Source organism: Martes martes (assembly GCF_963455335.1).
Source record: "Martes martes genome assembly, chromosome: 13".
Lineage (NCBI taxonomy): Eukaryota > Metazoa > Chordata > Mammalia > Carnivora > Mustelidae > Martes > Martes martes.
In genome coordinates this window covers 77259209-77368865 of record NC_137901.1, presented here as the reverse complement: position 1 = coordinate 77368865, position 109657 = coordinate 77259209, and the positions used below count along the sequence as shown (strand labels likewise).

At 47.8% G+C, this 109657-nt stretch overlaps 3 protein-coding genes across 5 annotated transcripts; 1 reads left to right on the top strand and 2 right to left on the bottom strand.

Annotated features, from left to right (window-relative positions):
• Positions 1-21079: 21079 nt before the first annotated feature.
• Positions 21080-32691, top strand: SIRT4 (sirtuin 4). 3 transcript variants are annotated; one of them, XM_080821669.1, is made up of 5 exons: positions 21080-21119; positions 23097-23594; positions 26753-27047; positions 27145-27355; positions 29890-32691. In XM_080821669.1, exons 2-4 carry the CDS (start codon positions 23098-23100, stop codon positions 27295-27297), a joined length of 945 nt encoding a protein of 314 aa, XP_080677795.1. In that variant the 5' UTR covers positions 21080-21119; position 23097; the 3' UTR covers positions 27298-27355; positions 29890-32691. The 3 variants fall into 3 exon arrangements, with proteins under 3 accessions (XP_080677795.1, XP_080677794.1, XP_080677796.1); XM_080821668.1 differs by lacking the exon at positions 21080-21119 and adding an exon at positions 21200-21856; XM_080821670.1 differs by lacking the exons at positions 21080-21119; positions 29890-32691 and adding an exon at positions 21721-21856 and having other exon boundaries at positions 26753-27236.
• A 1963-nt stretch (positions 32692-34654) lies between these two features.
• Positions 34655-41252, bottom strand: PLA2G1B (phospholipase A2 group IB; the record flags this gene model as incomplete). The annotated part of the gene is made up of 4 exons (XM_080821504.1): positions 34655-34779; positions 37402-37529; positions 38033-38192; positions 41219-41252. The coding sequence occupies 4 exons, from the start codon at positions 41250-41252 to the stop codon at positions 34655-34657; spliced, it is 447 nt and encodes a 148-aa protein (XP_080677630.1).
• Positions 41253-49476: 8224 nt separating this feature from the next.
• Positions 49477-72105, bottom strand: MSI1 (musashi RNA binding protein 1; the record flags this gene model as incomplete). Its single annotated transcript, XM_080821238.1, has 15 exons — positions 49477-51272; positions 52355-52418; positions 52848-53002; positions 53800-53868; positions 56811-56867; positions 58163-58243; positions 60864-60981; positions 61446-61528; positions 62745-62793; positions 66395-66487; positions 68082-68123; positions 71008-71092; positions 71191-71272; positions 71837-71877; positions 72047-72105. The coding sequence occupies 14 exons, from the start codon at positions 72103-72105 to the stop codon at positions 52377-52379; spliced, it is 1056 nt and encodes a 351-aa protein (XP_080677364.1). The 3' UTR covers positions 49477-51272; positions 52355-52376.
• Positions 72106-109657: the final 37552 nt, after the last annotated feature.

Genomic DNA, 109657 nt, shown 5'->3' with positions numbered 1-109657 from the left:
CAACCAACTGAGCCACCCAGGTGCCCTCTTTTTTTTTTTATTTATTTGAGGGAGAGAGAGAGCATGAGAGGGGAGAGGGTCAGAGGGAGAAGCAGACTCCCCGCTGAGCAGGGAGCCTGATGCGGGACGCCATCCGGAGACTTCAGGATCATGAGCTGAGCTGAAGGCAGTCGCTTAACCAGCTGAGCTACCCAGGTGCCCATCAAGCTTTTTTTTTTTTGTAACTTTTTTTTTTTTTAAGATTTTATGTATTTATTTGACAGAGATCACAAGCAGGCAGAGAGGCAGGAAGAGAGAGAGGGGGAAGCAGGCTCCCTGCTGAGCAGAGAGCCCAATGCGGGGCTCGATCCCAGGACCCTGAGATCACGACCCGAGCTGAAGGCAGAGGCCTAACCCACTGAGCCACCCAGGCGCCCCATCATGAAGATCTTTTTTTGAAGGCAGAACCAGGAGCATCACCTTTGGCTACCACAACCTCCTCTATTAAAACTCAAGAGCCAAGACTGCTCCACAACCAGGCAAGTCATGCTATCTCCTGCCCTCCCAACACCTTTAACGTACCTCTGTTTTGTAGACACTTCTCACTCTTGCAATTTACATGTAGTGGTTAGATTATTTGATAAATGTCCCTCATCCTCTTAGAGGAAAAGCACGTGAGGGCAGGAACCATGTCCATTACTACGTGTGCAGCATACAGGAAGGGCTACTCAATATATATTTGCTGAATGACTGGTGGGCATGATGCCTGGCACTTGGAACGAAGCAAACCACAGTCCCTTTCCTCAGAAAGTTCCTGGTTTAATTGAAGACTCAGAAGATAATTAGCGAAGTCACTCATCAGTTCACTCAGAGGTGAGATATTTAACAGTGCCTGCAATGGACCAAGAGCTGTGCTCAGGCTGGAGATACAGTGATAAATAAAACTAATACAGTATCTGCCTTCTTTGGGGTTACAGTCCAAAAGGGCAGGCAGAAAAGCAAATAAGCCTGTATGAAGAATGATAGCTTCACAGCATTCCCAGATGCCTGGAACAGCATAGGCAAAGGCTTATGGTTAAGACAAAGGCCATGGTGCATTGGAAGGACTGGAAGGAATTTGCAGCATGAAATATGAGACGGGGAGTGAAAATGGGGAGACAAAGGGTCAGCAAAGCCACACTTTTTTACATTGATTACAGGTTGATACAGTAACACTTAGGATATATTGGAGTAGATAAAATAATTTTACTTGTTTCTTTTTACCTTTTTTATTTTTTTATTTAAAAAAATAAATAGGGGCACCTGGGTGGCTCAGTGTGTTGGGCCTCTGCCTTCAGCTCAGGTCATGATCTCAGGGTCCTGGGGTCGAGCCTCCCATGGGGCTCTCTGCTCGGCTGGGGGGCCTGCTTCTACCCCTCTCTGCCTGCCTCTCTGCCTGCTTGTGATCTCTGTCTGTCAAATAAATCAAATCCTTTAAAAAAAATTTTTTTTAAAGGATTTTATTTACTTGACAGAGCGAGAGAGATCACAAATAGGCAGGCAGAGAGAGAGAGAGAAGCAGGTTCCCTGCTGAGCGGAGAGCCTGATGCGGGGCTCGATCCCAGGACCCTGAGATCATGACCTGAGCCGAAGGCAGAGCCTTAACCCACTGAGCCACCCAGGTTCCCAAAAATAAATAAATTTTTTAAAAATATTTTCTTTATTTATTTGACGAGAGAGAGAGAGAACACAAGCAGGGGGAGCAGCAGAGGTAGAGGGAAAAGTGGGTGTCAATCCCAGGACCCTGGGATCATGACCTGAGCTTGAAGGCAGACTCCCAACCGACTGAGCCACCCAGGCACCCCTCTTTTTACTTTTTAAAAAATTACTAGAAAATTGTAAATTACATACATGGCTTGCCCTTTGTTTCTAGTGCATAGGCTGGGTTAGAGAGAGCTTAGTGGGCCGTTATGAGTATGCTTTCTAAAGATTAACTTGCATTGACAAGGCAGACAGACAGCCCTGCTAAAACTGAATACAGAGTCCCCAGGGTAAGGAAACAGCCACCGAGAAAGCAGATCCTGTAGTGGGGTCACTCCATGGCCAAAGGCACAGAAGCCATCTAGTCCATGAAATATCTCTGTGCTGTTCCTTCCGCTCTGATGGCTATGGCTGTCCCAGCACAGCGGTGCCTGTACTCAGTAGTGTGGGGTAGAGGTTAAATGCACATTGGTTAGGCAGAGGGACTCCACAGGGGGTTCAAACCCCCACTATGCTCCTTGCTGGTGGCGAGTCTCTGGACGTTTACTCTCTGCACCTCGGATTTTCACCTCTGCAGAAAGATGAATACTAGCCACCTCTGAGAGTCACTGTTGGATTAAATGAGATACCACACATTGAGTACTCAGAACAATCCTTGCTATCAGTAAGCACTTTCTGGCTCAGCCATACCCACTGGAAACAAAATGCAAGCCACAGGCGTAATTTAAGACTTTCCAGTAGTCACTTTTTTTTTTTTTTTAGAGATTTTATTTACTCATTTGAACGGAGATCACAAGTAGGCAGAGAAGCAGGCGGAGAGAGAGGAGAAAGCAGGCTCCCTGCTGAGCAGAGAGCCCGATGTGGGGCTCGATCCCAGGACCCTGGGATCATGACCTGAGCCGAAGGCAGCGGCTTAACCCACTGAGCCACCCAGGTGCCCCAGTAGTCACGTTTAATAGAGGGATGCCAGAGTGGCTTAATCGGTTAAGCCTCGGACTCTTGATTTCAGTCGGGTCATGATCTCAGGGCCCTGGGATCAAGGCCCCCCATCAGGCTCCACACTCAGCACAGAGTCTGCTTGTCCCTCTCCCTCTGCTCTTCCCTCAGCTCATGCCCTCTCTCTCTCAAATAAAGAAATAAATTTTTTTAAATAAATAAAAAGGTAGAGGGGTGCCTGGGTGGCTCAGTGGGTTAAAGCCTCTGCTTTCGGCTCAGGTCATGATCCCAGGGTCCTGGGATCAAGCCCCACATCGGGCTCTCTGCTCCGTGAAGAACCTACTTCCTCCTCTCTCTCTGCCTGCCTCTCTGCCTACTTGTCATCTTTGTCGAATAAATAAATAAAATCTTAAAAAAAAAGAAATTAAAAAAAATAAAATAAAAAAATAAAAAATAAAAAGGTAGAAAACAACTGGTAAATGAATCTTTTTTTTTTTTTAAGATTTTATTTATTTATTTGACAGATAGAGATCACAAGTAGGCAGAGAGGCAGGCAGAGAGGGAGAGAGGAGGAAGCAGGCTCCCCGCCAAGCAGGGAGCCCGATGCGGGGCTCGATCCCAGGACCCTGAGATCATGACCCGAGCCGAAGGCAGAGGCTTTAAACCACTGAGCCACCCAGGCGCCCCAAATGAATCTTAATATATTTGATAATCCAATATATCCAGGGTGCCCGGGTCACTCAGTTGGTCGGCTCAGGTCATGGTCCTGGGGTCCTGGGATTGAGCCCCACATCGGGCTCTCTGCTCAGCGAGGAGCCTGCTTCCCCCTCACCCTCTCCCTCTGCCTCTCCCCCTGCTTGTGCTCTCTCTCACTCACTCTCTCTCTCAAATAAATAAAATCTTTAAAAAAAATTAAATTTGGGGCACTTGGGTGGCTCAGTGGGTTAAAGCCTCTGCCTTCAGCTCAGGTCATGATCCCAGGGTCATTTCAACTTTGTATTTATTTACTTACTTACTTACTAATTAGAGAGATAGAGAGACTGCGCAAGAGGAGGGGCAGAGGGAGAGAGAGAGTGAAGCAGAAGCAGCTCAGAATGTGGAGCCCACGTGGGACTCACTCTCAATGACCCTGAGATCCTGACCCTGAGATCATGACCTGAGGCAAAACCAAGAGTCGGAAGCCTAACTGACTGCGCCACCCAGGCACCCCTCTCATTTTTAATCAGTATGAAAAGTATCCGAAATATTTTACTTTTTTTTCCAGTGTGTATTTTACATTGAGAACACTTCTCAGTTTGACTAGCCACATTTCCAGTGCTCAGCCGCCACGTGGGGCCAGTGGCTACCCCACAGGACAGTGCAGCTTTAATTGTGAGCTGGCATCATTATTTTGGGGATTTCGACCTAAAAGCCATTGCCTTAGAAAACCATGCCCTGACGTGCAAGGCCCCTGTTATTAAGATCTTTTTTTAGCACCCTGGAACGTACTCCTGACAATTATAATTAAACAGTTCCTGTGCACTCGTTTGCAGATCTCTGTCTCCTGCTAGACTCTAGACTTAAGGAAGGCAGAGACCATGTCTTAACAGTTGACATTGGAAAGAAAGAAGGGATGAAGGAGGAAAAAGATTTCCAAGAGTAAATTCCAGAGCTTACAATATAGATGGGGAAGTTTTCTTTACGGTAGTTCACGGTAGGAAGAAATTTAGAAAAAAACAAATCAATTAAAAGATTAAAATTAAGTGTTCATAATCCAAAATATATAAATATGGGAGTGCATCCTTCTTTTTTTTTTTTTTTAAGATTTTACTCATCAAGATGGCTGGGTGGTCAGTCGGTTAAGCATCTGCCTTTGGCTCAGGTCATGATCCCAGAGTCCTGGGACCCAGTCCCTCATTGAGCTCCTTGCTCTGCAGGGAGCCTGCTTCTCCCTCTGCCCTATGTTCCCCCTGCTTGTGCTCTCTCTCTCTGATAAATAAATAAGTAAATAAAATATTTTTTAAAATAAAGATTTTACTTATCTATATGAGAGATAGCGTGAGAGCAAGAGAGAGCATGAGCAGGGGGAGAGGCAGAGGGACAAGGCAGCTACTTATATGACTGAGCCCCCCAGGGGCCCCTGGAGTGCATCCTTAATTATTTCCTGAAGATCAGTTCCCAGTGCTTTCACACACTGTATCAGAGGTTAAGTGCACTGTTGTTGTTTTGTTTTAAGATTTTATTTATTTATTTGACAGAGGGATAGATCACAAGTAGGCAGAGAGGCAGGCGGAGAGAGGGGGAAGCAGGCTCCCTGCTGAGCAGAGAGCCCGATGCGGGGCTCGATGCGGGGCTCGATGCGGGGCTCGATGCGGGGCTCGATCCCAGGACCCTGAGATCATGACCTGAGCTGAAGGCAGAGGCTTAACCCACTGAGCCACCCAGGCGCCCCAGGTGCACTGCTGTTGTCAGTTCTTTTGCTGGGTGTTGACAAAGAGCTGTGTCAGACCCTGGGATCATGACCGGAGCCTGAACCGAAGGCGGATGCTCAACCAACTAAGCCACCCAGGCGTTCCGAAATATATAGTTAAATTACAGCACGTTGGGTTCTCAGGGATAGCAAAACTCACGATGGAGCTTGGGACACTTCCCAAGGCTCAGCCACTGCCCAGGGGCACTATGTAGTGGCAGGAGTTGAGTGGGGGCAGAGAACTCAGGAAAAACCGGACAACGGAACAGAAGTGAGACCTTGGCTGGAATTCCAACCTTCCTGCTAACCAGACTCCTCCACAAGGTGGCAATGGGGAGGATGCTTCTCGGTCACTGACAATCCATACCTGCCTGGGCAGGGAGGGATTTTCCAATTTTACACCAAGAATTATAGGGGCGGAAAGGATCTCAAGAGACCGTCGGGTCCTTCTGTGAGTGAAGGGGACTGGACTTCCCTCCAAAGCTGCTCCATCCCCCATGTCCCATATCAGCTACGGGCCCACATGCTGACAGAGGCACAATGGGAAGTCATCCCCCGTCCTCTCTGTCCTCTGTTATACCTAATAAGACACACCAATAACAAGTGGACTAGTTCAATGGGCTTTGACAGGTGGAAACACCCATGTAACCCCCACCTCAATCAAGATACAGAACATTCCATTGTTTTTTCCTGCCCCTTGCTTTTCATCCCTTGTCCCCTGACTGCTGGCCCCAAGTAGCCACCGATTTGCTTTCTTTGACTATGGATTACTTTGCATTTTCTTTCTTTTTTTTTTTTTAAAGATTTTATTTATTTGAGGGGTGCCTGGGTGGCTCAGTGGGTTAAGCCGCTGCCTTTGGCTCGGGTCATGATCTCAGGGTTCTGGGATCGAGCCCCGCATCTGGCTCTCTGCTCAGCAGGGAGCCTGCTTCCTCCTCTCTCTCTCTCTCTGCCTGCCTCTGCCTACTTGTGATCTCTCTCTGTCAAATAAATAAATAAAATCTTTAAAGAAAAAAAGATTTTATTTATTTGAGAGAGAGAGTGAGCAAGAGAGATCACAAGTGGTGGGGAGGGGACTCAGAGCGGGGGCAGAGGGAGAGGAAGGAGAAGCAGATTCCAGGCTGAGGAGGGAGCCCCCCCCCTCATGACCTGAGCACAAGGCAGACTCTGGAAGCCACCCAGGCGCCCCTGCATTTTCTTTATAATGCATTTATGTAAATGGAATCATACAATATGTTTTCTCCTTCTTTTTCTACAGGGTGTGGGGACGCCGGGCTTCCTGTCCCCAGCCCGTTCATGAAATTCATCCACGTTGTGTGTATCAAGAGTTTGCTCCTTTTTATTACAAGTAAGACGCCTGTGTACAGAGGTACCACACTTTGATTCTCCACTGTCCTGTTGATGGATATTTGGGCTGTTTTCCCAGTTTGGGCCACTGTGAACAAAGGGGCTATGAATATTTGTAGAGAAGTCTTTGTGCAGGCATATGTTTTCATCTCAGGTAAATACGCAAGAGTGGTATGGCTGGGTCACGAAGTAGTATCTAAAAAACACACATTGTCCCATTCTCATTCCCCCTGCTTCACCCGTTCAGCGGTTTCCTGTTGCACTGGGAATAAGTCCAAAATCCTCACGAGGATCTGCAAGGCAGCACCCCAGATCTTGTTGTTTTCCAGTCTCCCCAATTCTTTTCACTCCAGCCACCCTGGCCTCCACCATGTCCCTCGCACACAGCAAACTAGTTTTTACTTTGGAGCCCTCGAACCTGTGAGCCTCTTTCTGGAATGTTCTTCCTCGATCTTGGCACGGCTGGCCTTGCTCATTGTTGAGATCTCACTTCATGAGTCACCTCCGTGGATCCTGGGCATCCACAAACACCCCAACCCCCTCATCAGACCCTATATCCCTTTATGCCGGTTTATTTTATTTACTTTCACCTTTGAACATTATGTTTGTAAGGACCTATTTTATGTTTATATTTTGTCAAGAGGCTTTCATTGAGGTTAAACAAAACCTTGTTGTTTAGCCCTTGAACTGTCCTTGCTCCCCTTCCCCCAGGGGATTCACTTAAAGGCGGGTCCCGGAAACCAGCTCCAGGTAACAATGCCCAGATACAAAGATGGGTCAGGCCAGGTGGAGACATCCGATCAGTAGGGGGTTGCATACTGTCTCCCTAGCTACCAAGGAGCATGGGCCCCCGCCCTTTGGGTACCCTTTTGGTGCCAATCCTAATCAAGGTGTAATAGGCTGATTCAAATGTCTACTAGGGTAAATTATAATTCAATTGGTCACCTGACATCACTGTGGAGTTTCCTGTGTGTGTTACAATCTCATTGGTCACCTGTGCGTGGCCAGGCCCAACCGCATGGCCTTTGCCCTTAAAAGCTAGACTGTGAAACAGAGAAGGGTCGCCCTCTCTTGTAAGAGGTGCGGCCCCGAACGTTCGGTTAGATTCTTGATGCTTGGCGTGAAATAAAGCTTTGCTTGACCTTCGCTTTGTATCAGTCTCGCTCCTTTAATCACGGACCCGTTATTGGGGCATAACAATGTTCTGTATTTATTTGTTTACCTGTTGATTATTTGTCTCTCCCTCCCTCCCCCATTAAAATGTCAGGATTATGAGAAGAGGGGCTGGGCTTCTCTTCCCCACCAGTGTCTAGAATGAGAGGAGTTTGATACATTTTATTTGAAAGAAGGAAAGGCTGGGACACTGAGGCATAAAAAGAGATATATTGCCGGGGCTGTAGGGTTAGTTGCGTGATCAGGACGAGAACCCCAGCCCCAGCCTTTCTCCTCCATCACAGACCATTCACAGGGTTTCCCAGGACTGACATAGTGTCAAGTATCTCAAAGTCTCAAGTCTCAAATAAATAAATAAATAAAATCTTTAAAAGCAAAGCACTGGAAGCAAACCAAATGTCCATGGACAAGGGAATGGTTAAGTAAATTACATACAGTCCTACAATGGAAAACTCTGTAGCCACAGAAGAGATCCGGGAAGATCATTAAATACTAATAAGAAACTGTCTTCAAGATGTAAAAAAACAAACAAACAAAAAACAACAAAAAACTGAACACTGTGTGTAACATGTGTATCATTTATGGGGAAAAGTTATTTATGAGATGCTTCTATATGCTAGAGAAATCTGGAAGAATAAACACTCGTGTTAAATGGCAGGGGGTGGGGCTGGGAGCAAAGTGGCTGGGGGTCAGGAGCGGGCAGGTGATTTCACTAAACACCCCTTTGAATCTTTTGAACTTTAAACCACATTTGCCATTTTACCTATTCTCATAATGAATTGATATTTTTAAAAATTTTTTATTTATTTATTTGACAGAGAGATCACAAGTAGGCAGAGAGGCAGGCAGAGAGAGAGGAGGAAGCAGGCTTCCTGCTGAGCAGAGAGCCCAATGCGGGGCTCGATCCCAGGACCCTGAGATCATGACCTGAGCCGAAGGCAGAGGCTTAACCCACTGAGCCACCCAGTGCCCCATGAATTGATATTTTTAAACTAAAATACAATTACTTTGTAAAAATGACACTGCAGGGGAACTTGGATGGCTCCATCCGTTAAGTGTCTGCCTTTGGCTGAGGTCATGATCCCAGCGTCCTGGGTTTGAGTCCCAAATCAGGCTCCTTGCTCTATGGGGAGCCCGCTTCTCCTTCTGCTTGCCATTCCCCCTGCTCGTGTTTGCTCTCTCTCTCTCTCTAGCAAATAAACAAAATCTTAAAAAAAAAAAAAAAAGACAGAGTTAACATGAAAGAGACTCAACTGCTTAAGAGTGATTCAAGGGAGACTTGGAAATATTTCTCGTAAAAGAATGAACACTGACCTGATTTTTGGAGAATGGGAGGCAGGCAGTGAGAAGGGCATTCCAGAAGAAGGGGCTGGTGGTTGAGTTTATGAGAGCCCCAGAGGAAGGGCAGCAAAAATGGAAGCTTGCAGCCTCTCCTGCTTATCTCCCCAGGTGGTTGAAAGAGTGGATCCTAGCAAGCATGTCAGCCCTCTGGAGGAAACTCCTAAGAGTCCAGGAGTTACAGGACAGACAAGGATTTAAACCCCAGCCCTGCCACCTGCCAACTGTACAGCCTTACTCATGATAACCTCATCTTTCTGAGCCTCAGTTTCCTTATCAATGAATGCGTGTGAAGTTGAAGGTCTGATACTTAGCTGGGTGGTTTAGGGCAAGTGGCTTAATCACTCTGAGCCTCTGTTACCCTACCTGTAAAATCTGGATAATAAAATATATGCCTCCCAAGGTTGTTATGTGCATTCAACAACACGAAAAATGCAGGAAAAAGGCTGAGAAATTGAAACTCTAATTATCACGGGAGGACCAGAGTGGGATTAATCCTGGGAGAGAAAAAGACAGATTTAGGGATCTAACCAGTCACCTAGGGGTTGCAGAATCAATATCATGGACTATTATTAATCATATTAATAGTTATCATTATATAATCATTATTATATTAGAATTATTATATATAAATATTTATGTATTATTTATATATAATAATTATTATTATTATACTAGAACATTTATTGTTTGAAGGGTGGGATGCACTATGTTAAGTTTTTCACATTATCTCATTTAATCCTTGCGAAAAACCCAAGGTGGGGTCCATGCCTAATTTATAGGCCAGGAAACTGAGGCTCATGAATAAGGTTACCGGCTGGAGGTCACACGGGTACAAAGTGGTGAAGTCAGGATTCAAAGCCGGGACTGTCCTGACTTGAGAGTCCCCGGGTGGGCTCACGAACGGGAGCATGGGGGCACACAGCCTTAGGAAGGCCCTGCTGCCTCTGAATTGGGAGGGAAGGCATGGTCTGGCTCCCACCATCCTGCTGAAATCCTTCAGGACACCAGAATAAGGAGTGCCCAGGTGGCTCAGTGGGTTAAGCCTCTGCCTTCGGCTCAGGTCATGATCTCAGGGTCCTGGGATCGAGCCCCACATCAGGCTCCCTGCTCAGTGGGGAGTCTGCTTCTCCTTCTTCCTCTGCCTGCCACTCCCCCTGTTTGTACTCTTTCTGTCAAATAAATAAGTAAATTTAAAAATAAATAAGTAGGGACGCCTGGGTGGCTCAGTTGGTTAAGCGGCTGCCTTCAGCTCAGGTCATGATCCCAGCGTCCTGGGATCGAGTCCCACATCGGGCTCCTTGCTCGGCGGGGAGCCTGCTTCTCCCTCTGCCTCTGCCTACCACTCTGTCTGCCTGTGCTCGCTCGCTCTCTCTCTCTAACAAATAAATAAATAAATAAAAATTTAAAAAAAAAATAAATAAGTAAATAAGTAAATAAATAATCTTAAAAAAAAAAAAAAAAAGACACCAGAATAAAACCCAGTAGTTTTCCAGCACTTCTAGCCCCATGAAAAGACTCAGTGTGGCTACTTTCTCCCTTCTCAGCTCCAGTCACAGGGGATGACTTTTAGTTCCTCTGTCTCCAGACCCCTGCAGGGGCTGTTAGCTCTTGTAAAAATTCATCCTCTCTGTCCTGGTTAACCGCTCTCTTAGTTCACAGCTCAGCTACCCCCTTTTCCAGGAAGCCTTCCCTGACCACCGCCCAGGCTTGGATAATTGGTCCTATGACTCCTACCAAAGCATTTAACTCTGGGTCAGGCATCATCAGAAGCACTTTTCCTATATCATGTAATACTCACAAGCTCTCTATGGCAGTGAGTCTCATCAGAATCATTTGGGAAACTTTTATATATATATATATAATTTTTATTTTTTTGTTAATTATTATGATGATGATTATTTTATTTATTTATTTATTTTTGCCCAGAACTAACGCTCAGAAATTCTGATTTAATTGTCTTAGAATGCAGCCTGGGCTTCAGAATTTTTAAAAGCTCCCAGCTGATTCTTACAGACATCCTGAAGTGACTTGAGCACTAAGAAGATTGTTTGGGGGCGCTGGTGGGTCATTTCCTTGCTGAGATGGTCCTCAGGCTCTCTGTCCCCTGGAGTTAGGGGTCTAGTTTGGCTGGGGTAAGAGGGAGGGAGGGTTGGGTGACTGTTGGCTCCATGGGGGGGGGGGGGGCGTTGGTGTTTCCAAAGATATTTCCCTATGTAGTAGGGAGGGCCAAGACTACCTCACCCAACCCAGTCTTTTCTTGCTCTCTGTCTGGAAAGGAGCTGGAGAACAAACCAGTGTTGAAACTGGATGTGAATTCACACCCCTCCCTCTTCCCTTCCCTAATGGGAAAACTGCTGAGACATCCAAACATATACATCAGACATTCTCCAGGTGCTCTCCCTACGTGGCTTTGTGGGCGAATACATTGCAAGAGTCTCCACCTCTCAAATGCAAAATAAGCATGGCCTTTTTGCAGGCAATCAGATCTACAGAAATTTTCCCTAGAAATACCCCACGAGGGGCGCCTGGGTGGCTCAGTGGGTTAAAGCATCTACGTTTGGCTCAGGTCATGATCCCGGGGTCCTGGGATCGAGCCCCGCATCGGGTTCTCTGCTTGGCAGGGAGCCTTCTTCCCTTCCTCTCTCTGCCTGCCTCTCTGCCTCCTTGTGATCTCTGTCTGTCAAATAAATAAATAAAATCTTAAAAAAAAAAAAAAAAGAAATACCCCACGAGTAGGCAAAGCTGCACATGCAAGGATGTTCATAGGAGCATTGCTTACAATCAGGAAAAATGAAAATATGTCAAATGTCCATGTTCAAGAGACTGGTTAGTTGAAGTGAGATATACCCATATAGGAAGAGGGGAACTATGTACTGACATGGGTAATATGCCACCATTGTATTATTTAGCAGAAAGAAAAAAGAATTAGTAGCACTGAAGTAGAGTACAATCCAATGCTTGTTAATAATAATGTTGACATAGGAATAGAACAATTTGGAAGAATAGTCTCACTTACCTGTGGCTTTCTCCTCTAGCAGCAGAGGTGGGCTTATGGTGGGGGATCTTAGACTGTCTCTTCAATGCTTGGATTTTATATGCAAAATTACGTGCAGTAATTTTGTAACCAGAAAAAATTAGATTGTGAAACAGAAAACAGTATGTTAACATCATATGGATTCACTTTCAAACACCTATTTTTATGTTGTCTGATTTTTACTGCAATTAAAAAAAAAAATCATTGCAACTCAAATTACCCAGCCAAAGGAAGAGTCCAGTAGAGCTGAGAGCAAAATGTCACATGCATGTTCTGTAACTTTTCCCTCTTTAATTTTTTTTTAATTTTTTTTTTTTAAAGATTTTATTTATTTATTTGACAGAGAGAGATCACAAGTAGGCAGAGAGGCAGGCAGAGGGAGAGAGGGAAGCAGGCTCCCTGCAGAGCAGAGAGCCCGATGTGGGGCTCGATCCCAGGACCCTGGGATCATGACCTGAGCCGAAGGCAGAGGCTTTAACCCACTGAGCCACCCAGGCGCCCCTAATTTTTTTTTTAATTTTTAAAAGATTTTATTTATTTATTTGACAGAGACACAGCGAGAGAGGGAACACAAGCCAGGAGTGGGAGAGGGAGAAGCAGGCTTCCTGCCAAGCAGGGAGTCTGACGAGGGGCTCGATGCCAGGACTCCAGGACCATGACCCGAGCCTAAGGCAGATGCTTAATGACTGCCTAACTTTTCCCTTTTTAAAACAAAAACATTATTTTGTTTTCTTTATTTGTTCATCTTTTCAGTGGTTTTCCCATGCTTTTGTGTTTGCCCACAAATTGGTCATTACTTCACTTACTTGTTATTAGAAATTCTAAGAAAATCACACACACACACACACCCCACATCACATAGGTCAGTGTTTGCCAGAGCGTCAGCTGACATTCTGATCAATACAAAATTTGCCACAAGAGCACCATCTTCTATTTCCTCGGGACCTGGGTCAGTACTCTGATTAGCCATCTCGGCAAACCAGCTAAGGTGGAAAGAAATGGTTGGGGTGCATTTCCAGACCACACCATCAGGGATAATTATATCAACATTTCAACCTCTGGGTAGCACACCTGCCTCCTTTTAAAGTTCTTAATCAATCAACGTGGGGTCTCCAGGATGTTCCCCCTTTTTCTTTTTTTTCCAAAGTATTTTTTTAAAGTTAAGGTATGTACTTTAAAAAAAAAAAGATTTTATTTATCTGACACAGAGAGAGAGAGCATAAGCAGGGGGAGTGGCAGGCCGAGGGAGAGGGAGAGGCAGACTTCCGCTGAGTGGGGAGCCCGACGCCACCTAGGTGCCCTGCCTCTCTTTTTCTTCCCAGAATGCCCCTTTGAGAAATGCTCACCGACCTCTTCTTTCCATCATGTTTGCTCAGTTCTGATACATTGGCTTATCGGGGGCTCTTGAATTCCTGTCCTGAACGCAGGGCATCCCTCAGCCCCGGAAAACCTATCCAGGATTTTCCAGAGAAGGAGTGACATTAATTTATCTTACTCAGCCAGATTTGATGACTGATCAGGAAGTAGTTTAAGAAGGTGGTCATGGAAAGCAAAGGGCTTTTAGTCTCAAATGGTTTCTATGGCAAGTGTTCATTCCACAGATTACTGATTACTTTTATAGTAGAGACAGAGCAGTTACCTTAACCAGGTGCTTAAATTCAGCTTCACTGACAGTGGAAGATGCAGTGCAAAGTTCACAGAGATGCCCTTGAACTTCTCTTGAATCTAATCAAGCTGGGAAGTCCTGGTTGCAGGAAATACAGGGTGACAAAGGAATGTTTGTCAACACCTCCTCGGGACATCATCAGATGAAGTCAGAATGTGGGACTTCTGCAAGATACCTGTCTTGGGCTCTTCCAAAAAAAAATCAATGTCATGAAGGAAAGAGGAAAGGCTGGGAGGCTTGTCTAGATTTTACTTTATTTTTTAAGATTTTATCTATTTATTTGACACAGAGAGAGAGAGATCACAAGTACGCAGAGGCAGGCAGAGAGAGAGGGGAAAGCAGGCTCCCCCGCCAAGCAGAGAGCCCAACGTGGAGCTCGATCCCAGGACCCTGAGATCATGATCTGTGCTGAAGACAGCGGCTTAACCCACTGAGACACCCAGGCGCCCCACTTGTCTAGATTTTAAAAGACTGCACATGGAAAGTAAAATGATGCAGCTACTCTGGAAAATAATCTGGCAATTCGTTACAAAACTAAACATGTAATTTCCCATATGGCCCCAGAGAATTAAAAATGTATACTCACACAGAACTTGGATTTGTTCTTTTCCTTCTCCTTCTTTAGGAAGCCCTATGCTCCTATGGGCTTGAACTCACGACCCCAAGATCCAGAATCACATGTTCTACTGACTGAGCCAGCCCCGGGCCTTACTCACCAAAACTTGTACAGGAATGTTCTTAGCTTTACTGGTCAGACAGCAACCCATGTGTCCTTCAACGGGTGAATGGTTGAACAAACTCCAATACTTCCATCAACGGAATGCTACTCAGTGAGAGAAAGGAATGAATTATGGATTAATGCAACAACCCGGATGGACCTCAAGAACATTATGTTTGGTGAAAAAGTCGATCTCAAAAAATTACATACCCTATGATTCCATTTATGTAGAACTCTGGAAAATGTAAATTATAGTGACACAAGGGAGTGGGAAGAGATGGGAGGTGGGGATGGATTAAAAAGGAACACCAGAAATTTGGGGGCAGTGATGAATGTGTTCACTATCTGGACGGCAGTAATGGTGTCATGGGTGTACATGTCTCAAAACTTATAAAATTGTGTGCTTTGAATATGTGTGGTTTATTGAATGTCAATTATGACTCAATAGAGCTGTTTGTAAAAAAAAAAAAAAAAGGAACTGGAGAGTGGTTTCTGTGAGAACTAAATGAAGCATATTAGGTACTTTTTGTGTAATCTGGTACACAGTAAGTGCTCAGTGGCTGCTGTCGGAACTTGGCTGGTCTTCTGGATGGTTCCATCACATCTCCCTGCTTCTATTCTTCATAGCACTGGAATCATCTGTAATTTCCGAGTTTATCTGTTCGTTTGCTTACTTGTGGTCTCAAGACTGTGAGCTCCCTAAAGCAGGGATTGGGTCTAATTTACCGCGGGGGTGGTTTTCCCCCGGGCCGCACATCCTTTTGTTTACAGACCAGTGAAGTGTTTGATGGGTCACGGTGGCCCACCCATGTCCAGCTGGATCTGCCATCCGCCAAGGTAGGACTCCCGAAGGCTTCTGTCCGGGGACGCCCCTGGCCTTCCTAACATAGGACAAGACTAGAGGTAGCCGGTGTCGTGGAATCCAGTACACCCCTAGATGTGAGGGCACTTGGTTCCAAACACAGCTCTACCTTCCGTTGGCCTACCTTAAAAAGTATTTGGGTGAGGAGCACCTGGGTGGCTCAGTGGGTTAAATTTCTGCCTTCGGCTCGGGTCATGATCTCAGAATCCTGGGATCGAGCCCCACAGCGGGCTCTCTGCTCAGCAAGGAGCCTGCACGCCCCTTTCTCTCTGCCTACTTGTGATCTCTGTCAAATAAATAAGGCTTTAAAAAAAAAGCTTTTTTGGATGAGAAAATTGCACATTTCTTCCTATTTTTACAAGTCTCCGATTTTCAGAAGGGAGCCCATAAATAAAGCAAACTTAAATCAAACTTAAATTTCCTTTTGCTTGCAACAAACATTCCTTCCAAACTCTAACTCCTATGCTAACTAACCCGGAATACTAGCGGCTACGAGAATACGGTGAGTTCTGCACTTCTTTTTGAAAACAAATATTTTCAGTCTCCGTAGAGACTGTCAAAAATTGCCAATGCCGACTATATTTCAAGTCGTCATGGCGGGGTATTGGGAAAAGTTTTCAATTAGCAATAATCGCGCCTCGGATAAACCTCATTGGCTACGATACTGCCACTGCGCAAAGCTGGAAAACTACTACATGCACCCTGCTCCCCCACGGATGACAACTATCTTCACAGTGAGGGTGAGTTACTGCCAGCGAGTTCGTGGATCTGATGCGTTCGGCTTCCAGCAGTTATAGTTAAGGTCCGTCTGCGCGGGAGGCTTGTGGTTGTTGGATCATCTCGGGTCGAACATTCAGATTTTGGATTTGGAAGTGCATTCGCAGGGGATGCTGGGTAATCTTATGCAAATCCTCATGACATCAGAGAGATGACCAGGTTAGACCTGAATTTTGAGTTAGAAAACCTGAGCGGCGGTTTTCAAAGCTGGGAAGACGAGTGAACCAAAAAAAGAAAGGCGAGTGACTGCAGGCGGAGGTCCAGAGGAGCAAGTGGGCAAAGGCCTCAGGAGATATTTGTGCAATCTCGAACGTTACCAGGACAAAAATAAAAATATTAGCAAAAACAACAATACATGTTGATACCAGACTTATTACACATTTAATTGTTCGTCAAACACTAATAATAATAACTGCATAACACAGCTCACAACTAACGCCCAAGAACATATTCTAACAAAGCCAATAAAACTACCAAAAAATAAAACGCTGCTATTAAACCGAAGCAAATCAGTCTCCGTAGAGACTGTCAAAAATTGCCAATGCCGACTATATTTCAAGTCGTCACGGCGGGGTATTGGGAAAAGTTTTCAATTAGCAATAATCGCGCCTCGGATAAACCTCATTGGCTACGATACTGCCACTGCGCAAAGCTAAAGAGCTACGCCCCCTAATCATTACCCCCAATAGGCAAGGTTCCTATTACAAAAATGCGAGTTTGAGTCTCATAGAAAAACCATCAATTATTATTTGATTGAAAATTATATAACCGTATAACGATCTCTCGAAGATGCATAAGCTATTTCTGGGGATTTTATTTCTTGATTTCACGTAACTAAGTTTTGACGGAGACTGAAGCAAAGCATTATGGGAGGGAACATGCTAATAGCTTCATTCATAGAGTGAATTGGGGCCGATGAAAAATGGGCTGTGTCAGCGTGTGTTCACTTGACTACCGATTCACCGTGTACTAACATCTCCAAAATAGTTTTTTTCATAAATTGGAAGAAACTACATATAACATAAAATTCACCATTTTAACCATTTTTAAGTATACAGTTCAGTAGCATTAAGTATGTTTATTTGCAACCCATTCCTTCCTCTCTCAGCTCCTGGCAAGTTCTATTCTACTTTCTGTCTCTACAAATTTGTATTTCATATAAGCAGAATCATACAATATTTTATTTTTTTGTGTCTGGCTTTTTTTTTTTTTTTTTTAAGAATTTACTTATTTATTTATTTGAGAGAGAGAGCACCCACGAGAGAGCACAAGACAGGGGCTGGGGAGGGGGGCGAGGGAGAGGGAAAAGCAGGCTCCTAGCTGAGTAGAGAGCCCCATGTGGGGCTCCATCCCAGATCATGACCTGAGCCGAAGGCAGACACTTAACCAACTGAGCAACACAGGTGCCCCTGGCTATTTTTTTTTTTTAAGTTTACTTTTTTTTTTTTATTTTTTTTTTTTATTTTTTTTTTTTAAGTTTACTTTTTTTTTAAGTTAACTTACTTAAGTTTACTTTTTAAGTTTACTTACTTTTTTTAAGTTTACTTAAGTAATCTCTACACCCAACGTGGGGTTTGAACTCACCACCATAGATTAAAAGTTGCATGTTCTTCCCACGGAGCCAGACAGACGCCTGTCTGGCTTATTTCATAGGATAATGTTTTAAGGTCTATCCATGTTGTAGTATATATCAGAATTTCATTCCTCTTTACGTCTGATTAGTATTCCATTGTTTGAAATTTTATTACCCATCTATTGTTCTATGAATCTGCATTGTTTCCACTTTTTGGCATTGTGAATAATCCTCCTACAAACAGAGGCATACTAGTATCTGTTTGAGTCCTTGTTTTCAACTCTTTTCTGTGTATAGTTGGAAGTGGAAATTCTGGGTCATAAGGTAATTTTGGGGGAGTTAATTCTTTTTTATTACCAAAAGGTGTTTTGTGGGGTTTTATTTATTTATTTATTTGTCAGAGAGAGGAAGTGCATGCACAAGCAGGTAGAGTGGCAGGCAGAGGCAGAGAGAGAAGCAGGCTCCCCGCTGAGCAAGGAGCCCGATGCGGGACTCGATTACAGGACTCTAGGATCATGACCTGAGCTGAAGGCAGTGGCTTAACCCACTGAGCCACTAAGGCATCCCTAATGCCAAAAGGTTTTTTGTTGGACACCTTAATTCAGAGAGAAGAGGCTGAAGAAAGCTATTTTCATAGAAATGTTCACAGTTTACAAAGTTTGAAGTAATTTTCGCTTCCACTGCCTGTTTTCCTTGGCAAGTGGAAAGCAGTCAGAAACGTGTATCTGAACTTCTTTCTTCCCTGAACTATATTCTCCAACATACTTTTACTTTCTGCTACCCATTAATATGTAAAAAGCAGTCTCCAAAAAAGTGACGTTTTCCCTAACATTTTATTGTATTTTTAAAATTTTTATTTATTTACAAAAATGTTATTTCTTTGTGAGAAAGATTGAGAGCAGGAGGAGGGGAGGGGCAGAGGGAGAGGGAGAAGCAGACTCCCCACTGAGCAGAGAGCCTGACACAAAGACTTAGGACCCTGAGATCATGACCCCAGCAGAAGGCAGATGCTTAACTGACTGAGCCACCCAGGTGCCACCCAACATTTTATTATAAAAAATTTCAGGGGTGCCTGGGTGGCTCAGTGGGTTAAAGCCTCTGCCTTCATTTCAGGTAATGGTCCCAGGGTTCTGGGATCAAGTCCTGCGTTGGGCTCTCTGCTCAGCAGGGAGTCTGCTTCCACCTCTCTCTCTTTCTGCCTACTTGTGATCTCTGCCTGTCAAATAAATAAATAAAACCTTAAAAAAAATTTTTTTTTCAAACATATGAGGTTCCTGGTGGGCCCAGTCACTAGAGCATGAGACTCTTGATCTTGGGGTTTTAAGTTTTTTTTTTTTAATGCTTTTTTTTAAAAAAAAGATTTTATTTATATATTTGACAGAGAGGTCACAAGTAGCAGAGAGGCAGGCAGAGAGAGAAGGGGGCCTCGATCCCAGGACTCCTGAGACCATGACCTGAGCCGAAAGCAGAGGCTTAACCCACTGAGCCACCCAGGTGCCCTTGGGGTTTTAAGTTTGAGCCCCACTTTGGGTGTAGAGGTCACTTAAAAATTAAATCTTTTTTTTTTTTTTTTTTTTTAAGTAGGCACCAAGCCCAGCATGGAGCCCAACACAGGGCTTGAACTTACAACCCTGAGATCAAGAAACTGAGCTGAGATCAAGTGTTGGGTGCTTAACCACCTCTAAAAATAAAATCTTAAAAAAAAAAATTCAAACATGAAATGTTCAGAATGTTGTTTCAGTGAACACAGTCATCACCTAGATGCAAAAATGACATTTTTAAAAGTCCTGTTTGATGCCTATGTGTAGTTAATTTTTTTCCCATAGGGTAAGAAAAATTAGCAGGGAGGGGGGAGATTAGCAACTTGATTAATTTTAGATTATTTTACTTTGATCCAATCAAAGACTTAGTCATTAAATTCCTGGTGTGGTGAAATTGTGTATTTCACCAGCTGCCTTGGGTGACTTCATTCTCCATGGATGACTTTCCAGCACTAAGAAAAATTGAAAAGTCAGCTAATTTCTCCCTGGAACATGAGATTATTTGGGGCCTAAAAGCACAATAGCCCTGTATCAGGCAGTCTCGCAATAAATGATGCTCATTCTATTTGGCAAACTGAGAAAACAATATGGGTTGGAAATTTTTCATAATAAAATGTGGCTGGGGGAATGTCAGTGTTTTGCCATTTCAATAGGTTTTGGTCAAATACCCATAAATGCAGAGAATGTTGCTGATTACATTTTTTTTTACTTAGTAAAAATTTCCAGTCTATATTTTGGGCCTTTCTTTCAGCCAGTGTGGTCAGGTTAACTAGGGCACAAAAGGCTGTCATGTCAGGTGATTATCCCAGCAGGGTGACCTATCTTGAGCTATTGCCGGAGGTCCTACCCTCAAACACTAACCTGGATGACTTTACCAATATTTACCTCCACACATTCAGTGAAAGGATCAGGAGTCAAACTTTGACTCCAACTTCTAGAATACTCTTCTGGGCTTCAGTTTATCTTAAAATGGGTGAAGTTGTACCTTAGGTGATCTTCAAGGTCCAGGTTAGCTGGCCTTTGATTATGTTCTCAACACAAATTGATAACTTATTTAGGTGAGGCTAGAGAAAAAAGGTTCTCTTTGGTTACATATTAGAAACAACTGGGAACTTTGTAAACTGATTGATGCCCAGGCATCTCCCCAGACCAATTAAATCATAATATCTGTAAGTGAGATCTAGGCATTGTGTTGGTTAATTTAATAAAAACAAAGAAGGAGAAATAAAATAGGAGAAGCCAAGTGGGCAAACACAGTATTTCCTGTATATTATGTGTGGAGTTAGTTGTTCATATAAACTCCAAAAACATCAGTTTTTCAGATATTTGTTCACAAACTGCTGCAAGGTGAAAACTTGATTTCTTCATGGTGAGTGCAAAGGATCGTAATCACTGAAGTTGAGTATGAGTCTAGTCTAGATCCATTGTTAAAGTTTCTATTTTTTAAAAGATTTTATTTATTTATTTATTTGAGAGCGAGAATGAGACAGCAAGAGAGGGAACACAAGCAGGGAGAGTGGGAGAGGGAGAAGCAGGCTTCCGGCTAAGCAGGGAGCCCCATGCGGGGCTGGATTCCAGGACCTGGGATCATGACCCGAGCCAAAGGCAGACACTTAAGGACTGAGCCACCCAGGCGCCCGTAAAGCTTCTATCTTAAGAATGAATTCCTAACTTAGTGCTGTTTGGATGTATTTTGCACTCAGCACTCCGGTGTGGAAACTCGAACCATTTCTCTCAAAGGGACACTGTGTTAGTTTAGAAGACAGCAGTCCCATCTCCAACCAAGGTTCAAAACCTCTGACCCTGAAACGTAGACAGGTGGCGCTACGAGACAATCTGGGCCCCTTCACTGTGAAGCCCAGAGGATTGTGGGACTTGTAGTTTTTATGCAGCGTTTCCGCTTCATGAACTACATTTCCCCAAATGCAAAAGTAGCCAGTCAGTTGCATGGTCAGTCGTAAAGTGTCGTTTGAGCTGTGAAAGGTGAGTGTGTTCTGTGTGAGCTTCGGGTTTCTTGTAAGGTTTGCTGTAAGGAGTACTGTATTAACTCTTTGACCTTTGGTGGAACCTGGCAGGGAGCTGTGGTTCTAATAGAGCGTGTTTTCAGAGGGGTTTCCCCAGCCCTTTGGTCTCAGGAATCCAGACCAGATTTGTTTAGCCGTTCACGTGTTGCTGTGGAATGTCTACAGAAATCAGGGTCCTGAACCTAGATCTGAAAAGCCAGGCATAAGATAATGTCTACATACGGGGTGCGATCACTAGAGAATTTCTGCATTATGTTAAGTAGTATGTTCAAACCTTGTTTTTACAGCTAGAAAGTTGGGGTAGTATGTCCTGCCAGGCCTCACTATTCTGCTGTGTCCCACTAGCGGTGTTTGCGATTGAGGGAAACTAGTAGAATATGGGAGAGATGGAATAAAAGATGTGCATGTACTTAGTTACATTAATAAATAAAAAGCCATAAAAAGCATAAGTCTGAAATGTCTGAGCAACGACTTCAACACCTAGCAAACTAGAATTTAGATGCACTCTTTGTTATTATTATTATTATTTTTTTAACAATAAGATAGAGGGACAGCGAGAGGAGGAACACAGCAGGGGGAGTGGGAGAGGGAAAGCAGGCTTCCTGCTGAGCAGGGAGTACGATGTGGGGCTTGATCCCATGACCCTGAAATCATGACTGGAGTGGAAGGCAGACGCCCTACGACTGAGCCACCCAGGTACCCCTGAAATGTGCTCTTTAGTTTATGAAGAAATACTTATCATTTATCAAATGGGAAGTAGGTTTATGGAACACACGGTCTCCCAAGGGATGGCAGTAACTAAAATTATAAAGGTAGTACTCCAATGAAGATGTCTTTAGAAGTCTAGATGGAATAACAATGAGCTATTAAGGGATTTAAAAAATATATCAGGAGTAGGCCATTAATATTTTGAAATTTATAAGAAATTTTTTAAAAAAGATTTTTATTTACTTGACAAAGACGGTTAGTAACACAGAGAGAGAGAGCACATGAGCAGGGGCAGAGGTAGAGGGAGAAACGGATTCCACTGCTAAGCAGGGAGTCCAACCCACAGCTCCATTCCAGGACGCTGGGATCATGATCTGAGCCAAAGGCAGATGCTTAACTGAGGCACTAAGGAACCCCTTATAAGAAATTTATTTCTAAACCACTTTATTTATTTATTTATTTATTTGACAGAGATCACAAGTAGGCAGAGAGGCAGGCAGAGACCTGGGAGGGGGGCAGGGGGAGCAGGTTCCCTGCTGAGCAGAGAGCTTGGATGTGGGGTTCGATCCCCAGGACCCTGGGATTGTGACCTGAGCTGAAGGCAGAGGCTTTAACCCACTGAGCCACCCAGGTGCCCTGAAACACTAAGGTTCTGATACATTCTTCCTTCCAGTCCCTGGAATTTACTTACTTACTTACTGTCTCTATATATTTGTGTATTTTGGACAAGTTATATAAATGGAATCGTACAGTATTTGTCCTTTTTGGCTGACTTCTTCACTTAGCATAATGTTTTTAATGTTTATCCATGTTGTAACTTATATCAGAACTTCATGTGTGGGGTGCCTGGGTGGTTCAGTCAGTTAAGCCTCGGCCTTTGGCCCAGATCATGATCCCAGGAACCTGGAATCGAGTCCCGTTTTGGGCTCCGTGCACATCACGGAGCCTGCTTCTCCCTCTCCCTCTGCCCACTGCTCCCCCTGCTTGTGCTCGCTCTCTCCCTGTCAAATAAATAAATAAATAAATAAAATCTTTAAAAAAAAAAAAAGAACTTCATGCTTATAGGTAAATAACATTTCATTGAATAGATATGCCCCATTTTGTTTATTCATTCATTGGTTGATGGTTGCCTCAGTTTTTGTAGTTGTTTTTGTTTGTTTGTTTTGGGTTTTTTGGTTGCTTTTCTTTTTAGAACCTGGTTTCTCACATCAGGTTTTTTTCTCTCTAGAATGAGGATGAGTTTTGGGTTGACTTTCAGGGCAGCAAAAAGCCGCTGGATGGTGAACGTCAGCCGGCAGTACTCACATGGATCCGTTGGGTTATTTGTGCCACCAAGTCCTCCTCTGGACCCTGAGAAGGTCAAAGAGTTACAGCGCTTCATCACTCTTTCCAAGAGACTCCTAGTGATGACCGGGGCAGGAATCTCCACCGAGTCGGGGATCCCAGACTACAGGTCAGAAAAGGTGGGACTCTACGCCCGCACTGACAAGAAACCCATTCAGCACATGGATTTTCTACGGAGTGCTCCAATCCGCCAGCGGTACTGGGCAAGAAACTTTGTAGGCTGGCCTCGATTCTCCTCCCTCCAGCCTAACCCTGCACATTGGGCTTTGAGCAATTGGGAGAGACTTGGAAAGCTGTACTGGTTGGTGACCCAAAATGTGGATGCCTTGCACACGAAAGCAGGGAGTCAGCGCCTGACAGAACTCCACGGATGCATGCACAGGTGCAGGAAGTTCCAAATAGTTTGAATGCAGCAATGTGTGCTTCGTAAGAGCAGAGACCTTGGCTATCTTGATCACTGTGGTTTTCATTAGGCTTTGAGAAAAGGATTTGGAGCAAACTGTTTATTTTGGAGTCAATCCCAGCAAACTCACAGAGGAACAAACTCAGTGGGGAAATGAAACAGGGTAGGGAAGAAAAGCCAAGAAAAGGGTAAATTAAGGAATGGGTTGCTGCTTTGGGGAGCTGAGGCTCAATCCTTTGAGGAGCCCTCTGTCAAGAGCATGCTTCAGAATTGTCTCACTGAAAGTCAAGGAAGCTGGGGCATTTGTCCATCATGTCCCATCCCTCATTGGTTGAGGGTCAGTTTAGGGGAATTAAGTCCCTAACACTGACTCTTCAACTCTGGAGGAGGCTTCCTTGGCCAGTGAACACCCTAAGAGAGATGCAGAAAGTTGCTTACAAGGGAACTGTGTGCAAGTGGCCTATAGGGTGTCTTGCGAGGACTATGAGCAAAGTGCCAACAGCATAGGCTATAAGCCAGTAGATCTCTGGTGCCTAGACACATAGAACACAGTACAGCCTGGCATATAGTCAGAACCCAATAAATACTGATGGAAGGAAGACATGTAGCCCTGGCAATAACTTGAAGCTAATTGGAAACCATTTCTTTAGTTTTAAGCCCCAGAGATCCTGCCAATCATAAAATATTTATTGGGTGCCTACAACATGTTGTGTGCTACTTGGTGGTAGGGAGGAGTCAAAGCCAACGTATAAAACATGGTCTACTTTATATACGAGAAGTTTGTGATCTTTTTGGGGCAGGGGGAAGGATCCAAAAATAACATGTTTAACAAACAACTCCACACAATTGTTAAATTATGTGGTCCTTGATAGGCATGTTTTGCAAGTTCAGAGAAACAGATTTAGGAAAGCTTGGAGTAACTGGTCAAGCTTTTATGGGAAAGATGGGGCTTAAGCCTAGCTCAGTTCTGACTAGGCAAAAGGAGGGAGAGGGCTTTCTAAATGAAGAGAACTTGCAGAGCCCAGAGGAGTCTTGCTTGGCCTATGTGGAGAGTTACTATGAAATCAGATTGTCTGGGAAGGCTAGACTCAAATCATGGGTGCGTCTGAAAATAGTGCAGTGCAATTTGGGTCTGTCGTGAGAGACCAAAGGGGAATATTAGTGGTTTCTGAGCAAGAAAGCCATATGATAAAAATAGCATTTGAGGAAAGCCACACAGAATTAGAAAGAATGACTCAGGGAGGTCAGCCCAAAGGACCTAGACCCAGGTGGTATCAGGGGAATTCCAGAGCTAATGATGGCCATGGGTCCATTAAAACTTTCTTTGCATGATAAAAATTTCAAATGTCCCTAAAAGGAAAGTAGCATAATGAATTCCCATGTACCATCACTCAGATATAAAGATTTTATCATGTCTACTTTACCCCCTCTCTCCTTGTCTCTTAATGTTTTTTGTTTTTTTGGGCTTTTTTTTGCAGACAGATTACAAATAGGCAGAGAGGCAGGCAGAGAGAGAGGAAGGGAAGCAGGCTCCCCACTGAGCAGAGAGCCCCATGCGGGGCTCAATCCCAGGACGCTGGGATCATGACCTAAGCCGAAAGCAGAGGCTTTAACCCACTGAGCCACCCAGGCGCCCCTCTTAAAATGTTTTAAAACAAATCCAAGACTTCTTGTCATTTCGTTGGGGGCCTTCAGTTGTTTTTTAAAGATTTATTTATTTGAGGGAGTGTGTGTGTGTGCACACGAGTTGGGGGCGGGAGAGGGAGAGAAAATCTCAAGCAGACTTCCCACTGAGCATGGAGCCCAACATGGTGATTGATATCACAACCCTGAGATCATGACCTGAGCTGAAACCAAGAGTCAGATGCTAAACTGACTGTGCCACCCAGGCACCTTTTTTTTTTTTTAAGATTTTATTTTTTTACATAATCTCTGTACCCAAGGTGGGGCTCGAACTCAGAACCCTGAGACCAAGAGTCACATGCTTCACCAACTGAGCCAGCCAGGTGGCCCTCATAGGGGGCCTTTTAAGTAAAATAATCAACATAATCTGAAGGCTGACTAGATAAAAAGGAGAAAAATGAGTAACAAGTTTTTCCAAGGGTTCCCGCCCAAGTAACTGGAGAAAGTTCAGTGTTGGAGAAGTTGGGGAGGGGCGGGTGAAGACAGAGGTAAGCTGGACAGGACAGTCAAGATGACTTGGAAGTTTGGGAGAGTGGCCAGGAGTGGAGTCATGTATGGGAGAGGACCAGCAGCACAGAGGCATCGTGGCAGTGAAAATGGAGAGTCCCGAGGGTGGAGAAGGTAGAAGAAAACTGGCTGGAAGATCGAGGAGTAGAGAAGAAACCAACTAAACTGCCTTTTGTTTTTTCTTTTAGCAGCTATTAAGGGAATGCCCACTGTCTGTAGGCACCGTTCTGGTGGTGGGCATAGCACAGTGGTCAAAGGACTCAAAGTTCTCACTCTCATGGAGCTCATGATTAGAGAGGTAATAGGAGAAAGAGAAGGGGCACCTGGGTGGCTCAGTGGGCCTCTGCCTTCGGCTCCGGTCATGATCTCAGGGTCCTGGGATCGAGCCCCGCATCAGGCTCTCTGCTCTGCAGGGAGCCTGCTTCCCCTCTTTCTCTGCCTGCCTCTCTGCCTGCTTGTGATCTCTCTGTCAATAACATCTAAATAAAATCTTAAAAAAAAAATCTAAAAAAAGAAAAAAGGAGAAACAGAAGACACTGGGTAAAGACATCAAGGGGAAGAGTGTTTTAAAGAGACAGTGATAGACAGCAACCATTGCCCCAGAGGAGGAGAGCGAGGGGAGCGAGGGGAGGGAAAAGCATGGGTGTGGGCACTAAGGAAGTCATCTGTAGTTGTGCTAAGGATATAAAATGAGTTGACAGGGTAAGCAAGGAGTCTGAGTAAGGAAGACAGATGTACACTCCTTGTTCTATGGGTTGGCAGTAGAAGGAAAGTGAGAAATGGTGGTACTTAGAGGTCACGAGAAGGTATTCCTAACACGGGGGAAAGATTCCCTGTTGGGAATGGCAAGCACTGTTGGAGGAGTTAAAAATGGCTGGAGATGAGACGTCTTTGGCAGCTTCCTGCCTCCTCGGAACCAACCATTGAGTCAGTTTCTTTGGTTTCAGGGTCCTTTGCTTGGACTGTGGCGAAAAGATTCCCCGTGGAGCGCTGCAGGAGCGTTTTGAAGCCCTGAACCCCACCTGGAGTGCTGAGGCCCATGGCCTGGCTCCTGATGGCGACGTCTTTCTCACAGAGGAGCAGGTGCAGAGCTTTCAGGTCCCGTCCTGCGCTCGATGTGGAGGCCCCCTGAAACCAGACGTCGTTTTCTTTGGGGACACAGTGAACCCTGACAAGGTTGACTTTGTGCGCAGGCGTGTAAAAGAAGCCGACTCCCTCTTGGTGGTGGGATCGTCCTTGCAGGTATCTGACTTGGGATGGAGACCTCCGGAGAGGCTTCCTATTTGGTTTATTTCTTCCTGCATCGAGAGTTCTCTCACCTGTGTCTTCTTGTTGTAAGGTGTACTCTGGCTACAGGTTTATCCTCACTGCCCGAGAGAAGCAGCTTCCAATCGCAATACTTAACATTGGGCCCACACGGTCGGACGACTTGGCATGTCTGAAACTGGATTCTCCTTGTGGAGAGTTGCTGCCTTTGATAGACCCACACTAACCACAGCCTGATGCCCCTGAGCCAGAAACAGACTTTCACTGTAATCCTGCTATTAAAGGTAAATGCTTTCTTAGATAACAGTTTCCAGTTCCCATTCAACTGAGAGCACTAACAAAATACAGAAAGTTCTAGGCTTTTTTTTTTTTTTAAGATTTTATTTATTCATTTGACAGACAGAGATCACAAGTAGGCAGAGAGGCAGGCAGAGAGAGGGGGAAGCAGGCTCCCCACTGAGCAGAGAACCCGATCCCAGGACCCTGAGATCATGACCCAAGCTGAAGGCAGAAGCTTAACCCACTGAGCCACCCAGGCGCCCTGGAAGTTCTAGGCTTCTTAATGTATGGCTATTCTTTTTTTTTTTTTTTTAAAGATTTTATTTATTTATTTCACAGACAGAGATCACAAGTCACACAGAGATTACAAGTAGGCAGAGAGGCAGGCAGAGAGAGAGGAGGAAGCAGGCTCCCTGCCGAGCAGAGAGCCCGATGTGGGGCTCGATCCCAGGACCCTGAGATCATGACCTGAGCCGAAGGCAGAGGCTTAACCCACTGAGCCACCCAGGCGCCCCACAAATAAATAAAATCTTTAAAAGGAAAAAGAAGACTTTAATTTTTGGAGTAGTTTGAGGTTTATGGCCAAGTTGAGCAGAAAGTACAGAGTCCAACATGGCCCTTTGCCCTGGGCACTCACACAGTATTTATCATTCACCTACTGACATCTTGGTTGTTTCCAAGTGTTTGACAATTATGAATTAAGTTGCTGGGCATAAGTTTTCAACTCATTCGGGTAAATACCAAGAAGCAAGATTGCTGAATCGTATGATAAAAGTATGTTTAGTTTTGTATGCAACCGCCAAACTACCTTCCAAACTGGCTGCCCCATTTGTGTTCCCACCAATGAATGAGAGTTCCTGTATAAGCACTTTTCAAAAACTATTTTAACTGAAGTATGCTATACATACAGAGAAGAGCATGTATTATAAGTAGACAGCTTGATGAAGACATATAGCATCTAGATCAAGGAACAGAACATTACTAGCCCCAAAAAAGCCCCCTTGGCGCACAAACTTTTTAAAGTAGTAGCCTCCAACCCCAGAGTGGAGCTCAGTATGGGGCTTGAACCCACAAGCCTGAGATCAAGACCTGAGCCCAGATCAATAGCTGGAGGCTCAACCGACTGAACCACCCAGGCGCCCCAACACACACTTTTTTTTTTTTTTTAAGATTTTTACTTTATTTATTTGACAGACAGAGATCACAAGTAGGCAGAGAGGCAGGTAGAAAGAGAGGAAGGGAAGCAGGGTCCCCACCGAGCAGACAGCCCGATGTGGGGCTCGATCCCAGGACCCTGGGATCATGACCTGAGCCGAAGGCAGAGGCTTTAACCCACTGAACCACCCAGGCGCCCCCCCCCCCTTTTTTAAAGATTTTATTTATTCATTTGAAAGGGCGGGAGAGAGCACAAGCAGGCGGAGAGGCAGAGGGAGAGGGAGAAGCAGACTCCCTGCTAAGCTGGGAGCCAGATGTGGGGCTCAATCCCAGGACCTGGAGATTGTGACCTGAACTGAAGGCAGATGCTTAGCCATCTGAGCCACCCAGGTGTACCCCCCCACCTGCCAGCTTTTTAATACATTTTTTAAAACTAGGTTCTTCTTCTTTTTTTTTTTTTTTTAAGATTTTATCTATTTATTTCACAGAGACAGAAATCACAAGTAGGCAGAGAGGCAGGCGGGGGGGGGTGGTGTGGGGTGGGAAGCAGGCTCCCTGCTGAGCAGAGAGCCCAATGCGGGGCTTGATCCTAGGACCCTGAATCATGACCTGAGCTGAAGGTGGAGGCTTAACCCACTGAGCCATCCAGGTGCCCCTAAACTAGGTTCTTATTACCAGAATACTACATATTTATTGTAGAACATCAAGATGATACAGATAAGGGATGCCTGGGTGGCTCGGTTGGTTAAGTGGCTGCCTTTAGCTCGGGTTGTGGTCTTAGGGTCCTGGGACTTGAGTCCTGCATTGGGCTCCTTTCTCAGCGGGGAGCCTATTTCTCCCTCTGTCTGCCACTCCCCCTGCTGTGCTCTCTCTCTCTCTAATAAATAAAATCTTTTTTTTTTTAAAGATTTTATTTATTTATTTGATAGAGATTACAAGTAGGCAGAGAGGCAGGCAGAGAGAGAGGAGGAAGCAGGCTTCCTGCTGAGCAGAGAGCCCTATTTGGGGCTCGATCCCAGGACCCTGGGATCATGACCTGAGCTGAAGGCAGAGGCTTAACCCACTGAGCCACCCAGGCGCCCCTAAATAAAATCTTTTTAAAAAATGATACAATTAAGTAAAAAGAATATAATACAAATTACCCATTATGCCATCACCAAGATAAGCAAAGTTTAACATTCTGGTATAACTAAATCTTTTTTACAAAAATTGAATCAAGGTTGTTCATGTTTTATCATATCCTGTTTTCACTTAACTAGATGTGCTGGCCATCTTTACACGCCCCAGATGCTGTGTTTTTTTTGAATGGTAGGCTGGTGTTCACAACCATTACCCCCATCCACTCTTGGCTTATTCAGCATTAACTTCTTTCCTTTCTTTTCAGATCCGTGGTAAGGATTCCTCCCTTCTTCCTCTACCTAATCAAAGCTCACTGGATGCAGCCTGTAGAGGGCAGCAAACTGACATCTTTCTCCAGCCCCTCTCTGAACTGGGCAGGTTTGAGTGTGACTGATGAGATTTGACCCTGAAGAAAGACTTTTTCAAAGCAGTGGCTGCTCTGGATAGGGAGAACTGCCTTCACTTGCTTTTTATCTCACCAGGCGGAAGAAACAGCTTGGGAAATAATGTAGGCCAGAACAGTCTCTGGAGTGCTAACCCAGGAATCTCACTAAGGTGGGGGGTGAGGGGAGAAGAAAATGACTTCATTTATAATTACAAATGGTTAAGTGTCTCTAACTGAAACATTTTTATATATATTTTTTAAGATGAGTAATGGTATGAGTGAATTTTTTATGAACGAAGGAATAAAGGAATCCTATTTTTAATAGTACACTGGGTATGTGGGCTGTAGGTTTATATTTTTTTAATCAGCTAAAAGAGAATGGGCTTTATGACACAGTTCTCTGAGGATTTCTGCTGGATTTCAGCTGCCAGAATGAGACATTTGCCTTGAACCTGGTCTATAGAGAGGAAACATGTGGGCTCTTAAACTGATTTGTTTCTGCCAAGTAAGGCAGCAAGCCTGTACCAGGCTAAAGCTTTCAGCACAATCTCATCAAAAAGTAAAGCGGATGAAAGAGTCACAGCCTTTTCTAGCTAGTCTTCTGTCTAAAATTAGGGCAAGGAATACATGTTCATCCTGCACCTGCCTAGAAAGTAAATTTTAGTTAACAGGGATAATCCAGGATCTTGAAACCAACAGAGTTCTTTTCATCTGCACAACTGTATGTTTTCCCATAGCCGTTAATTCTGAAGAGGTGTACGGTTGTTGTAAATCTCATTTCAGCTTTTTTGCAGAGGATCCTAAGGTGCTTTGAATCAGATTTGCTCAGTTACCAAAAGTCAGTACCAGTAATTGTATTCAGATCTGGGTCTTTTGGATCTCAAGCTATTCTCATCCACAAATTTCATCAGGGGTTACTATATCAGTTACCGATACTATATTAAGGTACTAAGGCTACAAAGATACAATCTCTTGGCTTCAAGTGGCTCACAGAAAATGTACTATTTCCCCATCCTTACTCTCTACCACAGAATGTCACAGATTCATGCATGAGATGAGAGAGAATGAGAGCAAATTAAATGCATCCCCCTCATTTTATTTTGGAGGAAACTAAGATCCAGACTTACTGAAGGCCATGCAACATAGTTTCAGAGCCAGGACTAGAATCCAAGACTTTCCTCCCAGTTCTTTTCTTTTTGAACAACTGCTTCCTATTTGTCTGAGGCTTATGCTTAGAAAGAAGCCTGAATTAGAAGCCAGCAGTACAACTGGCCAAGGAGACCAGGAATGATTAAGCTGTAGCAGGCCCTGGAGAGCAGGTTAGGTTGCCAGAGAGGGAGGCAGGCTCTATCACCTAATGCTCGCATGATTCATGAAACCAAGTCTTCAGGACCTTAGGAATGTTCATTTTGTTCATAGTTCCTCCTGAGGTGGAATTCCTCCCCCAAAATTTGTCCCAAGACAAACTCTGCAAAGATCTCACGTCTCCTCACTTTACATCTTTTGCTTTTTACCAGCATGGCAGTTCCTAACCTACTGTAAGTGTCCTCTGTTGGAATAACAAACTGACTAGTGGGTGCTATCAGTTTGTCACTGCCCCGGTTACAGCCTTCTAGCTGCATGTAGCTTTGGGCATGACCTTCCTCAACTGCTTTTATGGCTCTGCTCTGCTATCACAGTTTTAGTAAGTAGAAGTCACAAAGGCAAACAAGTACATAACACTCAAAACCAATTTCCCACTAACTTATATTCCTTCTTTTATACTGTCATAAGTTATCTTTTAGCTCTCCCTTAAATAATAACATTTATTGAGCACACTATATCCCACTGGGCATATATTATGCAAAGTATTTCACAACACATTATCACTTCACTCGATGAGTTAACCCAGTAAGAAATGCTTGGCCACGCGTAAGGGTCAGTCTTCAGTCAGTGAATGCCAAACTTTTCCTGAGGATCCATTAAGGACCAATAGGAAATTCAATACTCCTAGGTAGGGCACTAACTGTCCTAGATTGCCCAGTACTGAGGGGGTTTCCTGGGTTGCAGGATTTTCAGTGCTAAAACCAGGATGAACTGGTTACCCTGCTCCTAGGAATGGGGTATAACAGTTATCAGTTAATTGAAATAGTTAATTCCAGATATATTATCCTTCTTGGGATTCCAGATGGTGCTCAGATCCAGATTTTTTATTTAATCTTCATGTCACAAAACAGATAAATTCCACTTTGTGAAGGGGGGGGGTTAATCTCGTCCAAGAAAGGAGAGAGAGAGAGTGTGTGTGTGTTTCCTCTATTAGAAAAGGAATATAACACGAAATTGAAACTCTTAGGATATAGACAGACCTGGATTTCCATCCCTGTCTTGCTACTCACTAGTTATGTGAATTTGGGCAAGTGATTAATCTTCAATCTCTTTGGATGAGGATACCAGTAGCTACCTCACTGGGTTGTTAGGAAGATTAAGAAAGACAGGGATGCATCTGAAACTCCTAGCACAGTGCCTGGCACACAGTAAGCAAATATCAGCCATGACCACTTGGCTAAAACTTTGTCCTCTACTAAATACTTCAACTAGACTCGCATGGGTCTTTTCCAGAGCTACATTCCTTTTTGTGTACCTGTCGTCTTTTTTCAGAAGATTACAAAAGCCAAGTCTTACCTGATAGAATAAAGCCTTTCTAAAGAAAATAAAGAGTATCCTTGCCTCTCCTTCTCCTTGGGAAAATAGTATTTATGGAACATTTACTATAGAACAAGCACTGTCGGAAGCATTTTACAAGGCGTTGGCTCACCTAATTCCCACAACCCTATGATCTGCACACTATTATTTCTTTTGAAAGATGAAGATCCTGAAGCTTGGAGATTTTATGTGACTAGCCCAAGGTCACCTGGGGTGACCCGGCCAGTAACCAAAGCCAGTCCATCCAGTTCTGAACTCCCTTTCTTTAATGATCTATAGAAGCCCGGTGAGGTGACCCGGTGAAATAACTGCGCAACTGCACTTTGGGAGGGAAGAAGGGCAAGACTCAAGAAACTTCTTGAGGTGACCCCAACTAGGTCCTGAGCGATGAACAGGCAAGCACCAGGCGGGAATTGGGGGAGCATTCCAACCGGAGGTCAGAGCTGCAAATCCCTTCACCTTCTGTTTCCCCTCTTCGAAAATGGGGACTTGGGGCGCAGAAGCCCATGGCTCGCCCAAGAGCCACTCGCCTCTCTCCTCGCGCCAGTTTGGCTCCCCGCACCCTAGCTTCCCGGCCCCCTCGTCCCTTTCCGGGATGGGAGCCCTGGAGCAGCTCCCCACCAGAAACCGTTATGGGGCTGGGGACGAAGGGGCGCGTGTGGGGCCGACACACCCAGACAGGCACGCGCACCGCAGGAAGGTGGACCCCAACGTCATACCCACGTGAGCTCGCTCTTTTCTCACACTCGGCCCGCCCACTCTTTCCTTCCAGCCGGGTTCTGACCATGGAGAACAGCGCACCGAGGACCCAGGAAGCGGCGCAAGGAGCCGTCGCCGCCACCTCACCCTGACGCGGGCTGGAGCAACCTTTACCAACCACTGCGCCTGCGCCTGCGCCAGCTCGGGCCGCCGCGCGAGGGGGCGGGGTCAGACCCTGGGCGGTGCGGAGGTGGGTCGGGGGCTGGGCCGCTTTTCCCCAGTTTAAAGGGGGGGGGGGGGGGAGGAGGAACCGGGTACCACGTGTCCAAAAGATACCCAATCACATTTCCTACTCTGAAATCCCTGCGGGCCAGGAAATGCCGGGGTTGGGCTCGGGATCACGTGATCTGAAAAGGTAAATATAGCCATGTGGTTTTTCCTCGACTGCCGCAAACCTTGGCGCCAAGATGTACCTTCGTTGAACAATTATTTAATGAGCGTGTGCGATGTGCTAAGCACTGTGAAGACGCTGTGGCTGCTGGGATGTAATCGCTACTTCAGAATAGTCACAATTCAGTTTATTCATTTTAATCTCTGCCACCGTACTAGGGTTTCCCATATTCCATTTCCTTTAATAAGCACCCAGCAGATGCTCATTGAAAGACTGTTAAAGGGGAGAGGCTGGGTGGCTCAGTCGGTTAAGCATCTGCCTTTGGCGGGGGTCCTGGATGGAGCTCCATATAGGGCCCTCTGCTCCGCGGGGAGCCTGCTTCTCCCTCTCCCTGTGCTTGCTCCCCCTGCTTGTGCTTTCTCTTGCTCTCTGTCAAATGAATGAATACAATCTTACAAAAAAAAAAGAAAGAAAGAAAGAAAGAAAGAAAGAAAGAAAAAGAAAAGAAAAGATTGTTAAAGGGATTTTTTCTCTCTCTCTCCCCCAGCCCTGGGGATAAGGAAACAGGGGTAGGATATATTACTTCAGAGTATTTATTATGTAGTTCAATCTGGCACAGAGTAAATAATCAGTGCTTGTTAATCAGTATTCAGGACTCATGGTGTTCATTTCCTAGAAATATCCCCCAACATCAGTTTCCAAGGCTAGAAGGAATGATGCTTGTAAAGAACTAGGGAGAGACTTAGAGACACAGACAGAGAATAAAACAGTTTCCAAACGGAGGCCTTTCATCAAAGTGCTTTATTAGAGGACACAGGCTAAGGTGAAGGCAATGAGCATTTATGTAGGGATGATGATTTCCAGAAGGGATACTCAACTCTTACAGTACTTCTTGGTGTCAAGGTTCTTGTGCTCCTTGTTATATGGAGCCTTTGAAAAGCAGATGGCAGCATTGCGGTCACAGTTGCAGATGAAGGCCTGACAGTCTTTGTTTTTGTCTGGAAAAGAGCAAGACGAAAGGACTGAGCCAAGGCAGATCCTGCTTTGTCCAATGTGGGTCAGGAAGAATTAACGAATAATCTGGTGGCCATTCCACTGATACAAATTTAGGGTTGACAGATTTAGCAAATAAAAATACCGGAATATCAGATAAACAATAAATGTGATGTTTGGAATGTAGAATAAAAAAACTTCATGGTCCATCTGAAAGTCAAGTTGAATTGGGCAACGTGGGTTTATTTTTTTTTAAGATTTTTTAAAAAGGATTTTATTTAATTTGACAGACAGAGATCACAGTTAGGCAGAGAGGCAGGAAGAGAGAGGAGGAAGCAGGCTCCCTGCTGAGCAGAGAGCCCGATGTGGGACTCGATCCCAGGGGTGACCTGAGCTGAAGGCAGAGGCTTTAACCCACTGAGCCACCCAGGCGCCCCTATTTTTTTTTTTTAAGATTTTTATGTATTTGTTTGACAGACATAGAGACAACGAGAGAGGGAACACAAGCAGGGGGAGTGAGAGAGGGAGAAGCAGGCTTCCAGCTGAGCAAAGTCTGATGTGGGGCTCAGACCCAGGACCCTGGGATCATAACCTGAGCCAAAGGTAGATGCTGAAGGACTGAGCCACCCAGGCATTCCTGGGCAACATGTGTTTAATCTGGCAATCCCAGGTGTGATAGATGCCTTTTGGAAAGTTCTGTCTATTTAACTTAAAATGAGCTCTTTTAAAAAAAAGGGGGGCGTGCTTGGGTGGCTCAGTCATTGAGCATCTGCCTTCTGCTCAGGTCATGATCCCGGGGTCCTGGGATCAAGCCCTGCATCGGGCGCCCTGCTCTACAGGGGGTCTGCTTCTCCCTCTCCCACTCCCTCTACTGTGCTCCTTCTCTAGCTGTGTCTCTCCCTGTCAAATAAATAAATAAAAATAATTTTTTAAAAAGAAAAGCTTTTATTTGTCAGAGAGAGCACAAGCAGGGGGAGCGGCAGGCAGAGGGAAAAGCAGGCTCCCAGGGAGCCCGATGGGGGACTCAATCCCAGGACCCTGGGATCATGACCTGAGCTGAAGGCAGATACCTAACCAACTGAACCACCCTGGTTAGCTCTTAAAACCCATATAGCTATAGATCTCTGATAACATAGGCAAGCAATTTATAAGCAATATGAAAAACACTAAAACATATACTCAAGGAACGGAGTGTTGTACATTTCACCTTACTGAAGTTTAGCAAGACAATTTCTCTATTTTATAGCACATATTTTAAAAATTATAGAATGTTCTTACAGTAGAATATTATACAGATATTTAAAATAATTAAGTACATCTATATGTAGAAATGTTTCCAAGGTATTTTATTAAAGGAAAATGAAAGGTTGGGGCTCCTGGGTGACTCAGTCATTAAATGTCTGCCTTCAGCTGAGGTCATGATCCTAGGGTCCTGAGATTGAGCCCTGCATCGGGCTCCCTGCTCAGTGAAAGCCTGCTTCTCCCTCATCCACTCTCCCTGCTTCTGTCCCCTCTCTCACTGTGTCTCTCTCTGTCAAATAAATAAATATATATATTTTAAAACTGTCAATGAGTAACTGTTTATAAATGAATGAATGAATGAATGAATGAATGAAAATGAAAGACAATATATCCAACTGTTTCTTTTGGGAGGTTTCTATGATACGTTTGAAATTACATTACATTAATTTGTAATTAAATTACATTACTTTGGCCTTGTTTACTTTTTTAACTAAAAGAAACAACAACAATAACTTTAAAAATGAATTTCAATTTTGTTAACTATAATTTAATTATGTACCTCTGCTTACATTCAATAATTTCTTTTAAAAGAGATTTCATATATTTATTTGACAGAGAGAGCACAAGCAGGGGGAGAAGGATGGTGGGATTCCTGGTAATTTTTTTCTTGGCCTCCTAGATTTGAATTGTGGTTATTCCAACGTTGTATGTACAGTTTTGAAAAGTGTGACCTGTCTCTGGGTGCATAGTAGAGAGTAGTGCAAACCAGAATGCTGACCTAGCATGACAATACCCTTTCACCTCTATTCTTCACAGCTGCCTCCCTGGAGGGACGTACTTCATCAGGAGCTCTGCACAACTTAGTGGTTAAGACCAGACCCTTTGATATAGAAACAACTGAGTTCAAATGCCGGCCCTACCACTTAGAAGTTGTGTGATTTGGGGCAAGTAGCTATTTTGAGTCTCAGCTTCCTCACCTGTAAAATGGGGTCATTAAAACCTATCTCATCTATTCCTGGTATGTAATAAGGAACTCATAAATGGTAGTTCTGAGCTCTTTTTATGAAATAACGAAGCTGAATAGCATGGCAGTTAAGAGCAGAGACTCTGGAGTCATATAGACCTATGTTCAAAACCAAACACCACCATTTATGAGCTGTGTGCCCCATGGCAACTGGCTCAGCTTTCTGAGCCTCAGTTCTGTCACCTGTAAAATGGGTATATAATAATACCGATCGCCTAGGGTGTTGCCAGGATTCAACGAGCACCTTGAATTCAAGGAGCACCTGGCACCAACGAAGTGATTGACAAACGGTGGCTCTCATTACTATTATTTCCTCCCCTATCTACTGAGGGGAGACAAGCCAACAAGAGATTCAACCTACCGCTGCAGGTGATCTCAGAGCCAGAGCATGAGTACGAGTAGATTTTGGTGTAGGGGTTGTCCAGGAGGAATTTACAGCTGTCCAGTTTCTTGGCTTCTGAGTAGCAGTGGTCGTGGGTCTGGCAACACCTGGAGAGGGGGATGGACAGAGCTGAGGCAGGTGCAGGGAAGCGGTCAGCCTCAGGAAAAGGGAGGGATGATTAAGCTGACATGCTCCAGAAGATACTGGTCCTGTGGCTTGAAAAAACTTAAGTCCTTTGATCATGTTTATTGAAGGCGATTTAAAAATGGTCGCAGGTTTATAATACAATCGTATATTCTGAAGACGAGGTGAGAGTCTTAACCATTGCTGGAAGAGGACAATTGAATCGTCGCGGTCGTGTCTTGTATTATGATGTTCTGCCACTAGAGGGCAGAAGCACCCGTTACTACTTTACATCTCCACTCTGGCTTTTCCTCCTGATAGAGCATTGGATTCAGGGTCCTCTTGGAGTATGTTTGTTTATACGGCAAGAGGGGAAAATATGTTATCTTTAGCAAATATCTTTTCTGTGCCTCCTCGTGAGATCTTTGGCCTGTGCCCTCCTCCCACCCCACGGGCACCCCGCTCTCCCTGCTGATCGATCACTCACTTGTCCAGCTCATCCACCGGGGTGCCAGATCCACCCAGGCCACAGTAGCAGCCGTAATCGTTGTACTCCTTCAAGGGGTCACTCCCAGGGATCGTGCACTTGATCATGTTGCGGAACTGCCACACTGCCCGCGGGCTGATGCCCCCATCCGCCGCGGCCACTGCAAGAAGACACGGCCAGAGTTTAAATACGTCCTGATCAGCTCTGCCAGCTCCCAGGGGCCCTGCTCACTGCCTGCCTGCTTTCTGGCCCCCCACCCCGGACCCCACCAGATGTCTCCTCTGAAGAGAGCTGGATGCCGGAACCTGGTAATAGGAGTAGAGATTTTTTTCTTTCTGTAAAACTTAAAAAAAAAAAAAAATGTTATTGAGATAAAATTCACATAACATAAAAGTTACCATTTAACCACTTAAAATGTACATTTCAGTGATTTTTAGTATATTCACAGGGTTGTGGAACCATCACCACTAATTCCAGAACATTTTCATCACCCCCAAAGGAACACCCTGTACCCATTAGCAATCGTTCCCCCTCTCTCCTCTGGTAACCATTAAAATGCTTTCTGTCTCTATGGATTTGACTATTCTGAACACTTCACGTAAATGGAATCATACAACATGTGGCCTTTTGTGATTGGCTTCTTTCCCTTAGCAAAATATCTTTGAGGTTCATCCACATTATACTATATAACAATACTTCATTCCTTTTTGCAACTGAATAGTATTCCACTGTATATACAGACCACATTCTATGTATCCATTCATCACGTGATGGACATCTGGGTTTATCCGTTTTGGCTCTGATGCATAGTGCTGCTATTAACAGTTACATCTTAGTTTTTGCCTGAACATATGTTTTCAGTGGAGTCCCCTTTATTTATCCAACAAATATTTATTGAGCACCTACTACAGACCCAGTCACTGCCCTAGGAACTGGAGATACACCCAAGAGCAAATAGAAAATCTATAGCCTCATTGAGCTTACATCCTAGTGGAGGAGGAAAACAATAAGCAATAAATGAAATAAAGAAGGAAACCAGATATTGTGTTAGAGGGTGGAAAAACTGGGACATGGTAAAGGGAATCTAAAATGGGTTAGGTGGGGAATGGCGGGGTTGAGATGGGGCAAGAGTGTAAGGAATAGTCAGGAGACCTGGGTGGTCTACCATTCTCAACAGGACAAGCTCCTTTCTGCCTCAAGGCCCGTGTACCCATTGCTTCTTCTGCTTGGTACACTTGTCATCTCACTTTTCAAAAAACCTGGAGGATCTTGGTTTAAATGCCACCTGCTCTGGGGGCCTGGGTGGTGAAGTTGATTAAGAGCCCGACCCTTGGTTTTGGCTCAGGTCCTCATCTCAGGGTCATGGGATCGAGCCCTGCATCAGGCATCACACTTGTGGAGTCTGTTTGGGATTCTCACTCCCTCTCCTTCTGCCTCTCCCCTTGCTTGCTCACTCCCTCTTTCTCAAATAAATAAATGAATCTTTTTTAAAAAAATAAATGCCACCTCCTCTTTCTTGATGACCCAAGCTGAGTGGCTCCTCTGCTATCACTTTTCTTTATGTTCATTGTCTCCTCGTACCTCTAGCAGTCTGTATCTGTTTATTTAATGCCTCCCACTCACTAGAGCATAAATTCAAGGACTGGCCTCCAGGCAATTTTAATTCCCCAGGGCCTGATGCATAGTAAGCACTCAGTAAGTATACGATGAGTTATGCAAATGAACTAATCAACACACCAATTAAAGAAACTACGTGGCATATAGTAGGTGCTCAATAAATATCTAATAAATAAGGTTGTTGTTTTTTTTAAGTTTCCTTGTAGCACAAAGTTTGACACAGGAGACTCAGGGAGCAGGACCCCCTCACCTCATTTTCAGAGCCATGCCCTGTGAGATATGGTGCCCTAAAGAGAAGAGAACACTATACAATTTTGGGGTCCCATTCCATTGGCCACCAGTATCATCTCTTTGCCCAGCATCACGCTCTTTTTTCCCTTGATCTGCTGTGCACACTGGAGCTGCTCCGTATGTTTAAACCCCAGGGCAGGGGCGCCTAGGTGGCTCAGTTATTTAAGCATCTGACTCTTGGTTTTGGCTCAGTTCATGATCTCAGGGTTTGTAGGATCGGCCCCACGCCAGGCTCACGATCAGGGTGGAGTCTGCTTAGGTTTCTCTCTCCCTCCACACCTCCCTGTGGTCAACTAAATAAATAGATCTTTAAAAAGAAATTAAACCCCAGGGCAAAGGAAGGGTGACAGCTGACAGGAGTGGCCTGGCCACCTTGGCCCATCTCCAGACCTCCCTCCTGCCTCCCTGTTTCCTCTGTCTCTGATCCAGCCAGCTCAGCTCTTTGCACAAAGCACTTCTCACGTGTGCGCCTGTGTATGCGTGCGTGTTTTGTGCGTGCGTGCGTGTGTGTGTGTCTGTTCCCTCGACAGGGAGCATGGCTTGTTCATCTATGAGTCCTCAGTCCCAACCCAGAGCCTGATACCTTGGAGCCTCTGAGACATCAGTGTGGAATGGAATGCATGAAAGAATGATGGATGAATGAGGTGAGATCTGAATCCCAATGTATCCGATTCCATTCATTCATTCATTCATTCATTCAATAAATGGTGCAAACAGCTCTATCCCTGCTCTCATGGAGCGCATGCTTCTGCAGGGGTGGAGAATAAAAAGGAAATGAAACAGGACACCTAGCTAGAAAAGGAAATGAAACAGGACACCTAGCTAGCTCAGTTGGTAGAACATGCAACTCTTGATCTCAGGGTCTTGAGTTCAAGCCCCATGTTAGGGATAGAGTTTACTTAAAAATAATTAATTAATTAACTAATTAATTAAAGCTTTGAAAAGGGAAATGAATCAACAAAAACCAAGATACAAATTGCAGGCAAAGGTAGGTGCTGGGAAGACGCCATACCAGGGCTGTACGGTAGAGAGAAAGGAGAGAGGTCTGTCTTTGCTCAGGTGGGCAGATGACCCTTCTGAGAGCGATCTGAGTTCAGACCTAAAGGCTGAAAAGCTGGAGCTGTGGGGGATTTAAGGGAACCCAGCATGGGTGCTGTTAAGCCTGATAGAGAGCCCTGAGTAAAGGCTCCAAGTCCAGCCAGCCCTGTGAGCTGGGGCCCCCATTCCTGAAGAGTGAGATCTTAGCATTGAAGATGTGGGACTGGGAGACTTGCTTACCTGTGAGCAGAGCAGCCAGTACAAGGAATTTCATTTTGTTGTCAAGTTGCTGAGCAAGAGAAAGGACTAAAGTCACCTACGGCCTCCCTCTTTATACCCACACTATGTCCCCAAGATAAGGCTGTAGTGTTTGCTTTGCTTTGAACCTGCTCTGAGTTGGCCTTGACTCTGTCTGTTACAGGAATAACCTTTACCAACAAGCAAACCCTGTCAGCAAGGGATCCTTGGAAGTAGTGTATGTATTTTCATTAGCACCTTTTTGTTTTTCATTAGCACCTTTTAATGGAAGGGATTATTTCTGAAGTTCGGGAACCTTGACCCTCACCCCACCTCTTTTGCCCTCAACCTAATTCTACCATTGCCTCTGCGTCTTCTCATGGGCCTGGGTCTCCACAGTGGGTCTCAGTGAATAGTCCCTACCAGTCATGCATTTTGCAGATGAGTGAACAAGTTCAGAGAGGTGAGGTAACTTGCCTGAGGTCACACAGCCAGCAAATGGCAGAGCAGGGGCTCAAACTTAGGCATGCCTGATTCTAAGGCACATGTTTTATTTTTCTCCACTCTGTTAATACCACCCCCTCTCCCATTCCCCAGCATGGGTTTGTAAGGAAACCCTGGGCTTTGGAGTTCCAAAGGCTTGGATCTGACTCATAGAATTAAAAAAAAAAGGGGGGGGGGAATCTTCTCAGATGTTTGTACGGTATTTTTTTAGGAGAGATTCACAAAGCATAAAATTAACCATTTCTTTTTTTTTTTTTAAGATTTTATTTATTTATTTGACAGCGAGAGAGATCACAAGTAGGCAGAGCAGCAGGCAGAGAGAAAGGGGGAAGCAGGCTCCCCCAGGAGCAGAGAGCCTGATGCGGGGCTCAATCCCAGGACCCTGAGATCATGACCTGAGCCGAAGGCAGAGGCTTAACCCACTGAGCCACCCAGGTGCCCCTAACCATTTCATTTTTAAAGCAAACAATTCAGGGGCAGCTGGCCGCCTCAGTTGAAAGAAGATATGCCCCCTGTAATCAGGTTTGTGAACTCAAGCACCATGTTGGGTGTAGAGATTACTTAAAAAAAAAAAAGAAAGAAAAAGAAATTAAAACTTAAAAAAAAAAAGTAAAGGGAACAACTGAAGGGCATTTATTACATTCACTGCTATGCAACCACCATCTCCAGTTCCAGAATGTTTTCACCCCCCACCCCCTGCAGAGCCAACCCCCCCTCCCATTAGCAGTCATTTGCCCCAGCCCCTGGCAACGGCTAATCTGCCTTCCGTCTCTATAGATCGACCTGTTCTGGACATTTCCCGTAGTATGTTCTACTTTGTAATTGGTGCTCTCCTATTGACTACTGACGTGGTCTCTGCAACAGCCCTGAGTTTGGAGGCCCTCTTGTTTTTTTAAATTATTTTTAAAGATTTTATTTATTTATTTGAGAGAGACAAAGGGAGAGAGTGTGCATGAGTTGGGGGGAGGGGCAAAGGGAGAAGCAGGATGCCCTGCTGAGCAGGGAGCCAGACAACAGGAGGATTGATCCCAGGACCAAGAGATCATGACCTGACCCAAAGGCAGATGCTTAACGGACTGAGCACCCCAGGCGCCCCCTAGATTCACTTAGCGTTGATGACCTTGACCGTGGTGAGGATTGCAGCCAGCTACATCATCGGATGTCCCTCTGTTAGAATTTGTCTGATGTTTTTCTCATGATTACAGTAGGGGTTGGTTAAAGGTTTGGGGGAGGAAGAGCACAGAGGTAAAGTGCCGTTTTCCTCACGCCGCCATGTTTTGTTTAATCATCTCTTGTCCTGGGAGGCATCTTGGCCACCTTCTGGGAGAGGACACCGAGGCTCAGCCTGAGGTAGAGCTGGACGTGGCCACACCCAGACATGAACCAACACCTCCCTCTTCCCGCTGAATGCCTTCCCTCCAGCCTGGCATGGTTGTGCTGTGTCTGAGTCAGTACGGTGTCCAGGGGCCTAACCCTAACCCTGCGACCTCTGCCCAAGCCCTCCAGGATTCCAGCTCTCTCCACTTTTCCCTTGGGTGCGCATCCAGACCAAAAAAGAAGAAATCCATCTGGAAGAGCTCCCCGTGTGTTGTCCTGAACCAGAAGCCCCAGGAAAATTTCTTCAGCTAATGAGTAACACTGAAACAGCATTTAGTAAGGAGGTGGGGAAACTGAGGCCGAGAGGGCAAGTGATTTATTTGCTTGGCCCTGACTCTGCCTCCATTTGGCTTGGGATCATTTCAAGTCCTCCCACTCTTCATCTGCATCTGAGGTTTCTACGTCTGTCCAGTATGGTAGCCATTAGCCACATGTGGCTACCTAAATCCATTACAATTCAGGAATGTTAAAAATTAGTTTCTCAAGTGTTCAGTAGCTACATGTGGCCAGTGGCCGCTGTGATGACACACAGATACAGAATATTTCCGTCGTCACAGAGGGTTCTATTGGACAGTGCTGCTCAGGATGACAGAGACTGTCTCAGTGACCACCAAGAGGTGTGGAGAGGGTGCTGGGAGAGCCTTTCCAGCTAACCTGGAAAGGTTAGCTCGAGACCCCACATCAGCCTGACAAATGGGTCTGTCCCTTTAGCCTCCAGAATGGTGAGGGCTGCCCAAGGAAAGGTAAGGCTTGGCCAGCAAAATGCTAAGTCCCTCTCGTGCGGGTTCTCTGGGGACAGAATGAAGGAGAGGAAGAAGCACTGTTTCTGTGGGGTCTGAGGAAGGAGGAGAAATCGGTGCTATGAAATCCTCTAAGGCTAATAGTGTCAGCATCTATTTCCTGAGCACTAACTCTATTCCAGGTCCCATGCTAAGAACCTGGCATAAACCTCTGAGGTGGATCCAATCACAAGACTCCATTTTGCAGAGAAGACTAAGACGATCGAGGCTCAGAGAGGTTAAGGGACTGCCCCAGTGTCACACAGCAGGACCAAGATGTGAGCTCCATCTGGTGCTTATGATACCACAATGTCGCCTCCCGACAGGGAATCGCGTAGTTGTGAGTGGGAGTGCTGGAGGCCCCTTGAGGCCAGAAAGAGGGTTAGCCCTGCCTGCATCCCTCCTTTTCTCCTCCTCCCCCCACCAGCTGGAGGCCTTCCACAAAGGCAGGCTGAACACATTCCCGCGCGTGCATTTCATGCTGGGGCTTAGGCAAAGCCACTGGTGGGGAAGGGGTCGGGCTGCTACCAGAGCCCCTTCCCCCTGGGAAAAGACGTGCAAAATGTGACAATCCAAACCTCTGAGGGGACAGATAGGTGGCAGAGGAATGGACCTTGCAAGTACCCAGTACCCCGCCAGGCCCCTACACTCTTTGTACCGTGACCTCAGGTCGCCCCAGACTCACGCACAGGTGTGTCTCACAGAGCTTCTCCCAGCCTGGGAAAAACACACTCTCCAGTGGAAAGAACAGCTAAGGATAACTTCTGGCTCCTTCAGGTGACGGCGTACCCACACTCCAGCAAGGTCGCCCCTGCCCCGCCCCCGAAGGACAAGGCTCTTGCCTTCAGGAAATGTTTAAAAGCAGCGAAGGGCATACCACGTGCTGAGCACTTCTGTTTGCTTGGTCCTGGGCTGAGAGCTTCACATACATGGCTTTCCGGCCTAGCAACAATCTTTGTACCTAGTTATGCTTGTTGTCACCATCTTCCCCTTTCTACAGTTGGTGACACAGGTTCAGAGAGCTTAAGTCATGGGCTCAAAGTCACACAGCTAGAAAGTGATAGAGCTGGGATTCAAACCTGAGCTTACCTGCCTGTGAGCCCACAGTCCCCTTCAACAACACCACCAACAACAAATAACACAGCAACAATGGCAAACGCTGCTTGAATGCTGGGCCGGGAAAGATATTAAGAGCTTTATTTACACGGGGGATCCTATGACCAATGCCAAGTACAGATGAACACCTTGAAACCGTGTACCAAAATAGCCAAACCCTTTTTCCCCTGCACCCAAACCATCCAGCAAAGGAGTTCTTCATGTCTTCCAGACAGTAACTGCTTTTCAGATAGATCATTTGCAAATATCTTCTCCCATTCCGTAAGTCACTTTTCACTTTGTTGTGTCCCTTTTTTTTTTTTTTTTTCAAATTTTTAATTTCGTCATTTGAGAGAGAGAGAGAGAGCGCGCGCGCACAAGCCATGGTTGGGGGTGGAGAGGCTGAGGGAGAAGCAGACTCTCGAGAGAGCAGGAGCCCAATGTGGTCTTGATCCCAGGACCCTGGGATCATGACCTGAGCCGAAGGCAGAGGCTTTAACCCACTGAGCCACCCAGGCGCCCCCGTTGTGTCCTTTAAAGCACAAACATTTTCGAGTTTGATGTAGTCCTAGTTGTCTATTTTTGCTTTTGTTGTCTGTGCTTTTGGGATTATATCTAAGAAATCGTTACCAACTGCAATGCCATGAAGCTTTTCCTCTATGCTTTCTTCTAGGAGTTTTGTAGTTTTAGTTCTCACATTTAGGTTTTTCATCCATTTTGAACTTTTTTTTGATTATTTATTTATTTATTTGCAAGACAGAGAGATCACAAGTAGGCAGAGAGGCAGGCGGGGGGTGGGGTGGGGTGGGGGGGTGGGGGGAGGAAGCAAGCTCCCTGCTGAGCAGAGAGCCTGATGTGGGGCTCGATCCCAGGACCCTGAGATCATGACCTGAGCTGAAGGCAGAGGCTTAACCCACTGAGCCACCCAGGCGCCCCCCCCTTTTTTTAAGTAAACTCTAACCCCAGTGTGGGGCTTGAACTAATAACCCAAGATTGAGTCATGTGCTCTAGGGGCGTGTGGGCGGCTCAGTCAGAAGAGCATGCGACTCTTGATGTCTGTGGGGTGGGAGGACCTCCTGAGTTCAGGCCCCATACTGGGTGTAGAGATTACTTAAATTTAAAAAAAAGGAGGGGCACCTGGATGGCTCAATCATTAAGCGTCTGCCTTCAGCTCAGGTCATGATCTGAGGGTCCTGGGATCGAGCCCCACATCAGGCTCCCTGCTCAGTGGGAAGCCTGCTTCTCCCTCTCCAACTCCCCCTGCTTGTGTTCCCTCTCTCGCTCTCTCTCTGTCAAATAAATAAATAAAATCTAAAAAAAAAAAAAAAAAAAGAGTCACCTGCTCTGCCACCTGAGCCAGTCCACTGTCCCTGAGCTCATTTTTGTAGATGGCTTAAGCGCCCAACTTCATTCTTTTGCATGTGGAAGTCTAATTTTTCCAATACTGTTTGTGAAGACATTGTCCTTTCCACACTGAATGGCCTTGGTCCCCTTGTCGGAGATCATTTGCGCATGTAAGTGAGGGTTTATTTCTGGCTTCTCTATTCTATTCTACTGGTCTATGTCTGTCCGTATGCCCACACCCCAGTGTTTTGATTACTATAGTTTGTAATATGTTTTGAAATCAGGAAGTATGAATCCTCCAACTCTTTCTTTCTTTCTTTCTTTCTTTTAGGATTTTATTTATTTGTCAGAGAAAGAGCACAAGCAGGGGGAGTGGCAGAAGGAGAGGGAGAAGCAGACTCCCTGCTGAGCAGAGAGCCGGATGCAGGACTCCATCCCAGAACTCAATCCCAGGACCCCAGGATCATGATTTGAGCTGAAGGCAGACACTTAACCAACTGAGCCACCCAGGCATCCCTGTAAAGATTTCATTTTTAAGTAATTTCTACATATAGTTGGGCTCGAACTTAAAACCCTGAGATCATGAGTCACATGCTCCACCTACTAAGGCTGCCAGGTGCCCCAGTGTTTTGCTATTTTTTTTTTTTTGAAGATTTTATTTATTTATCTGAGAGAGACAGCACAAGCTGGGGGAGAAGCAGAGGGAGAGGAAGAAGCAGACTCCCCACTGAGCAGGGAGCCCAATGTGGGCTCAATCCCAGGACCCCAGGATCAGGATCTGAGCCAAAGGCAGACGCTTAACCAATTGAGCCACCCAGGTGCTCCAGTGTTTTACTGTTTTTGATGCTAATATAATCGGAAATATTTTCTTAATTTCCTTTTCCAATTGTTCATCGTTAGTGTGTAGAAACGTACTTGGTTTTTGAGTGTTGATTTTATAGTTTGCAACTTTACTGAATTTGTTTATTAATTCTAACAGTTTTTTTGTGGACTCTTTAGGGTTCTCTCTTTTTCTTTTTAATATTTTATTTATTTGACAGAGAGAAATCACAACTAGGCAGAGAGGCAGGCAGAGAGAGAGGAGGAAGCAGGCTCCCCGCGGAGCAGGGAACCAGATGTGGGGCTCGATCCCAGGACCCTGAGATCATGACCCGAGCTGAAGGCAGAGGCTTTAACCCACTGAGCCACCCAGGTGCCCCTCTCTCTTTTTTTTTTTTTTAAGATTTATTTTATTTTAGAGACAGAGAGAGAGAGAGAGAGCAGGCAGAGGGGCAGAGGGAGAGGGAGAGGATTCCAAGCAAACTCCCTGCTGAGGGCAGAGCCTGACATGGGGCTCCATCCCACGACCCTGAGATCACAACCTGAGCTGAAATCAAGAGTCAGATGCTTAACCAACTGAGTCACCCAGGACCCCCTCTTTAGGGTTTTCTACATATAAGATCATGTCATCGGTGAACAGAGATAATTTTACTTCTTCCTTTCTAATTTAAAGGCTTCATGCTTCTCCCCATTTCAAGGCTTTTGCTCTGGCTGGGCTCTACTTCTGGTAGGCTCCTCCCACTGCACTGCCTAATTATTCTTCTCTCACCCCTCCCTTCCCCCTTCCCTTCCCTTTCCTTCACTTCCCTTCCCTCCCCAGTCCCTTTCCCTTTCCCCTTCGCTTTTCTTCTCAGTAATCTCTACACCCAACATGGGGCTTGAATTCATGACCCCAAGATCATGAGTCCAAGGTGGAGATTTATGCTCTACCAAATGAACCACCCAGGTGCCCCTTACTTTTCTTTCTGATCTCAGTTGACCTTGACCCCCCCCCCACACCCATACTAAATCAAGGCTTTCAGGTGACCAGTTGTCCTGGTTCTTCCAGGGAATGAAGGGTTCTTAGGACTCGGAACTTACTATTTGCAAACCAGGAAAGTCCCTGGCAAAGCAGGATGATTTGGTCACCCTATTAGTGCCTAACACATAGTCTTGCACACAGTGGATGCTAAGGGAATATTTGTTGAGTGAATGTGTGAAGGGCAGCTGTTGGCCCCACTCGGGAGGGGGCAACCGCTACTGAGCTCTGATCACACATTTCCAGGCATCTGGGGCAGTCCGATATTAATAGTAATTACTATTCACCCCAAGCACTTACTCTGTGCCTTGCCTGGTGTTGAATCCCCTGTTCGCCCTCCCATTTAATTCTCAATCACCCAAGCTATGGCTAGCACTCTCTTTTTATCGAGGTGAAATTCTTGTAACATAATATTAAGCATTTTATTTTATTTTTATTTTTAAAGATTTTATTTATTTGACAGACAGAGATCACAAGTAGGCAGAGAGGCCGGCAGAGAGAGAAGGGGAAGCAGGCTCCCTGCCGAGCAGAGAGCCTGATGCGGGGCTCGATCCCAGGACCCTGAGATCATGACCTGAGCTGAAGGCAGAGGCTTTAACCCCTGAGCAACCCAGGTGCCCCAAAATATATTTTATTTCTACACCCAATGTGGGGCTTGAACCTACAACCCCGAGATTAGGAGTCGCATGCTCTGCCTACTGAGCCAGCCAGGTGCCCCTCATTAGTATAAGGTCTAAGTCTCATTCAGGTTGCTGCATGTATGAGCGCTTCACTCCTTTTTCTGGCTGAGTAATATTCCATTGTATGGCCAGAGCACATTTTTACTTATCCATTCATCTGTTGTTGGGAACTTGGACGGTATTCACCTTTTGGCCATGGTGGGTAATGCCGTTATGAGCACTGGTGTGTAAGTATGAGAGTCCCTGCTTTCAATTCCTTGGGGTGTACATACCTAGGAGTGGAGTTGTTGGATCATATGGTAATTCAGTATTTAGCTTTTTGAGGAACCACCAGACTGTTTCTCATCGTAGATGCACCATTTTCCTTTCCACAAGCAACGCATGGGGTTCCAATTTCTCCACGTCCTCACCACTATGCTGTCTCCCCCACCCTTTTTAAAAAATAATGGCCAATCCTAATAGGCGTGAAGTTCTATGTCATCAACAACGGTAAGCTTTGAGGCTGCTCAAGAAGTTGTCAATGAAGCTGGGTCAAATGGAAAGTGTAGACTTTCAAGGGAAGAACAGAAGGTAGGAGAAAACAGGCTGTCACTGGGGTACTTGGACCTGAACGTACACAGAGTTGGAAGAGACTCACAAAGCCAGCACCGTTTTCAAATAATTTATTAGGAATTTAAAACTGAAAATAAAACCTGGAAAAAGAAGTTACAGATGTGGAGAGAAGAGACACCGGAGGGTGGTAACTTGCTGGCTTCAAAACACCATGTAACATCTTTTTTAAAAAATTCCCCAAACAAATCAGAAAACGGAATTCCAGGGCCCTGAGCCCATGGGTGGGCCCAGTGGGGGTGGGATGGGGTCACAAGAAAGGGAGGAGAAGGAAGCTGAGTCTCTCATGACTCAGCTCAAACGTGTAGAAAATTAAAAATAAAAACCAATAAAATGCAGCTTCTCTTTTATTAGGAAACATTAAAAAAAAAAAAAACCAAAAACAAAACCACGAACAGCCGCGCATCTCAGTAACAAAGATTATTGCTTTGTGTTCTCAGGGCTAATAGGTTAAGCACCTCACACAGACAATTAACTCTCCAAAGGGGGTTTTCAGGGATGGGAACTGTGATGGGGAAGAGAACTTAGGTCCCCAGCCTCAGACCTGGGAGAGAGGGACACAGAGAGAGGGACAACAGGTAGGTAGGCCTCAGCCCTGCCGGGCCAGCCAGGTCACTCACTGTTCATGAAGAGTCAGACCCTGAGCCTCTTTTTCCTTTGAAGGGGACTTGGGGGGGCTCGGGCTGCCAAGGGGCTCTGGCCATGGGACCATCCTGGTGGGAAACTTCAGTGAGAAAATGTGGGGGTTCCCTGAGAAGCCCTTTGCTATCCCCTGGGTTCCACCCCTTCCCAAAGTGCCCCCTTGATGCCCGCTCGTGGGGGGCTCAGAGCAGAAACCATGAAGGCCTGACCTAGGTAGGGGGCAGGGGGAGACCTTTGGAGAGTTAATTCCTTTCCAGCAGTGGCTCCGGGCGAGCCCTTCTCTTTCCTCACCCCTTGCCCCCACGCTGGGTTTTTGGGGTGAGCAGGCCCAAGGCCTTGACCCCTAGGGCCTGAGTGAGCGGGCTTGCCTTGGCCACAGTTGAGGCCTGCAAGCTTACAGTAACGGTGTCTGAGGAGGAGACAGAAACACAGGGGGAGACCTTTGCCAGGTGGGGTGAGGCAATGCCCTCACCCCCAAGGAGTCTCAGAGAGGGGTAGGGGCTTCACCTCACAGTATTTACATATGATACAGGACGGGATGGTTCCAGGGGCTTGGCCTGGCCTACACAACCCTGTCCTCCTTTCCAGGGCTAGAGGGAGGTGGCCAGGGGCCCACACCCACATAGACATTTTGTTCTCAGCTGGTGGGGGGCACCTGGCCCCTTGCCCCCTGCGGCCTGGGGCTTCACATTCACAAACCTAGAAATAGTTTAAAAAACGGTTTCTTTAAAAAAAAAAAAAAAAAAGTAAAGAGAAAAGGAGGGGAAACCAGAATAAAAAACAAGCATAGGGCTTGCGGCCTATAGCAGACCCCCTCCGCCCTCACTCTAGCTATGCACAAATACAAAAGCCTTCTGGGGGGGGAGGGTCCTATGGGGGCGCGGCAGGGAGGGAGGGGCTCAGACCTGAGAGGGAACCAGGCGGGTGGGGGGCAACCGGCTAATCCAAAATAAATAAAAGCGGGCAGGAGAGGGGCAGGTGGGGGAGGGGAGCCAAGGGCGGAAGAGAGGGAGGTTAGTAGGGGAGCCAGACGCTGTCCGGGGGCAGCAGGGCAGGGGCCGGGCCCAGGGAGTTGGGGGCAGGCAGTAGCGGTCCGAGTCGCTGCGGGGGAGGGGGCGGCGGCTGCGGCTGAGGTGTCCCCGCCCCCTCGCTGGCTCACTGTGGTCCTCAGTCAGCTGCAGGCTGGGGCGCTGGAACACAGCAGGAGGTTAGGGGGACGCCGGGCGGCTACCTGTCTCCGCCCCCGCCTCTCTTCGAGGCTCCTGGAACGCAGGCAGCCTTTCCTAGCAGGGCTCTGTTCCCTGTTAGGAATGCCCTTTCCCTAGATTTTTGGATGACTGGTTTTATTCAAGTGGCGCCCTCTCGCCTTCTCCGAGACACCTTCTCTGAACCTCTAATCTCAAGCAGCCTCTTCACATGTAATTTGGAAGTTCATCATTTGTCCACCTGATTTTTGTCTGTAGCATGAGAGGGGCCTTGTCTGTCTCCTACATCCCTCTTTCCTGAAACAGTGCTCCACTAATGGTCGTTGGAATCAATGCAGGAAGGAAGGAACAAACGAAATGCCCCAGGTTCACCCAGGATCCCCCTGTGACCATGTGTACAAAGTTCCCACTCCCTCTCTCTCTCTGGACATGCATGTATGTTGACAGCATCCCGTTTTTATGGCTATGTAATATGCTGGCATATGCATATGCTGATTTAGTACCCACTCTCCTTTTGATGGGCATTTCAGTGTTTTGCAGTTTTTAAATTTTTAAAAAAATATTATTTAAGTAATCTCCACACCCAACATGGGCTCGAACTCAAGACCCTGAGGTCAAGAATCACACCCTCTTCCGACTGAGCCAGCCAGGTGCCCCGATTTTTTGCAGTTTTTTAAAAATAAATGCCTAGAAGTGGACTCGTTGGGTCAAGGGCATGAATGTTTAACATCTGGATAAACAGCGCCAGTCTGCCCTTTGGAAACCCTGAGACAAGTGACCTGTTGCTTCCCCTACACCCTCATCAATGTTGGGCATTAGGCATCTTAAAAAAAAAAATCTTTAACAGGTGGCATGGACTGCCTTATTGTGGTTTTCATTTACATTTTTTATGTAGCAGGCTGAGCAGCTTTTCAGGTTCATTGACCACTGCGGTCATGAAAGTTCTGTCTCCTCCCTGCACTGTGGGCTCCATGAAGGCGGGGACAAGGTCTGTGGGCCAGACGGCGCTGCCCGGTGCCAGCCTCCCCAGTGCCACCCCCACCCCAGACCCTGGCCCACCTCCTCACCTCCTGCCACCTGTTTCCTGCTTCAGTGGTACCCATTGGTGAAAGCTGTGGCAATCAAGGGGCCCTGGGGAGAAAAGAATTTGACTCCTAGATTCCTAGGGATGCAGAGAAGGCCCAGGGGCTCCTTTCTTCTGAGGAACACCGAGGGTGAGGCACAGATCCTTGTCTAGCCCTGCCCATATTGCCCCCACTGCAGACGCAGGAGAAGATGCTCTAGCGTAGGGCTTGGGATCCGCATATTACCAGTACCCTGGTTAAAATGAGGGCACCCCTGAGCTAGAATCTAGCCTCCACGTGGCCAGAGACAGTGAATCTGCATGATATCCCCAGAGCCCGCCTCATGCCTGGCCCACGGATTGAATGATGAGCCCCACTGTTCCCCCTTGGTGACCGTCTCTTTCCATCCATCCTCCCTCAGCCCCCTTCTGCCCCTGCAGACAGACAAAACCTCTCCCTCCTCCAACTTGTGAGTCTTCCAGGACTGGCCACTCACCCCAAGACTGTGGCCAAAGCCGGTGCTGGGGGCGGGGCTAGCAGCGCTGATGTAACTGCTGACCCCTGAGTCCTGGTTGGCTGCCCCATAGAGCTCGGCCATGGGGCCAGGGCTTGTGGTCCCCAGGAAGCCCCCTGTGCGGCTGGGAGTTGAACCTGGAGGGGGAGCCATCGTCCAGGGGTGAGAGCCTGGCAACCCAGAAAGAAGACGGTGATAGCCCCGGCGCCCACTGCTGCCCCACGACACCACCCCCCCAAACAAAACCTGTTCCACCCACTTAACATGACCTTGAGCCTTCCCTCTCCCTTATCCCTACATCCCAGCGGGACGGTGGGTCCACTCCCTGGAGGTTTCCCCAGGTCCATCCACCGCCACCAGCTCGTCTGTCCACTTTGTCGCCTCCTCATTGACCTCCAGGCCTCCCCTCCTGAGCCCCTGCTAACTTTCCCCCCTCTGGCAGCCCAGTACATTTTCCAGAATCGACATCGCCCCACTGCTTCAATGTTCTGTGTCTCCCAGGGCCTGGTTCCTCCTGCTCGTCCTCCCCACGCCCTGTTCCTGTACTCCCCACAAGCTAACCGGCCTCTGCTTGGGACACTTTTCTTCCACTTTGCCTTCAAGTCGGAAGTTAAGGGGTGCGTCCTCCTGGAAGCCTTCCTGAGAGGCTCCGGCTGTTGAGTACCTCTGGTACCAGGCTCCCTCCAGCAGAGCAGGCTTGTCCTTCGGAATGCCTGCCTCGGCCACACCCAATGCCCCCACCAGCCTGTAAGCTCTGGAGGACAGGAGCCTCCTTCCTGGCTGGCTAGCCAGGTGCTCTGTTAGTACTTGGGGCGCACAGGAATAAATAAGTAAGTCCTTCTGAAAAAGGGTGGCAGTAGCTACCTCCTCTCCCCTCTAGACTTCTCTGACCCGAACACCTCTCCTCTGCTTCCTGCACCCCAGAAGTCCTCACCTGTCCCTCGAACCACAGCTGCCGCCGCTGCCGCTGCCGCCATTGGTCCGTAAGCAGTGAGAGGAATGGCTGAAAGGAAAGGTACGGGCACTTCAGTGTGCTGGGTGAGGGGACTGAAGTGGACAACGGAGGCCCCCTCTGGGCAGCATCGAGGCATCCGCATCGAGGCAGAAGGCACTCCCTTAGGGCACCAGCTGTGCCCTGACCCACAGAATGGGTGGAGAAAGGTAGGAGAGTGGACAGCTTCCTAGCAACGGACTCAACCTCAGTTTCCTCCCACCCCCAAACTCAAGCGACGCACCTGAACAACACAAAACTCAGGGTAGGGAGCGGGGCACCCCACCCTGAGCTGCTCTGAGCGATGCCCCCTTCTCTAGAGAGTGCCGTTGGCCGGATGGGACCACCTAGCCCAGAGGCCCCCAGGAGGTTATGGCCAGCATCCCAACCCCAGGCGACTGCAGCCAGTGGCTGACTGACATGGGGTCCAAGAAGCCAGGCCTGTTGCCTCAAGGTGGGGCCAACGCTGAGGTGCACTGCCTGTCTCAGAGCTCCCGGTGGGATGGGGCAGAAGCCAGACTCCAGTCCAGGCCACAGTTCAACTTCAGCCCTTCTGCCTCTCCTGTTTCACTCACTGTCCTCCTCCTGAGGCCTCGCCCTCAGTAAATTATATGCACCCAATTCCCCGCCTCAGGGTTCCCCTGACAGCCACCCAAACGGAAATGACCACTATCTCCCCCAAATTCCCCTAGCTCCTTTTCTCAGATCCCTTCTTCAGATACAGATAAGGCTATATCCTTGTTTGCTGTCCACCTCCATGGCTCCCAGCACCCTGTCTTACACACAGTAGGTGTTTAATAAATGCTGAAGGAGTAAAAGGAATCTCTTCTTTTTACCCCTAAGGTATCTCTACACCCAATGGGAGGCTTGAACTCACAACCCGGAGGTCAAGAGTTGCATGCTTTAAGGACTAAGCCAGCCAGTCGACCCTAAGAGGCTCCTCTTCTAAAATAAGGGGTTGGCTTGAACCTGGAGCTCCCTGGGGCTGCGGTAGTGGGTGAGCGCCCCCTACCGCCTGGCTCTGCCACTGCAGCCCCTGAGGCCACACCCCACCCAGAGTCCTCTGAGTTGGCATTTGCCCTCAGGAATACAGTCTCCCATTCCAAAATGCACCCCGTGGGGCTGTTTTGGTGCCCTTGACCCAGAACTGGTACTGGATTGGGGCTAGGGACTCCGGAAATGGCCCCTGAACAGCCTTGGGTCTGGGGGATTAAAGTCTGGGGATAGCATGATTCCTAAACTATGGAAGAGCCTTGCCTAAGAGCCAATACAGTTGGCTCCTCACCCCGACGTCCCCTTCCTTGGCCACCCTCGCTAAGGCAGCCTCCTGCCCTTGGCCCTAAGGCCTTAGAGCATCTCCCTGTTTTATTTTCCCTGTGGAACTTCTCACCCTCTGCAATTACTTCATTCATTTGTTTGTCTACGTATTTACTGCGGTCTCTCTCCACTGAAATACCAGCTCCAGGAGCCAGGGACCTTGTCCGTCTCATTCATGGTTGCATCCCCACCTGGAAGAGCATCTGGCATGATAAATGTCTCCTGAATGCCTGAAGGAAACACCCACATCTCCTGAAGGCAAGAGAAGAGTCCAAACTCCAGGCCTCCAGGGAAAGCCTCCTCCCCTGCACCAAGCCAGCCGCTGAGGGGACGTGTCTTCGCTCAGTTCTTTTAAGGGCAGCGGCTGGGCTCTGATGCCTGGTTCTCGGTCTGGTTAGGCATTTCCACAAAGCAAAGTCAGCACAGCCAACCTGAGTAAGTGCTTATCACAACTGTAAGGATTACTCATAATATAATAAGTATTTGGTTTCCTCTCTAGACTGCACGTCCTGTGAGAGCAGGGCCTGGCCCTGTCTTGTCCCTGCCGTGCCCCTGGGGCCTGGCTGAGTAACCCACGTAGCACAGGTCCTCAGCACAAAGTTCTAAAATGAGGAGAAAAGAATCCTCCTTCCAACATCCCCATGGCAGGTCAAACCCAACTCTGCTCAGGGAGGGGCCTCTACCACCCCCCACCTATAGGACTCTTTACTCCCTCCCCTTTCTTCACCCCTTGGTTTTCTTCCCCTTTCCCCATTTTGGGGGACCTCCCCGAGCACCCCTTGGAAGGAAGGTGTCCTCGCAAGCTGCATCCATGCTCACGTCCTCCACACACGGCCAGGTTGGGGGGGAGAGTCTGGGTTGAGGTGGGGGGAGAAGCAGGTTGAACAGAGAAACCCCCTGCAGCCCACCTTTGCTGCACATGCCCCGCCCCTCCTCCCGGACTTGGCCACGCCCGCAGCCCCCGAAGGGTCCCAAGCAAAAGCTGCAGGGGGAGAGAGGGCTCCGGAGGAGGCCAAGCACGCCTTCAGGCAGCTTATTCGGAAGCTGCAAACGGGCAGCCTGAGGGCTGGATTTGGCCCTCTCAAAGGTTTCGTTTGGCCTGCAGTGGTTTAACAATTTGGAATTCGTTGCCAACATCTGAGAACTATTGAAAAATCCATTCAGAAGCAAAAGCTGGGTTTCTGGCTTCCCTCAGAAACTGAGATCTCCGAGTACTAGGTGGGCATCCCCTCCCGGCAAGGGTCAGCTGGCACAGAGTGGAGGCATGCGCACTCCAGTGTGTCCGAGACCCCACCCGGCCCACTCTACTCTGAGTGTGAGGCCCTGGCGTCTTCACTGCTGGATCCCAGAGTCTAGTCTACTCGGTGCCTGGCACATGGGAGGCGCTAGATAAATATTTGCCAAATAGATGAATGAGTGATTTCTCCTCCATCTGCTGGGCTTGGCCCCATGCCCCACCCTTCAGGGCCATGAGCTACACAGACTGGCCAGGGACGGGGCAGAGTCTGTTGTCCCCACAGCCAGAGCGCTGCTGGACAGGAGAAAAGGGTCCCACTAGCTTTCCCCGGGGAAGACCCCTGGGTCCTTCTCTTTCTCCCCATGTGGCCTGTGAGGTGTAGGAAATCCGAGCGACTGACCTGTAAGCTCGGGGAGGACTGGGGCGCTCGGGAGAGGGGTCCGCTCTACACGGAATTCTAAAATGAAACGTAAAACAGCTTAGGAAGATCCAGGGGAGGCCCCTGGGGCACGGCCCAGGGAGGACGGGTGCACCCACAGGGACACTGGGTAGGGGGACAGGCCATGCACAGGACCCCAGAGCTGGGATGGGGAGAGCACGGTGCCCAGCAGGCAAAGGTGGAAAAGGTACAGGCACAGGAGAGACAGAGAAAAAGAACAGGCAGAGTTGCCACCTACACCCTGGGCGCTGGCCAAGGCCAGAGCGACTGTTCTGGTGTCTCTTGAGAGATGTTAAGATTGCACCAAAACGCCTCCCAGAATCCTCCTCTTCTCCTGTGTGTCTGTTTGTTTGTTTGTGGGGAGGAGCGAGCGAGGCAGCACTGATGAAAAACCGTGACCCCAGAGCCTGTCAGGCTCAGGCTGGGTTCCCAGCTCCACATCCTTCTAGATGATAGGTCATCTTAGCAAGTCGCTTTGCTCTCTGAGACTGTTTCCTCACCTATAAGATGAGGATGGTCATCCCTCTCCCGTGAGTGTTGTCAGGATCAGACAACATCATGTCGAGGAAGGATGCCAAACTGGACAGCCCAAGAGGCAAAGGATGCAAGTGCTCAGGGACCCTCTAAAAAAGAAAAAGGCTCCCCCTCCAAAAAAAAAAAAACCAGAATGGAAAAAGAAAAAAAAAGCATGCAAAAATTTGATGTCTGATATTTCAAAGAAAACAACACTAAAGAGCCATCGCGGCAAAATTCAGAGCTGTGTTGGGCTTCCTGCCACTTACTCTAAGGTCTAGTGTTATTTTTATTTTGAATTACAAATGAGGGTGATGATCATCAAGGTTTTGGATTGCTTTTCCGCATGGGGGGGGGGCGTGAAAAGTCTTGTGGGCCTTTAGAGGGCTCAGAGGAGCACGTGGTCATTGTAAGTGTGACCATAAAAGACACAGCTGGCCTTGGCCCTCAGGGAGGCTTCCACCGCAAGTCTGACGCCTTCTCTGGTGGAAGCGGCAACTCAGAATGGCGTGAGGAGGGGAGAAAAGGCAGGAAGCAGGCAAAGATCTGCCTGAAAGAGAACCGTGCCATGCAAGACCACGTGGGGGTGGGTGGGGGGGTCCCCACCTTCTGGGGAGGGGGGGGGAGGGGAGAGGTGGGGAGAGGTGCTTCTTCCTCAGACATGCCCTTCCTTCCAAGCCTCCAGCAGGCAGACACCCCCTCCCCCCAGCCATGCACCCCCAGACACCGCCCTGAGGAGTCAGACTGCCCGGGGAACCGGGGACATGCTGGCAGCAGAGGGACAACCAAGCAGGACTTACCAGGGAACTGGTAGGTGTAGCCAGGGGCGAGGCCTGTGTAACTCCGGCTGGCATAGGTTGTGGCCTGGAAACCAGGGTAACCTGATAGGATGAGGGGGCTACTGTCAGAGGCCTCACCTAGTGCTGCGACCCTGCTCAGCAGGGAAGGATCTGAGCCACTCTTTTCACAGCACAGATAACAGCCACATTTCCCAAACACCTTCTGCATGCCAAGCCCTGGGCTAAGCCCACTGCATACTTCATTCTCTTCTTAAGCCTCATAGGAATCCCAAGAGGCAGGTACCATCAGGAACCCCATTTTACAGATGGGGCAAACTGAGGCTCAGAGAGGTGACACATTGGCTGAGAATAGTCCAAACCCTGACCAAGACCCTTTGTGCTCTGGCTCCTGCCTCCCTTCTGTCCTCATCTACACCCTCCTCCAGTCACACTGGCCTCCCTGCTGGTTCTCAAAGCCACCAAGTTCCTTCCCATCTCAGGGCCTTTGCACAGGCTGTTTCCTCTGCCTGGAACACTCTCCCCCTGCCTGTTTTTCCCGTTGACTCTGTCCTTGTCATTGTGCAGGTCCTAGCTCAAATGTCACCTCCTTGGAGAGGTCATTCCACAAGATTCCTCCCTCCCATCAGTTACAATATTTATCAATTTCCCCATAGCACCACCGATAACATTATCTGAACTTATCCCAGGGCTTTGTTGTTGTTGTTGTTTTTATTTTAAGTAACCTCCACACCCAACACAGAGCTCAATCTCACCACCAACCCTGAGATCCAGGGTTGGTCACACGTTCCTCCAACTAAGCCAGCCAGGAGCGCCTCCCAGGGCTTTTTCAAAGAGCTGATTTTCTGTCTTCCCCATCTTTTATTTCTGTATCTCCAGGACAAGCTCCTGGTTCCTGCTACATGTATGCAGCTAATATGTAAGTGCAGCTTTGCCAGAAAAATCACAGAGTAATAATAACAAGCAACGAGAGTAATAATGGTGTCACCGGGATTCGCATTCAGAGCTAACTGGTTCCAAGTTTCTTAACCACTCTTTCCTTCTTCATCGTTTTTAAAATGGGGTGAAATCAGCTAATGAATCACCTTGAAAAGAAAACGGGTCTCAGTGTTCCAGACCGAAGGAGGCTAACGAGACGAGACAACTGAATGCAATATCGGATTCTAGCCCGGATCCTATTTGGGGGCAAAAACATGCTATAAAGAACATTACTGGGCCAACTGATCAAACTGGGAAATAGATTAAAATATTGGAACAACATAATTGTATGAAGTGGATTATTATCAAGTGGCTTCATGGACAAAAGACCACTAATCTTAGGAAATAACACATTGAAGTACTTACAGGCTAAGGGCCATAATGCATGTAATTTAAGCTCAAATGATTCAGTGGAAAACCACCAGTGTATTGTGTGTGTATGTGTGTGTGTGTACATTCATATATACACACATATATACACATACAGAGAGAGCAATGGGTAAAAGCAAATGGGGTATAATATTAACCATAAGGTACATGGATATTCTTTGTACCACATTTTTCAACTCTTCTGAAAGTTTGAAATTACTTCCAAATAGAGAGTTAAAAGAGAACTTCAAGCAAAGACAGTGCCCTTTGTGGATGCTGCTTTCCTCACCCACTCTATCTGGGTTCCCAATCCTGACCCCTAGCCCACGCCATGGCCCCCGTGCCCCCACCACCACCTCTGAATTCCCAGAGCTCCCCTTCCTCCGTTCCTGGCAAAAAGACTCCTCTATACAGTTCTCTTTCTGTGTGTACCCATCTTGTCTCTCTAGGGAGACCGTGAGCTCCCTGGGGCACCCAGCTCAGATGTAACCCCCCCCCCCGGTGTGGGCCCCCAGCACTGTTGGCTCCTGCTTACCTTCCAAGCTCATGGCGCCCTGCACTTACTCCAGGGGGCCTCCCGGACCACCAGGTGGGTTTTGAGTGCCTCCTCGGACCTCCCACAGCCTCCCAACGCTATGCTATAAACCTTCTGGCTACTGGCTCCTGCCTCCTGCTTGATGGGAAAGCCCAGGAGGGCAGGGCCTGCCTCTCAGAAACTGCTCAGTGGGTATCAGTTGAGTGAACAAGAAGCAGCTGCTTTCTTTTTGCCTTCCCCAAAGTCTCTGGGTCTTTGTAAATGCTCTCCCCTCTGCCTGCAACACTGCACCCTTCCTTTCTCCCCTGACCTTTGCAACTAGCACCCACAGCCCTCAAATTAAATGGAACTTTCTTTGTGGCTTCTCCAAACCTCGGTCCCAGTTCCCTACACCCATGCTCTCTGTGCCCCCTAAACTCCATCCAACCCTATTTATTCATATTCTTACTTGTTTTCCCTGCCAGACCACAAAGCTCCAAGGAAAGCCACTGCTCTCTTTGCTGGCATACTGCCCTGCATTTTATAGTTGCTCAATCACTACGAGATGGATGGATGGATGAACAAATGGACAGAGAGACAGAAGGATCGATGAAGAAGGAGCAGCTGGGCCATTTTCTGGCTACCACCAGAGGGCAGCACCCCACAACCAAATCGCCCCACCCTGGGTGGGCTGGGAAGCTTGAGCTCCTCAGTCCCCACTCCCGCCCAGGGACTCACGTAGGAGGGCAGCCCACAGAGGAGAGGCAACACCTACGCAGCCCCTGGGAGCCCTGGGAGCAGTTCCGGGCAGGAAGTAGCCACAGGTGCAGGCCTAGCACATACCCAGCATGCCGATGCCCAGCATGAAGGCGTCCATCCCATAGGGCATGACTCGAGACCTCCCCCGGGCTGAGCCCGTTGGCGACATCACCTCTTTTGGCTGAGCTTTCTTACATTCCACCTGCAATGAGACCTGAGGGTTAGTCCCTCCCCAGACAGCAGGGTCACAGACCCTCTGGTTCCCTAGCAGGCCTCCTGTCTGTTAGGTTCGTAGATACCATTCATGGAGTGCTCGCTGGGCACTAGAGATTATGTAAATGGTTTTGCAGGCCATAGTGGCTTACACCAAGCCCGAGAGGGGGTACTACCAGCACAGATGTGGAAAAGGGCTCTAAGAGGGCGGTCATCTGCTTAACGAAGAGACTGGCAAGTGGTAGAGTGAGAAAGGTTAATCGGGCCTCTCTGCCTCCATCAGCCATGTTTTGTAACCACAAGGAGACACAGGCTTCAGTGTCCAGATCTTCAGGGGGTAGGAGAACCGGCTCTGCCCCACGGACCGTGATTCCCTTCTGCCTGCCTCTAGAACCTCCGAGAGCCCCCCGCCCCATCTCTCTCTGCACCTCCACCCGTCCGGTCCCCCCTCACCATTTTGTTGTTGATTTCATGGAAGTGGATTTCACACACTTTCTCCACAATGTCCTCGCTCTCAAATGTGACAAACCCGAACCCTAGAGGGCAAAGGTGGGGACAAAAACCAGGGTTTATGGTCAAAACCCAGCCCCTAGTGATACCACACCAGCACTCCTCTCTTACAGGCCAGTGGCTGAGAGTTACCAAAAGCCTCTGCCCACAGGCTGGGAACCTTTCAACTCCCTGCCTCCTGAGGCGGGGTTTCTAGTCCCTGCATTACAGATGTGAAAGCCAAGGCTCAGGGAAGTGAAGTGACTTGTCCAAGGTCACACAGCAAATCAGAAAGCATTACAGCCATCATGAAAATACACTCAACGTGCCTTTTCTCCTTCTCAGGTGCTTTCCAAAGGAAGGAAGAGCACACGCAAACACTTATGTACGTTTACACAGAAGCATACACACACAAACCTATGTTTGTACACGGTCACATATATATATGACACAGAGATGCCCGCGCGCGCACATGCACGCACACACACACCCATACCTAGGGACCCATATATCATACAGATACCTGGCAGCACTCACAAAAGCCCACCTACATGTGAATAATTACCATGACACACCAAACACATACAAATATTCAGACAGATACCGTCGCACGCACAGATACAAATACACACATACATACACACATACCCACCCCAGCACATACCCCAATCCCCAAAGAGGCTAATACACCCTGAAGCAACTGGAGAAACAAACCATGTCCTCCCGGGTGTGCCCCAGGGGTGGGAATGGGATTTCTCAGAAGGCGAGGCCCCTGGGAGAAAAACCACCAGGCAATGCACACTGTGGCCCAGATGCTCACAGGTTCAGGGGCAAGGGGGCTGGGGGCTGGGCTCAGCCCGCTGGTGGGGGTGGAAGGCAGGAGCAGACTGCTGGAGGCTGTGGAGTCAGCCTGACCCTGGGGCGGCCTGGCCTAAGCTCTGGTTACCAGGGACAAGGTAAAGCCCCAGCAGACACAGGCTGGGCAGACAGCGGCTGGGGCGGGGGTGGGGGTGTGTGGGGAGGGCTCAGTTTGGAAGGGGGAGGTTGCTCCTCTGCTCCTCTCGGGTGTCTGCAATTGGGCGAGTTTCTAGCACAGGAAACGGTGGGACAAAAGCCTTCTGTAAGACCAGGGCCGGGAGAGGATGCAGATCCTTGGGGATAGGATGTCAGGAGGCAAGATGAAAGGGCAGCTGTGACCTGCAGCCCCCTGGCTGACCACAGGCCCCCAGCCTGGCCTGGGAAGGGGGAGGGCGCCACACTCACCTCGGTGCCGATTGGTGGTTTTGTCAAACATCAACATGGCGTCGTCCACCTGAAACAGAGCCTGCCATGGTGGACCCACCAGAGACCAGGGTAGCCGCCACAAGCCTGCAGCAGGGGCTCCCACACCCACGTGCCTCTCACGCAGGCTACGCTTTCGCTTTGAACCTGCTCCCAGTGCAGGGGATGACTTTCCATCCGCTACCCCACCTGGATGCCAAGGCACCTCCCAACCAACCACCAGATTCTCGATGGACCAGCCTGCAAATATGAAGCACCAAATACGTGCCTGCCACTTGGCCCCATCATCCTCTCTACAGTCCCGGCAATGGAAGAGCCTCGTTCTGTAGATAAGGAAATGGGCTCAGAGAGGTAAAGTCACCCACCAAGGTCACACAGCAAATCCTAGACCTAGCCTGGGAGGAGGAGGAGGCACGGAGTGGGTGCTAAAGAAGGAAATATGGGAGCAAGATAGAAACGGGACAATGAAAGCCTCTTTCCTTTCTGCAAAAGGCCAGGAGGACAGCAGCCACTCCAGCCAGACTTGACTCCCCTCTGCTGGTACAGATCTTTTCCTCTAATTGAGGTTTCCTTTTGCTAGAGGCTGTAATTAAAGCAAGTAGAGTTCAGTGCCTGGGCTGCTTGCCTCCCACTGACTGGGGGAGGGGCAGGGGCTGAGGAAGGGGAGGGGGCTACATGACCCCCCTCCCTCACACCCCAGTCTTCTCTTCTTGCTACTCCCTCAAGGCATCCCCTTGGATACACGGACAGCCAAAGGCTTTAACTTCCCTCCTACAGTCCCATTTCCCTCCCTTTGCCTACAGCTGGTACTTCCTCCTTGTCCTCTTAATTCTGCAGCCAATGTCAGCCACCTCACGGGGTTAAGCTAAGGTCTGATTTGCCCTTGGTGGAAATCAAGGGTTGCTTCTGTACCCTGCCCACCCCCCATCCCTCCACCCCCCCAACACACACATCCCATTTCAGCTGCTGACCCTCCCCCAAATGGTCAGACACCCAAGGGCTGAAGGAAAACTTCCTGAAGCCATTGGGTACAGCCTCTCCTCCACTCTCCTTGGCTCTCTTTCCAGCCTGTCATCTACCTCATTAAAGTGGTGAAGACAGCCTCTGAACAGGGTGGTCCCCCAGCTCTCCTGAGGCGCCAAGCAGCACCAGGTCTCTGACGCTCCCCTGGGAGATCCAGGACCCCACTAAGCCAGGAGGCAGCAGGGTGCCTGGAGGATCTCAGAGGGAAATGACACCTCCCCTCCCCAAGGAGCTTCCTGTTCCAGGGGCCTGCAGCAGAGTACCCCTACCACTCCCATCCTTATGGACCCATTCTGTGTCCAATCCCAAATCAGCTAGACCAGCCAAACTGGACAGAAACTTTGGGCTCTGCACATCTTCCCCTCCTTCTTGTTTTAACAATGGAAAAGAGAAATCCAGAAATCCAGTTGTGATAAAAATACAGGCTGCAAGTAGGACAGACTGGAAATGGAATCCAAGATCCTGCATTTGCTGGTTGGGTAAACTTGGGCTAGGTTTCCTCATCTGTAAAATGGGTTTAACAGTGTTTATCAATTGTATAGAGGAGATAAATGACATAGCACCAGTAACATGAACTCACATTACCTGGGATACAGTAAGTGCTTAATAAGTAATAGCTATTATGACCTTTATTAGGGAGGGGCTTACCCACAGTCACATGGGGGAAAGAGAACGAACAGCCCAATACCCCTTGCTTTGAAGGATCCCTGAGGACAGCGCCCAGGTCAGCTATGGTGATGGCCATCCTATCTAGTACCTTGACTTGTACTCAGTAATTATTTTTGAAATAATGAATAAAAGCCACACCCTCTTCCTTAATCCTAGAGCTCTGAGTTCCTGCCTGACCCACAAAGTGATTCAGCCCAAATCCACAGCCCTTCTGGCCTTCCTTCACACAACCATCCAACTCCACCACTCCTGGCCCCCCAGATCCTTCAACCCGGGCCTTGGCTGGACAGACCCCTAGCGAGGCAGTGGGGTTGAGGCCAGGGCAAGGAGCAAGGAAAGTGGCTGGGGGTCCAGGGGACCCCCACTGGTGTCCCCTCCTGGGGCCAGCTGAGGGGAGGGAGGCTCCCAGCCCAGTGTCCTTAATAGGCTTTGGTCTCCATGGGAACCCGGGGGCAGGGGGGCTCCGGCAGGGGGAGGGGAGGCGGCCGGGGCCTGCTGACCAGTGGGAGCCGCCAAGTTCGGCGGCCGCTAAGCCTGAGTGGCAGCCATGGCGGCTGACCATTGTTCCCCCCTCGGCGGCGGCCCCTCGATCCGGGCGGGGGGCCCCCCGCCGCGGGGCCCTTGGCATTCCCGGCTGTCCCCCTCGCTCCCTGGCAGCCTATTCTCCGGCTCCCCCTGGCCTCCCCGGGCCGGTTTCACATGCCAACGCCGATTTAGGCCCGAACAAAAGACGCGGCCGCTGACGGCTTCTCCTGGGGCCCGGTTGCCATGGCAACGCCGGCCCCGGGGGCAGGCGGCCTCCAATCACAGCTGCTGGATCAGATTAGTGCGAGCTCTAATGCTCGGCGCTCAGACACAAAGACACCCCGCCGGAGCCGAGCGGGCCTGCTGCTTCCCAGGAGCGCCCTTCCCTCTGGGGCCGAGACCGCCGACCTGCCCTCCGTCCTGTACCCGGGTCCCCACGGAGGCGCCTGAGCCTAGGCCTCTGGCCCCCACGCCGCCTGCAGCCGCTGGCCAGGGGACCTCCCACCCTCTCCTCTTCTCCCCTAGACACAGGGCCCTGGAAGCCCACCCAGTCCCCAGCTCACATCCCATTCCCAAGGCTGCCGCCCTTGGCCTAGCAGGCAACTGAAAATGCCCTGATGGGCAGGTAGAGACCCAGCCTGTAGCCTGTCTCACGTTATGGAAGACCAGGGACATTAAGCAAAGCAGCCCTCCTTCACCCCAGTCTTAAAACTTGGCCCCCTCTTTGCCATATCCCCATGGGACCTTGATGCTCCCATCACTCACCTTTCTGGGGACACCCTATTGTCTGACGATGTCACATCTCCTTCGTAAACTAAACGGTCCAGAAATTTAAGCTCAATGCACTTCAGAGCTGAGAGCCAATCTGCTGGGCCTGATCAGGAATTTGGGGTACTCTCCTCAGTGACCCCCCTCAAATAGCTAGGAGATCAGCACCTCCCCCCAGCTCCCACCTGTGCAAGCAGGGTGCTGAGTGCAATGGGGAATCATATTTATTGCCTCCTTATCATCCTCACCAGGAAGAAGTGGGGGAAGGTGCAACCGCCCGTGGCCTGGACAGGTGCAAACTCCCAGGAGGCTAAGGGGTGACTAGATTGAACTGGCTAGGGGAGAGCGGCCTCCCTTGGGAGAATGAAGATAAGCAAGAGAAAAACACAGGGGAAGGGCAACAACACGGACAGCTACTGTGTGGCTTCTCTCCCTGGGGCTGTGTCCAGAGGCTGGGGCCCACAGACAGGACAGGAGCCTGGCCTCACCCACAAAAGGACCCAGTCCCCTTTTCACCTTTTTTTTTTTTTTTTTTTTTTACAAGAATTGGAATGACCTGGCTGGACTCTGCCTGGTACTGACCAATTCTGCAGGGCTTCCATAGCCCATGAAAGCATCCCCAGCAAGCACCCCCAGTTTTGACCCACCTTCCCGAACTGTTCAAAATACTGCTTCACGTCCTCCACCGTGGTGTTCACTGACAGCCCCCCCACAAAGATCTTCTTCGTTCGAGTCACCATCTGTTAAGGGGAGGGAATGAGAAAGTGGGCATCTGAGTCCTGTGGCCTACTGCCACCAGCAGGGGCTCGAGCCCTCCTGCCAGGGCACCAGCTGACAAGCTCTCTGTGGCCCTAGCTACTCAGAAGCCCCCCTCCCCACCAAGCTCCCCCATGGACCCCCGCCTCTAGGCCTGTCATGGGCAGCTGTGCACCCCACACGCTGGTTGGCTTGAGTGTGCCTCCCTCCTGCCTCCATCCCTGGGGTCTGTGTAGGGGAAAATGCCTTCCATAAGGACCAATGCAAGGAAGGGGGCGGGTTAGTGACCCAGACCTATAGTGTAACTCAGAGACGCCCACCAGCACCCCTGGGAGAGACCGAGGCCCATCACAGGGCTCCCCTGAACTCAATGCCGACATTTTCCTTCTCAATCTCCTCCCAAACCAACCTCTGGCAGCCCTGTGGCCCCAGCCCCGTTTTAGGAAGAACACATGGTCCTAATTACCCCAGGAGCGCATGGCTAATCCACAGCAATTCCCAGCCCCATCCTAACACTAAAGCACCTTCTGTCACCAAACTGCTTAATGGAATTAACCCAATTCCGACCATGTGCTCCCTGGTGCGGCTTCCTTCCAATACCTGCTCCATAATTGCTTTCAGGCCCTCTGCTGGATCCTTCTAGAGATGTTCCCTTCCTGTCTCCTACAACTTGTCCCTCTCTCCCTTTGCTGTGGCGGGAGCCGGGCACCCGGCTCTTGAGCCAGTGGTGGAAGCCACTGGCTCAAGACCTTAAAGCATCCTGGTTCCTACGTAATCCCTCGCAAAGGGGGAAACAGATCTCCTGGAGGAGGACCTAGTCCTAGGACCCAAGTCAGCAGACTCAGGGGTCCTTCGCTTCCTGTTCTGTAATCAGCCTTCCTTCCTGTCCCCTATATTTAACCACTTAAAAATTAAGATTTGGCTAGTTGCCTTGGGGCCTGGAATAAAATTGCAGACCCCTACCCTGCACCAAAAGTCTTGAATGCTATATAGCTCAACTGCTCAGAATTCACACACACCCAGAAAGACTCACCACCGCACTGGAGAAAGAAAACACTGGGAGGGCAGCCACTCGCCCAAGTTGAAAGACAACAGGTGACCAACTCCATGCTCCCTTCCCCCTTTGCAAGCTGAATACAGCAAACTTGTAGGTAGGAAGGAGACTGGGGGGTTAAAGACAGCTCCCCGGCCTGACTCTAGCTCAGCCTCAGGGGGTGTCTGTCCTGGGTTTGACCTCCCCAGGGGCATTGGGTTTAGAGGCTGTGATCTACGAGGTCAGACAGAAGTCGACTCAGGATCCAAAGTGTACCGGCTTCAAATACAGGACAATGAATCCCCCTGAGGGGTTCCTCCTTCTCCCAACACATGCAGCCCCCTCCTAGTCCATCCCAGAGCACAGATGGAAAGAGGCAGGATGTCTTCAATTCACAAAGCCAGGACATTAGGGATGTCTTCCCATCCCAGTCTATTCCAGAAACACTCCCAACAGAGGTTCCAGAAGCATCTCCCATAGACGGGAATGCTAGGGAGACCCCCACCTGAAGTAACACGGCTCCTCCCAGACACAGACATACCCACCTTAGGCTGTGCTCGCCGAGGAAAGGCCACCTTGGGATCAATCTGAAAGAGAAGGGAGAGGTAAAGGGACCTTGGTTCTCGCACTTCAAATGGGTGAGCACACAGCCTTCAGCCCTGAAGACTTCTCTCATCCCAGGACACAGAGGTGACACAGAGGGGACAGGAATCACCACAGCCTCTAGCCGAAAAGTGAAGTGGTTCAGCATTTAGGCCCTAGTGCCAGGCTGCTGGGTTCAAATCCCACTTACATTTTTTCCCAGCTGTGAGACCCTGGGCAAGTTACTTAACCTCTCTGAGCCTCAGGGCCAAGCTCTCCTGCAAAACAGGCAAACAGTAACACTCATCCCAAAGGATTTGTCTCCAGACTCTTTGAGATAATGCTTACAAAGCACTTGACAAGGTGTTTGGCTCACAGCAGGAACCCCAACAAAGTAAGCAAAGTCTTACTCCTTCGAGCACAGGGTACTACTCGAGGGCCCTTCTCACCTAAATGACTTCACACAGGTACCTGTCTAGGTGAGGCAGGCAATCCAGACTTTGGAAGCCTTGTGGATGGAAATACTCTTTGCTTCAAGGTAAGAGTTCATAAATCACCAGGAATGGACTCAGTTCTATTCCCTCAATACTATCGACATCTAACAGCCCTCTTTGAGGCTGCAAGCGAAAATGCGGCCAGGCTTGGAGTGAATCAGAGCGCGGGTTCTGGTAACGTGCAAGGGCATGGGACTTGGACTCCATCAGAAATTCTGGGTTCCAGCTCAAGCCTCTGATTTTGGCAACCTGCCCGCCCCTCTGAGCCTCAGTTCCCTCATCTGCAAAGTGGGGATAATCACACGCACTTTTCCCAGGGGCAGCCATGGGGAATTAAATGAGATAACAGGGGTGAAAGCAGCCCTTTGTGAACTGCCCTTCATTGAGCAAACAAAGGTGCTATTGCCAGCAGGCCACCTTTGCCCTTGGCTGTGAACAACCAAAGGAGAAAAGCAAGATGCACCTGGGTGCTCCTGGGTACTGATAAACAGCAAAAGCCAGGGCAAGAGACATGGTGATCAATGCAGGACCGATGGGGCCTGGTCATTCCAGAGTTTCTTGCCACCCACCTGGGTGGATATCACTCAGAAGTTCACCAGCAAATCGCAGGGAAGGTCTACCTTGTTTCCTCCGTTCAAAACTCAGCCTCATTCTAGGCAACCGGCTCTGGCTCCTCTCTGCCTAAATGGCATGAACCAGGGATCGGCCTCCTCTGGGCTCTCGCACTAGACCTGCCCACAGAGAAGGAACCTCTAAAATCCATGCTGGGGCAATGTCTCCTCTCTCCCAAAGTCCCACTGGGGTCCAGGGGAAATCACAACTGCCCGTTTCCCCTGTCTGAAGGTGTGATTTCGTACCTCTACGGACATTTTCATCCTTCTCTTTCTCCTGGAAGCAGCCTCCCCAGCCACCAGAGCACCTCAGACAGTCCCCCTGCGCAGACCCTGATGGGGAGATGGTACCCAAGCCACGTCCCACAGACCCACGCACACCCGATCCCTGACACACCCCACCTCCACTCTGACTCACGGCTGGTAACATAAATAAAACCCAACAAGTAAATAAAAGGTGAAAGTCAGAACCCAAAATAGACTCCCCACAACAAACCTCCCTCCCACCCCCCCAACCCAGGCCAGCGAATGCCAAACACAAAGCCCTTGCCTTTTTGAGTCCCAAACCCCAGAAGGATGCCCATCACACCCTCCTTTCCCTCTTCTCTCTTCTCCTTATCAATCTTCCATGACCCCGCCCCCCACCCACCCCCTCCCAAGCCCCAGTCCCTAAATCTCAGCTTCCTGAGCGCTGCTGAAGCCATCAGTGCATTCTGAGGACAGGGGATGGTAGGAGAACTGGCAGCTTGATGGCAGATAATCACCAAAAACAATAGGCCACTGTCTCTCCATTCCCAGCTTGGGTCACTCAGTCTGCGCCAAGAAGATCCTTTTAGAGCCGGCAAAGTTGAGGCCTGGCCTCATTTGCTCATTACTGTGAGCAGGAGTGGGAGCCACTGGGCAGAGATAACAGGAGCTGGGGACAGGCGGTAATTTAGCAAATTCTTGGGCACAACCGGCTATTGTTACAGGTAAACAGGAGCCAGGGACTGACCCAAGCAGGGAGGCCCAGAGCTGGAGGAGAGTGGGGGAGTGTGGAGAGAGATCACACTGTCCCAGCCCCCTGGCCTCCGGTCACCCCATCACAGAGTAACCCCTCCTCTGACTTTCTCCTTTTCCCTCTCCCCTAGAGCAGGGGCCTGGGCCAGCGCCCCCTGGAGGGCCCAAGACACTGGGGAGCAGTGGGACAGCAGTAAAATGTTTTAGGAGTTTGAATGCCAGAAAAGCAGCCTCTCCTCGGATCCAGCCCTCAGAAGGGTTGTTTCCAGGCAAGCTAGTCCCCTTCTCATAAATCCCTTCACGGGCAAAGCAGGTTCCTGTCTTCCACACAAAGCGGGGAGCTCATAGACCAAAAGGGGAGGGGGGGAGAGGGGGACTCAGTGATGCTTTGCTATTGGTTTGGAACGGTGGTGGTGGGGAGTCAAATACTAGAGTCCAGAGAAGCCACGGGGTGGGTCGCTGCAACCCTGACTCACCCAGTCTGGGCTAGGGGAGGGACCTAGCCCCACCCCAAGCTGCTCCGGGAGGCACCAAGATTAGTAGGTACGGGGAGGGGCTGGGGGATGTTAGCATCTCACCGCAGGCCTGGGATTCTTCTCCTCTCCCCACCAGCCCCGACTCTAGTGACAAAGTTTCGGAGCTTGGTAGCCCTTCTACTCAGAAAACTCCTTCCTTCCTTCCTTCCTTAAGGACCCCATCCAACTGTCCTCTGGGGAGAGTCCTGACCCTCTCCTCCGGCGGCCTCCCTCTCCCAAAGGACCCCCGACGCCCGCAGGGCCACTCACTGTTTTGGAGTCAAGCTCGTGCCGCGACTGCGCCAGCACTTTATCCACCCCCGCCTGGTCCATGAAAGTGACGAAGCCGAAACCCCTGCGCGCGGTAGTGAGGGAGAGGCAGATGGTTACAAGGCAGTGAGTGGCGGTGGAGGGGGGCGAGCCGGGAGCAGGAGAAGGGGGTGAGGGGCTCACCTGGATCTCTTGGTCAGAGGGTCCCGCATCACCAGACACTCCTTCACCTCCCCGAACTGGCCGAAGTATTCGCGCAGCCCTTCTGTAACCACACACCCGCCTTCGGACCAGCTCGGGGCCCGCGCCCTTCCCCCCCTCCCCCGTCCTTTGCCCCCGGTGACCCCGCCGCGGCCCGGCCGCCCCCGCGCCAAGCAGCCTGCGCACTCTCCACTGCCCCCCCCCACCCCGTAGCCCTCACCCAGTTCCCGTGGAGCCTTCTGGCGCCCACGGGGGCTCCAGGAAGCCGAGGGCCGAGCTGGGCTGGAGGGGGGACGGCTCCGGCCGGGTTCCCGCCGCTCCGGGAGCCGCCTCACAAAAGTTTGAGCCGCAGGTGCGAGCGGAGTTGGCGCTGCCGCCGGCGGGTCCCGGGGGCCCAGCCCACCCCCCCGATGCTCCCTGAACCCCTCATCTCCTCCCCTCCACCCGCTGGGCCGTGCGCGCTCGCCGATCGCCCTGCGCTCTCGGGGTCCCCGGGCGGGGCGCGAAAGAGGGCGCGGGGGCGCCCGGGGTCAGCAGGGCGCAGGGCCGGGCTGGGGTGTCCGGTTCCGGGGCGCCGGGGGGTCCAGGGTGCCCTGCCTGGCCGGCGGGCGCTCCCGGGCTCGCTCACCCTGCGTAGTCTGCCAACTGAGTCCCCCGATGAACATCTTGCTGCGGGAGGAGGAGAGACACAAAGGGCCCGCGTGAGCGCCGGGCGCCAGGGCGCAGGGGGCGCGGGCCCGGGCCCCGGGGAGGCCCGGCCCGACCCGGATCGGCCATGTTGGCGGGGCCGGGGCGGGCGCGGGCCGGGCAGGCCGGGCCGGGCCGGGCCGGGCCGTACCAGGGGTCGTGCGGCGAGTCCGGGGAGGCGAGGCCGGGCTGGGGCGCGTCAGTCTCCATCGGGAGCCGCGGGCGGCGCGGGCAGCGGAGCGGCGGCGGCGGCGGCGGCGGCAGCGCTCGGCGCGGGGCAGATGAGGAGCGCGGCGAAGGGGGCCGGACGGACAGGCCATGCTGCCCCCTCCCCCGACCCCGCTCGGGCGGGCGGGCGGGGACGGCCGAGGGGAGGGCCCGCCGGGGGCCGACCTGCCGGCTCCTCCCCCCGCCGCCCTGCGCGCATAAAGCCCCGCGCTCGCACGCGCGCCCGGGCGCCCGCGGAGGCGGCGGCGTCCGGACCCCGTTCCCACCGGGCTCCCGGGTCCCCGAGGGCGAGAGAGACCCCGAATCCCGAGGCGGGCCGGGACCAGGGCGCGGCCGCACCCCCCACCCACCCCAGCGCGGGGCCGGGCCGTGGGAACGCCCTCCCGGAATGAAGCGCTTCCCGGTGCCTTGAAGGTAGCTCGGTTCCGGATCGGGGACCCCCTAGTCCTCCCTCTCAGGTCCCTGCTATCCAGAATTTAAGAGCTCCCCAATCTCCCTGGGTCGGGAGGGAGATAGCCCCAGTGCCCCCCTCCATGCGCCCCGCGTTCCAACTGGTAAAGAGCCCTCTTTTCCCCAGTGGGAATGAGAAGCTGCCCCGAATTTCCTGAGAGCCTGATTCAGGGCTGCCCCTCAGCCGCCCTCAGCCCACTCTCAATGTCCTATATCCTCTGTATCCAATTTGGGGGACCCTTCCAATGCCTCGCATCTCGAGTGGGAAGACTCCATCAGCACCCCAGTAGAAACCGTGTCAGTTTCCTGAATCCCTTCTCGGCCCCTGCTGTACTTATCAGCTCCCCCAAATCCCTCCTGTATGGTCTATTGAGGACCCCCCTATTTCCAGTTTAATGCCACCCGCACCCCCCAGTGTGAGGAGTCTTCAGTGTTTCTCGCACTCCTGGCTCACTTGTCAGCCTTACTCAGACTTCTGTTTGGATTCGGGAAAGCTGGTTCCGGACGCTCACCCGCCCTCCCCACCGAGGCTGGGGGAGAGGTCAGTGCCGCTTAGAACCTCCCGTTTCCAGTTTAGGAGGCCGCCTGCTCAGCTGTGCACCTTCCCCTCCGAATGACCCCCCCCCTTCTTTTGCAGAGTTCTAAGCCCAACCCCATCGGATTGGAAGACCCTCACCTCAGCTGCCTCCCCACTGCGTTTGGAGTTACTTCTCTCAGTCCGCCTCAATTTGAGACCTACTCCCCAAGAAGGCAAACGCTTTCACTTCTCACTTCCTCCTCCCTACCCCTCCATCTCCTGAGTCTCTGAGATCCCCTCCCATACTTTTACCCTAGGCTCCTAGGAGCCACCTTGCCCTCCCCCAAAACTCCCTCCCTCCAGCCCAGGCACCCTCATATCCATTCTGATCAGCTCCAGAGCTAGAGGCCACCCTCCCTATCCCCAGCTCACCATACCCATCTCCTCTCCCATCTCCTCTCCTCAATTCCCTGGCTGAGATCAGCCAAGAAAGGGTCAAAGCTGGAGGCCAAGGGAGCCACTCCCCCCACACCCCCCCATCCCTGCTAGGTATCTCATTGCCACAGGAGCCCCTCCCTCCCAACCCACCTCCCACTCCTTCCCCCTTCTCTACCTTAAATCCACCCTATATAACTCAGCGACAACCCTAGATGACAAACCCATTGCTGCTCACCCTGACATCCATCCTTCAGTCATCTACCTTTTACTAATGTGCACAACAGCTCTGTGCGGCATAACCCTGACCTCTGGAATGGTGCCCATCCCCCTCTTCTCAGTATAGCTTCCCTCCCCCTCCCTCAAGCCACCCCACATGTAAGAACAGTGAGAGACTCAAGTTAATGGTTTCCTTGGGGACCTTCTGGGAACACTCAGCAGGTATATCCTGCCACCCTGTGTGCATAACACTAGAAACAAACTTGCTTTTTCCTGTTTTTATTGTCCTACTTACCCCACAGCTTCTCAGCATCCCCAGGACTGGGGATGGGGGAGGGCACCTCACCCAGGGTATTTCTCACCACCTCACTGCAAACTGGAATATCAGGTGTGTCCTGGGAGTGACACAGATGAGGGTCAGCAGGTATCGAATCTGGTGTTAGGGAACGGGCTATTGGTAGGTCTAAACTTCAGGTCCCTTGTGGGTAAAATGGGCACAATGGTGAGGTGCGGGGCAGGGCTGGGGGGCAAGTGAGCATTGATTTGTGTGCTGATGCTGTTGGACACGTGGCTTGAAGGGTAGGAAGCGGGTAAGGGTCGTTAACTTAGAGCCAGCCAAGGCGGCATGAATGGTACCTTGAGATAGGATCCATTGATTAGCGTTCTCATTCAGGTCCTCAGAAGGGGCAGCATCTCATCTAGTTGTTGTCCCTACCTGGTTTGAGGCACAGTGGACTTACAGAAGTCTCCTGCTACCATAGGTTCATCTCAGCCTAGCTGCTTCAGTCCACTTTGTTCCCAGTAGGGGTAGCCCTCATAGGACAATGCAGCTGTAAATGCATGATCCTTGTAGTAAATTGAGGATCTCAGTGGTATTAAGGAAAAATGATCTTCAGAGCAACTGGCCCAGACTCCAGAATTAGGAGATTAGAGGATGCCGTTCCAGCTCTTTCTCTCTTCTACTCCGCACACCGAGCATCACTCAGAGAAGGAAAGAATAATTTGCTTTATAGTGTAAAAAAAAAAAAAATCCGTTCCAGAAACCCAAGGGACAAATGACATTATGCCCAAGCACTCTGATGCAAGTTGGTACCTTCATTCTTTCTACAAATATTTATTGAACACCCGCGACCTGCCAGACATCACCTTGAATGCCGTATTCCTAGCACTACCTTTGTGGAACTTGCTTTCCAGAGACAGAAGTCAGCTAACAAACAGGTAAATAGATAGATAGGTAAATAAATAATGTGTCAGATGTTCGTACGTGCTGTGGAGAAAGGAAGGGGGATAGGGAGGTTGGCAGGCATGGAGAAGAGGTTGATAAGCAATTTTAAATCAGTAAATTTATAGGGAGGGGTGATGTTTTAGCAAAGACTTGTAGGAATGAGTTACGTTAATCTACTGTTGTGATCCAGAGCTCTCTTTTAAGCAGAATGTCTGCATCTCTTGAGTGCAATAGTAATAGATATTCATAATTTGACTTTCATTGCTCTAAAACTGTGGTTCCCAAACCCTAATGTGCATAAAAAATCACCCAGTGATTCTCAGTTGACACGGGGTGCCTGGGAGCTTTGAAGAATGCATTTTTTTTTACAAGCGCCTCTATCAGATGACGCCGATAGCTGAGGTTTTCTTCAGACCACTCTTGAAGAAACATTGCTTTAAAATACACTGAAGAGTCTTCTAGAATGACAACAACAACAAAATTAAAGATTAAATTACAGTCCATGTGGTTTTAGTGTTGAGAGTATTTCACTGTGTTTTCATTCTTTGAAGGAGCAAAGACCCAAGCAAAACCATGGGTTACCCAGAACATTCCATGTCTTGTCCATACAGGAGAAGGGAAATTTTATCATAAGCTGATTAGGAGCCAAATATGTATAATCGGTGTGTTTTGCACACTTGGTCATTTTGGCCCTGATTTTTCTCTGTTTTTGCTTTCCTTCTCCCAAATTTCTGGACTCAACCAGGAGGCGATGGGCCAGGGTAATGAGAGCACGTGACAGGTTGGTCACTGTTTCTGGTTGAGTCAGTCTAGGGATATACCACTAAGCCTGAGCGTCCATGTTTTCTCTCAGTTGCTGCAAGATTTGGGTGATCTCATGTGTATGAAAGCACCTTGAAAATTCTAAAGCACTGTGGAAAGGTAAAGAAGCTCTGTGACTCTGTATTCCCAGGTCCAGTTAATTTGGCCCTGCCCAAATTCAGTTACCTTCAGGATAGCGTGGGACCAGCATAAGGATATACTTGCGGGGACGCTTGGGTGGCTCAGTTGGTTAAGCATCTGCTTTCAGCTCAGGTCACGATCCCAGGGTCCTGGGATAGAGTCCCGCATCCGGCTCCTTGCTCAGCGGGGAGCCTGCTTCTCCCTCTGCCTGCCACTCCCACTGCTTGTACTCTCTCTAACAAATAAATAAAAAATATATATTTTTAAAGGCTATACCTACAGACCAGCAGAATAGGGAAGACTGGGTGGCTTAGTCGTTAAGCATCTGCCTTCGCTCTCGGGTCATGATCCCAGGGTCCTGGGAATTGAGCCCCACATCGGGCTCCCTGCTCGGCTGGAAGATTGCTTCTCCCCCTCCCACTCCCCCTGCTTGTGTTCCCCCTCTCGCTATGTCTCTCTCTGTCAAATAAATAAATAAAATCTTAAAAAAAAAGACCAACAGAATAGAATTGAGAGTCCAGAAATAAACCCTTATGTTCACAATCAACTGATTTTTTTTTATTAGGATACCAACACAACTCGATAGGGGAAAACAGCCTCTTCAAGAAATGATGCTGGGACAATTTGATGTCCCTGTGCAAAAGAATTAAGTTGTACTGCTACCTCACACCATATACAAAAATCAACTCAAAATGAATTAAAAACCTAAATGTAAGATCCAAATTTATGTTTTAAGATTTTATTTATTTATATGAGACAGAAAGAGCGAGAGCACAGGCAGGCAGAGGAACAGAGGGAGAGGGAGAAACAGGCTCCCCTTGAGCAGGGAGCCTGATGTGGGGCTCTATCCCAGGACCCTGGGATCATGACCTGAGCTGAAGTCAGACACCTAAGCATCTGAGCCACCCAGGTGCCCATAAGATTTAAAATTATTTAAAAAGATCAATCAGACATCATTAAAATTAAAAACTTTTGTGCTTCATGGGACGCCTGGGTGGCTCAGTTGGTTAAGCAGCTGCCTTCGGCTCAGGTCATGATCCCAGCGTCCTGGGATTGAGTCCCACATCAGGCTCCTTGCTCTGCGGGGAGCCTGCTTCTCCCTCTGCCTGCCAGTCTGTCTGCTTGTGCTCACTCTCGCTCCTCTCTCTCTCTCTCTCTCTGACAAATAAATAAATAAATAAATAAATCTTAAAAAAAAAAAAAACTTTTGTGCTTCAAAGAACGCCATTGAGAAAGTGGAAAAACAACATACAGAATAAGAATTTTTTTTGCAAGTCATATATTGGATAAGGAACTTATATAAGAATATCCAAAGAAGCCATATAGCTCAAAAATGAAAAAATAAATGTCAATTAAAAATGAGCAGAGGGGGGGTGCCTGGGTGGCTCAGTTGGTTAAGCATCTGCCTTCAATTCAGGTCATGGTCCCAGAGTCCTGGGATTGAGCCCCGTGTTGGGCTCCCTCATCAGTGGGGAGCCTGCTTCTCCCTCTGCCTGCTGCTCCCCTTGCTTGTACTCTCTCTCTCTCTCTCTCTGTCAAATAAATAAATAAATAATTTTTAAAAAGATTTTATTTATTTATTTGACAGACAGAGATCACAAGTAGGCAGAGAGGCAGGCAGAGAAAGAGGAGGAAGCAGGCTCCCCGCTGAGCAGAGAGCCCGATGCGAGACTCGATCCCAGGACCCTGGGATCATGACCTGAGCCGAAAGCAGAGGCTTCAACCCACTGAGCCACCCAGGTTCCCAATAAAAAATTTTTAAACAAATGGGCAGAGGAGGGACACCTGGCTGGCTCAGGGGAGGAGCATTGGACTCTCATTCTTAAGATCATGAGCCCTATGTCAGGTGTAAAGAGGACTTAAATAAATAAATAAACTTAAAAAAAAAAAAACAGGCAAAGGATCTGAATAGACATTGCCCCAAAGAAGGTCTATAAGTTGCTCATAAGCACTTGAAAAGATGCTCAACATCATTTGCCATCAGAAAATACAAATCAAAAACAACAACAACAAATCAAAACTATGATGAGATACCAACGCACAAACACCAGGATGGCTATAATCAAAATGATAGATGACAAGTGTTGGCAAAGAGGTGGAGAAATTGGAACCTTTGTACGTTGCTGGTGGAAACGTAAAACGGTACAGGATATGAAGACAGTCTAGAAAAGCAGATGCTCAGGTAAACATAGATTCACTCTATAATCCAGTAATTCCACTCCCAGGTGTACACCCTCCAAGAAATGGAAATATTATCCACACAAATCTTGTACATGAAAGCAGCATTATTTTATAATAGCCAAAAAAGTGGAAACAACCCGAATGTCTATCAACTCTCTGCAATGGAACATTACTCAGCCATAAAAAGAATGTACTACTGATGGGGCGCCTGAGTGGCTCAGTGGGTTAAAGCCTCTGCCTTCGGCTCAGGTCATGATCCCAGGGTCCTGGGATCGAGCCCTGCACTGGGCTCCCCTCTCAACAGGGAGCCTGCTTCCCCATCCCTCTCCCTCTACCTGCCTCTCTGCCTACCTGTGATCTCTGTCTGTCAAATAAATAAATGAAAACTTAAAGAAAAAAAAAAAAGAATGTACTACTGATCGACGCTACAACACGGATGAACCTTGAACACATTATGCCAAGTGAAAGAAGCCGGAAACAAAAGTTCACAAATTGTGTGGTTCTGTTTATACAAGATGTCTATAGTAGGCAAATCCACAGAAATGGGAAGGGAGCTGGTGGTTGTCTAGAGCTTGGGAGGGTCAGGGGGAGCTCTAGGGGGAATGGAAATGGAGAGTGAGTTATGGTGAATGGGTATAGTTTCCTATTTGGAGTGACGAAACGTTCTAAAATTGATTATGGTGATAGTTGCACAATTTGGTGAATGTGCTAAAAAGTTGAAATAAACCTTTAAATGTGTAAATTGCATTTAATGTGAATTGTATCTCAATGAAATTGTTACCCCCAATCACTTACCTATTATAAACCTTTCTCTTATCCCAGTGCTTATCCATCAAGATGAATTTACTATTTTCTCCCATAGCACCTGGTTTTTATCATCATCATCATCATTTAGGAATTATTCAGTACTTTCTCTATGCCAGATGCCATACTAAGCACGTTTCAGGGATTTTCTCATTTCATTCTCCCATTAATTCTTCAAAGTAGGAACTGTTGTATTTTTATTTTACTGAGCAGGAAAACAAGTCTTAGAGAAGTTAAGTAATTTGTCCAAAGTCACCTAGTAGATGGGAAAAGCAGTAGTTAAGATTTGTTGAGCAATTACTATGTACTAGGCATGGTACTAAGCATTTTAGGAAACTCCTTTGATCCTTACAATAACCCTGTAAAGCAGGCCCCTATTTACAAATGCAAAAACAGAAGCTTTGGCAGGTAAACGTGCCAATAAAGATCAGAATGGTGGCAAGTGGGAGAGCTGAGATTTGAACTCAAGTCTGATGTCAGAATCTCTACCAGGCACTACTACATTATATTAACTATGTATTCGATGCATAACAATCCACTTACTAGTACTGGACTGTCTGTTATGCTGGAATGAGAGCTACTTAAGGGCAGAGCCCCTCTGGTAAGCCTTTTTGCAATCTCTTCCATGATCATCCCCATCCTCAAGACCATTCCTTATACTGGGGGCTTAATAGTTGCTTATTAATTACTTGCCTAGAACTAGTTATCATGCTAGGGTTAGAGGATGCGATGGTGAAGGAGACAGACAGCTATTCCCAGTCTCACAGAGCTCACAATCTAGAGACACATACTCACAAGGGTTGTCCATGTATCTTTTTAACCAAGTCATTTTCATTGGCGCAATAACCCAACAAAGTAGGTTCTACTAATATACTTGTTTTACAGATGGAGAAACTGAGACTCAGACACTTAAAGTGACATGCCCAAGGTCACGCAGCTAGCAAGTGTGGTGGGGGCAGTCTTAAGAACCCAGCTCTACCTGACTCAAACATGATGTTACCTTCTGTCCCCATTTTTCCCTCTGACTTTTCCCCCTTGCCCAGGCAGGGAGAGAATTAAATAAACTATTCTGCTTGTGCAGCTGAGAACACCCACAGTCTGTCCAGACCTGCTGACTCTCCCACTTTCTCACTGTCGCTTCCAATGACAGCCAGAGTCGGTTTGATGTGTTGGTGAAAGGGGGGATGCTTTCGGAGTTTTATGGTTTCAGCATCTGAAGTCGCGTCTCTGCTGTAATTAACTATTTGATTTAGTCTGGTCAGTTAATAATTCCACAACTCTGGGGCTGAAAGCAAAGATGCTAAGAGCATGCCTCCTTTATTTTTTTAAATGTTTATTTTGGGAAACTAAACTGCAGACCTGGAGAACAGAAACCGCAGGTCTGTCAGTGGTGACTGTGGGGGGAGGGGATGCCAGCCTGTTGGCAGAGGCTTCCGATTACACTCAGGGCATAAAGGTGAGGGGCTGGCTGGAGGAAGGTTCCATTTAGGAGCTCTGCCTGGGGAACAAAATGTCCTCTCCCTAGAGACTGGGTTTTCAGGATCCCAGGGATTTAGTTTTCGGAGTCCATGAGTATAGTAGGAAAAAACATTAGACAGGGAGTTAGGAGGCTGGGGCTCTTTTCTGACCTTGAAGCAGGCTCTTCCCCTCTCTAAGTCCTACCTAGTTTATTCATCAGCAAAATGGAAGGTGGCCAGATTATTTCAGAGATGGGAAATTGGTTTCAGTTTTTCTATTGATTAGTAGTGGCTAGGGCTGGGCAAAGACAGAAAGCTATGATTGATTAGCAATGTCTGCTGTGGATACAGGTAATCAGGGAATAGTGGAAGGAGCACCATATATTTGCCTTCCCCAGGCTCTTCCTACATCTTATCCAGTTTTGGTCTATAAACTTTAGAACAAGAGGGGCAGAGATCAAGAGCTATGCAGCCATCTCCAGGGGTGAGGCAGCCAAGACAAGAACCACCAAAATGTATTATATGTTAATAAAAAAATTTAAAAAATTTTTAAAAAGGGGCGCCTGGGTGGCTCAGTGAGTTAAGCCTCTGCCCTTGGCTCAGGTCATGATCTCAGGGTCCTGGGATTGAGCCCTGCATCGGGCTCTCTGCTTAGCAGGGAGCCTGCTTCCCCCTCTCTCTCTCTGCCTGCCTCTCTGCCTACTTGTGATCTCTGTCTGTCAAATAAAAAAAAAAAAAAATCTGGGCGCCTGGGTGGCTCAGTGGGTTGGGCCTCTGCCTTCGGCTCGGGTCATGGTCTCAGGGTCCTGGGATCAAGCCCCACATCGGGCTCTCTGCTTGGCAGGGAGCCTGCTTCCTCCTCTCTCTCTGCCTGCCTTTCTGCCTGCTTGTGATCTCTCTGTCAAATAAATAAATAAAATCTTAAAAAAAAAAAAAAGAACCACCAAATGACAATTTTATTAACGGCAATAGTACATGATTCTAAATGTGGAAGAAAAGGTCTGAAAGGATTTACATCAAACCATAAACCATTAACATCAAATCATTAACAAGGGGGTAGTGTATATATTGCATGTCGCTATGTGTATGGACTTTTTCTTTGAATATGGATTTATTTTAAAGTAAAAAAACATAAAAAAATAAAAATAAAATAAAAAAACATAGTAAAAATAATTTGAAAGAGACTATTTAAAGATTTTTTCCAAGAACAGTAATAGCAGCATTATTCACAACAGTCAGAATTTGGAAACAATCCAAATGTCCATCAATAGGAGAATGAATGAACCATGATATACACATACAATGGAATATGATGCAAAAAATTAAAAGGAACAATTGAATGGTATATGGATGAATTTAAAAAACGTGTGTTAATACATTATATGTTAATTAAAATTTTTTTAAAAAATGTGTTAACCAAAAATTGCCGATACACACAAAATACCTACTGTATGATTCCATTCACATAAAGTTCTAGAACAGGCAAACCTAACCTATGGAGAGAGAAGTCAGAACAGTGTCTATCTTTGGGGGAAAAGGAGCAGATACTGACTGGTAAGTAAGAGAATTTTCTGGAGGATGAAATCTTTCTATACCAGTGTTGCTGGATAGAAATAAGACACAGGGTGCCTGGGGGGTTCAGTCAGTTGAGCATTTGGCTCTTGATTTCGGCTCAGGTCTCAGGGTTGTGAAATCAAGCCCATCAGGCTCTGTGCTCAGTGCGGTGTCTGTTTGAGATTCTCAATCTCCCTCTTCCTCTGCCCCACCCTACACTTGTGTTCTCACCCTAAATAGATAGCTAAATAAACAAATAAATAAAATAAATTGCAATCCACAGCTGTGAATCACGTATGTAATTTTAAATTTTCTAGTAGTCACATTTAAAAAGTAAAAGGAAACAGGTAAAATTATCTTTATAATATATTCAAAGCATTGCATTTCAGCATGCAATTAATATAAAATTATCAATGTTATATTTTACATTCATTTTTTATAGTCTTCTATATCCAATGTATATATTGTGCTTATGGGACTTTTTAGGTCAGACCAGCTACATTTCAAGTGTCGAGTAGCCCCATGTGCTAAATGGTCACTGTAGTAGGCAACACAGCTCTGTATCTTAATCTGAGTTGTGGTTATATATAAAAATTTATCAAATTATAATCTTGAAATTTGTGCACTTTATTTTGTGAAAATTATAGCTCGATAAAAGGGAAATGAAACTTTACTAAAATGGCAAAATTTTAAAATTTAAAAGGAAGCTAAAGGAGCGTCTGTGTGGCTCAGTGGGTTAAAGCCTCTGCCTTCGGCTCAGGTCATGATCCCGGAGTCCTGGGATCGAGCCCCGCATAGGGCTCTCTGCTCAGCGGGAAGCCTGCTTCCCCCTCTCCCTCTCTGCCTGCTTCTCTGCCTACTTGTGATCTCTGTCTATCAAATAAATGAATAAAATCTTTAAAAAATAAAATAAAATAAAAGGGAGCTGAAGTCGGGAGCCAACCTGCTCAGTTAGTACAGCATGCAGCCTTGATTTTGGGGTCGTGAGTTTAAGCCCCAGGTTGGGTGTAGATCTGACTTAAAATAACAACAAAAACAACAACAATAATAATAATAATGTGCTAAAATGAGAGAGTAAGGATAGAGTAACCAGGCAAAGAAAGAATAGGTTACATCCATAAACCTGTTTCTCATCTTAGCAGGAAAATCCACCAGCACTCAGGATCCCCAAGACTGGGTTAGAAAACCGCAAAAGATCAGTTGGTGGAATCTAATGAGCTTGGTCTTCATGGGTGCCTGGGTGGCTTCGTCAATTAAGCATCTGGCTCTGGATTTGGGCTCGGGTCATGATCTCAGGGCTGTGAGATCCAGCTCTGCCTTGTGCTCTGCGCTGAGTGTGGAGCCTGCTTAAGATTCTTTCTCTCCCTCTCCCTCTGTTCCTTCCCATCTCTCTTATTAAGAAAAAAAAAAAAAAGGAAAAGAAAAAAGCTTGGTCTTCCATCTATAGTATTGTATCCTGATTTTCTAGTATGTTACATGTAACTTGCAACTAATAACAGAAGTAGGTACTGACAGCTTTACTGAGCCCTTGCCAAATGCTTAGGATGGTGCTAAGAACTTTCTGGCATGATCTCATTTAAGCCTCTTTGCAGCCCTGCTGAGGTTGATTGCCCTTAGGAGCCTCCCATTTTACAGACCAGGAAACCAAGGCTCGGCAACTTGCTCAAGGTCACTTCACTCAGAAGTGGCAAAGAGGGGATTTCGACACAGGTCTCCCTAGCTTCTGGTCTGGTATTTTTAACCACTTTCTCTACTGAAGGCTGAAAATGCTTTACTTGGTTTATAACAGATAACAAAGTAAATGAAGAAGGAAAAGAAATAAGCAGATGAGGAAGAGGGGACCCCAGATTATGCCTATAAATAATATCACCCTTGCTCCCAGGCATTCAGACATGCTCTCTTGAGGGTGAGAGGAAGAGGTGGGTTACGTAGAGCCTTGGGCATTCTTATCTGAATGGCCATAAGCATGTGTCTCATGGGAATCCATTCATCAGGAGTGCCCCAATTTCAAAAGGTTGAGAACAGCTCCCATGGAGAACATCTGATGTCCCTTTCTTGCTCTACAGATAGAGAAACTTAGAGATCAGATAGACATGTCTTGCCCAAGATCACATAGGTCGTACTTTGTGGCTCCATTTTTCCAACTTCACTTTCATTGAACAAATTAAATATGCCTTTTCTACTGGGTCACTTACTTTGGAGGTGTCTTTTTTTTTTAAGTTTTATCTCTACACCTCAAGTGGGGCTTGAACTCATGACCCCAAGATCAAGAGTCCCATGCTCCTCTGATTGAACCATCCAGGTGCCCCATTATTTTGGAAGTATCTAAACATTCTTGGGGTATCTGTCTGGCTAAGTTGGTAGAGCATGTGACTCTTGATCTTGGGGTCATGAGTTTGAGTCCCATGTTGAGTGTAGAGTTTAGAAAAATAGATGATAGATAGATAGATAGATGATAGATAGATAAAAATAAACATTCCTGAATGAGTCCTAAAGGGACTAACTATAATCAAGCAAAATATGAGGAACTTAAAAGAGCTTTGGAGGCGCAGGGGAGAGAGAGAGTATAGGGGGTTGGAGGGGAAAGGGAAGATTGGTGTGTGTGCTGGATCAGGAAGGCAGAAATAGAGAAGTGGGTAATCGCCAAAGGAGAGCCACTGGGTGCCTGTGTTGGGCGAATTGCTTATTTCCCATCTGCCCAACTATTGCCCTGCTTCTACTGTCCGTCATGGTGCTGGGTCTACACTAAGGCTCATCAGGGGGCACCTGGGTGGCTCACTTGGTTAAGTGTCTGCCTTCAGCTCAGGTCATGATCCTGGGATCCTGGGATCAAGCTCCCCATCAGCCTCCCTGCTCAAGGGGGAGCCTGCTTCTCCCTCTCCCTCTGCTAAAAATTTACCTTAATTGACTCATTTAGTACACCCGCCTCCATGCCCCAGCCCAGACTGAGGTACACAGAGCAGAGATATAAGATGGTGGAATTTGAATACAAGCAGGTTCTAAACTATTCTTTTTTTAAAAAAAATTGTGTTTATCTTAGAGCAAGAGATAGAGAGAGAGCACAAGTGGGGGTAGGGTGCGGGGAGGAACAGAAGGCAAGGGAGAAGCAGACTTTGTGCTGAGCACAGAGCTGGAACGGGGCTTGCTCCTACGACCCGGAGATCCTGACCTGACCCCAAAATCAAGAGTTGGACACTCAACCAATGGAGCTACCCGGGCACCCCACTTTTTCTTTTTACGTAAACTGCCACCAATGTGGGGTCTGATCTCATGACCCCAAGATCATGAGTCTCATGCTCTACTGAGTCAGCCAGACCCCCGTAAACCACATTTGAATCCAATCACTTCTACCCATCTTCTTGTTCACCATGCACGTCTAGGCACTACGTCTTCAGCAAGGTGTCTGCAATAGCATCGCCAATCATCCAGAAGCTGCTGTTGGGGCGCCTGGGTGGCTCAGTGGGTTAAGCTTCTGCCTTTGGCTCAGGTCATGATCTCAGGGTCCTGGGATCGAGCCCCATATCAGGCTCTCTGTTCAGCCTGCTTCTCTCTCTCTCTGCCTGCCTCTCTGCCTACTTGTGATCTCTGTCTGTCAAATAAATAAATAAAATCTTAAAAAAATTAAAAAAGACAGAAAAAAGAAGCTGCTGTTGCCCTTGGTCCCAGCTCCAGTGGCTCCCCTGCACTGCTGGAATGCAATCCAAACTCTTACAGGGGCACAAAGCCCCACACAGTCCGGCTCCCACCTCTCTCTACAGTTTCATGTCCCCCACATCCTACCTCCCTTCCACCTTCGGGTCAACTGGCCTTTCAGAGCCTGGGATCCCCAAACTCTTTCTCAATTGGGGGTCTGTGAACGGGCTTCCTCCAGCCTGGACCATCCATCTTTCAGCTTGGAGCACTTTCTTCTGCTGAGCGCCCTGCCCTCTGCCTAGAGTACCCTGCCATCTACCCAGCCTGCAGTCCTGGCCTAGCCTGGAGCACCTTCATCTTAGCCAGGACCCCCCACCCCAGCCTGATCGTGGTTCCCCCCACCCCCGCACTGGAACACCCCTCTCTCCCTTCCCTGCTTGGTTACTTCCTCTCCATCTTTCAGATTTGGGCATAAATGTCACTTTCTCAAAAAGAAAAAAAAAAGAAAGAAAGAAAGAAAGAAAAAAGGCCCTTTCTCATGAGATCTTCCCTGATCACTTCTCTGATCTTTTATTCCTATGCCTTTTCCCCACTTTTTCCCTTGTAGTACCTGTCATCGTGTGCATTTGTGTGTGTGGACTGCTTGGTTAATGTCTGTGAATCCCTAGGTCATAAGTTTCTTGAAATTAAGGACTGTTTTCCTATTCTCCATCATTTGCCTGGCACATTGTAGGCACTCTATAAATCTTGGCAGAATGAACAAATAAGGAAATACTGTGGTAGACAAGTTACCCTCCTTAATCCTCAAGCACAGTTGTTCCCCCCTCCCTTTATCCTCTATTTGGCTTTGCACGGTTTCAGTTTCCTGCCATCAAACGTGGGTCTGGAAGCAGAGGATCCTCTGAAGGTCATAGTAGCCTAACCCTACCTCCCCATCCCTATATCACGCACCTCACCATCCCAACACCTAAACATCTGATCATCTCCCATCCTTACAAGAACAAGGGTGAGTTTAATACAGTAAGATATTTTGAGAGACAAAGAGACCACATTGCCATAACTTTTATTTCAGTATGTCATTATAATTGTTCTATTTTATTATTCATTCTTGTTGTTTATCACTCCCTGGGCCTAATTTATAAATTAAGGTTTATCATAGGTAGGTATGTATAGGAAAAGACACAGGGTACCTAGTGTTTGGTGATATCTGCCTTTTCAGGCATCTCCTGGGGGTTCTTGGAATATATCCCCTGCGGATAAGGGAGGGGGCACTATGATAATGGTAATCACCGTTGTATATCGAGCTCTTATTTTGGGGTAAGCACTTTCACGGGCTACTGCACAAACTCAGATAAATACAATGCAGATATAATTATTATTATCTCTATGTGACAGATGAGGACACAGAGGTTCAGAGAAGTGTCACCACTTGGCCAAGGTCACATGGCTTCAACCAGGCCCTCCTCTACAGGTATGACTCAGCCACTATGGCACACTGCCTCTGCGAGAGCGGGGTCAGGCCGTTATATCCCTGCTTCCCTCTCCTGTCTCTTCCTTCAGTTCCTCCAGTGAGGGGTTCCTGCCTTGAATTCGTTCGCTGGCAGAAGAAGACAGAAGGCCTGTCAGAATCTGGCTCCTTGATATAGTCAATAATGATCAATGATAACTGAGCAGTGACCCAGTGTCAGACCCTGCATTCCTTCATATACCCTCGCAGAGCTATCTGAGGCTCAGGAAGGCAAAGCTCCTCGCCTGAGGTTAGACGACTAGGAAACAGAGCCAGGGTTCCAGCACTTGTCCTTCCGTTATCAGACTTACTGACCGAGAAGAGGGAAGACAGGTCCGCTCTGGAGGGTTCCTTCCCAACCCACGCCACAGCAGTTCCGGCTGCCCCTTTAGAAGGACTGCTGACCACACTCTGTCATCAGGACCAGCAGGTGCCAGAAAGGGTTGAGCACCTTGGGAGAACTCAAAATAATCCACCAAGAAAAGTCCAGGCCTTCTAGATGTATTTTTATCTATTTCATCTTTTAAAAATTTCTTTCATGTATGTTTTATAACATAGTTATGATCACAGCATAATAGGACACCTTCGTATGAATTGGTAAATCTACATATATTAGCAATATGGGCTCAAAGGTTGTTTCCTGTTAGGGATGTATAATCACAAAAATGTGCAGGTCATTGGTTAAGACAGTAAAGACAAAGGTTAAAATAATTATATAGAATATCTACCTATAAAAGAATGCTGTTAGGTCCCTACCTCACACCATATTAAGAAATGAATTTAAAATGGATCAAAGGTCTGAAATTAACTAAACCTCTTAGCAGAAAACATAGGGGTAAACCTTCATGATCTTGGGTTTATCAATGGATTCTTAGTTATGTGCCCAAAGCAGAAGCAACAAAAGAAAAATTGGACCTCATCAAAATTAAACATCCTTTGATTGTGTATTAAAGGACGTAATCAAGAAAGTGAAAAGACAACCTACAGAATGGGAAGAAATATTTGCAAGTTTTATATCTGATAAGGGTCTAGTATCCAGAATATGTATAAAGAATTCTTAGAGAATGCCTGGGTGGCTCGGTCAGTTAAGCATCCGCCTTCAGCTCGGGTCGTGATCGCAGGGTCCTAGGATGGAGTGGCGCATCCCGCTCCCTGCTCAGCAGGGAACCTGCTTCTCCCTCCACCAGAGAGCTTGTGCTCTCTCTCTCTCTCTCTCTCTGACAAATAAATACACAAAATACACAAAATCTTAAAAAAAAAAAAAAAAAGAACTCTTACAACTCAGTAATAAAAAGACAACCTGGGCGCCTGGGTGGCTCAGTGGGTTAAGGCTCTGCCTTCAGCTTGGGTCGTGATTCCAGGTTCCTGGGATCGAGGCCCATGTTAGGCTCTCTGCTTAGTCCGGCTCTCTGCTTGGTCGGAAGCCTGCTTTTCTCTCTCTGCTTACTTATGATCTCTGTCTGTCAAATAAATAAATAAAAATCTTTAAAAAATAAAATAAAAAGACAAACTATTTTGATTAATTAATTAATTCATTTTAAAGTAGGCTCCACACCCAATGTGGCGGTTGAACTCAATGAACCTCAGATCAAGAGTCCCATACTGTAGTGACTGAGCCAGCCAGGCGCCCTGGTATTATGAGTTTGAGCCCCACACTGAGTGTAGAGATTACTTAAATAGATAAACAAAATAAACTTAAAAATAAATAAATAAATGAGCAAAAGAGTTGCTACATATTTCTCCCAAGAAGATACATAAATGGCCAAAGAGCAAGTAAAAAAGATGCCTGAAATAAACTGATGGTTGTCTGGGGGGAGGGAGGGTTAGGGGATGGAAAATGGGTGAAGGGGATTAAGAAGTACAATTTTCCAGTTATAAAACTAATAATAAATTAATAAGACATGGGATGTAATGTACAACGTAGGGAATATAGTTGATAATATTGTAACAGTTTTTATTTATTTATTTGACACACATAGAGAGAGAGAGACAGCCAGAGAGGGAACACAAGCAGTGGGGACAGGAGAGGGATAAGCAGGCTTCCTGCTGAGCAGGGAGCCTGATGTGGGACTTGATCCCAGGACCCTGGGATCATGACCTGAGCTGAAGACAGATGCTTGAAGACTGAGCCACCCAGGCAGCCCCCAATTTTTTTTTAAGATTTATGTATTTGGGGCTCATTTTAAAATGAACCTGGCTGGCTCAGTCAGTAGAGCATGGACTCTTGACCTCAGGGTTTGTGAGTTCGAGCCCTACATGGGGAGGTAGATATTACATTAAAATATGAATAAAATCTTTAAAACAAACAAACAAATATACAAATAAAATCTTTAAAAAATAGAAAGAAGGAAGGATAGACGCTCAACATCATTAACCATAAGGGAAACACAAATCAAAGCCACAATAAGATACCACTTCATACCCACTAAGATGGCTATAACTAAATAAATAAATAAATAAAACTTAAGGGGCACCTGCGTGGCTCAGTCAGTTAAGCATCTGTCTTCGGCTCATGATCCCAGAGTCCTGGGATGGAGCCCTGCATCAGGCTCAGCGGGGAACCTGCTTCTCTTTCTCCCTCTGCTGCTCCCCCTGCTTGTGATCTCTTGTTCTCTCTGTTAAATAAATAAAATCTTTTAAAAATAAAAAAATAAACTTAAGGAAAATTACAAGAGTTGGCAAGAATGTGGAGAAGTTGAAACCTTCTGTACATGGTAGGTATGTAAAATGGTGCGGTGCTATGGAAAACACTTTGGCGGATTCTCAAAAAATTAAACATGGAATTATCTCTGATCCATTTACTAGCCATATATCTGAAAGAATTGAAAACAGGTATTCAAACAAAATCTTGTACATAAATGATCCTAGCAGCACCCTCCACAGTAGCCAAAAGCTGGAAGCTATCCAAACACTCTTCAAGGGATGAATGGGTAGGAGTGCCTGAGTGGCTCGGTGGGTTAAGCCTCTGCCTTCGGCTCAGGTCATGATCTTAGGGTCCTGGGATCGAGCCCCGCATAGGGCTTTCTGCTCTGGGAGCCTGCTTCCCCCTGCCTCTCTGCCTACTTGTGATTTCTCTCTCTCTCTGTCAAATGAATAAAATCTTTAAAAAAAAAAAAAAAAGGCGGGGGGACAGGTGGGTAAAGGAATTGTGGCATATCCATACAATGAAATATAATTCAGCCATAAAAAGGAAAGGAGTGCTGACACCTTTTACAACACAGATGAACCTCAAAAACATTTTTCTAAGTGAAAAAAGCCAGATACCAAAGGTCACATATTTTATGATTCCATTTATATGAAATATCCAGAATAGATTAATCCATAGAGACAGAAAACAGGTCAGTGGTTGTGGGGGGGTTGGGGGAGGCTGGAATGAGGGGGTTGATTCCTTCATGAGTGTGGGCTTTGACTTGGGAGTGATGAAAATGTTCTGGAAGTAGATAGAAGGGATTGTTGCACAATATTGTAAATATACTAAATGCAACAGAATTGTACACTTTATTTATTTATCTATATATTTATTTGACAGAGAGAGAGAGAGAGAGCGCATAAGTAGGGGGAACAGTAGGGAGAGGGAGAGGGAGAACCAGGCTCTCCACTGAGCAAGGAGATCGATGCCGGGCTCCATCCCAAGACTCTGGGACCATGACCTGAGCCGAAGGCAGATGCTTAACTGACTGAGCCACCAGGAGCCCCTGAGCTGTACACTTTAAAATGGTTACGTTAACCTCAATGAAACAAAAGTAATGGAAGAAATACATGATCATGATAAGAGAATATATTTTTTTAAGCAGCACAGAATGGCACTAAACGACCTCTGTCCCGCTTCTCATTTGTCCTCCCCAGAGGAAATGAACACAGATACTGCAATTTAGTATGTGTTCTTCTTCAAATGTTTTCTACATACATATAGGGACATGCAGTATGTATATGTGGGTATTTATGGGCAGATATTTCCTTTCTCTTTTACACAAATGGGATTACGTTACACTCAGCATATTGCCTTTCTCCTCTTGGCAATATATCAATGACCGTTCCATATCAATACATTTTTCTTAATGGCTCCATTGTCTGAAAGTCCTGTACTCTCCCCATCTCTCCATCTTCAGAGTCCTGAATTCCACCTCCCCTCCTGCCACACACTCCTCTGTGACTTTGACCTCCATTGTTGCTTCTTCCCCCGGCACTGTGAGGAGTCGCTAATATTCAGCAGGTGCCTGGCCCCTGGGGGCTTTGTGAAAATGACGGCTCTCTTCTCCCTTACTCTGTGACTCTAGGACCAGCTGAAGGTACTGAAGCATAATGCTGGAGAGGCTAGACTCCGCCTCTTACGAGCTGTGTGACCTCAGACAAGTTCCCTACCCCCTCTGCACCTCGGTTTCTTCTGGTGCGTTGAAGATAGTATCCGTCCTGCAGGAAGAAGCACGGGGAGCCCTGAGCGCAGGGCCCAGCTCAGAGCTGGCTGGCATCGTATGATCTTTCAGGAAGAAAAGGTGGGCTGAGCCCCGGGTCTGTGGCCACCTGCCTTTGGGTAGGGCTCTAACGCGGGGTGCTGAGGCGGGAAGGTGAGGCCAAGCTGGGCGGCCCTGGGAACCCGCGAAGGAGGCTAGGCTGAAGTGGAAACGATTAGAATGAGAACAAACCGGGTGCTGAATAGAAGCTTTTATTCCTGCCGGAGAGGGCTTTGTTCCCTAAACACGTGACACACAAAAGCCTCTACTTGAATTCGGGAACCCTAATTGGTTCTCAGGTGGGGGAGGAGAGGGGTGTCCGGATTTAGGGATTCCTTAAAGGGACCATACTATGGAGAGCTGGGCTCAGGGTTCCTTCTCATTGTCAGGGGGAAGGGATGGGATGGGGTGGAGGGGGGAGAGCTGGACCAGTGGGGGTGGGGCAGCTGTTCAGAAAAGGAGGGGGAAGGGAGAGAAGGGGAGATGGGGAGAGAGGGAGAAGCCTGCAGAAACTCAGAGGCCCTCAGCCCCTGGCCCAGTGCCTGGAAAATAGTAGGCTAGGAGGGAAGGGAAGGGAAAGGAAGGGTAGGGAATGGAATCCACATTTCTTACTGAGTCCCATAAGCCCAGCCTTGTTAGGGCCCTTCCTCCTTCCCCAGTTTCCTCACACCCCACTCCCACTTACTCTCTCTTCTTGTGCTCCAACCACAGAGCTGCCTTTCGGTGCCTGAGACACTTAAAGCCCCACCCTGCCCCAGGGTTTTTGCACTCGCTCCTCAGGTACCCTCTCCTGCCCTCCTCCCAACTTCCAAAGGCTATCCTAAAGTTCAAGTAGCACTTCTTCAAGAGAAGCCTTCTTGGACCCCCATGAGTCTAGCAATCATTTCATTTTACTCTCTTCAAGGCCCTTGTCACTCACAGAAATTACTTGATTGTTGTCACATGTCAACTCTAGGAGAGCAGAATGACTGAATATGTCCATCTTGCACTCAGCTCTATCCTCAGTTCTCAGCACAAAGCTCAACACACAATACATGATCAAAAGAACTGAGAGTCACTGGCTGGCTGAGTGGGAAAGGGGTAGTGGCCCCAATAATTCTCACCACTCTCCCCGCCTCCCCCAAGAGCCATTGTTTTGGGGGTCAGCTGAGCTCATGCCTCCTTTTGAAACTTTCTAGCTGAGTGGCCTTGGGCAAGTCACTTCGCCTCTCTGAGTTCATTTTCTTCTTTCTTCAAACAGCGTAGAACTCACCTCGCAGAGGTGTTTCATGGGTCGAAGAGAGAATTTAGGTATATGATGGGCACCCGATTAACTATAACCACATCGGTAGCAAGTAACCCAGTGGGTGTTCTATGGAAGGCAGGGAAGGGCTCCCATTTTCTGAGCCCCACCCATGTGACAGGCACTCCCATGAGGTATTTTAGTGAATGCCTATAAACAATGTTTGAAGCAAATTTTGGTTGTCCCCATTTTATGGATGAGAAAAACTGATCCTCAGAGGTTAAGATTTGCCTGAGATTACACTGGTGATAAGCGGCAGAGTTAGGATTCAAACGCAGTTCTATCTCTGTGTTCTGCCTGTTCTAACCCAGGTGGCTCTCTTTGACTTCTGTTGCCGGGAGGCTAGAGGGTCAAGGGCCAAGGGCGGGGCGGGGGGGGGGGGTTGTCAGGACCCTGAGGGTGGGAATGGGCAGAAGGAAGACCCTCACGAACCTACAAAGGTGAGGCTGTCTCAGTGCTCTCCATTAGCACCTAGCATGGAGCCTCATTATATCAGTAAGTAGAATCTTGAGTTCTGGAGCCACAGGCTCTGTGCTGGAGACTTATTTGAACACCTACTCTGTGCCAAGCGCCAGGATACAGCTGTGAACAAGATATATCCAAGAGTTGTGCACTAATGGGGCCAAGAAGGGTCGAAACAGGAAATCCCTAGTGAGGATAGTCATTTTTCCTATGGCCCAAGGTGCTGGCACCCACACTTTGCCGGAGCTGAAGATATTGTTGGGACCTTGCCCTGCTCCCAGCCCCAGCCTGGGCCCTGGGTGTAGGGGCCCTTTAAGAAGATTGTGGCTACCCCCCACCCCCCGTCACTTACCACCCCCCCCATAATTAGCCAGCTAAAGAAAGAGCTGGCTTGAAATGGGATTGTGCAGACCCAGCTTTGGGCCCCGAGGACGCTAGATCGGGGATTGTTATGCTAATCGCCTGAGATCAGCGGTTCCCGTGCCCTTCAGATGGCAGGTAGCTGAGGCCGGGCTCTGCCCAGCGGCTGTGGCTGCAGCTCTGCTAGAGGGTTGGGCTTTTCCTCCTGCTTCCTGCTTCCTCCGCCCGCTCCCCTACCCTGTCAGACTCGCCCTGCCTGTCCTCCCACCTGCCCTGTGGCTGGGAGGCTTGGCCACTCCTAGAAATGTCCAACCCAGCTCTCTCCATTCTCCAAAGGGAAACCAGGCCCCACAGCCACCTGCTTGCCTTCAGTTTGGCTGCTGTTAGAGGACACAGAGGCAGGAAGGAGAAGGTACCCAGCTCTCTTTTCCAGGCACTGAGCCTCACCCTTCCTTGCTCCCCGTTTCCCCAGCTCTGGAACCCACATTGGGTGGTAGCTTTGTCTCTTGCTAACTATGCCATCACGGGCAAGTGACTTTGCCTCCAAAGCCTCGGTTTCCTCATCTGTAAAATAGGTTGATAATCATAATACCTGCCTCAAAGGATTGAAAGGAGGATGGAATGAAGGCAGGCATCAATCCAGAGTTTGATAGGGACTCTAACGTAGCGCCACTACATGCCAGCCCTGTGCTGAGCCCTTTTATACGGCATTAGCCCATTTTACCTTTCAACCGTCCTGTGAGGCAATTGGCATTACCACAGATGCCCCATTTCACAGATGAAGAAACCAAGGCTCAAAGGAGCTAACTCATTTCCCTAGGACCCACCCTGAGCCGGTCTGTTCTCTTAACCTGGATTCTGCAGGTCGGCATTGGCCCATGATGGTGCACAAGGTGAGATTGGTTGGTATGAAAATGCTCACATAAGGGCTCCTGGGTGTCTCAGTTGGTTAAGCGGCTGCCTCCGGCTCAGGTCAAGGTCCCAGGATCTTGGGATCCAGGCCTGAGTTGGGCTCCCTTCTGAGTGGGGAGCCTGTTTCTCTCTCTTCCTCTGCAGCTCCCCCTGCTTGTGCTCTCTCTTGCTTCCTCAAATAAATAAATAAAATCTTTTAAAAAATAAATAAAAATGCTCACATAAACATGTGGAACAGTTATATATTCAATGTGCAGGGGTAAAAAATGAAACTAGCATTCCAAGGCTATGAATTCACAGATAGTATTGTTTAGGTTAAATATATTTAAGTCCATACAATGACTAGTACACGTCTGATCATAGCAGTTTTATTCAGAGTAGCCAAAACCTGGAAACAGCTGAGACATCCATCAGGGAGAAAACGGACGATCCAACCATGGTCCAGCCATACAGTGGAACCCTCCCCAGCCGGCAGAGAAAAGGAACAAGCTGCCATCCAAGCAACGACACAGAAGTGAAAAAAGCCAAACTCAAGAGAGTACATCCTATAGGACTCTTTATATGAAGTTCCAGAACAACTAAAACTCATCTATGGTGACGGAAGTCAGAATAGTGGCTGCCAATAGGGGACGGTCTGGACAGGAAGCAATATCCAAGGGAACCTTCTGGGGGTGATGGGGTTCATTATATCCTGATCTGGATGCAGTCACGTGGGGGTCTGCCTCGGTAATACACTGCCTCGGAGATACACTTAATATTTGTTCAAATTAATGTATGTAACCTATGCATCAGGAAATTACTGCTAATAATTTTTAAATTAAAAGAAATAATCCATGTAAAGGAAGATCGTCTCTAAAGGGTAGTTCAGCAGTTACGACACTATGGTCAAAAAGCAACAGCAAACAAACTCCAGAGACTGAAGGCAGGAGAGGTATCAGCATAAATGCTGGGCAGTGCAGTTGTAGTCGGCTTCCCCTCTCATAGACGCCGGATAACATACAGGACGCCTAGGTAAATTTGATTTTCAGACATATAGTATTTATTTATTTATTTGATAGTAAAGTTTATAGAATGATAGAGTACAAAGCTCCCAAAGACGGAGGGGACCCCAGATGGTTGCCCAAAAAAATACTGTTTTAGTATAAGTATGTCCCATGCAATATTTGGGACATACTTACACTAAAATAAATGTATTCGGTTTTGTTTTTTTGGTTTTTCATTTTTTGCTCTTGCTCGTTGTTTATCAGAAATTCGAATTTAACCGGGCGTCCGGTGTTCGTATTTGCTAAATCTGGCAAGCTGGCCCTCCTGGGACCCCGCCCCGTCTCGCAGCCCGGTGCCCACCGCAGGCGGGAGCGCCCAGCGCGGTGCAGTCACGCCGGGCGCAGCCTGGCAACGCGGCCACAAAGGGAGCCCGGGAGGCGGAATCTTTCCACATGCCTGATCAATGGGGGCGCGGAGACGGCGGTGCAAACAGGCCTGAGACAGCCGCACAAAGAGGAGGCCCCTCGGCCGCTCCCGCCTTCCATTGATCCGGGCCCTTTGTGGCTCGGACAACGGGGGCGCGGGAGGCGCCTCGCAGGGACTTGGCCATTCTCGCTAGGGGGAGAAGGCCCCGGAGGACCCCCGCCTCGCCGGCCCACCCCAACGTTCCCCCTCCCGCGGGCTCTAGGTCTGAGGTCTGGGGGTGTCCACATCCCCTCTGGAGCACGGGGCGGGGCACACGGGGCGGTGCTGGGCCAGGCCAAGGAGTGTCCTGTATTCCAGAAAAGTCTGGAGCCTGCCAGTGGGGCCAGCCACCCAGATCCGGCCTCCTGAGGACCCCCGAGTCTGCCCTGGCAGGCTTTTCTATCCCCCTGGTTACAGGCAGGACTTGCACAGTCTTTATTTTATTTTATTTTTGTTTATTGAGCAAATATTTATTGAGCATTTGCTCTGAGCAGTTCCCACTCCCTCCTGCCCCTGTGGCCACTTGAACTGGCCAACTCGTCCTCAGTCATCACCTCTCTGGGAGAGCATCCCTGACCCCTCTCCCACCCCCAGGTCGAGTAGGGAGTCCCATTCTCTCTCTGTACACCCTCCAGCTCCTTACTCTTCATTTATGATAGAAACAGCTAACAATTATTGGACATTTACAGTGCACACTGTATCAAGCATGAGATATCCTCTGTCTTCCTTCATTCTCATAGAGCTCATACAGGTTGGAGCTACTTGTCTCCCCATTTTCCAGAGGTGGAAACAAGCGTTCTATGTTAATAAGATGGTCAAGAAGCAGAGTGGGGATTTGAACCCAGGCATTAGATTCCAGAGCCTGGGGTCCTCACTACCCCAAAGCCCAGGCTTGGGGCAGTATCCATAACTATGGCCCAGTAGATGCACCTTTGATGTCTCACCTACCCCATCAGAACATATACTGCACAGCATTGTGCCCCTTTGCCCATTTTCTTCTGTTTTCCCCCACTGGGCTGATTGCTCTGTGCCCTCAGCACCCAGCACAAGGAAGGTGCCCAAGGTCTATCTGTTGATCTGAACTAGTAGGTTTGTGAACATTTTGCTAGATTCTGAAGCTGATACAGTTTCTGCCCACAAATGAATTGGAAATCAGACATTCAAATAATACAAGAAAGGTTGCAGGGCTCTGAGGTCCGATGCAGTTCCCCCCCCCACTTTTTTTTAAAAATCAGATTCATTGAGATAGCATTTACATGCAGTGAAATGCACCCATTTTCAGTGTCCAGTTCAATGAGCACCGACAAATGATTACACCCATGTAACTAGTATTACTGTCAAATGTAAAACATTTCCATCTCCCCAAAAGGATCCCCTGTGCCCCTTTGCAGTCAATGCCTGCCCTCCCCCCTTCCCCCCCCCACCCCGCCAGCCCCCACTCCCTGTTCCCAGGCAACCACTGATCTGCTTTCTGTCACCATAGGTTAGTTTGCATTTTTCTAGAATTTCATGTAAATGAAATCATACAATGTATACTCTTTGGTGTCTGGCTTTTTTCCCTTAACATGCCATTTGGAGGTTCATCCGTGCTGTCGAACGATCCCCACTTTAGCTTCAAATCCCTTCTCTGTTCCTGACCTCTGAGCTTCAGCCTTTTCATATATAAAATGGGGGTGAATGCTGTGAAGTTGAGGGGAGGGAACATCTGCAGGGTACACAGGACCTGTACACGGTGGACACACAGTACTGTGTTCTAGATTAGTGTGGCTTTTCTAGTAGACTGTGAGTTCCTTGATATGGTAGGGGCGGGCCAGAGCTGCATACAGTAGGCATTCAGTAAATGCACTTGGTTAGGGGCATCTTTCTAGCTGTAAGCTCTGTGAGGACTGGAATTTTATCCACCCACTCTCCACCAATGGAAATGGTCACCCTTTATTACAGAGAGTGAATCCAGAGGCTCAGAGAGGTGCAGCAACTTGCCCTAAGATCACACAACTTTGTAGAGTCAGAGTCAGAATTGAACACAGGCAGCCTAGTCCTGGGGTCCTTAGTGTTTTGTTTTGCTTTGTTTTGTTTTTTAATTGAAAATATATGGGGTCCTTGCTCTAAATCACTATACTATACTCTCTGATCAGTGATTTTTCTTTCCTCCCACGACCTGAACCTTCTCTATCACCCTCGTCCTTTACTGACCTCCCCTCGGAGGCAGCATATTTTTTTGAGTTTGTATGTCCTCAGTGGGCTAAGCACTTCACATGTATGTTCTCATGCCATTACCCAAACACTCTGTCAGGTAGGTGCTGTGTTTCTTCCCATTTTACAGGTGAAGAAACTGAAAGACAGCTGAGAGGCTGTGGTTTTGGGATCAGGATGTCCTCCTTTTGAAGTTCAACTTGGCCATATTCTCCATGGGACTTAGGCAAGTGTGCCAGGTCTTCCCCTCCTTGACCTGCCATTTTTCTGGACACATCACTCTGACCCCTCAGTGAGGTTTTCCCTTCCGGCTGATTCGAAGTGCCGACCCCCCCCCCCACCCTGCCCCCACCTCCCCACTCCGGTATAGTCTATTCCTGGGCCTTAGTAGGCCCAGGCTGCAATTTCAAAAGGAGTTGAGTTCCTTCTGGAAAGGGGCTGGGAGTGAGCCCCTCCCCTCCCTCTCTTCCCATAAATACCCCCTGTGTGCAGCGCCCAGGGGCCCGGCAGGGGTGGGGGCAGGCGGCTGACCTGTAATTAGAAACTTTTCTCCCTTCCCCAGACCGGGGAGGAGGGAGGGCCCAAGTCTGGGCCAGCCATTTTGTTTGTCATGAATTATTCAGGAGATGGGAAGTGGAGTGGAGAGGGCCCCTCTGCTGACCAGACATCTCAGGCCCTGCCCAAAGCAGCCTAAACCACCCGGCTCTGTCCCTTTCACCGTTTCAGACTCGGAGAATAAACAAGCCATGTGCCAGGCAAATTTACAGAGCGGGTTTTCATGAGGGAGGTGTGTTCTTCAGCGAAGGCGGGTGACGGGGACTTACCCAAGGTCACAAAGCTGGGAAGAGGACAACTGAGCTGGGATTCAAACCCAGGAGGAGGAGGAGAAGGGGAGAGGCCAGGAGGGGGGCCAGGAGAGTTGGAAGGTGCTTTCCTTCCTCTCCTTGCTGTGTCCCTTGCTAAATCTCACAAGGGACAGGCAAGAGGGATAATGCAGCGAGAACTAACTTCATGGGATGCCAGTGGGGTGACAAGCAGGCATTACCTCGCATGCAGTGTAATCCTCACAACCCTCTCAGGAAGGGGTTATGCTCATTTTATGGATTCGGAAATGGAGGCTCAGAGAGTTAATGGAGTTTTTTCAAGGACACATATGGCTGGTTAGTGGCAGAATAGGGGATCAAACCTAACACAGTCCCTCCTCGGCACATTCTTTTTCCTCACACTCCTGGTGGGTGGGAAGACAAGGGCACCAAGGAATCCAGGCTCTTAAACCCACAATGAGCCTTGGATCGGACTTCTCTTGTTGTCAAATCTCTTCGTACCCGTGGCACTTAGGTCCGTGGCGGGGCTCCAGGACAAGCTCTCTGAGAATCAAGAACGACTCCAAGAGAGCATCAGGATGCTATCTGCCCTCCCACACCGGGTAGGTTGCCTGTGCAAGGTAGCCCTTTAGAAGTCTTGGAACTTCCTCTTGGGAGGAAGCTGGCAATTCTGAGAGACAGACCAGTTCTGAATGTGGTTCCCAGAGAAGCTAAGAGCACAGGATTGGGAAAAGGACTGCCTGTTTCCACTCCTTATGATCCGCATGAACTTGGACCAGTTCCTAAAATCTTCTCAGCATCAGTTCACTCATTGATGAAGTTAGGTGATGATAAGGAATAAATATGAGAAGTAACTATGATAGTGTGAAGAGTAAAAATGATAATGCCTGAAAGGATTTAGCATAATACCTGGCACATCATGAGTACTCAGTAAGAACTAGCTATTATTATTATTATTATTATTATTAATTATTATTATTATTCCTGTTGACAGCCTCTCCTTAGGCTTGGTTAACAGAGAGGCAGGAACTACCAGATGGTGAACATGTGTTGTCTACTGGAAAAAGCACCCCGATTTCTCTGGGGAGCTCTCTCTGCCAATATCAGTCTCTGGACCTTGGATGAGACTTATTTCGCCCTGGTGATCCAGCCTGACCAAAGGATTGGTTGAAAGATGGGCATGTGATCCCAGGACAGACAATCAGAGGGAACCCTGAGATTTTAGCTGGAGGCAGGCAATCTCTTTTCCACCAGGAGTAGAAAGCAAGCCTGGAGCTTCTGAGGGCCATGTTACCATCCTGGGGAGGAGGCTGTGTGCCTGAGAACAAAACCACAGAAGAAAGCAGAGCCAAGACATGGCAATGACGCTAACTGAAATCTTTGAATGCCTAGATCCAGTTGTGAGCCATTAATAGTAATAATTATTAACTATTTTGGGGGGTGCCTGGGTGGCTCAATCAGCTGAGCATCTGCCTTCAGCCCAGGTCACAATCTCCACATCTTGGGATCGAGTCCTGCATTGGGCTCCCCCCTCAAGGGGATGTCTGCTTCTCCCTCTGCCCCTCCCCCTCCTCCTGTGTGCGCTCTCTCTCTCTCTTTCAAAAAAATAAATAAAATCTTTTAAAAAACATTGTTAACTGTTGGGGCGCCTGGGTGGCTCAGTGGGTTAAGCCTCTGCTTTTAGCTCGGGTCATGATCTCAGGGTTCTGGGATCGAGTCCTGCATCGGGCTCTCTGCTTGGCAGGGAGCCTGCTTCCTCCTCTCTCTTCCTGCCTCTCTGCCTACTTGTGATCTCTCTCTGTCAAATAAATAAATAAAATCTTTAAAAAAAATTAATTGTTTTTTGTTCTCATCTGTTTCAGTCCTTTGTTGCTAACAACCACAAGTTCTAACTAAATATGTCAGTGATTCTCTCTCTCTCTCCATATATACATATACAAACACACACACACATACATATATGTATATATAGACACACACACATATATACACATATATACATATATATATGATTAAAATGACAGTGTGTGTTGAAGACTCAGTTCTAATTATTACTTTTGTTTTACAAACTTAGGTCAAGAGAGAATGTCGAGTAAGACTTTAAGATTCACAACACCTAGGTACAAATTATGGGCCTTTAACTCACTAAACTTATACTGCCATGGAGTCACAGACTTAGAGTCATGGCTTGGCTTTAACCATGGTTTTCCTTTCTGCTTTCAGGAAAACATTTAATTTCCACTCTGGGCGTAGTCTATCCCAGCTTCCTTGTGGTGCGCTGTTTCTGTCTGCCTTTTGTCTGCATGCTGGTGGTGTCAGAGCCGGTAACTATCTGTTTACAGTTTCAGACAGAAGCATTAATTGCCTTTTGAACCTCCCATTTTCCTCTAAGAGCCCCCCACTCGACTGTCTCAACTGTCTCGCTTGTATTTCTTTCTGCCCAAAGAGAAATGTCTACTTTTTTTTCCCCCAAAATCTGACCACCTGCAAATCCCTACATATTCTCTTATGAGTAGGCAACATGAGAGAAAAACATGTAGGCAGCAAAATATCTGTGTTGAACAGAGTTTCCAAGATAAGTTGTCACAACCCAGAAACTTCTAGGCCAAACAAGAAGGCAGCTGTGTTGTGCTGGGTAGAACATTGGAACTGAGTTGAGATCCACATTTGATATCTGGTTTTGTCACTCATTGGATGTGTGACCTGGGGCAAGTTAACTTCATTTGCTAAGCCTCAGTTTCCTCATCTACAAAATGAGGAGTGCCTGGGTGGTTCAGTCCATTAAGCACCTGCCTTCAGTTCAGGCACTTACCTTTGCTCTTTACTTGCCTGGTGTGGATTCAAAATCATAATAAAGCTAGCACTTATTGAAGACTTACTATGGGCTCAGCTTTATTTCAAGAGGTGTTCAGCCTTATAACAAACCCTACGATGTAGTTACTATTATCAGACTCCCATTCTACAGGAGAAGAAGTAGAGGATCAGGGAGAGGAGGTAAGTTGCCGAAGTCACACACCTAAAAGACAAAACTGGGACTCAAACCCAACAGTTTCACTCCACAGCCTTCTCCCACTCATCGCTAGATGGCCCCAATTGAGGTAAAAGACGCCAGCCACCCTCACTGGAGGCCGGGCAGGACCAAAGGCTGGGGTGGCTGCCTTTGATGCCAATCACATCATTCTCTTGACTTCCCTTTCTCTCTTATCAACTCTACTCCACAGAGCTTGATGTTCCAACGGTCTAGACCTAACCTAATGTCGAGAGGCATGGTGGGAATAAGGAAATGGAAATTGGGCTTTGGAATCCAAATCCTGCACCGCTCCCAGCCCCCACCATGATACGCACACACTCGTGCAACAGAAAAGAGGAGAAAACAGGGAGATGAGTCCTGTGGGATCATGAATGGGGGACTCCATGTGCACATAACATCCCCACACGCCTTGCTCAGTCATCCTCATGCCAGCAGAGCACGCACCCATGCGACCACACAGGTACATGTGTGCACTTGTGACCCCACAAATACGTGCATCCCCTCCATTCACACACTCACATCTCCACCCACCCCACCCCCTGCTGAATTCCTGTGCTTGGTCAGAACCTCATTAGGAGGGGCGCCTGGGTGGCTCAGTCGGTTAAGCATCTGCCTTCAGCTCAGGTCATGGTCCCAGGGTCCTGGGATTGAGTCCCACATCGGGCTCCTTGCTCAACAGGGAGACTGCTTCTCTCTCTGCCTGCTGCTCCCTCTGCTTATGCTTGCTCTCTCTTTCACTCTCTCGCTCTCTCTGTGTCAAATACATAAATAATTTTTTTTTTTTTTAAAGAACCTCATTAGGAAGTGTAGCGTAGCGGTCAAGTGCATACACTCTAGCTCCTGACTGCTGTGTTTGAATCCTGGTTCTGCCATACACCAGCTCTGTGACTTTAGGCAGACCCTCACTCCTTTGTGTGCCTCAACTTCCCCATCTGCGAATGGGAGTAATAAAAAGTACCTACTTCCTGAGCGCGTTGTCAGGAATTCTGTGTATATTACACCCGGTGAACAGCCCCTAAGTGATGCTGTGTTCTTTCTCCAATAGGTCAGTTTCCTGAGAAGCAGACTCAGAGATAGAGATTAGCAGGCAGAACTTTATCAGGAGGAGTTCTTGGGCCAACCCCTCTGGGGCTGTGCAGGGCAGGAAGCAGGAGTAGATAGAGGCTGTGATGCGGTCTCCATGGAGCCCTCAGCCTCCCCACTGGAAGAGGGGAGAAGCTGAGATGAGCCATCAGAGCTGCCCTGAGGGGCTGAGGATTTACACCTGTGTTGAGCAGTCTAAGGACATGAGCTGCCCTGACAGGGGGGCGTGACCTCAGTGTGACAGCGTCCCTCAACTATGGGCAAGCTGCAGAGAGGGACTCGCCTGTGAGCCATCAGGGACCTACACCTCCTGCCACTAGGGACTTACATGCCTCTGTCCCAAAGGGGGACCAGTGCAGTTCACAAACCACAGCCAAAGGGGTCCCCTCTGACCTCGTCTCATCACTGGGCTCCAAACGAGGACCCTGAAAACAGTGAATCAAGGAGCAGAACCTCAACTTTCCCTGAGTTGGCCCTCAAACCAAACTCTTTCTTTGCTTTTGCCTCTGTATTCTGCCACACTTTACTCAGGATCCCATTTTGCATATCCTTGAATAGTAATAACCAGTGTTCTGAACCAGCTAAGTCCTTTAAGTGGATTGACTCGTTTAACACTTACAACAACACTATGAGGTTGGTATGATATTGTTATCTGCACTTCATAGATGAAGAAACTAAGACACAGAGAAGCTAGGTAATTTGCCTAATGTCACACAGAGTTTGTATGTGGCGGAGCCAGGATTCAGAGAGTCTGGTTCCAGAATTCACTCTTAACCAGGATGTTCCTGTGACTATCGGTTAGTGCCCCCTCATGGATAATGGATATCCATGGATGTCCCATGGATGGCAGAAGGGTAGACAAATGGATGAAGAGAAAGACTGACCATTGAACAGACAAATCAATGGATATATGAACGCATAAATGATGGATGGACAGATGGAAGGAAGGAAGGATGGATGGACAGATACTGTCCTGGCCTTCCTGGAATTTTCCATCCCACTAGTTGCCTCTCCATCCTTGACATCAGAGCATCTGAATCCACACAAGCAGGGAGCACAGCCCAGCCCTGAGCAAGGAAGACCGATCTAGATCTTCACCTCCTGGGACTCTGACCTCCAGCCAAGAGATGATGGGACAATATAACAGAAGGCAACGTCAGAGGCAATGGCGGAACCCCACGCTTGCCGGCTCTGTGGCCTGGGGAGAGTCTTTCTCTCTCTCCCTCCCTCTCTCCCTCTCTCTCTCTCCCTCTGACACAGAGGCCTCATCTGTAAAATGCAGTGGCTGGAACTTGTAGGCCAGACTCCTTACAATTCTTTGAAGTGGGAACTTAGCCCAGGGTAGTGAGTTCTTGCTTACCTGAGGGGATCAGCAGACTCCGAATCACTTCTTCCAGACATCATCTCCTCCACTGTCTTTTTTTGTGGTCTTCACTCCTTCTTTGGGCATTTTCCTTCTCTTCACTCATCTCTTTTCTGTTCATCTTAATACTTCATACTCCTAACCATGGAATGGCCATGGCTGAACATGCATTGGGGCTGCCCAATTTCTTCCCTGCCTGGGCATGTGGGTGCTTAACTGCTATTTCCTTTCCTTTTTTTTTTTTTTTTTGCGCGTTCTTTTTTTTTTTTTTTTTTTTTTTTTAAACGATGGACAGACAGCACCCAGCCCTGGAGGGGAGACACACGGCTGGAGCTGTGGTTCTGAGAGACTCTAAGTTTTGTTGGAAACCAGAAGCCCCACAGGAAGATTCTCTTAAGACAAAGAATTTTGGAGCGCCTTCAGTCCCGACTCCCTGGATTAGCGCCCTGTGAGTAGACAATGGAGCGTAGTGGGAAAATGTCCAGCAATCTGAGCTAGGCTATTTCTCCGGGCAGCTCCCATCCCTTTTCTTGCTTCAGTTTTTTCTACCTATAAAATGAGAGTTTGGCCCATCTCTAAACTCATGCAAAAGGAATCCGATTGCTTAGTTCAAATCTCAGCCATGCCACTTACCAGCTACTTGTCCTTGGGAGGTACAGTTCTGTCTTTACGCCTCAGTTTCTTCATCTGTGAAGTGGGGATGATGAGACCACCCACCTTTTAGGGTTCTTGTGAGAAGCAAATGAGATAATGCATGTAAAGTGCAAAGCACAAAGTAAAGGCTCAGCAGTTGGGGGTAGTTGCTGCAGTGTTAGGAGACAAAGCGGAGAGCCACAGCAGACAGGCAGAGAAATAGAAATTCCAGGTGTTCCCACTCAATCTTGGCCAGCTGAACCCTCCCCTTCCCATCTTTTCTCCCCCTCTAGAACATCTCTGTCTGTCATACATTCAAGAAACAACTGGACGATGCTTGTTAAGAGCCTGAAAAATAAGAGTGCTTGACTGGCTCGGTCAGTAGAGCATGTGACTCTTGATCTGGGGTTTATGAGTTCGAGCCCCACATTGGGTGTAGAGCTTACCTAAAAATAAAAAATTTTCTAAGCTTTTATTTATTTATTTGAGAGAGGGAGAGAGTAAGAGAGAGCAGGAGAGGGAAAGGGTTAGAGGGAGACCGACGCCCACCGACGCCCCGCTGAGCTGGGAGCCTGATGCTGGACTCAGTTCTGGGACTCCAGGATCACGACCTGAGCCACCCAGGCAGCCCCTTAAAAATAAAATCTTAAAGGGGCGCCTGGGTGGCTCAGTGGGTTAAAGCCCCTGCCTTCGGCTCAGGTCATGATCCCAGGGTCCTGGGATCGAGCCCCCGCATCAGGCTCTCTGCTCAGTGGGGATCCTGCTTCCCTTCCTCTCTCTCTGGCTGCCTCTCTGCCTACCTGTGATCTCTGTCTGTCAAATAAACAAATTTAAAAGCTTAAAAAAAAAATCTTAAAGAGAGAGCGCCTGAAAAATAGACATACCCTTTAGCCTAGTAACTCTACTGCTGAGATATGAGGACATTATTTGACTTAGAGGAAAAGATGTAAGTATAAAGCATTCATCGGAGTTGTTTATAATCACAAAAACTTGGAAACAACTTAGCGATCATTAAAAGGGGAATGTTTGAGTGAAGGACTCTGTTTACGGCTGGGATATTTTCTAACTATTAAAATTATATTTGTGAATCATTTATATTAATATGGAAAAGGATATAAAAATACACGAATGAATAAAAGGAAAACACAAATTTACATATATAGAGGGAATGGTGTAAAAAAAAAGCAGAAACAAAATCAACTCCCCAAAGAAAACGCTGCAGGGAAGCATTCAAAGTTTATACGCTAAAAAGTAAACAGTGGTTATTTCTGAATAGCAGGGTTTGAGTGGTATTTATTTTCTAACTTTTGTACAAATGCATCATTTGTGTATATTTTCCATTAAGTATATTTTTTAAATCTAACAAAATATATTTAGAAATAAAACTAGAAGGAAATAAACCAAAATGTTAACAGTGCTTGTCTTTGGATGGTATAGGGGATTGTATTTTCTTTAATCAATGCTGTGTTTCTTCAACAAACTTGGTGTTTATTCAGTGAAAATTGTACTTTCTTTAATAAACATATATTAGAATTATATATAGCCAGGCTACATTTTTATTAGTTTTTTTAAGATTACAAATGCATGCTTACATTAAGAGAAAAATTCAATCAGTATACAAAAGTGTAAGGTGAAAAGTGAAATTTCTTGACCCTTCTTTACCCCTTAGTCTCCTTCCCCAAAGGGTAACTGTTACCAGTTTCACGTGTGTTCTTCCAGAAATTTTCAATTTTCTGTGCATACACACTTAGGTATGATCATCCATTTATATATAGATCACATACACATATTATTCTGAATATATATATTATAGTATAAATTATTCTGATAGATAAATTATTCTGAAACTTGCTTTGTTATTCAATGCAGTATCAATTTGGGGTTATGTTGACATGTATGATATTCTCTTATAAAACATTCTACTCTAATGTCACATGATAATTTAATTAATCCCCTACTCATGACCATCGAGGTTGACTTTGAACATGAACATTGTTGCTAGCTTATGCTTCTATAAACACTGGGACAATGAACATATTCGTTTATACTATTTACCTTTGCCCACCCCTGTGAGTATATCTGAAGAATAGCATAGATGTGAAATTACTGGGACCCAAGGGTTTGTGTATTTTTAAATTTCAAGATATTGCCATCCAATAACATAAATATATGTAAGACGCATGAAAAGACAAATGGGGAAAAAACCTCAATGTGTTAAGTTGCGCCAAAAGTGGGCAGTGTTAAGTATGCAAAACAAACACACAAAAATAAAACCCAAAAGCCTGGAGTAGAAATAAATCATCAAAGTCCTTATACTTAAAATATTAAAAGTGACTTTCTTTGGGTGGGATCAGAGATGGTTTTTATACTTCATTTTCTCAGTGTTTTACACTAGTTATGAATTTCTTTTCTCATCAGAAAACCATATCACAGATATTATTAAAAGTATCTCTTTTTTAATTACGAAAGGCAACACACAGTCGTTGTACCAAGCCAAAAAATAAAGAAATGTGTTATTAAAAATGTTAATAATGTCCTTCTCATCTCCCAAATTCGTTCCCAGAAGTAAACAACATTCAGGGCCCGGTAAGAATACTTCCAGACTTCTTTTTTCTAGAGGATGCTATTTTTACACAGGAAAAGAAAGAATGAATAAAAGACCTTTGGGGGAAATTTTATTTATTTATTTATTTATTTATTTATTTATTTATTTAATGGAAGGCCTCCCCTTTCGCAGACCATCGCTCCCTACCTCCCACTCTGCCAAAGCTGTTTGCCCTCCTTCCACGTCCAAAAGTCTTGGCGTCAAAGAAACCCACTTGGGGCCCTGCTCCCCGGAGGCACCTGCGCCTTTGCCTTGGCCCTGGCCCAGGTTCAGCAGAAATCAAGGCCAGGCCCAGGAAGCGCCCGACCCAGGCCCCGGCGAGCAGGCGCTCCCCAGACCGCAGAGCGAGGGGCCCAGGCCCGGCAGGCGCGGGGCTCCCGGCGAGGCCTCCCTCGGACGAGGGTGGAGTCTGCGCCCGGGCCGCGCTCCCGCCCGCTTTCTCCGGGAGTAATTAAGAGTGAAATCCTCCTCCCGGTGACCCCGGTGCTCCTGGCCCGGGCTGATTTACACATGAAAGGTCTACGCAGGGCCTGGGCTTTCTCCTTTTCACATTCACAATGAGGCGCGGCCTATAAATAAAACCTCTTTGAGAAACAAGAGGCTTCAAAAATGTCTTTGTGTGTGTGTGTGTGTGTGTGTGTGCGCGTGTGTGTGTGTGCGCGCGCGCGTGCGCGCGTGTTTTAGAGACAGAGACAGAGAGACCCAGAGGGTGTGGGAGAGCTTGGGAGAGCTACAACGGGGTAGAAGGAGAGGGACATCCCAGTGACAACGGGTATTTATTGAGTGCTTACTGTGTGCCCGTCATCTTCCCATTATCCATGTGACAGAGACTTGACGGTCCCTATTTTAAGATGGTGAAACTGAGGGTCAGGAGGGGAGGACCTGCCTCGGGTTCCGCGGTTTATCCGGAGGTAAGCTTGGACCCAGGAAGTCGGATAAGCTGCAAACGATGTTCTCTTTCTTCATTGGGATAGTGGTCCCAGCACCGTGTGTATTTGTCAAAACTCACAGGACTCTACAACTGAAAAGGGAGAATTTTACTCTACGTGCAGCATACTGCAATAACCCGACTTTTAAATGATAGAATTAAAAAAGAAAAAACAAAAACTAGTACAACCCCCCTCCCCAAAAGGCGCTAATAGGCTTTGAGTGGGTGTGGTCCTCTGGGTCTCTGGGGCCTCTAGCAGGGCTGTTTCTTCATTCCCCTCTGTATCTTCAGGCTCCGGGCCTGGTACTGGGGAAATGGAGATACTGGGGAAATATTTGTTTGCTTTAATGAATGAATGAGCCAAATAATTTCCTCTGGACTCATTTCTCCATTCACAAAATGAGAAATTGCTGAAACACTAAGGCGATCACCTCTCCATCAACTCAGAGGTCACCTCCTCCAGGAAGCCTTCCAGGATTCCCCTCCCACTTCTGAACTGGATCAGGAGCCTGTTCTGGGCTCTCACAGAGCCAGGTTGTTTTCCCGTGTCTGTACTGACCCTACCGTGTAGTATTTGTCTGCTTCTGTGTGTCCTTCATTTGAATATTCAGGTTCTCTGCAGTAGGGCCCTTGTCTGTTTGGATCATCCCTGTGCCTCCCAGTGCCTGGAACACCACCGGTGGAATATCCGACGAACTAATGATTTATTAGTTCTGGCCTGAGGTTCAAAACTGTTTCATGCTGGTGTTGGCTGAAGCTGGGGGAGGGTCCGAAGCAGCAGAAGTGGACGAGGGTACTGAACCAGGAAATGCTGGTGCAGCAGTGATTAGTTGAAAGTTTTGACTTCTAGAGCACCTAGAAAGCAATCCTGCCATGACTCCTGCAGAAAATTCAAGTCTTCTCCTGCACGGGGCAGGGGGTGTGGGAGGAGAACAGCTGGACTCTGGAGGGCAGGAGGTTTGGGGGGTGGGGGCTGGCCCTGGGACCTGCCAATCTGCCTGCATCTGTTTGGGACAGAGGTTGGGTGGGATACA

Bases quoted from the DNA above. Each gene is read 5' to 3' on its own strand.
- SIRT4 (XM_080821668.1), top strand. From the start codon at position 21,813: ATGACTGGAGTGGAAGGCAGACGCCCTACGACTGAGCCACCCAG. The intron at 21,857-23,096 runs GTACCCCTGAAA...TTTTCTCTCTAG, and splicing joins CCTACGACTGAGCCACCCAG to AATGAGGATGAGTTTTGGGT. The intron at 27,048-27,144 runs GTATCTGACTTG...TCTTGTTGTAAG, and splicing joins TGGTGGGATCGTCCTTGCAG to GTGTACTCTGGCTACAGGTT.